Source organism: Abramis brama (genome assembly GCF_963993115.1).
Source record: "Abramis brama genome assembly, chromosome: 1".
In the NCBI taxonomy this organism is placed as follows: domain Eukaryota; kingdom Metazoa; phylum Chordata; class Actinopteri; order Cypriniformes; family Leuciscidae; genus Abramis; species Abramis brama.
The window spans coordinates 58180149-58306176 of record NC_139963.1 but is presented as its reverse complement, the minus strand read 5'-3'; the positions used below and the strand labels follow the sequence as shown (position 1 = coordinate 58306176).

Below are 126028 nucleotides of genomic sequence, written 5' to 3'. Positions count from 1 at the left end.
AGGGACAGTGTGACTTCCAGCGTCACAGCCCATACTCGGCCACATTCTACCCCTCGTAGCTTAAACCCCCCTCAGCCTAGACGAGGTCCTGATCAGCACAATGTCCGTTCCTACACCCCAGGGCCAGAACCTTACATGCCCATCTCACGTCCGCAGCCCAGTATGTATTGCCCGGATGCAGGATCCTCAAGGCAGTACCCAGCCAGGCCTGATACAAGCCAACCTCATCCCACTCGAGGCAGGCAGTTCTCGCCAGTATCGGCAACTTTGGGAGGAGGAGAGTACAGGGGGCCAGCACCAAGAATTCCTTTCTTCGTCCATAAGGACCCGATGGAGTTCTCTCGGCTTAAACTAGCCCTAACAAACCTGTTACCTACCGACGCTACCGAGCTTTTCAAGTACCAGATTCTGGTGGATCACGTAAAACTTGAAGAGGCCTGTCTCATTGCCGACTCCTTTATTAACTCGCCTAGGCCATACACTGACACCATGGCAGCCTTGACAGAGAAGTTCGGTCAGCCGCACCATGTGGCCTTGCAGAGGATCGCTGCAGTGATGGATTCACCTGAGATCAGAAGAGGAGATGTATCTGCTTTTGAGAGGTTCTCCCTGCATGTACAGTCACTTGTGGGTATGTTACAGACACTGGGCCCAGATGGAGAAGTCGAGCTTAGATGTGGCTCACATGTGGCCCGACTCCTCACCAAGCTTCCAATGGAGATGAGAGCAAACTTCAGGCGTCAGATGTTCTATCGTCCCGGACACACTCACACACTGCTCGACCTGGCGGAATGGCTTCGGTACGAGTCGTGGTGCCAAGGTTACGATAACCCTTCAGACATCCGTACCCAGGGGCCGCCAGGCTACCGAGTCGAAAAGCGACGCAGCAAGCCAGCAGCTACAGTGCTTCACGGTGCAGAGAGCTATCCGTCGAACCGAGGTTTGAGACAAGAGAGTCAGAGGTTATCTGTGCCAAAATGGAAGAGCAAATCAAAACCCTATTGTCCATACTGTGAGGGCACAGAGCACTTCTTGAATAAGTGTCCAGCTATTCAGAGACTCACCAAAGAGGAGGTCATAGAGTGGATCAGGGTTAATAAGAGATGTTGGAGATGCGGGAGAGCACATCAGGCAGCGCAATGTGACCTCAAGAAACTCTGCGAGGTATGTCAAGGAAAGCATCTGAGAGTATTGCATGACGCCAATGCACGCCCCAAAGCTGAGCCGCCAAAGGCTGAAAGTTGTCTGGTTAGCACTAGTACAGAGGTTCTCTACTTAGACAGACCATCGGCCCACTCACGTGTTCTGCTGAAAGTCGTCAGAGTTATCCTGCGCAACAGGGACAGGACACTAGACACTTACGCAGTTCTAGACGATGGTTCTGAGCGCACAATGCTCCTCCCCGATGCAGTTGATAAATTGGGCTTACAGAAGAAGCCTGAGGACCTTGCTCTCCGCACGATTAGGCAGGAAGTCCAAACTCTGAAGGGAGCTGCTGTCTCGTTCAAGATCTCCTCCTCCGCCAATCCAAAGAGAACATTTCGGATAGTGGAGGCCTTCACTTCTCAACGCTTGGGTTTAGCGGACCACTCCTACCCCATCGCCAGCTTGAAGAGGAAGTACAAGCACCTGGTAGATCTTCCCCTCGAGACATTCGATCACGTCAAGCCGCTCGTGTTAATTGGTGCGGACTACCCCCATCTACTTACCCCTGTTGAGCCGGTGAGAATGGGCCCTCCTGGAGGTCCAGCAGCCATTCGCACAAGACTGGGATGGACCCTTCAAGGACCTGCACACCTTACACAATGGGCCCCGAGCACCCAGCAGTGTCTTTTCACTAGTGTCTCACCCCAGATGACAGAGCTGATGCAGAATGTGGAAAAGCTTTGGAAGATGGATACCTCGCCATACCAGAGTGGTAAACTGGCAATGAGGTCAAAGCAGGATAAGGAAGCAGTGGAGCTCCTAGAGGCTAAGACGAGGCGAGTACAGGTCGCAGGCATCCACAGATATGCCACACCTCTACTACGGAAGCGAGACATTCCCCCTCTCCAAGCTCCCAAGGAAGCCGTCCTACCCAGCCTCAGAAGTCTGGAGAGACGCTTGGCCCGGGACCCCCTACGAGCCGATGAGTACTGTGCTGCGATCCACAAGTTGGTGGAGACGGGAGCAGTCAAGAAGATTGACCTCAGTGAAGTCTCAACCACAGATGAGTCATGGTATATACCCCACCATTTAGTGTGCCATAACGGAAAGAGTCGTTTGGTCTTCAACTGCTCCTTCCCGTTCCGAGGTCTAAGCCTCAATGATACCCTCCTTCCTGGACCAACATTGGGAGCCTCTCTTCTGGGCGTTCTACTACGCTTCAGAGAACATGCAGTAGCAGTCAGTGGTGACATCAGAGGCATGTTCCACCAGGTTCAGCTCTTACCAGAAGATCGGTCGCTCCTCAGGTTTCTCTGGAGGGACATGAAGCGTGAAAACCCCCCTGATGTTTTCGAGTGGCAGGTCTTACCCTTTGGCACTGCCTGTTCACCGTGTTGCGCCACTTTCGCTCTCCAGAAGCATGCAAGAGATCATGGGGGTCCAGGAGAAGGAGTCAGGCATTCAGTGGAGCACTGTTTCTACGTGGACAACTGTCTTCAGAGTGTGCAAACAGCAGAGGAAGCTAAGGAGCTGGTGGATCGGCTCAGGAAAGTGCTAGCATCTGGAGGGTTTGAGATTAGGCAGTGGGCCTGCAACATACCTGATGTCCTCAGGCACCTACCTGCAGAGGCGAGGTCCGACAGCATGGAGCGATGGCTTTCACACGATGAACCTGGACTTTCGGAACCAGCCCTCGGACTTAGCTGGCACTGGGAGACAGATACCTTGGGTTACAAGAGCCGACCTCTAGAGTATGGTGCACTCACAATGAGGAATGTTTACAAGGTGCTCGCCCGACAATATTATCCCTTGGGCTTCATTGCACCTTACACGACTCGCGCCAAGATGATCGTCCAGAGCATGTGGGACAAGCCACGCAACTGGGATGACCCACTTATCCCTCAAGATCTGCAGAAGGCATGGAAGGAGTGGGAATCAGAGTTACACCTGCTGTCACACATCTCATTACCCCGACACTATACTCCAGCTCTAACCGGTCAGATGGTTGCTTCCAGGCAAATCCACGTGTTCAGTGGCGCCTCGGAAAGGGCCTACGGATCCGTCTCTTATCTGAGAACAGAGGATACCCAGGGACGGGTTCACCTGGCATTCCTGGCAGCTAGGTCCAGGGTAGCACCCCGGCGACAGCATTCCATTCCCCGCCTCGAGCTCTGTGGTGCCTTGACAGCGGCCCAATTGGCAAAGACGTTAGAGAGAGAACTGACGTTGAAAACGGATCAGACAATCCTCTGGAGTGATTCAACAACAGTGTTGACGTGGTTGCAGTCGGAGTCATGTCGCTTTAAGGTCTTTGTGGGCACTCGTATCTCCGAGATCCAGGAGCTTACAGGAGAGAGTACCTGGCGCTATGTAGACTCCGCGCAGAACCCAGCAGATGATGTGACCCGTGGGAAAACCCTGGCAGAATTAGCTGTGCCTAACCGCTGGAGCCAAGGGCCGTCTTTCCTCCTCAAGAGTCCCGCTGAATGGCCATCCTCACCTGGAGATGCACCAGAAGAGGATATCACAGAGTACAAGAAGTCTGCTTTGTGTGGTGTGATATCTAGAGCAGATAGACAGGAGACCAACCTGGGCCAGTCATTCAAGTCCTGGAAGGATATGGTTGAGTCCGTAGCGCAGGAGGCACACGGGGCGGCCGACCGGGATGAGTCCTTGAAAGCAGCGGACTACAGGCAAGCAGAGACGACTATCTTCAGGAGAGTTCAGACTGAGTGCTTTCCGGAGGAGTTGCGTCACCTAAAGGCGGGGAAAGCCGTACTTCGTAGTAGTCGTCTCCTTACCCTGTCCCCGGAGCTGGATCCTGAAGAGGGAATCATAAGAGTTGGAGGAAGACTCCGACGTGCCGAATGGTTAGACCCTGGATCCAAACATCCTATTGTCCTGGACCCTTCGCATCCAGCAACAAAACTCCTTATCCAGGACTACGATGCTCGTCTCTGTCATCCGGGTCCTGAGCGGGTATTCGCAGAGTTGCGCAGGGTTTTCTGGATTCTCCGTGGCAGGGAGGCAGTTCGGAGGGTGCAACACCAGTGCGAGGAGTGCCGAAGATGGAAATCTAAGCCGCTAGTCCCTAAAATGGCCGACCTACCTGTGGCCCGTCTACGCTTATACAAACCGCCATTTTACTCCACGGGCGTCGACTGCTTTGGACCATTTCAAGTCAAAATAGGACGACGCTCCGAAAAGAGATGGGGTATCATCTATAAGTGTCTGACCACTCGGGCAGTGCATCTGGACATCTTGCACAGTATGGACGCAGACTCTTTCCTGATGAGCCTCAGGCGGTTCATTGCACGCAGAGGGACTCCAGCTGAACTCTACTCCGACCAGGGTACCAATTTTAAGGCAGGAGAGAAGGAGCTCCGTGAGTCTTTTGACAGCATGTCCGCCGACCTCCAACGACTCCTAGCCAAGCAGAAGATTGATTTCCGCTTCAATCCCCCTGCAGCTCCTCACTTCGGGGGAACGTGGGAGAGGGAGATTAAGTCTGTCAAGACTGCGTTATATACAGTCCTAGGAGTTCAACCTATTTCTGAGGAGGTACTACATACTACCTTACTGGAGGTAGAGGCAATACTGAATACCAAACCTTTGGGCTATACCTCATCCAGTGTTGCTGACTTGGATGCCGTGACTCCTAATGTCCTCTTGATGGGGCGGCTGGATGGAGCATTACCTCCAGTTGTCTACCCTAAGAGCGAGGGTCTAAGCCGGAGGAGATGGCGACACTGCCAAGTTATAGCAGATCACTTCTGGGCAAGGTTCATCAGGTGCTACCTGCCAACCCTCCAATCCAGGCAGAAGTGGCATGGTGCCCCAGCTGATCTGACAGTGGATTCAGTAGTCCTGTTGGTTGACCCCCAATTTCCCAGGGCACTTTGGCCAGTTGGCAGGGTGGTTAAAGTACATCCGAGTTCAGATGGTCATGTACGTTCCGCGGATGTGCAAGTCAAAGATAAAGTGTACACCCGGCCAGTTGCCCGGCTTATTACTCTTCCAGTCATCCCAGATGCTGAGGAGGATGAGGAATGCCCTCCAACGACTTCAAATTAAGGATGAGCCTTTTACGTGAGCAAATTGCACGCAATTTGGGGGCGGCTGTGCAAAAGGCCACTTATGATAATGTCAGAGCACTATTGCGCTACTCTATTGAGACTCTTATTATGAAAGTCTGTGGCGCGAGCAACCGGAAGAGACACTGTTCATTCAGTACGGCGCGAACAGCAGATTACCTCAGCAGCTGTCCGAAATCTGTTTGCCGCATTCAGGAACGGCTGAAGACGTGCGTCACTCTGATTAGATGTTTCTTGTGTTTGTGTGCGTCCTATAACGAGTGAGTACTTTACTTCTTCAATGTTGATTGATGCTCGTTATCTGTAATGAGGCAGTGATCGGCTGTATAATGTTACATGGCAATGTTAACTAATCCGTGCCAGCTATTATAACTTATGTGTGGATCTTCCAAGTTCAGAATTATAATGTTAATAATGTTTTAGTAAATAATGTAGATAAATAGTGAAAGTAAATGTGATGGAAATGTTATATCAGGTGTTTATGGATCATTGTCATTGTCTGAAGGGAGCAGCCTATAGTCAGTATGTGAATGATGATTATTTGTACTGATGTTGCTGTTATTTGAGTATTGCTCTTTGTGTGTTGCAGAGAAACCACACACTCATAATACTGTACATCTACATCTCAACTACGAGCATGCCAAACACGTCTGCGTCTGTTAATGAGTATTCAGCCCGCTTATGAGCCAGTTCTACGTCAATTAAAGCAGGACTCACTGACTGTGCACCTACTAAATCTAAGTCTCCATTAAATGTGCTCAACCTGCTCACGCATTGGGTCATTGTCCCTTTCAATCCTTACATGTTATCGGCCATCATCTTCAGGGTCAAGCAAAGCTAGGATCCATTCTCTCTGCAGGCCGTCAAGGAAGCCCTCCACAGTCCACTGCACTGTTTAGCTCAAACTCCTTCTTGTTAATGCTCATGTAAAGGCTGACTCCCTCTCCTGTTAATATTTCATACCAGTGAAAATAAAATCAGTTCAAAGTGATGCTTCTCTCTGAGGTGTTCTGACCGACACACCTGGTTCACTGCAATCAATATCAGCCCTTATCATCTTTAAGAGTAGCCTTCGTTACATATATAAACTTACCAACGTCCGTTGCCATGATTTTTGGAATGACTTATCGCGAGAGGAAAAAATGACGTTTTAGTCGCATAACATCGCTTAATGGAAACGCCATCATTTCGCAATAGTTTTTTTATCGATATGTAGAAAAAATCGCAAAAGTTTTGCGCGAATCTTTAATGGAAACGCGGCTACTGTGACAAGAGATTCAGTCAGTTAACAAATCTGAAAACACATGAGAGGATCCACACTGGAGAGAAACCACACACGTGTGATCAGTGTGGAAAGACCCATATGAAAAAAACCTGCATGGTTCATAAACAGCAACCATATATCTTCCTTACTTAAATCGGCCAGAATTACCTTCTGTGTTTCATGTAAGGCCAATATATGTCCTATACAAAATCAGACCGATTATGGCCCATTTCATACTAAATAGCACACATACAACTTGTAGGGGATGTTTGCGTTATATATGAATACTGTTAAAAGTCTTATATGAGTTTTACATGACAAAAGTATATGCAAATGTGTATGGTATTAGGAGAAATATATAAAACTCATATAAAATTCATATATAAATCATTTAAAGTTCTTATATTGAATCATGTGCTAGTCAAATTAAAGTCATATAGAATTTATACACATTTTTTGTCATTTGTTTATGTGTTTCATACAGATTTCATGTTTTGATGACCAACATCTGATTCACTTATATGCAGTTAGCAGATTTGTAAATTGTACAGTGCAGAAGCCGGTTCGAGGATTACTGTCAGAGTATCACTGACCTTTATGAAGACTGTTCATTTTCCCACAGGATTTGAAAGAGCAGTTATAAAGCAATGACTTTGTAAGACCGTGTATTTACATTAATTGTGAACTGTCTGGGCCTGTTGTTTGTGAACAAATCATAACATATTATTGCAAATGAACAAAGTTGAGTCAAATATGTTTCTAGAACAGTGATTAAAATGTTGAAAATTGGCTGTAATATGTTTTTGTATATGTGGCATGAACTGCACTCTACATGGTGATGCACTCTAAAAACTTTTAATATGATTTAACATTTTTTATAAACATTTTTAAGTAGTGAAATCAATTACATGCACTGTATGTTAACTGAGTAAATGTAAGTAAAACCAATTAAATGATCTGAGTAACTGCATTTGGTACATTAACAAATAAAAACAAATATTAATGAGTAATATTAACTGTGTTTATATGCCAGTAATATTAACTTTATTTCCTCTAAACCTTTGTAAAAATATTCCATACAACCACCAGTATAACTATGTTACATGACATTGGCCTTTATTGTCTTTGAGTAACGTTAGCCTACAGCAATGCAGCATCATTTTGTACTATTTTTAACACATAGGCTATACAATAATAACCCAGTTTTTTATATATGTAACCGCTACGCTTTTCAACAAAGCAAATAAAAATTGTTGCCACTCACACACTTTGTCCATTACTATAATATCGGTAACTTTCTCCAGGTTATTTTCCCGGCAAATAGAGCAAGCAGCTATGTGTGGGGTCCGACCTGCATGACGTATTTGTTGCCTTCATCCAATAGCGTGCGTGGAAAGTGTCGGTGTTGGTGACGCGGCGTTTGTGAACACACTGGCGCGCTTCGCGCCCAGGATTTAAAGGGGTCATATAATGTCATTTTTGTACAAGCTAATATGATTCTTTAGGGTATAAATTAAAAGTTTGTAATATACTTTAATTAAAAATTCTCATTAGTATTGTAAGAAAACACTCCTTTTACCTGGTCAAAAACAGCTCTGTTTTCAGCACGCCGTTTCAGTGCATGCGTCTTTAAATGATAATGAGCTTTGCTCGCCCCGCCCCTCTGTTCTGTGCGTACACCGTTTGTAACACAATAACCAATTCGTTGTTTATTACAAACATGGGATTATGAATTATATTGAGAACGTCGTACATAGAAAACATGCCGTAATGTACCGAGTGTAAAAATAGCCGCATTCATCGTGAAGCGTGCAGCAAGCGATTTGCAAAGATTAATATAAAGATTAATAAAACGTTACACTCACTTCAGTTCTTCTGGAGGTGCAGGAGGAACACGAATTGTTGGTACGATCCGTTTTTCAGGAGCAGCTTCTTAGTAAAACCAGCTTTATACTGACCATCGTTTGTAAAGCAGTCTGGTGAAATGATTCGCGCAAACATGAAAGCATTGACGTTGTGGGGAATTCCCTTCGAAAACAAACTCAGACACTGCGTCTTCAGCAGTTCGGATTTAGGAACATCAAAATGACTGCTGTGTTCGTTATTACACCCAAGAACACCACAATCGCTTAGAAGCCATTCTACTCAGTGCTCCAGCTATCAGCGATGAACGCGCCGGTTGGCACGGGCTATGATTGACAGCACGCTCACGAGGGCGTGAGGGCGGGTCTGTGTTGAAACGCTGCTGTCAATCAACCATCGTGGGAGGGGCGTCGATTTTGTGACGTCACAAAATCGAACAGCTTGATTCAGGAGAGGGGGAAACATATAAGAAGATTTGGATGGATTTTTATCATTTTATGATGGTTGTGTACAGGCACTGCCAACACACATTTCAGTACAATCAACTTGTAAAAGTGCATGTACCATTATATGACCCCTTTAAGATTGTACTATTTAAGATAAGAACTATTTTACCTAATTTTGCTACATATTCAGTTTGACACAACATAAGAATGTAGAGGTAACGTTATCCATTCGTACTGTTTTTATTTTATGTAACCACCTTTTGTCATACGATGTCCTGTTATTTCTTTGTAATCTTCAATAAATACACCCTTCTGATTTAACACATTTGACATAATGGTATTGCTTGAAAACACAACGTCATGAAAAAACGAGACAGACAATACTCTTTTTCTCGCCCATGTTTACTTGGAAGAAATGACAAAACATGAAGTGCTGTATGCATATATTTGAGGGAAGTGGTGGACCTACCATTCCCTTCACAGACATAAGTTGGGAGAAATTTATTAAATCAGTGTTTCTGTGGAAAGACCTTGAGGGCAGAGAAGGTATCATTGCAGAAGAGGCAGTACAGGCATACAAGTTACAAAGCCAGGAACCTACAAACCAGTTAGTCAAACCAGCTAACACTGGCTACCACAGGGAGTGCTACAGCCATTTCACAAATATCACGAAGATGAAACGAGCACAAAGGAGAAGAGAGAAGGCAGTATTAGTTGAAGAAACTGCAAAGGAAGGTTGGTATTATATTGTATAGACAGGCGGTGCAGTATTAGACATACAGTACTTGTCAAAAGTTTGGAAACATTACTATTTTTAATGTTTTTGAAATAAGTTTCTTCTGCTCATCAAGCATGCATTTATTTGATCAAAAATACAGGAAAAAAATGGAATATTGTGATATATTATTACAATTTAAAATGAAAATCAATTAATTTATTATACTTTAAATTATCATTTATTTCTGTGATGCAAAGCTGAATTTTTAGGATCATTATCACATGATCATTTAGAAATCATTCTAATATGATGATTCATTATCAAAGTTGGAAACAGTTCTGCTGCTTAATATTTTTTCATAACGTGATACTTTTTAAGGATACTTTGATGAATAAAAAGTAAAAAAAAAAAACAGAGAAGCTGTTTTTCAAATAGAAATATTTTGTAACAACAACACTACTGGAGCCGTATTCACAAAGAATTTTAAGGCTAAAAGTAGCTCCTAACTGGCGAATTTAGGAGCAACTCCTAAAAATAATGGGCGTGTCACTTGTAACTTTAGGACTCCTAATATTTTTGACTTAGAGTAATTCACGAAGCATTTTAGCCCTAAAAGTAGCACCTAAGCCTGGGACAGCTTAAAAGAAGTCGAGAGGACTCCTAACTCACTAAGACCTATTCACAAACCGCTTTTAGTGGCATTTCACATTGTCATGTTTTGAAATGCGTATACGGCGGCTACAGGAGCTTCCAATCGCGAGGGAACAATTTTGCATTGGAGGCATAACTAGGCATGCAATAACGCCACCAACAACAACCAAAACTTGGCTACTCGTTGCATGTAAACTAATTGTAACATTTGATTGTGAATCAAATTAAAATGTTCTTCTCTTTGCAAACGTAGGCAGAGGCATATAGTGACAGATTAATTAAATAATGTTGCAAAGATGTTGCATCAATCCATATGTTTCATTAGGCTACTAGGCTATTTGTTTTGCCTTACTCTTTATTCATTTAGGCTATTTATTCAGTTATTCATCATCTTCCGTCCTTCGCACTACTTGTGTAGAGCACGCATTCTCAGACCTGTCACCTGTCACTCATCATCGTAGGGGAGGTGTTTGGAATCATTCCCGCGTTACAATCATCAGCCAATCAAGGTGGTCACTTCAGTCAAGCTTGTGCATGAGTAATGACGTCATCCATAGCAACGAAGACTCACTCTTAGTTTAGGAGTTGTCATTTTTCTTTACTAAGAGTAGGTCTGAAAGGCGTTGTAAATAACTTTTAAAGGACAAGTTCGGTATTTTACTCTTAAAGCCCTGTTTACAGATCGTATCTGATGAAATAGAACGGTTAAGATTAAAATTTGGACACATGCTCCTGTCCCGAGAATTTTAGGTTTATTTCGCTTTCCCCCCCACCCCCACAATGGTTGTCTAGGTGCACTGGGACATTCCTTCCTAAAACACATTAAACTTTCGTTTACAAAGACGTGAAACTCACCGAGTGGTCAGGGGTGTTCACTGGTATGCTCACTCAAAAAACGCTGAAAAAGATGCACTCCAACAGGTTTAATCGCAGTTTTGTCCAACTCCATTGACTTGTATTGAAAGAGATGTGCGAGGTACAGTATTACTCCGCCGCTTCTTCTTCTGCTTCTTCTGTGTATTCAATGAAATGCAAGCGGTTTGCTTGCAATCGGCAAAGGTGCATTATCGCCACCAACTGGGCTGGAGTGTCTATTATTCAAGCTCTCAACGGAAGAATCTACAGGTGTGAGACGTTTGGAAAAATAGATCCACAGTTTTACAACGAATGGTAAAACACCTGTTGGAAAGCATATTTTTCAGCGATTTTTGAGTGAGCATACCAGTGAACACCCCTGACCACTCGGTGAGTTTCACGTCTTTGTAAACGAAAGTTTAATGTGTTTTAGGAAGGAATGTTCCAGTGCACCTAGACAACCATTGTGGGGGTGGGGGGGAAAGCGAAATAAACCTAAAATTCTCGGGACAGGAGCATGTGTCCAAATTTTAATCTTAACTGTTCTATTTCATCAGATACGATCTGTAAACAGGGCTTTAAGTGTAAAATACCGAACTTGTCCTTTAAGAGAAAACTCCTAGCTAAAATCTTTTAGTGCGATTTAGGAGTACTCCTAGTGGTAAGATAAAATGCTTTGGGAATACGGCCCCTGGGGCCTATACCATGAAGCCGGTTTAGGTGGCTAGCCAGCTATGTTCCAGTTTAGTTACCGCCAACCCTGGGTTTTAGGTACTATGAAAGTAGCTCGGCTTTAATCGGTGTTCGTCGCCATGGTATCTTACGTTGCACGGCTAACCTGCTCCGAGGCAGGTTATGTTCTGGATTCCAGGGCCCGTATCCATAAAGAATTTTTGTGCAAAAAGTGGCTCCTAGCGGACAAATTCTAAGAAAATTCTCAGAGTCATGACATTTTCTTAGAATTTCCCCTAAAAGTGACACGAAAATCCCAGTTAATATAAAAGCTATTCGTCAAGATTCCTAGCGCTTAAAAGGGCTCCTAAGGCGAGATCTGCTAAGAGCAGGGAAGAGGACTTTTAGTGGCTTAGGAGTTCCCCTAAGCAGCTGCACAAAATGGCCAACAGAGGAGGCAGGAGAGATGCTTTCCTTTTTTTCTCCATTTTCTGTGTTTGTAGGATATTTGTTAACAAGCCTTCATAAATAGACCAGCCAGCAATCACAGACATTGATAAAAGCTGAGCCGTGTTACCCTCGTTAAGACCACACTGAGTTGTAACGTTGCAATTAATTAATTATACTTCATTAAGGACAGCCCCTTGAGATAGGCCATCTTGTTTTCAATGGGGTCCATATGGGAGTGAAAGTACAAAATATGCCAGCTAGGATATTAATATGAGCAAATAAGACACAAATCATTATTTGAACAGGGTGTAATGAGCTTAAGTTTTCACATATTTTAGATTCTAATGTTAGGCTATAACCCCTACAGCTTACTATTCATTTTCCAGATATTTTCTTGAATGTGAAATATTATTTACAATTACAGTCTGCATAAGATTAGAGTGTATAATTATGTTTATTGATTTGAGGGTACATCCTTTGCTCATTATCACCAAAAGTTCATTTTCATCAAACTTGTAGGATCAACCAATCACGGCTTTTGAAATGATGACTCATGCCTAGCAACGGGGTCAACCACACCTCCTCACTAAGATAGGATTTTCCATTCATTCCTTGCTCAGAGTTCACTGAAAATGTTCTGGAATCACTTCTAAGCTAAAACTCCTGGCAAGGAATTATTAGGTTAAGTTAGGAGCTCTCTGAGAGGATTCTCAGAATCTTTAGGGATACGGGCCCTGATCTCAAACTGAAGTTTGACCAATCAGCTGAGAGCAAAGAAACATATAGGTGACGTAACTTATTCCCAGTGTCTGTTGCAATGACTTCTCCTTTTCTTCCAAATCCGGTGGACATCTCAGCGCAAATTGTTTGATGAGCACTTCGTGGAGAAAGAGTTTTTAGCCAGACAAAATCCCCTTGCCTTAACTGATAGTTACTTGTATGAAAGATACAGATTTTCCGCGGAAGGAATGTCTTATCTTTGCGAACTTCTTGAGCCGCACATAAAGAATTTAACATGTCGAATTCATGCACTTACTGTACCGCAAATGGTATTGCGTTGCGTTTTTTAGCGCAATTTTCCACCGGACAAAATTGCGATTGTTAACTCATGATTTCTGTTCTGTCTGTGCGCACCAATCCTGCACTTCTATCTACTCCTCAACCAGACCACCTAGAGACTTCGGGTTTTCGGCATTATGTTAAGGAAGGTCTAATCTCGGGAACGCACAAAAAAAATCCAGGAAAAGATTTACTATCTCTTAGTGTTGTGATCCCTTGACGTCAGAAAATTGCGCTAAAACACTCACTGAGTTTTTATTACTTGTTTTCTTGCAAGTGGTACATACTTGCACGGTGGGTGACGCACAGAAGCTAGGGGAAAACACGGGTTGTCGAACCATTCGCAAGGTGGTCCTTGCTCTGCAGGAGAATAGTTTCATTAATAGTGTTCCCTGGACATTTATCGACCATGTCCATATAAAGAGGGCTTTTATAAAATTGCCGGTAAGATATATTGATAGGGTGACATCACATGAACACTTTTTTTTCTTTTTTTTCAAAAAGCAAATTTCACAAATGTACAATATAATACATGTTAAGAATTATTTTAAATCTTTATTATTCTGTTAATCTTATGATAGGATTCCCAAGTCATTGCAACATGTATGCAGTCTATTGCTCCAATCTCCACTGCTCTAGGAGAACATGAGGAAGATTATGTTAATAGGAAATCCTATCACAGCCATAATGTTCAGGTAGAGATGATGTGAATATGTGAGATGATTATTTTCTGTGAGATGAGTCTTTAAATTAATAGTAACATTAAAAGATATAACAATGATCTACTAAACATTTCATCTGCAGACGACAGATGATTCCGCATTCTCTTCTTCGGCGTTCTCTTCGCGTATCTCAGCACCTTCAGACAGAGAGAGGAATGAACATAATTCACAGCTTCCGCGTTCTCTTCTTCGGCGTTCTCTTCGCGTGTCTCAGCACCTTCAGACAGAGAGAGGAATAGGCATGTGCCGGTATCAGATTTTCATGCTGCGATTAATTGAATGAGCTTTTATCACGGTATACGGTATTATCACGATATTTTAATTGCTCAAGAGAAACGGATGGACGGATGGATGGATGGGGGGGGGGGGGGGGGGGGGTGTGTAGAAAAAAACAAACTTGCATCACAATAGGTGTAACTGTGATTGTCAAAACATTTGGTAACTAAACAGAATTTTACACAATTTTCACGATTTCAATTCAATTTTTGGGATTTGATTTCAATCTTGATTCAATATTGACTCTTTGGATAAATAGTAGGTAGGCTACAATAGATAGCCTACATGTTAATTTTTCTCAAGAAAAAATATATCTCACATAATGCTGTAAACATACAGATCGAGAGCCCTGTCAGCTGGTATTATTAAAGGTTAAAAATTAACAAATTAAATGAATAATTTGGTTTTCATTATAATAACAATTATAACACAAGTAAAAATATAATACAAATATAATATAGTGCACATATTTAGCAAAATACTCCTCTCTATAGCTATTTTTTCTAGTCAACGTGTTGGTCATTCAATGGCTTTCCTGAGGTAAATGTAATGTTCTGTGACATAATTGTTCACCTGCAGTTTTATTGACCTCTTTCCGTGGTTGAAAAACACTGATTGATCGATATTATGTATGAGGCATAAATACCTTTCGGTAAGTTGTACTGTATCTTTAAATAAAAAGTAACAGATGAACGTTTACTTGAACTGAGGCGCTACAGCGATCGGTCACGTCACATTTACAAGCACCAAAACGGTATTTATTTTCTGAATTTCGTAATAAAATGGACAGAAACTGAGAATTGTTTTCATATCATAAGTCACCTGCTCTGTCTAGTCTGTCGGTGTCAGTGTCCTCTTTGCTCCGTGATTTTTCTCTGCGTGAGGAAATTAATGTGTGGCGCGAGAGCGTGTGAGAAGTGTAAATTGCATGAGTCTCATGCTGAATGCGTAGAGTTGGCAGCCCTGCTTTTAGAAGGTGGATAAATCGTCGGCAGCGTTCCTCCTTCCGCCATGCTTCTTCTCCATGTGAGGATTGTTTATTAGACTAGAGTGTGCGCGGCGCCGCATGCACACAGCGCTAATACATGTGGGGATTGTTTACATCAGAGTGCGCACGTATTTCGCGCAGCATATACGCAGTGTTTGTTTAAGCGGTTGATGGAAAATAAGCTAATGCGCGTTCTATAAATATAAATTCTGATCTATTATTTTTCACGGTATTTTGAAGTGCCCACGATAACAATATCGTGCATATTCATTACCGCGATTTATCGCATTACCGAATACCGGCACATGTCTAGTCTGGATTTAATAAAAGAAAATTACGCGTCATCCAATCTTTTATATCTTTAACACACTCTGTCAATTTGGATAATTTAGCGTTTTCATCTGGCCGTGATGAAATATAGATTTGAGTGTCATCAGCATAACAATGGAAACGAATTCCATGTTTCCTTGTAATATTTCCAAGTGGCAGCATATATATTGAGAATAATAGAGGGCCCAACACAGATCCTTGCGGCAATCCATAGTTTACTGACGTTATGATTGATTTTTATCAATTTAAATAGACAAAATGGTATCGGTCAGATAGGTATGATCTGAACCAGCTTAAAAAATACTTCAATGTTAACATGTAAAATAATTTTCTTGTTTGTTCTGACCATGAAAATTACCCTTTTCCCAAGGTCAGATTTTAATAGATTTTTAGTATGTTATTTAGTATGTTCAACTGTACCAGAATCCATTAAAATATATATATTTGTGTCAATTTTGTTGAGGTTTAACCCTATATTGACCCACCTAAAAGGATCTGATGGCTACTATTTTCTTAAAGTCAAACTTTAGTAAACTTTTAGTTTTTTTAAGTACATCTGATTCTACTGTAAGCCACTGTGAATTGGATGTTGGTATTTCAGCGTTATAAATCAGCTTAAAACCAGAGTAGAATATTTGAATCGAGAAAACACTCTTTCCTGTCTGAGGAAGCACAAACGCACCCAGAGAGATGACGAGGATGGTGATGATGACCAGACAGCAGTAGGTACATTTTCAAGAATCGACAGTCATGGGTGTGTTCGTTGGCAGCCAGAGGATTATCCAGATGGGGAAACATCAGCATCATTAGAGGAAAAGAAGCTTGAGATGTTGGATATATTCAGCCGAGAGGGACTCAAGGGCACTGAGAGAGGACGAGTAGAAGACCTAATGGCAATCACTTATGCCAAACAGCGGGAATACATCAACGCAAAGCCTTCCCCAAGCATTCTAGATGTTGGTAAAGAGTGGCCCACTACTTCTCTTTTCACATAAGTTTTTATTGTCACACTTCACCACTCTCACCAATGTTGAACTACACTCAAGACTGAATGAAGATTTGGACAAAAAGACTAAAAGACTCCTGAATTTCTTCAGTAGTCAGACTACAAGGTGGAGGAAGGAAGTAAGAGCTGTTCTGAAGGAAGCCCTAAAGAAGGACAGAGAAGGTACTGATGGCCTAGCAGTGAAGCTTGTGATGTTGGCACACTTCAAAAAGCAGGAGGAGTCACCTTTTCTCATTGCTGATGTAAGTTCCTTAATTACTTAAATCGTTTAGTTTTCAACAATTAATTGTCACATTTATTGCAGCAGAATCATTTTCCCTGATTAGAGTGAAACATTTTACACCCCCCAAATTGTATTGCAGGTTGACAAGCCTCCAATGGCATCTTGTACTTGGGTTCAAGTAAATGCAGGTCTTCAGTAAAAACTAAAGGTGCCTCAAATATCCTATCGGATATGAACTTAAAAATGAACTTAAAAATAAAATGTAAGTGCCTCAAAGCTCTTTCTCCTATAGTAGGGTTACTGGTGGAGCATTGATAATCTTTGCAGTTCTTGCTGGAACTTATGGGATCCTTTAAGCACTTTGTATTCAGTTCAGAGGTTCTGGAATCACCTTTTCATTACAATTACCCCTTTTCCACCAACAAGAACCGGGTGCCAGAGCCAGAGCCAAAGCTGGTTCAGAGTTGGTTCGACTGACGAGCTTACTAAGAACCGGTTTGCCTTTCCACCGGCTAGAGAGCCACAACAGAGCCAGATCTTACGTCACTGTATACGTCTCATGTTGCCCAGCAACCGCTAGTGCTGTAGCGCCAAACACAAACACGCCAGGCTTGTTCGAGATGCATCGGCTTCTCGCAGATCGATCGCCGCATGACATCAAAGCTAGGGGTGCACCGATCCGACTTTTTCAGTCCCGATACCGATACCGATGCCTGGGCTTTGTGTATCTGTCGATACCCGATACCGATCCGATACTATAGTTGAATTAATAATAAACTGTATACCTTCCACCTTATACCTTCCTTGAAGAGACTAAAGGCACCAGACTTTACTAACTAAACATAACTAAGACAAAATAACAGATGTATGTAATGTGTTGAATTCTTATTTATTTAAAAAACAATTGTGCATTCAAATCGAAAATAGAATATAATCAAACTTCTTTAAATAAATGTAAAAAAAAAAAAATGTAGCAGTGGAAACAAAAAAACAGTGTATTGGTCAAACATACAATAGTAATCTGACAGTTTCCAAAAATTGTAAACATGTAAAAATATAAAGTGCAAAGTCCTGCAAACAGGAATTTAAAATGCAACATAGCAGCTGTACCTGAGAATAAAAAAATAAAAAGTTGGTCGAACAACAACTTGATCACACATACAAATAATAATAACCAAACATTGTAATGTAGTGCAGTGTCACACCACCATCACAAACATGACCTGTGAATGCTCACCTAATTAGCAATGGCAAATTTAAATGTCAGTTTTAATTATCATTATGTTTCATATTTTTAAAAATGAAAACAAAAAGAAGCAGGGTTGTGTTTTATATTTCGTGTTGTTATAAATATATGCAGTAAAGATAATCAATGTACGCGTTTGCCTGAACCACATTTATGTGGCCATTAATATGTTTAATTTTTTTTTTTTTAAATGAAAAGAGGCAGAGTGGTGTTTTATAACATACTTCGTTTTATTGTTGGCTAAAATATACATAAAGAGATGACCGGAGTAGCCAGAGCGAGCTGAGTGACGCGATCAAGAGCGCTGCTGTTCCATTTGCAGAATAACCGGACTCGCATCCTCTCGTCCTCGGGAGTTCGTTCTCCAAAGTCGAACTTGGCAAGTCCGAACTACCAAGGACGGACGCAAGTCCGAAGTTTGCGTACTTGGTATTGAGAAACGGCCTCTGGCTCGCTCCATGTTGCTTCTAGCATGCGACACACGTGAAGCTGAATGACGTAGGTTCTGCTGCGACGACAAAAAAAAAAAAAAACCTGGATCGGCCCGTGGATCTGTTATTTTTTCCGATCCCCGATCCAGCTATTTTATCAGTATCGCGGCCGATATCCGATCCTAATATCGGATCGGTGCACCCCTAATCAAAGCACTGCGATAGTGATCCAAAAGCACAAGGAGTCGTATGCTCTCCAAACACTCCCGCAGCTCCGATCGGTCCTCGCCGCTCCGATGCATCTCGAACAAGCCATCAACAATAACGGACGTTGCAATACTATGGATGCTCATGGGTTTGCAAAAATACATCGGAATCCAACGCGTTTGTGCAGCTCGCCGTAACTTACATAGACGGATATTATAATCGAGCTGCTATTAGCTCGACTAGTTGCTATTTAAAAATGGCGGTCACAAGTTTCTATTTGTCTTGTTGGTCACGGTAACCCCGCCCCCAGCCTCTGACGCAAGCGGTTCTTTCTTGGCTCCGTTCTAGACCCTGCAATGATTTGGTGCTACTTAAGAACCAGTTTTACTGGTTCGGAGCTGGTGCTTTGGCGGTGGAAAAACAAAGAACCGATTTGAAACTAGGCTCTGGCTCCGAACCAGCACCAGCTCTGCCTTGGTGGAAAAGGGGTAAATGAGACCTTGATGAGACTTTGCCAACTTTTGCCAAGTTTTTTTTTCTCTGACACAGAGGTTCTGGGTTCTAATCCACACTTGTATAAGTTTTTTTTATTATTTTTTTTTATCAAAAGCAATTATGTTTATCAGTGGTTGCATATCAGGCAGGGCAGGCTTAAACAGTCTTGCCTGATACCTGTGAAGGGGGTGGATTGGAATCCACTGCTGCTTCAATGTATATGTAATGAGTGATTGTAATCAAGGTATTCATCAATATTTTTCCTTCTAAATATTGAATGACTTCTCTGAAGATTTTACTTTGTTATAGAGGTTACCAGTGTGATTACTGAAATGTTCTTTTCATGTAGTCTTTAATTTCAGTATTTGATATCTGGATGCAGTAACAGTGCTTGCTTATTTAGGCCGGCTTCCAGAAATGAAATAAGGACTTGGTTTGTGTTTGAAAAAGGTCTTCAACGTGTTAAAACATATAGGGGTAATTGAAGCCAATAATTTAAGGGATCATTTCTTTGTTAAAGCCTTACTTTACAGTTAGACTAAAGTGTCCTATCCCTGAGAGAAAGAACTTTGTTATCTTGATGTTTTGAGACAAGACTCCTGTTTATAGTTAGAGCCTGGCCAAATCTAACCTTGGAAAAGCTGTGTGTCGGTGTGTGTGTTAGTCTTCTTGCTTACAAGTTAAGGAACCACTGGTATTGTTGGAGATTGACTGAGTTGTTGTTCGGGACATGTTGGCGCCTAGCAACCCAAATCTGCAACCTGGAGGGTCACGACGTGCCTGACTTCAGGGTCTGAGTGTCAGCTGCATAATCTATGGAGATATGCTTCCGTCTATCTGTATATGTGTGGAAAATTACCATGTTTATCTATTTCTTCAGAAGTAGCCAACATGTGTGTGCTGATGTCATCCGTGCCCTTGCAAATGGTATAACTGCTGTGGTCTTTGTAACTGTAAGCGTGACGGCCTACAAACTCCTCTGTGAGTCTTGAAGCTGAACTTCTGCTGATGAAACTGCAAACTATCTTCAGTAAAACTTTTCTTCAATTTTTTATAATTCTGACTCTGTCTTCATTCAAACATCTGGTCCTTGTGTCCTAAACGGTTAACCCCTAACACCTGCACCACATGCAAGTACTTTATTACTATCAACTTTTCTGTGTGAAATTGTATTGTTTGACTGTGTACTTGTGTTTTTTAATCAGTTATTCTCTGAAAATCTTCCCTCATGCTCTCAAATCTCATTCATATTATTTTTACATGTAAAATAATATCAAAGGTTTGGCAAATTGGCGCCAATAATGCTATGCATTTTTTCTTATACCTTAATCATTCAATAATGCAGTTTGTGTCGTGTCATTCACTACCTCTGCACCAGTCAGGAACAGCACAGTCACTTCAAAAACTTAAAGGACAAGTTCAGTATTTTACACTTAAAGCCCTGTTTACAGATCGTTTCTGATGAAATAGAATGGTTAAGATTAAATTTTGGACAAATGCTGCTGTCCCGAGAATTTTAGGTTTCTTTCGCTTCCCCCCCCCACCAGTAGACTGGTTGTATAGGTGCACTGGAACAGTCCTTCCTAAAACGCATTAAACTTTCATTTTATTGCAGTGACAATTAACAAATGATAACAAAAGACAGGTTTAAAGCATTGCAATGTACAAAGGAAAAGCACAACGAAATTAACGAGTTGAAGTTTGCTGTGCTTTATATAGCCTAGGCCTACACGAAGTGAATGCCTGCAATCATTCAGTCATTGATAAATGCACAAAACGTGCAAATGAATAAAAACATTATAAACCCTACGAAACGATACACAATTGTAGTTTAAGTTCGCGCTAAAACTATATTTACCTTTTTTGAAATAATCCATTAAACCTGCTGAGAAACGAGGAGCGTGAACTAAAATGATCAGATCCGCACGCATGCCCGGGAAACTCATGAATATTCATGCAGGCTCCGCCCTCTGCCTCTACAGATGCACAGCTCACTTTTGCTCCACATTTTACATTGATGAATGGTGCAAAAGGGAGAGTGCGCGAAACTTGTCACTTGTAAGCGAAAAACAGTGTTTGAGACTCGTCGCAGCAGATTCAAGCAGTTGTAGTTATGTACTTGTGTTTGTGCTAGAAAAATATACAAGACATTTGTGAGAAGATATTCTACAAGTGTGCAACTCTCATAGGATGAATTCACATACTGATTTGCGGATGAGCTAGCCTGGCAAGCCAGACCTACATCAAGATGTTAGGTCTGGAAACTCACCGTAGACGCGGTTTAATCCGATGGGCGGGATAAACGGCTGTCTTTCAAATTCCCTCTGCATGCAATAGGACAGCGCTTCAACCAACCAGAGTGTTTTCCCAAAAGTGGAGCTAGTTGATAGATTCAACTTTTGCCATATCTGGCCGGCTAAACGACGAACACATCTTCCTTTTTTTAAGAATGACTTAAGTGCCGTTCTTTGCTCTTTTCTCAAAGAAAAACTTAACTCCAAGTCAGGCGCGGATTTATGGGTGGGCCTGGGTGGGCACGTGCCACCCAGATTGACTGGTGGCCCACCCAATCAGATTAATAAAAACAATTTATTTTTTAAATTTGATTAATAACGAATTAATAAGTCATTTAATTTTAATAGTTTCCTGAGGACATTTAAGTACAGTAGCTACGAAAAATAGCTACAAAATAAAAATATTATGTCGGCATATCACATGTCAGTCCAGTGATGCTATCACGCAACATCGCGGGCACGTTTCAGACTGAACGTTTTCCACGGCAAACTAACTGAGCTATGGCTAAACAGCTATCATTGACACACTTTTAAAAAAAAACACGTCTAGATGATGATATACTTCTGGACCATGTCATAATGTTACCCGAGGAGGAGGAGGAAGAGGAGGATGGTCGTGAGATACTTAACGTTAGTGGCTTATTTTCATCGAGTCATGCTAACGTTAATGTTAGCATGAAGGCTGACACTGCACTCCACCGCCACAGACCGCCACCAGCATCCAAAGAGACAACCGCTACGCCATCGGATCTATCGGCATTGGAGGAACCTGCCACTCAGCCAAAGCTGTCAACATTTCCGTCTACTATCATAAGTGGAAAACCACGCTCATTCAACAGCAACTGGTATGAGAAATTCAAATGGATTGAATACAGCAAAGAACGGGATGCAGTGTTTTGCAAGACGTGTAAACATTTTCCGGAGATGCACACAGAGTTTGCTTTTATTAAAGATGGCTACAAGAACTGGAAACGTCTCAGAGAAGCCTGCGACAAACATGAAGCAAGCAAGCCCCATGCTATGGCGTTAACTAAGCAAAAATCGTACATGGTCAGCCATGCACCGCAAAGCCGTGGGACAGTTTTGAACCAGCTGCACAGTGACGCATATTAAAGTTGTGTTGGACATTGCCATGTTATGTGCCAAGCTGGAAATACCACTCAGAGGCCACAGAGAAACCGAGGATGCACTTAATAGAGGTAATTTCTTAGAGCTCTTCAAGTTCATGTCAAAATATGCTCCAGAAATTGAAAATCGACTGAACGAGCTGCCCCGAAATGCCACATTCATGAGCCACCACATCCAGGATGAGCTGCTTGAAGCTGCAGCATCAATCCTACTCCGTAAAATAAAGACTGAACTGCATGGGCAATATTTTGCCATACTTGCGGATGAGTACAAGGATTTAGCTAAACGTGAGCTGGTTGCAGTGTGTGTGCGATTCATACATGGAGGAATTATCAAAGAGCGGGCGGTGGGCTTTGTTGAGGCCGCAGATCTGTCAGTGCAAGGGATATCACAGAAAATCCTGGAGGTCCTTCAACCACTCGAACTGGATCCTGCTCTCTGCGTCGGTTTCTGTTTCGATGGAGCATCGGTCATGTCGGGGCACAAGGGAGGGGTACAGTTTATTTTGAAAGGAACATTTCCTAAAGCCATCTATGTGCATTGCAGTTCTCATCGGCTAAACTTAGTGCTTTGCACCGCCGCTAAAGCGTCCGGACATGTGAGTACTTTTTTTGACACCGTGAATCAAATAGAGCATCACAGTCCCGCCCACAGCCCGAGAGCGCTTAGGTGCCGGAAGTAAATTTCCCATTCATTTCTCCCATTGACGTTTTGGAAAATCCGTATCTAAGTTTTAGAGCATGTCTGAGGATAACCAGCTACGGCTGAACTCATAGGCATACAACATATCATTTCGAGTGAAAAAACGACGAGAAAATCCCAAAAAAGTCAAAGGTACAAGACTGTGTACATATTTTCATTTCCGAGCAAAGGAACTACTCATCCCATAAACCACACTGAAGTCGACTGAAGCCACAACCGCGAAAGAGCCTTTTGAGCGACTTTAAAATCTGACGAAAGCCACGCGAACTTTTTCTTGTGCCGTTTATAGCAGTTCTTTCAGTAGTAATCGTTTAAATAGACTGGATAGCATGGCTGGCGGTCCGCGGCTCACGGGTGCAGATCTGGCAGTCCGCGGTTCTGCTCATCAGTTTCAGCGGCCCACGGGCAGGTTGCTGACAAATGCCTCAACAATTTCCCACTTGTGGTCCATGCTCATTTTATTCATGAAGTTATAGTTCATCCTTAATTTTAATAACATTTAATGTATTTTCTTAATAACAACAAGTGAAAATTAAAAAGTGAAGGTCAGCAAACCAGAAAGTGCATCATATTCAGTTTATTAACTTGCCATGAATTATTACACAAATGTTCAGTAAATGCATGAAGAGCTCTCTATGGCTCTGGGTATGCCTAAGCTAAATATTGTTTTGACAGTGGCATCATAAAACGCTTGATATGACTCATACCATATATGAAGACTCCTCGGTTCAAATGTCACATCAGTGATAAGTCGGACGTGCAAAAAAACGCAACACAGGTTGTTTTTTTTTTTCTATTTATCTTGAGTCTTCACGGACTTTCACGGGGTTTAACCAGACAGTTACACGAGCTCCACCAATCAGATGCATCACTGTGGGATTGTGGGATTGTGGGATTGCTTAGGATTGTGGGTAATGAAGTACTTCTCCAAGACATCGCGAATAAAAGGCATTTATCTCAAAACAAGGTTAGTGCCCCATGAACTTTTGGCGGTTATATGAGCATATACAATCGCTTAGTACTGCCGTAGCTGGTTTTAAGTCTACCATGTATGGTTACGTTTTTATGACTTATATCCCAACTGTCAATGGAGAAATTGTATTGAATTTTTATGCTCTATACACAGCTTCTTTACCAGAGCCCATCGGCACTCTTGTTTGATGGAGGTACAAAAGGAGATGCATCCCAACCGCCAGGTTATGGAGCTGGAGCGTTCGTGTGATACCAGATGGAGCTCAAAATCAGGGTCAGTGCATAAGATTTTGCAGTTGCTTGATGTACTGCTGGAGGCTCTGGCTGGATTTTCCGAAACTAGTGGACAAAGTAAAATCGAAGCAGACCAGCTGTTGCAACAGGTGCAGACGAAAAAGTTTGTTTTCAGGCTTTTAACGTTTTGCAAGCTGTTTGAAAACAGCGATTTTGCCACCAAGGGGCTGCAGAGTTCAACGCTATGTGTGACGGACTGTATTTCACTCATTGAAACACTTAAAGCTACATATGCAACCTTCCGAGAGGATTCGAAGGGTGACTTTGTTGAAGTGCTCAGACTGACAGAAGAGCTGATGGAAAAGCACGAGATAGCTAACTGGGACGTGGTTGCTTCTCGTGAACGCAAGCTGCCTTCAAAGTTTCATGACTCTGTTGTCACCACAAGGCGGGGAAAGACCTCGGCCGTCAGAAGCAATGAGGATTTAAAGGCCCTGTGGAACTGCATCATTGATCGACAGATAACCGAGTTAGGCTATGTTCACACTTAGCGTCTTTTTTCAAACTGCCAGCGTCTGTTCTACATTATAACCCTATGGAGTAAACCGTTTTTTCAAAAAAGTCCTGAGCGCTTTTTTAGACGCCACCGCCGGCGTCTTTTTCTGCAGCTCAGAGCGTCTTTTTAAGTTGAAAAAAGTTCAACTTTTCTGAAAAGAACGCCCTACGTCAAGCGCCTTTTTGACAGCTGACCAATGACAAGCGAGTAGCGAGACCTGTCGTTTCCATAACAACAAGAACGTGTATGTTGTCGTGCACCCACAAACGTCTTTGTGAACCGACATTCTCCTCCCAGGTAACTTCAAAAGCCAACGCAAGAGCCAACTTTCTCTTTCTCTTTCTCAACATTTTTTGCATCACACAGCACTAGGATACTGTTGCAGCTGTTGTTATAGCAACAAAAGACGCGCTCGGCTGCTATTTGTAACCAAACGCTGCCAGCGTTTTTTTTGCTAAAAAAACGCCGTTGTCAACTTTTTCTTGTCAAAAAAGACGCTAAGTGTGAACATAGCCTTAAACTGCAGGTTTAAAGACGACACCTACGGTGTAATGAGAGCCTCTGCCTCTTTCACACCTGGATCTGCCACTTTTGGAGTGAAAAACATTTTAAATGATCCGTGTGCTTTGTATTGCATTGCCATTCCTGATGCTGAACATGCTGTATTCATCCAACACATCAGACGGAAAATGGATAAGGAGAACTTCCCCACATTAATGGAAATACTGGATAGCTGCCCTGCTGACATTTTCCCCAACATCAATGGTTTGTTGAGGGCCATCATAACACTGCCTTTAAAGGACAAATCCAGTGAAAAATGAACCTAGGGGTAATTAACACATGGTTACGAGTCGATCGTTCCCTGCGATGCATTTTCATGAAAATCGAATGTATAGAGTTTAATCTTTAAAAACATATTAGCTCATAACACTAGTATATGGGGCACAAAGTAAGTAAAAATAAATCACTAGTTAATACCACTAACAAGGCTCAAAATAGCCTCACACTAACACGGTAGCATAATGAGGGTCCATACATGCAAACCGAAGCATTGAGAACTTTGTAAGTGTACAAACAGTTTAATAAGAAGATACTTTATAAAGACAGTACATTACGCGTCGACATCCAGGATCCATCTTGGAAAACAGTCTCGACTAATCGAGCCACGAACGCCGTGCTACGTTAGATTTCACAAACGTAATTCCTATCGACCAGCTATCCTATCGACGGCGTTCGTGGTAAAAAATTACAGAGGGATTTATGGATATCTACTTTTGTTATCCTGTAAATCAGAAAATACTGTCAATAGCCTTAAAAAAATGATTTTCGCCATGTTTTTTGGAATAAAATGTTATATAAATCAGGCTAGGAATAATATATTTACAAATCCCTCTGTAAATGTCTTCATAATTTAACTAGGTACAAGACTGGAAAGTTTGGTGTATATAGGTGCTACTGAAGTGGAGATTTCAGACTTGGAGTATGAGAGAACAGTCATTTTGAGAAAACAGGCTTTAAAGATTTTAAAGATTTTTCATCAGCCAAAGATATTGCGCATTCAGCCCTTTTACTTTCACGATTGGTTGCTTATAAAAAGGAAATTACCATATTTGGATCCGACAGGATTGTACCAGAGAATGTCTAATATGAAGAGAATTGGCACTCTCTGCTTACTTCCGGTTTCCGGACTGGCTGCAGTTACACGTCTCTGTCCATGCGGGGGCGCTCGCAGGCGAGTGCAGAATGAATGGAGGTCTATGGCGAAAAACCCTCAAAATCCACTTTTCTCAGGATATAATTTTTTGTCTAGTAATTTGAATGTTGTATTCGAAAGGAGATGCAAAGAAATTACACATTGCTGGGTGTTAGATTTTTTAGAGTCACTTATTTGGTTTAAAAAGTCTTTTAAAATGTCAATGACGTCAGTATGCTGACGTCATTAGCAGAATGCTAGCGTGTTATGGGCAACAACAACTCAACCTGTAAGAAATCGAAAAGAAATAAGTACTCGTTCATTCAACTTTCGACCTATAACCCATGTTGAACTTGCAAAACCTACAATAAAATCTGAAATTTCTCAACGGCAATCGGGTGAAAGAGACACATTTAGCCGTTTAGCCCCATAGACTCCCATTCAGTCTGCACTCGCCCGCAATCACCTCCAGTGGAATTCTAATGGAACTGCAACCAAGATCGATACGGGGCTAATAGGAAGTGCCAAGGCTCTCCGTAGACGGGCTCTGATTGTACACAAGAGAGAGAGCTTCCTAACGGTGCTTGTGATGACAGGCTGCCGGCAGAGATCGCGGAGCAGCATGTTGATTTAGAACGCAAACTTTTGTTGAATTTATGAGAAATCTACAGACGCAAACAGACAAAGTGTAATAAAATAAAGACCTAAATGTGTATTTCGGACTTTTTTTCAACACAAGTCTGAAAGAAGACATGTTATTGAAGACAAATATCCAAAAATCTCAAAATTGACCAGTAAAAAAAAAATGATGTTTTTGCCTGCCGTGTCTCGCCAGAATATGACGAAAGAAAGCGTGTGTTCAGTGCAAATAAACTTGCTGCCTGTGTTTTATTAATAATGTAACGAATTATGTGGTTTTTTTTATTTTATAACTGTTGGTCCATTAAGCCTCATTAAGCGTTTTCTTTGTTTTCTATGGGAGGAAAACGTACAATTAAACGTGTTGCGATCATATTCTGTGCTCAATTGCTTTTCTGTGTGCTTTGTTTGTATGGTGTTTCCTGAGTTTGGTCTTTTAATACCACTGTCTCAATTAAATGCGTTGCGTTCATATTCTGTGCTCATCTGCTTTTCTGTAGTATGCATTATTAGCATTGTGTTTACTGAGTTTGATAATATCGTTTATTTCTTTTAATAACAGTCTAATCATGCATTGCATTAAGCCATGTTAGCGTTTCAGTGCATGCGAGTTTCGTGACATCATCGAAGTCCCATTTCATTGGCTAGGTGCCAACCAATAAAACGGCTCCTTTGACCCCCCCCCCTCCTCCCGCCCCCCGCCCCCCGCCCCCCGCCCCCCTTTCTCTCTCACCGCCTCTGAGTTTCAAGTGCACAAGTTAGTTTTGCACCTGATATATCGCGAAAAGAGTAGCAAAAGTCAAGGCGCGAAATTTGAAATTGCAGTGACAGATTTGAGAAGTTGCAAGTGCCTATTTGAGGAAGTACCGCGAATGTGAATGTAAGATTAAACGCAAAATATATATTACAAGTTTGTGTCTGTCATGGTATTTCTGTGAATGGCATTTTACACATTTGTGTCTACTTGTCTGCAGCTTCAGATTCAGAATACAGGTTTGTGACTATTGTATGCGAGTGCAAATTTCAACATTCAACTTCAGATTTTTATTTTACAGGTTTTCACATTGGAGCTGTGAGTGTAAATGTTCATGTACAAGTACCAATATTTATTGTACAAGTTCTCAAATTCACATCTACGTGCTCTCGAGTTTTGCTACTGATTTACCTTCATAGTTGCTAGACCCCCCTGGCTGTAAAATACATTTTGCTGCCGCTAGGATGCGTCTAGATTTCTAGGCTACGGATGAGCAAAACTTCTCCGTGACTTCACATTTTTTGATGCGGGTGTGTAAATGTGTTTTGCACCATATTCACTGCAGCAACTGTAGCAAAAATGTGAGCGTACGAGTTTCTTAATTAGTGATTTGTAGAATAGGATTTGTGAACCTGCAATGAAGAATTTGAGAAGGTGTAACTGTTGTGTTGTGTTTGTGGAAAAGAAAAAAAAGTATATATATATATATATATATATATATATATATATATATATATATATATATATATATATATATTTTTTTTTTTTTTTATTATTAGTTTATTTGCTTCACTCGGTTAACGCTTCACACTCCTGTCCAGTTGGTGGCGGTAAATGTACCTTTCAGCTGGTTTGCCAACCGCCATAAAACTACAAAAGAAGAAGAAGATCGTTTTGCGTTAGTAGTGAGAGTGACCACGAGCAGCACATCGTAGATATTTCTGAAGTGCATAGTTGTCTGTGTCGTTATCTGTGCATGTGTGCGTTCAGAGACATGTGAGTACCCTGGTGTAAATATTAACATATGTGTATTTCGGTGCCTCAGGTTTTTTATGAGTGTTGTGGGATACTCAGTTGAAATGCAGTATGTTAGCATAAAGTTCGCTAGCATTATGCTAATACCTAGTATTACTAGTGTTACACTATTGTGTTTATGTGTGTACTCACCTGACATTGTACAGTTATTATCGGAGTGTTTACAACGGTTGTGTAATATAGAGAAATGTTTTGGGGTTGCTGAACTGAGACCCAGCAGTAAAAGGCTGTTCTTGTTTAATAAGGAGCTAATGTGTGTTATATTATTTGGTTATTTAATATAAGCAGCTAAAGTTACTTGAAGGGAAAGTTGCACTAATTACCATTTATTAGCTTTACTTATTGCATCATGTCAGCACTGTCGTTTATGCTGATATTTTTCTTTGTATTGTTTATTGTAGAATCACACATACTCAGGAAGACAGATAATCATCTGCTGTCTGTCAATAAATCCATTGAAGAGCATTCGATTGCATTCTTACCGATGCACCACAGTGGTCACCTATTCTCAACTAGCTACAGTTACAGTCCTAGCTATCAAGTCACCATTACAGACATAAGTGGTTGTTTCACCAGTGTTTGATTAAAATGATTTAAAAATCTAAATGTTATTAAGCTGCAATTTAATATAGAATATTAAACTAATTTTAAATGCATAGCAATGCTTTATTAAAGGAAAAGATACTGCTAAATGTTTTACAATGAGCCTATAATGAGCCACGTGAGACATTGAATCAATACTAATAAATATGAATAGCCTAGTGTTTTACTCTGGGAACAATAGTGCTTTGTGGTGATCTTTATATGATCATTTTCATAAAATGTTATTATTTTAATGACTACTTTTTTTGAAAACCACTATTATGATCCCAGACTAAGATTGCAATTTAAATTTCTGGATTGTTTTGAAAGAGTAATATAAAGTGAAGTGTTTATTTCAAAGTGAATTTTTTTTTCTTTCATATTACATGATTTGTCTGTGTATTTTACAGTTCTTTAAAGTAGGTAATGCAGGTGTTCATATTTTACTCTCTTAAGGCCATTGCACACCGAGTCCGAAATTCGCATCCGAAATTTTCGCACGTTAAAAAAAAAATTCGACCTCACGTTATGTCAATCACGCTTGCACACTTTCGTCCGTAATAAAAAAGTTCGGATCGGGTTCGATTTTCTGCGTTTTTCGCATCCACAGCCAGTATTTTCAGAGGTTTTTTGACAATTCAGAGCCACCTCCCCTTTCAATCAGATCGAAATTTCGGAAAATATAACATGTATACTGTTCTGTCTGCCCAGCGCTTCCGCCGGCCGTGTGTGTGTCCATACCACAGACTGTAAAAAGGGTCCATACCTAGACATACTGCCAGTCTCTGTTCAGGATCGATTGGTTCACGGAAATTGGTGATCTTCTTTTTAATATGTGGCTCCAGTATCGCTAGCAAAGCATCAAACTGTTCCACTGACATTCTGAGGTACATTTTGAATCGCTCGGGATAATTTCGCAACTCCTTGATAAGGAGGTGAAACTCTCCTTCCTCTCGGCGCAATCTCAGGATTGGATGGACCCAATATTTCCTCTTTTTATTTTTCTCTTTTTAAGAAGAAAGAGGGCAACAAAATCATCCTCACTGCTTGACAAATCAATTTTGTATTTTTTGCGTTTTTTTTCCGCAAAGGTTTAATAAATACGCATTGGACTCAGTGTGCAAGGTTTCTGTGCGTGACGAATTTTAAGGCTGACGAACACGAAAAAACGCATACGAAAATTTCGGACTCAGTGTGCAATGGCCTTTAGTGTTCATGTTGTAACTCTGTGTCGGTGTTGCGAGAGGCAACACTCTTGAAAGTGTCGAACTAACACTTTGAGGGTTGTTCCCATTTACACTTTTAAAGTGTTGAAATTAAGTATATTGGTGTTGATTTCTGGACTTCAAATTTACTGTGTAGTGATTTAATGTAGTTATTATAAGATCAAACTATATATGAAGAGTTTGGTTCCAAAACGCGATACACGCCATTTAAAAAAAAATTCAGTTCCTGCAAAAATCAGTATTGTATAGGGTCGGAATTGAAAAGTCAATTTTAAATTTTACGTAAAATGCGATATCCGCCGTGTTATTCTGTCATGTTTTCTCCCTTTCTTTCCAAACCGCGACAAACGCCAGTCTCCTTTCTCTGCAGAATGCGATAAATCCGCTCAACCAATCACAGCGCATCATTCCACGCTAGGGCTGGGCGATTTGGCCTAAAATCAAAATCTCGATTAATTGAACATTTTAACTCGATTACGATTAATGAACGATTATTTTATTTATTTTTTTGCCCTCATGGTTCACTGACAAGTTTTTTACAGTAAATATGCTCACATATTACAAGTGAGAGATTTTTGAATGAAGGGTGCATTACTTGATTTTAAAATAATTGAAGGAAACACACACTATCTACTATCTATGATTATTTATTGAACATCAATGTTAAACAACTTAAATTAAAGCACACATTGCCTAAAACGAACAGTCACTTTGTGTTAAAAATAAATAACTTGCACTTTTGGAAACAAAATAAATTACTTTCAATGTTTTTCTTATTAAAAGTAGAAAATAAGCAGTATCTCTTCTAAATAAAATAACTCTTGTATATCCTGTAAATAATATTTTAAACAGTGCATTTCTTGCATATACTGTAAACAAATATTTTAATGTGCAATGTATCAATGTAAACAACAGATTGTTGTAATGAAAATACACTGTTGCATGAGGTAATCTTAGCGATCTTGTTATGTCACTATATGAACATGAATTTACTCTAAGTTCTTACTAAGAAACACGAGCATGTTAACCTTTTCAGGTTTCAGGCAGGACCTGAGGCATGTAACAATGTTTCCGCCCGAACTGAAAACCCGTTCTGATGGGGAGCTAGTAGCTGGTATGCAGAGATACTTTTTTGCCACCTTACTTAGATTGGGAAAGTGTACATGATGCTTCCTCCACCAGTCCAGTGGATTTGCCTCACTATCCAGCATGGGGGACACCAAATAGCTGCTCATCTCTGCTTCTAGCGATTGCTGAAGTGACAGAGTGGGTGTAGCTGAAGGTATTGCCTCACTCCCTTTAAAAAAGCTTCCTAATGACCTCTTTTGCTTTTTTGCTACTGCTGATGAAGTTGTTGGTTCTGCAGTCTCTGTAATCTGACTTTCTCTGCAGACTTCAGCTTCTGACATCTTCTCCATCTCTGTTTTCACTTTCTCCTGAATGGTGGGGACATTGTGAGCAGAAATATAGGTAGCTTTAAATCTGGGATCAACAAAACTGGCTGTGTCCAGTAGCTCTTCTGTGATAGGATCTGAGTACTTCTCCTTAAGGTACCTGAGGATGCTGGTTTTGATAGTTTTAGTCAGCTCCACATCATCTTCCTCCTCAGCAAGCACTCGTGAATTGAGGATGTGCAGTACAGGCTTTACAAATGAAATGGTCACATACTCTTCCCCTGATAGGGCGTCTGTGAACTCCATCAAGGGGGAGAGAGCCTTGCTGACAGCCTCCAAGACATCCAGGTCAGCCCACGATGGAACAAGGTGCCTGGATTTTTTGTCTTCAGAAAGGACCTGTGTAATAGCTTTCCTTTTTTCGAGGACTCTTGCAATCATCATTTGCATCGATCCCCATCTGGTAACACATGCTGTTTTTAGCTTGTGTTGTGGCAGGTTCAGTTCTTGTTGCACCTTCATTAACGCCTTCTTTTTTTTCCAGCTATAGGAAAAAGCACTGACTATGTTTTTGCACACCCTCACTGCACGTGTCACACGTTGATCTTTCAATCCATTTTCTGAAACACACAAAAATAAAAAAAATTGTTATTATTATTGACGATATTTTATTTATACCTAAAGCTTTAACAGTACCAAAATTAATGAGCCTCTTATATTTCTTAAATAATATCAGATTAACAACACATTTTTACAACACAATGATTTTTACTTTAATGATGTAGTGTTGTGTTACATTGTAATGTGAACTTAACATTGTAACACTGTAATATCAAGCATATTGTAACATTTATAAAGGTCCTTTATAAACAAATTTAGCTTAGCCAGAATATAGTAAACGCCAGATATGCCCAATTAGATAACATCCCAATGCTATTATATTTAATTAAGCTGACGTGTACTTACCAATTGCAAGGTGTAGTCGGTGTCCAAAACACTGCTGCCGTATCCATCCATTAAGCGCGGCAGCTTTGACAACATTTGCACCGTTGTCTGTCGTAATGGCTGAAAGTTTTTCTTCCGCGAGGTCCCATTCAGAAAGCATATCTTTCAGACCTTGCGCAATCATATCTGCCGTGTGATCGCTTGGAAAATATGCCGTCTCAAGGCATCTCTGGCGCAGCTTCCAATCGTCGTCAATGTAGTGCAAAGTAAGGCTCAAGAATGGGTCCATCGTCCTACTTGACCAGAGATCAGATGTGGCTGCAAAGTGTTGAACATTTTTCAGTTCAGCAGCTACATTTTTACAACATGTCTTGTACATGTCTGGCAGCGCAGTTTTAGAAAAATGTGATCGCGATGGCACAGTGTATCTTCTGTCGAGAGTTTTAACGAGGTGTTTAAACCCGCTTCGCTCCACTGTAGCCAAGGGAGTCATATCCTTTGCGATGTAATAACAAATAGCGTCAGTTATTTCTTTCCATCTTCTTGAACTCTTCTCATACTGTGTGGCATTTGTGAAAGCTTGTGTTAAAGACATCTGCTTTGCGGAGGCACTTGTTGCTCGGCGCTTGTCAGTCTCTTTTTGATTTTTTTGAGCCATGCACTGTTCATATTCAGTAACGTGATTGTGCTCCAAGTGTTGGAACAAATTGGTGGTGTTACCTTTGGACGTCGAAACTGTTTTTCTACAGTGTCTATATCTGACTTCATTTTGTTCGATGTCATCCTTACTGAAGCCAAAATGTGTCCAAATGACAGAGACTGCGTTTTTCTTTGGTACAAGCTGCTCTTGTTGCTCAGTTGTCTCAGTGATTAAGCTCTCCATGCTTGACATGTCAGCGGAATAACGTAATGTAAGGGAGCGGGGTCACGTGACTCCACACGCGGTAGTGTTTTAAAGGGAAAGTAATCGAAATAATCGACCTGGGAAAATTTGATCGATTATAGGTTCTGAATGTCGATTTCGATTACTTTTCGATTAATCGCCCAGCCCTATTCCACGCACTGTAAACAGTAACGGCAGCGCTTTGAATACACCCGGCATCCTAGTTTTTCCTATCTACTTTGTACTTTTTGATCAACAATCAAACAAAATCTTTTATAATTTTGCCGGCATTGATGAACCTGTGGTGGTTTCTGCGGTAGGGAAGAAACGTAAGCCATCGAAATCTAATCATTTACGTGAGGAGATTAAGAAGACGAGGCACGCGGGAGGAGGAAAAATGCCGGCTGTTGCTTGTTCTCACACGACAGCATCAAACTTCTGTCACGCTGACACGTTGAACCCAGGGGATCTTTTGAAAAACTTTCAGTTAAGTGATGGGAATAACGGCGTTATAAATAAACAGCGTTACTAACGGCGTTATTTTTTTCAGTAACGATCAAACTAATTACTGTTTCCTCTGTTACAACGCCGTTACCGTTACTGTCAATAAAAATGCGGCGTTACTATAGTCAATTATATATAATTGAGCTCACTCAAGCGGTTTTCATCCGAGTAGGCTATCTCTCAGCCATAGGAGCTGCAAAGTTTTTAGTGCAATTTTCCCCCGGAAATTGCGCTGGTTAACTCATGATTTCTGTTCTGTTCTGTCTGTGCGCACCAATCTTGCATTTCTATCTACTCCTCAACCAGACCACCTAGAGACTTCGGGTTTTCGGCATTATGTTAAGGAAGGTCTAATCTCGGGAACGCACAAAAAAAATCCAGGAAAAGATTTACTATCTCTTAGTGTTCTGATCCCATGAGGTGAGAAAATTGCGCTAAAACACTCACCGAGTTTTTATTACTTGTTTCTCTGGTGTGTGAGTGTTTATGAGGAGCCGGACTGGACAAAAGCGAGGCGAATGCCGCGAGCGCGCTCGACAATGCGCGAGATAGACCGAGTGTGTCCGAGAACGCGCTCAACATTGCGCGAAAGAGACCGAATGTGTCCGAGCATAAATACTTTATTTATAAATAAATTACACATTTCAGCATTAGAATAATCTCTGTAGCATATTGGTAGGCTATCATATGCAATGTTTTAATTAGTTTATATAACATAAACTCCAAAATAACCTGCAGGGAACGACCGTTCAAACATATTTGTTTGATTGTTGTGAACACGTGCGGCAAACATGACTAGAATTTGGCTAAAATAAATAACCTCTGATGATGACGTTCTCTGTAGATTATAAAAAATAACCCCCCAAAAGATTATGTTGTATTATTATTATTTATGTTGATACATTGTTCAGTATTATATTGACAGCACTTTTTGTTAAACTTCCTATTGTGAGGAAGAAAATACTTCAAGTAGGCTATAGCCTACAGAATGTCTACCAGTTGTAAAGGTGTGTGAGTTTTATCATTTTAATTATATGCTGCACTAGTGTATGTGTATGTATATTTTTATTAGGCTACTATTTATTTATTTTTGGTACATTTCTTAAGAAGCATGATTTATTTTTAGACTTATTTGTTGGCCACTTGTGGTCTGTGCAATAAATATTAAAAGTTCTAAACCATCTATTGTTTTGTTGTTCCGCTATAGTAATGATAATATTTTAATATTTAAGTTAATGGGTGTCTCTCACATTGTCCCACAGCAACATTAAAATAGTGTAGATTAGTGTACAATGTTTTATAATAATAATAATAAGATGTTCTATTTAGTGTCCATTTCATTAATTTAACATTTCATATTGGGGATATTCAAGAAATTTCTTATATTTAAACTTTTTTTTTTTTTTTTTTTTTTTTTTTTTTTTTTAAGTAACGCAATAGTTACTTTCCCTGGTAATTAGTTACTTTTGTAATGATGTAATTCAGTTACTAACACAGTTACTTTTTGTGAGAAGTAACTAGTAACTATAACTAATTACTTTTTTTAAGTAACTTACCCAACACTGGTTATTTTACTCAAAGTCAACGAAAACCGAGCAGGACCAAGCCATTTTACAGATGATCAGGTCAAAAAAGTTCAGGAGGTATTTCCTAGCGATAGCTGATTGAATGTATTTTTAGTCCAGTGCCTGTAATAAGATATTGACCGAGTTCAGAGGCTGTCATATGTGGATCAACTTATTTTGTTGTGTATTTTCAACAGTTTCAATATGAAAAATAACTTTTATATTGATTCAATTGCATTTGGGGAAAAAAAGTGTTATGAATTTATTGCATTTTGGGGAAAAAATGATCAGTTTTTATAATAAATCTTTGAAAATCAAAATCTGGATTTGAATTTGTTTTGTTATTATAACCTAAAGATGCTATGTGAAAGTTTGAAACAGAAAATAGTGGTTTTCATCTTGCCACATTCTTGGTAAAGAAAACACATTTTTACTCAAATTAATCAAAATGGATGTATCGCGTTTTGGAACCAAACTCTTCATATTTAGATTAATTTGGACATTTTGCTGCTGTAATCTGTAGTGGTTGAGGAAGATGAGTGTCATTGTTTTGTGTTATTGATATTTTATCCATGTCATAGTGTGAGAAATAACAGTATTGTCTTTCAATAGATCAGAAGTGCTTTTATCATGTATCCTGACTCAAATAATGTGTTTCTAACAGCAAACACTCAGAATAAAGTGAGATGATCTGCTGGTGACCCTGAATGGCTTGTTGAATGAGTGTTGATAGTCTGAGGCTCATCAATATTAACAGATCTGCTGAAAACACTCTTTATTTCATGACAATAGTTCCTGTTTTCACCTCAATTATTATGCTGATGTCTTCAGATCTCCTGTAAATTGACACTTAAAGCTCATTTCATTGGTGTCAGCGGACTGAGGGTATAATTGTTGGTTACTATATGTACATTTATTTCTGTGTTGATGATTTTAACTGTTTTTCTTACCATTATTAATATTTGGAAGAATTTAAATTAGTTATATTCTTTTATTTATTTCTAGATACCTGCATTTTAATGAAGAATCAGAATAACGTTAGGATTTGCAATAATGAATGAGTTGTTATTTCTCACAGAGTTATTCACTTGAGCTTGTGTTTCTGGTGTCCCACTTTCACATGCGCATGAATGGAAGTCAGTGCAAGGAAAAGTCTAGTGTGAACGGACATTAATAATTCAAAACGTTTTTAGTAAAATAAATATCAATCTCAAAGTTGGTGTCAAAATGGCAACAATGGGATTTGTCCCTGGATTCAGATTTGGTAATGTTTTAAAAATAATAATTGGAAGATAAATTTACCTCATTCAAGGAAAGTTTCAAGGACATATAATTAATTTATAAAAATGCATTCTGCAAATGATCATAATAGCCATTTGTTGCATAGAAGTGTCATTTAGTATAAAAACAAACTCAGTAACTGATATATTTTAGATTTTGAGCAGATCAGTGAAGCTCCTCCCACACCAATTGCATCATCAACAAAGCTCCTCCCACATCAGTCACATGGTCAGTGAAGCTCCTCCCACAACAATTCTCCAATAAATGCTGTAAATTCCCATCAGTTACAAGTGAAGATGAGCATCAGAGCATTAGGAAGAGCTGAAATCTGCAAAGACTGAGTTTATTAAAGAGGACAGTGAGAACATGAGTGATCCAGAACCCTGCAGAATGAAACACACTGAAGATCCTGAAGAACAAAGAGGTTGGTGTTTATTCTTTATTCATTCATGATGCTGAAGAACATTCATGTTAGAAACATTCAAGCACTTCATCACATTTAGATAAACAGTTAAAGGGGTTAGTTCACCCAAAAATGAAAATTCTGTCAGTAATTACTCACCCTCAAGTTGTTTAAACCCTGTAAGACTTTCGTTCATCTTCGTTATTAAAGAGATCGTTAATATAGTCCAAGTGACTACAGTGGCTCAATCTTAAAGGAGAACTCGGCAACTCTAGCGAACTCTAGTCACTTCTTCACTGATTTTTCCTTTTGTTGTCGCATGTTTTCCCCACGAGCTCCCCCTACAGCTGTGGGGGGGCGTATATTTCACAACACGGTCGTAAAAAACTCACTTGCGGCGGCCTCCTCCCCCTCTCTTCCGCTGCTCATGTGCGTTTGTTTTGATCGGAGCAAGCCAACTGAATTGTGTGGAGCTATGTCTACCGAGGTGGGTAATCTGGTAATAGTCCCCAGTGGACGGGGACTACCACGGTAGTCCCCAAGTGGCAAGGTTGGTTTTCCGCCTGGGAACGCTGGGGGGAGCGGGGAAAGTCACCAATATCACCAGAACAGGTTGTTTAACCATCCAAATGATTTCTAGACAGTTTTATTAAGTTAAAAAAGTTACCAAGTTCTCCTTTAAGTTTATCAAGCGACGAGAATACTTTTTGTGCGCAAAAACAAAACAAAAATAACGACTTTATTCCACTATTCATTTCCTTCTCTCTGGGCCTCGAGTTGGTTCACTAGTGTTTTAGCACTTCTGTGTTCTCTTACGAGAGTTCTCTCGTACTGCGTTTTATCAAAACGCTACGGGAAAAGTCTCTTTTCACGAAACACTGAAGCAAAAATTATCCTTTAATTTTCATATATGTAAAACGCGTTGCGGCAGCAGCAGACAGCTGAAGCAAGACGGCTTGTCCGCTCATTGGCTGCTCTGCGGCAACTGCATAAGCCTATCGAGCGCAGGCTGATGCAACATCAGACCAATGAGGGCGCTTTGCGCCCTCCTCGCCACTTCCCGCCGAGACGGGCGTGGCTTACCTCTATAAAAGGAGCTCGAGAAGGCTGATTCACTTGATTTTAATCTCTTCAGCGAAGCGCACGCATCGCTGGATCACGAGGAAGCACGCGTCGTCTGATGCAAGCACTTCAGCGGGACGAGCCCTTGAAGCCGCTGGCCAACGCCGCCTTCTACCGCCGTACCTGCTGCGCTTTCCGACGCCATATCCTTTACATTCTTGTTCTTGTGTTTGTGTGTGTGTGTTCGCTTTGCAACACACACCCCTAAAAGAGCTGCGTCTTTTTCAAGATGCCTTCTCATGCAGCGCTCGCGCTCGCTGACGGCGAACGCCTTCACTCCGAGCCAATTGCCTACGGTGACTCTGAGGACTCACCGGGCATCCTTCCGAGGCTGCCCTTCCTGGAAGCGGATGGCGGGATTAGTTTTTCTTTACGTTACAAGAAAAGCTACCCTGCCTCTGCACGCGTCATTCACCGGCGAAGGAGAAAAGAGTGTTCTTAGTCCCACCGTTGGTCGGTCTGACCTCTTTTCTCTCACATTTCTCAGTTCCCTGTTCGGCGACTGGAAATATTATTGCAGCAAGTGAGTCTGTTACACGCTTGCCTGCCAGCAAACGCCGAAGAATACATGTTGAAAGCCTGTATCCCCCTGTGGCTCAGTGGTGGAATTATAGGTTCTCCACGCGGGAGACCGGGGTTCGGATCCCGGTCTAGCGGCATATATATTTATGCCGCCAATGCTTGCTCTGTAAGTCCCCTGAAGGCGACTGCAGAGATGCATTTTGCAGCCAGCGAGCGCGTAGTACCCGCTTGCCTGCAACCGAACACCGTTTCTACGGTTCCCGCGCGTCACTGGCGAAAGGAGAATGGAGTGTTTTCAGCCCCGCTGAAACTGGGCGATTTCCACTCTTCTCACATTCTGGCATTTTGCAGGCGTCTGAAAATGCAAATCACTCTGTCTGTTCCCCGAGAGGCAACTGCAGACGTGTTTTTTGCTGGCCACGAGCACGTGGTACATGCCTGCAAGCAAACGCCAGTGCGGATAATACTCGCGCTGACTTTGTCTATGTATCTTCACTGTGGTCCAGTGGTAGATTCTTAGACTTGCGCGTGGGGAATCGGAGGTTCGAACCCCAGGCCGGCCGGCAGAAAATATTTATGCCGCCGAATGCAAATCACTCTGTTTGTTCCCCGAGAGACAACTGCAGACGTGTTTTTTGCTGCCCACGAGCACGGCCGATGATGCTATATGTGTAGAGAAGATGCCCACTGCTAGTGCCCATCCCTACACACTAGCACAGCCCTTCACACAGGGCCCGCGCTCATATATTCGACTCGGGTCGATCACGCACGCAACATAGTGAACGTGCCCACTGCCTAGTGCCCACAAACACTATGTTCTGCATGCCTTGTGGTTTCTGTAAAGACGAAACCTGTGTGCATTCACTCTGCTCAGACAGACAGTGCACTCATTGCAGTAACTGTGCCCGCTCTCCCGCGCCCACACTTACTCACGGTATTTCTGGTGTCCCGGCCACGGCCGATGGTGCTATAAATGTAGTGTCGATGCCCACTTCTCAGTGCCCATCCCTACACACAAGCACAGCCCTGCACTTAGGGCTCGCGCAAATAAAATCGACTCAGGTCGATTGCGCTCCCCACATAGTAAAAGTGCCCACTACTCAGTGCCCACGAACACTATGTCTATCAGATCACAGGCTCTCTGTAAAAACGAGACCTATGAGCGCGCGCGCTGCTTACACAGGCAGCGCGCCCAAAGCAGTAAATGTGTCCGCTCCCAGCCCACATCTACACGCACACATGAGTCCCACGGGACTCGCGCAGCCCTCCCTCACTCAGCCAAGCACTGTTGTAAGGTCGAGGACGAGCGCTCCGCCCGCTGTATTAAGCGCGCCCCCCGCCTCAAATGCCGCAGGCATAACGCCTACGTTTGTGAGCCCCGTAGCACCTCTGTCGCACGGCGAACAGAGCGCGCTCTGTATCCGGCCCTTAGCCAACCATGCAGATGCATGGGCAGCGCTTCCAGGGGTTTCGGACTGGGTCTTAGGCATTATAAAGAGAGGCTTCTCGCTACAGTTTTTTCGACGCCCTCCGCGCTTCACAGCGCGCGTCGAAACTTCGGTACCGCTGAAAGTAGCACACCTACTTCGCGCCGAAATATCAAAACTGATAAGCAAAGGGGCGATAGAGCTTATTCCCCGAGATCAAAGCGAACAGGGGATATACAGCAGATACTTTCTAGTCCCCAAAAAGGACGGCGGTATCAGACCCATTCTGGATCTAAGACGACTGAACAGAGTGTTAGTGAAACGCCGTTTCAAAATGCTCACGACCAGCAAAATTCTCGCGCATGTTCGCCGGGAAGACTGGTTCATGTCGATAGATCTGAAGGACGCGTATTTTCAAATACAGATAGCGTCACATCACAGGCGATTCTTGAGATTCGCCTTCGAGGGTCAGACATAGCAGTATACAGTCCTGCCTTTCGGCTTGTCCCTGGCACCTCGTACATTTACGAAATGCATGGATGCAGCGCTCGCTCCTCTCAGACTCAGAGGCATGCGAGTGCTGAACTACTTGGACGACTGGTTGATCCTAGCCCAATCACGATCTCAGCTCGTAGAGCACAGAGCCATTTTACTCGATCACCTCGAGAATCTTGGTATCACGGTCAGTTGGGCGAAGAGTTCACTGAACCCCAGTCAAACGATTTCGTTTCTGGGTATAGTTCTGGACTCACAGTCTATGACAGCGCAGCTGTCGCCACAGCGTGTGCTGAACATTCAGCGCGCGGCGAAGTCTTTCCGCCGCGGCGCTTTCACTCCGCTCAGGAAATTTCAAAGGATGCTGGGTCTCATGGCCTCAGCATCGTCAGTTCTCCGGCTGGGCTTGCTCCGCATGCGCCCGCTGCAGTTCTGGTTGAAAGCGCGGGTACCGCGCAGAGCGTGGGTGTCCGGTCAATTACGCCTCAAGGTCAATCAGGACTGTGTCACAGCCCTGGTGCCTTGGATGGCGAACGACTGGTACCAATCAGGTGTAAGCCTGGGGACTTCCTCGAGGGTTAGGATGGTGTCGACGGACGCATCCACCTCGGGATGGGGAGCGCTGCTCGAGGGCAGACCGTTCTTCGGCCTATGGTCGGAACGAGAAAAGCTCCAACACATAAACTGCCTAGAAATGCTGGCAGTGCACAATGCGCTGACGCGTTTTTGTCCCCACATCAAGGACCAACACGTCATAGTCCGTTCGGACAACATGGCTGTGGTGTCCTACATAAATCGCCAGGGCGGTCTGAATTCCATATCCCTGAACAGGCTGGCAAAACGCCTCCTACTATGGGCTCAGCACAACTTACGCTCGCTGAGAGCAGTGCATGTACCCGGGCTTCTGAATGTGGGCCCGGACAGACTGTCCAGGAACAACGTTCCTACAGGCGAATGGTCTCTACACCCACAAACAGTCCGGCTGTTGTGGGAGAGATTCGGCAAAGCGGAGGTGGACCTATTCGCGTCCCACGAAAACGCTCACTGCCCCGCATTCTTTTCAAAGACCGACAGCGCGCTGTCCCAAAGGTGGCCGCGCTGCCCGCTATACGCTTTTCCCCCCGTTTCCCTCCTGCCACAGGTGTTGGAACGGGTCAGGAAAACAAAATGCCCAGTGCTGCTTGTAGCACCGTTCTGGAAGAACCAGGCATGGTTCCCAGTTCTGATGCAGTTAGCAGACATCGCTCCATGGCCAGTGCCGTTGAGGAGAGATCTCCTCTCGCAGGCCAGGGGCTCGATTTGGCACCCACACCCGGAACTGTGGTCCCTTCATGTGTGGGCGCTCAACGGATACCCGTTGGTCTCGCAGAGGGAGTCATGAATACCATCACTGAGGCTAGAGCGCGTCGACCAGGCGGCTCTACGCTTCAAAGTGGTCGGTTTTCTCCAGCTGGTGTACAGCTCGGAGCCTTTCACCCCTCGAATGTGAGGTAGCGGAGGTTCTCTCCTTCCTACAAGAGCTGTTGGATAAGGGCAGATCCCCTTCCACGCTCAAAGTGTATGTGGCGGCTATTTCAGCGTTCTCCGGTTCAACGCTGGGTCAGTCACTGGGAAGGAATGATTTAGTCATCCGCTTCCTCAGGGGAGCTAGGAGACTGAATCCACCCAGACCTCCTTCAGTCCCTATGTGGGACCTTTCTACGGTCCTGGCGGCCATGAAAGGTGCCCCTTTCGAGCCTATCCAGTCTATCAGCCTCAAACATTTGTCTTTCAAAACAGTGTTTTTGATGGCTCTCGCTTCAGTGAAGCGCATAGGCGATCTGCACGCGCTCTCTGTGAGCCCGACGTGCTTGGAGTTTGGTCCTAATGACTCTAAAGTCATACTCAAACCTAAGCACGGCTATGTGCCGAAATCCCTCAACACGCCTTTTCGGGCTCAGGTTATTTCCCTGGCTGCCCTGCCGGCGTCGAGTGAGGAAGGGGACTCGAGTTTTCTTTGCCCTGTTAGGGCTTTAAGAACTTATATGTTCCGCTCTGCTGCCTTCAGACAGACAGAGCAGCTCTTTGTCTCGTTCAGCGGACGTTCCAAAGGAACGGCTGTTTCGAAACAGAGTCTATCCAGATGGATAGTTGACGCCATAGCGCTGGCTTATACTGCCAAGGGCATTCAATGCCCGTTGGGAGTCAGAGCGCACTCTACGAGAGGCGTTGCCTCCTCGTGGGCTTGGTCCAGCGGGATTTCCTTACAGGATATATGTACGGCGGCAGGCTGGGCCTCTCCGTCTACATTTATCAGGTTTTATACCTAGAGGTTCCCGCCTTACAGGCTAAGCTTTTGTCGGTGTAATCTATTTACAGGCGCAACGCGCTACCGACTATACTGGGCAGAACTGTGTAAGACCCACGTTTTCCCACATTAGTGCAGGCTCCCTACCCTGGCTATGTGATGTCATATTCGCGTCTGTGGACATGTCTATATAAGGACGGAGGAAACCCCTCCTGTCTTTAGACTCTCCCTGTGAGGTCATGCTAAGCCTGCGGACGCTACAGTATAGGGAATTAAGGCTCCCCCCCTTATTCCCTGACTCTGTGTGAGTCTATCTGGTGATTATGCACTGTATGCCTGAAATAGCTTCCGGTGATCAGTGTTTTTATCCCAGCACGCACGGCGTTTTGCAAGGGGTTCCCGTAGCGTTTTGATAAAACGCAGTACGAGAGAACTCTCGTAAGAGAACGTACTCGGTTACTAACGTAACCTCGGTTCTCTCTAGAAGAGTACTGCGTTCCCTTGCCGTGCGTTTGGTTCACTCTGGTTCGCTTCGGCGATCAAAATCAAGTGAATCAGCCTTCTCGAGCTCCTTTTATAGAGGTAAGCCACGCCCGTCTCGGCGGGAAGTGGCGAGGAGGGCGCGAAGCGCCCTCATTGGTCTGATGTTGCATCAGCCTGCGCTCGATAGGCTTATGCAGTTGCCGCAGAGCAGCCAATGAGCGGACAAGCCGTCTTGCTTCAGCTGTCTGCTGCTGCCGCAACGCGTTTTACATATATGAAAATTAAAGGATAATTTTTGCTTCAGTGTTTCGTGAAAATAGACTTTTCCCGTAGCGTTTTGATAAAACGCAGTACTCGTTCCCTCTTCTAGAGAGAACCGAGGTTACGTTAGTAACCGAGTACGTTGTACGTCACACGTAGGCTCACTATTGGCCAACGCTGGCCATGTGTGTGATGCGTGTGACGTGCAACACAGACGCGCTGCGCAAAAACAATAGTGAACCAACTCGAGGCCCAGAGAGAAGGAAATGAATAGTGGAAGTCATTATTTTTGTTTTTTTGCGCACAAAAAGTATTCTCGTCGCTTGATAAACTGCGCAAAAACACTAGTGAACCAATAAGTCTCTTGTAGTCACTTGGACTATATTAATGATCTCTTTAATAACTTTTCTGGGCCAGCCAGTTTCAGTCACATAGAAGCCTATGGAGAAGTGATCCAGCTCTCAGATTTAATCAAAAATATCTTAATTTGTGTTCCGAAGATGAACGAAGGTCTTACGGGGTTGAAACAACATGAGGGTGAGTAATTACTGACAGAATTTTCATTTTTGGGTGAACTAACCCTTTAAACTATGAAATGGTACAGAATGTTCCGGGTTTTTCTTCAACAAATGGTCAGTAAAGCGAGGTTTGAGACATTTTTATATTGATTATCAACATCAGATCAAGCTAATACTAATTTAACTGCTTTATTTTACTTTTTTTTTATCTAGTTCCCAATTTGCAACAACGTTAACAGAATTCTAGAAGATTCTTCTTACAGTAACGTTGATAACAGCGTTGATGAATCAGCACTGAGTGTGTCAGATAAATTTACCTCATCATGGAAAGTTTCAAGGACAAATAATCAATTTATAAAAAGGCATCAAATTATCATAATATTTTATAACAGTTCTACTTTCTACTATTACTTTAAGGCTCACTTTCATGTCCTTTCACTTTATATTTCTCAATGAATTACTTGGATGTACTGAAATTTTTATTTAATACATTTTTCTTTCATGTCAGACCTGATGGAAGAGAGTGAGGAGAGTGAAGAACTGAGTGAAGTGAAGGAGGAGAGTGAAGAACTGAGTGAAGTGAAGGAGGAGAGTGAAGAACTGAGTGAAGTGAAGGAGGAGAGAGAAGAACTGAGTGAAGTGAAGGAGGAGAGAGAAGAACTGAGTGAAGTGAAGGAGGAACATCATGTCCAACCTGGAGAAAAACCTTTGAGTTGCTCAAAGACTAAAAAGACATTTTTAAAGAAAAGAAGAGACAAGAAATCTTTCACCTGCTCTCAGTGTGGAAAGAGTTACACATCCAAACAAAGTCTTAAACTTCACATGATGATCCACACCGGAGAGAAGCTGTTCTCGTGTGATCAATGCGGCAAAACATTTCTCTGTGCATCGAACCTGAAGACACACCTGAGAGTTCATACAAAGGAGAAGCGACATTCATGTTCTGAATGTGGAAAGAGTTTTTCACTGCAGCAAAGTTTACAAAGACATGAGAAAATTCACACTGGTGCGAGAGAGTACGTGTGCTTTGAGTGTGAGAAGACTTTTACTAGAGCTGAACATTTGAAACAGCACCAGAGAATTCACACTGGAGAAAAACCTTACAAGTGTTCACACTGTGACAAGAGATTCAGAGAGTCAGGAAATCTGAAATCACATGAGATGATCCACACAGGAGAGAAGCCGCACACATGTGATCAGTGTGGAAAGAGTTTCTCTTTTAAAAGTGACCTGAAGATACACATGAGGATCCACACTGGAGAGAAGCCGTTTAAGTGTAAAAAATGTGTGAAAGATTTCAGTCGATCTTCACACCTTAAACGACACATGAGGATCCACACCGGAGAGAAGCCGTTCTCATGTGATCAGTGTGGGAAAACATTTCTTTTGGCATCGCAGCTGAAGAAACACCTGAGAGTTCATACGAAGGAGAAGCCGCATTCATGTTCTGTGTGTGGAAAGAGTTTTTCACAGCTGTCAAATTTACAAAGACATCAGAAAACTCACACTGGTGTGAGAGAGTACATGTGCTTTGTGTGTGAGAAGACTTTTACTTCAGCGAACTGTTTAAAACTGCACGAGAGAATTCACACTGGAGAAAAACCTTACAAGTGTTCACACTGTGACAAGAGATTCAATCAGTCATCATCTCTGAAAACACATGAGAGGATCCACAGCAGAGAGAAGCCACCCACGTGTGATCAGTGTGGGAAGAGTTTCTCTTTTAAAACTCACCTGAAGCGACACATGAAGATCCATGCAGTGGAGAAACCACATCAACACAGTCTGAGATCACAGTAAGTAGTTTATGTTCATGTGCTGAGCAACAAAGTCTCTTCTGTGTAAGTTAGACACACATCACTCTATAGCCAAATCTCTCCTCTCCACCTATAGCCGGTGTGTGGTGAGCACAGGACACTTTGTTGATTGATTGATATCTATTAACTTGCGCTCTCTGACAGTAGGTGGCGCTCATGTAAAAGCAGAAATAAAGCACTATACAGGGCTCTAGACTGCGAGTAAATGGAAATTCATTATAATCCATTATAAAGCTTGGAAGAGCCAGGACATTTTTTTTATAGTAACTGTATTTGTCTAAAAGAAGAATGTCATGCACACCTAGGATGACTTGTGGGTGAGTAAAAAGCCAGGTGAAACATTGTGCCATGAACAAACAAGTTCATGAAGTTTTAAGTTATAAGGCTTTTAAGTCCACAAATCACCAATATTCCCTATGGATGTAATGTAGTAATGCTCAGTGTAACCATGGTATTGCGGCATAAATAGACAAATGTTTTTACATTATTCATTTCAGGGTTCGTCCATCCTTTTGAGAGTAAAATTCAAGCATTAATCAATGACTGTAAAGTCCTCCACACTTTTTCCAGCTCTTCAATTTTTTATATATTATCCAGTTTTAATGTTATTTTTAATGTGATGACCAAAACCATGATTTGTTCATCCTTAAAAGATTGTTAAACTAAACATTGATTGTTAATCCATTTGTAAAACTAAATGTTTCAAAGTGTAGGAAAACAGTAGACCGAAGATTTAAAATGACAGTTATACTTAAGAGTAAAGAGAATGGAATATTCGCTGGAATATATATATATATATATATATATATATATATATATATATATATATATATATATATTGTCAGAAAAGTAAACAAAACAACGAATACATCATCGCAATTACCAAGTCCATCTTATCTGGCATGTTTTTAGAATTATTGATAATGTTTTCGAACTCATCTCTGTTTATATGACACATTAGTTACAGTTTCTGTTTTCATAGATGTTAAATGTAGGTTTTAAATCCTTCATGTTAATCTTCTATGAACAATGTAGATTAATGTAGAATAAACAAATGTATATTTTAGTCAGAATTCATCAACTTGAGGTCCTGGAGCTCGTTCTGTAAAGTTGAACAGAGACTCACTCGCTCTCGGGACAAGCTTTGAAGGAAAATGGAAATACACACATGACTTTCTAACATTTACCGATAAGGATATAACCATTAAATGTAAGAATGTGCCTCAAAAATCATTACAATTACAATCATTTATTTCAATCTCTGCATTTAATAAAACTACTAGTGAGTGTTTTTATCACAGCTTGTAAATGTTTTAAATGAATGTGTATGTGTGCGTTTTGTAATGTATGATTTTATTTCTGTCAAGCTGTTTGGTGAAAATAAGAGCTTGTTCTTCAGTGATTTGCCTGGTTAAATAAAGGTTAATAAGTTACACAAAGGGAACACCACATCAGAGTAAACAGCACATGCATCTGAACGACGGTGTTAAAGGGGTGGTAAAACACGATTTCACTTTTCTAACTTTAGTTAGTGTGTAATGTTGCTGTTTGAGCATAATCAACATCTGCAAAGTTACAACGTTCAAAGTTTAAAGCAAAGGGAGATATTTGCATTTAAAGAAATCAATTTCTAAGAACTACAGAAACGGCTGATAGGGACTACACGACATTCCTGTGGGCTTGCTGACATCACTAAGCCCGATATTTACATAAACCCCTCCTCTGGTAACACAATACATGAAGGGGGCGAGGCTATTTTATGTTGCTTTGGAGAAGAGTTGTTGTGGTAGTAGAGTGCCGTTGCCGCTATGCCGTCGAAACGCTGTTATTTTCACCCAGATTGCAGGTCCACTTTGTTCAGTTTTCCTAAGGACGGTTACAATTTATTTTTAACCCGGTCCCTCATAATTATAATCCAAATGTCGCTCTCTATGCTGCACATTTTCCGGAGGAAAGCTTCCTTAATCTATACGAGTTACAATGTAGAATTCACACAACGGCTTGTCCTGAAAGATCGAGCAGTTCCAACTTTAAAGCTGTTGTTTACGAGCCACAACCTGTAAGTATGATTTTTTCGTTGATGTGTTTTCCTGTAATAGTTCGTATTGTTAATTGTACGTTGTAGCGAGGAAATAAACGAAGGACAACGCTGTTTGTCTCCACAAACCAGTTTGTTAAATGCTAATTCATACTTATCCGACAAACACATACAAACTTGTGTTTAATATCACCAGCGCAGCGAACCTTGAATGTTCGTGGTTGTTGTCGTTTCACTGTAAATTATTCTTTGATTATAGCTTTTATGTATTGTTTATGTAGTGGGTTGGCAGTGTTTATATATATTTTTCTACTATTTTGACTGACGTCACGGCAGAATGCGGCCTGCGTAATTTCCGCCTACGCGAGTTAAAAGGTGCGTTGCGCAATACGGTGGGAGACACGCACATGTTTGTTTGGCGTGGCATTGCCGCAAATGTGAAGAGCTGCTGCACGCTGAGGGTATCGCTTACCTGTTTATGTTGCTAATAATCCCCGGGTAGGTCGTTAGATTGATTGTGTAAAAAGCAGAGTATTGTTTGTTCTTGAGTATGTGTTTTATGTGTTGTTGTAACAAACCTGGCATCGTGGTCATTCACTTGGAGCTGTACGTCTCATATCGTTCAGTTTTCCTGTTCATGTTGCTGACAATTTCTGGGTAGGTCGTTTGATTTTTATTATGTGCAAAATAAAGCAGAGTATTGTTCTTGAGTATGTGTTTTGTATGTGTTATAGTGGCGAGCTTGGTATCGCGTCCGTGACTTGTGATATGACGTGTTCGGTATAAAATAGGACACATTGCAGAGGTAATGAGATGTTTTATGTGGTTTTATATTCTATATAAAGATGTATAAATTAAATGTATGGTCCAAATGTCATTTTTATATTTTAATGGTGTATAAATGTAGGGGTGCTGAATGTGCATTGTGTTGCAGATTTATCCGGCAGCTTGATGGCGCACTAGACCACTGTTTTTTCCCAGTATTTAAAGTTTATTTCCAATTGTGTGTTTGTTTGTTTTGTTATGTGAATATTGTATAGTTTATTTGTTTTTTTGTTCTATTTAGTTGATTTTTGTTAGTTGTATTGTATAGTGTATTTGTTATTTGTTTTTGTTTTATTTAATTTTGTTTGGCCATTTAGGGGGCCTGGTACTGGAGGTGTCCATATCTCTCATTAGGAGTTGGTGTGATGCAGTGATAGCACTATCTTTGATTGATTTGATGGTTGTGTATTACATTGGGCACGTGTGTTACAATTTTCTCGGGTTGCACTTAATAGTGGAGACTGTTACTTCCAGTCCAAGACTTGTCTAACCAAATCAATCTGGCCCCCTCTCCTTATTGTGGCCCTTATTTTTGTTTGTACTCTGTGTAAGATGTTATTCTGTTTGGTATTTGTTTCAATTAATGTTTATTTGATGTGTAGATTTCTTTTAAAGAAATAAAGAGACCGTGTACCTCACCAGTGCCTATACTTTAATTTAATTGAACAACCTGAGCGGGTTTATTCCCCCATTGATTATAGACGGCGGATGTCCGCCTTGTTACATTTGGCGTAGTCACGGCAGGATAATTGGTATTAAGGCTGTGGGTGTATGGTGCATGGTTTTTCTGTTTTTTTTTTGTTATTTTTTTTTTTTTTTTTTGTTATATGGTGTTGTGTACTGGGAAAAACAGTGGTTGAAGACCTGGATCACCGTCAAATGGGCTCTGAGCATCGGCTGGGAACAGCAGATTGTCCATCTTTTTGAGTGGTAGACATATGCAAATTATATCAATTGTTTTTTTTTTTTGCTTTATTACAGTATGGCAGAGGAAATGGCAGCGCAATTGCAGGCATTAACTGAATTGGTACAGCAATTGCAGTCAGAAAATGCCAGGCTTAGAGAAGAAACCACTCTTCTTCTGTGCCTATTTTGTTAACTAATTCTTTACCAACTCCTGTGTCTATTCCATCTCTTCCGGTGGTAACCGAACGATATGTTTATGTCCCAAGGGAAAGAAAGTGTCCTCGTTTCTCAGGAAAGGCTTCCCAGGATTCTTTGGGAGTTGAGGACTGGATAGAGGAGGTGCGTAGCTCTTTGACTTTACGTCATATGTCAGACAATGAACAAGCTTTTTTTGTTTTTGACTTACTGGAAGGTGAGGCAAAGGCTGAGATGAAGTTTAGGACCCCTGCAGAAAGAAATACTGCAGAAAAGATTTTTTCCATCCTTCGGGAGACCTATGGTTGTTCTAAATCCTACATAGGTCTGCAGACTCAGTTCTTTCAACGGAAACAGATGGAGGGAGAATCGCTGAGGGAATATTCTCATGCCCTTATGTCCCTTATTGAGTCAGTTAAGCGAAGAGACCCACAATGTTTTCCTAATCCTGATTCTGTTCTTAGGGACCAGTTTATCGAGCATGTTAGGGATAGCATGTTGAGACGAGAGCTAAAGAGAAGGGTACGTATGGAACCTTCTGCCTCCTTTTTGGATATTCGTACCGAAGCTATCCAATGGGTAGAAGAAGGAGAACGCATGGCTAGTCAAAGGCCTCGTGCCTATTCATATAGTGCTCAGGGCAGGGCTGCGGAGATTCAAACAAATGTAGCTGCAGTACAGCCAGTAAATGAGCTAACAGAATTAAAGGAGTGCTTGCGTAAGCAACAAGCACAATTAGACTCTATTATGAGACATCTTGAACCACCAGTGTTTCCTAAGAGGCATGATGTGCGTCCACATGGTACTAATTTTCCCTACCAGCCAGATGGTAAACCCATATGTATTCGTTGCAATAAAGCAGGTCATATTGCTAGGTTTTGCAAGGTAGATCTGAAGTCATCTCAGCATGTTGCTGGAGGGGATGGCCCACGAAGTTCAAGTCAGTCCAATGTTACATCTAGAGCCACTGTTGATCACTCGGAAAACTAGAACCCTCCGGTGCTGGTGCCCAGGCATCGGAAGGGGAGTTTTCGGGTTTTAAAGGACATGACGGTATTAAGCTTATAGGGAACTGTCCTACGGTAGAAATGATAATTGGGGGGTTACCTGTAGCTTGTTTGTTAGACACCGGTTCCATGGTGACCACGATTACCGAACAATTTATTTTTGAACATCTTCAGCCGCCTTTGGGAACAGAGTTGCAGTCTTGCAACTGGCTAAAGTTAAAAGCCGCTAATGGTCTCGCTATCCCATATTTGGGCTACTTGGAGGTGGATGTCCAAGTACTAGGCAGATTACTTCCTGGTATGGGAATTCTAGTAGTGAAGAATCCAGAGGGAGTGCGGGGTCAGGGGCAGCATGGCCGTATCGCCGGCTTGTTGGGAATGAACGTGATCAATCAGTGTTATCAAGAGTTATTTATCCAGCATGGAGATTCTTTGTTTCAACATCTAGGGGTACAAGCTTCAGGAAAAGAATGGAAGAAGGCAATGGCGGAATGCAGACAGCTTGATCGTGTTCTGGACACAGGGTTAGTTGGCCGCGTTCGGGTTCGTCCCGGATCTGCTGTTCTGGTTCCAGCTGGTACTTTAAAGGTTGTACCTGCTATTTGTCACACTGGATTAGGATCTACATTTTCTTCAGGTTTGTTGGAGCCTTTGCCTTTGGAGAATTGTCACTTACCCTGTGATTTGATTATATCTTCTGCATTTGTGCCAGTAGCTCAGGGGAGGCTGGAGGTACCTGTCGTAAACTTAGGGACTCAGGATCGGTGGATTCAGCCTAAGGTAGTTCTTGGAGACTTTCATCTAGTTTCAGTGCAGTCTACAACACAAGTAGAATTTAATTCCCAGAGTTCCACTGGAGAGCAGGTAGCTGTAGTCCAAGCTGTGGCAGTGGAAGAACTCTCTTCCGTGAATTTTTCACAGTTAGTTTGCCCTAATCTGTCTTCTCAGGAAGTATTGGAGGCCCGTACTCTTCTGGAGAGGTATAGTGACATCTTTAGTCGTGGGGAAGGTGATTTGGGCTGTGCTACCTTGGTTGAGCATACAATACCTTTGATAGACGAGACTCCAGTGCGACAGCGTTATCGTAGGTTACCTCCTTCTCAGTACGATCAGGTAAAGAGGCATATCCAAGAGCTGATAGATCAAGGAGTAGTAAAGCAGAGTTGCAGTCCATATGCGTCTCCAATTGTTGTTGTACAAAAGAAGGATGGTTCAATTAGGCTGTGTGTAGACTATAGACAACTGAATTTAAGAACTCTGTGCTGCACATTTTCCGGAGGAAAGCTTCCTCAATCTACGCGAGTTCAATGCAGGATTAACTGATTAAATTACGGGTTTCTCTCTTTAGAACATGCGTAGTATTGTTGTACCATGGTGCTTTAATTTTCTCTCTGACCTTTTTTAATTTAATAGGTGCAACAACATCCAATGTTCTAGAGAGAATGGTGCTCATAATGCTAGTTAGTTCTTCTAGTTCATCTGTTTGTTTGGGTTCAGGCAGCAGATAAGACGGATCAAATAAGCAATTTGAGAAATTATCTATGGTGGATGGAAGGATTGTTCTGCCTGGTCGATAACGCGGTGCAGGATTCACAAACGGCTTGTCCTGAAAGATCGAGCAGTTCCAACTTTAAAAACAGAAACTATTGTTTACGAGCCACAACCTGTAAGTATGACTTTTTCATTGATGTGTTTTCCTGTAATAGTTCGTATTGTTAATTGTACGTTGTAGCAAAGAAGTAAACGAAGGACAACGCTGTTTGACTCCACAGACCAGTTTGTTAAATGCTAATTCATACTTATCTGACAAACACATACAAACTTCTGTTTTATATCACCAGCGCTTCGAACTTGGAATGTTCGTGGTTGTCGTTTATGTGATCACTATAAATTATTCTTTGATTATAGCTTTTATGTATTGTTTATCTACAGGCATGCTAAACATGGTTTGTGTTTGATTTGGCTACTGTTGTAAAGCCAATGTTTAGTGTTCGTATTGGGTTAATAGTTCTGGCGACAGATATTTAGCTACAATCGTTTTAAATATACAAAAGTAACAGTGTCATATAGCGATCTGCAGTCTTAAAAAACATACCTTTCTGAAACGTCCTTAAACAGCCGTTCTTGACCAGGTTCTGCTCGATTCTCTCCGCTGACATTCCCTGGGTCTGATTCGGGCTCAAACTGGTATGGGAATATTAACGCCGTTGTTTACTGAAGCACAAACTACCGGTAAGGGGCATTTCCAAACAACTTCATAGAACCCGGAATCATCCGACCGTTTTTACAAGGAGGGACAGAGCAGTGTAGAATAATGGTTAAATATGTGAAAAATAATGCAATTTTTTAAAAACGAAGCATGAACACATGTTACAGTGCAGTCCACAAACACAATCAAGCCTTTGAAAAAAGGTGTTTTACCACCCCTTTAAACTGTATGTTTATGAGTTTATTTGAAGCGCTGAATATGAAGCATTTTCATGTTTAGGAAAACTTGGCTTGTTTCAGCACTAGGTGATTTATGTTAGTTTTGTTTGTTGTGTTGTTGTGGCTTCGACAAAACCTGATAATCTTAAATTACATGATCAAGGTCACTATATTTTCAACATGTGATTAGCCTTAGTACTTAGTTCAGTCTGAAATATTGATTATTCCTCTCTCATCATGTCTGTTAGAAATGAAACTTGTTTGTTTTTAGCAGAACTGCCAGAAAGCATCTGGAAGGAGAGGACGGAGAGAACGCCAGTGATCCAGAACCTGCAGAATGAAACATCAAGATGCTGATGCTCATCAGATTTACATTGTTTCATGACCAAACTAGTTATTTATAACATGAATCATCTTCATGACATTAAAATAGATCATAATCGTGCACAGCCGTTGTTGATGTTTCTTTTAGACCTGATGGACGCGAACGAGAAAGGAAAAATTTGTGTAAATGTAAATCAAGTCTGAAGATTCTCATGAGGATCCACAGCAGAGAGAAACTTTACACATGTGATCAATGCAGGAAGAGTTTCACTCGGACCTTCGTTCTGAAATCACTTCTGCCTTCTCATTCAGAAGAAGAGCACCAGAAAAATTACACCGGAAAAACACTTTCATGTTCAGGAGCTGAAGAAGAGGCTGTAACACTTTCAACAGAGACATGAATCTGATATTAATTTTAACTCATTCATTGTTTTTCAGAGATCAGTCTCATTAGTTTTAATTTTTATTATTTTTTGTACTTCAAGTTATGATTGATTAAACTCATTATAATTTTATCAACAGCTTGTTGTTTTTGTCCAATTTTATTTTCTGCTGATTCTTCTTGCTTCAGGAATAATTCCATAATTTTCAGTTCTGAAAGCCAAGTATTACGTTTGCTTCTGGGGCTTCCCAGCAAACACAGGACGTTCCCCTAATGTTAGTTTTTGGTTCCTGTCTTTTTATTGTTTTGGGAACTAAATAATATTATTCTAGGAATGCTCTTTTTATTTTTTGCAACAATAATATAATGTTCCCAGAAGGTTGCAGGATAGTTATTTTAAACAACATAGACATTTTTTAATATTAACATAGAAATAGTTACCAAATACAGAACGTTCCCCAATGGTTATTGTTTATATAAATATGTAAACTAACTTTCCAATTAAAACGCTGCAGATGTTTTTGTATAATGACCTGTACAGAGCTCTGAAACTAGTTTATGCTGCATTTAATATAATTTAGCAATTAGTTAAATCCAAGCACATTACATTGTGAATGTGAAAAGCACAGAAATCATAAATTCTTGGGTTTGTTTATATCTTCATTTACTGCTCCTCTGCTCTGCACACGCTTCTCCAACACGTGTTGTTGGAGGGTCACGACGTGCCTGACTTCAGGGTCTGAGTGTCAGCTGCATAATCTAAGGAGATATGCTTTCATCTATCTGTATCTATATGTGTGGAAAATTACTATGTTTATCTATTTCTTAGCCAATGAGAATCATTCAACCTGTAAGCAATGACATAGTTTAGACCTTGGAAATGGTATAACTGCTGTGGTCTTTGTAACTGTAAGCGGGACGGCCTACAAACTCCTGTGTGAGTCTTGAAGCTGAACTTCTGCTGATGAATTTGCAAACTATCTTCAGTAAAACTTTTCTTCAATTTTTTTATAATTCTGACTCCGGGTCTTCTTTCAAACATCTGGGGTGCGTTCTCCGATAACGTTGTCTCTTAGCGCGCTACGAAGACTCAAAAGGTGCACCTTAACTACTGGTATACATTTCCTACGTGTGTTCTCCGAACTATACCTTAGGATGTTGCTTAAGGTAAACCTTCTTAAGTTCGACCTTAGCAGGTGCTGTCCATGGTGGAGGCGCTGAATAGGTTGACATCGATGCCTCGATGATCGATTGTGCACTCTTTCCTTCACAGCGGTATAGGTAAAGTATTGAGAAAACAATGTTCTTTATAAAGAAGCGTTTTAGAAATAGTACAAACTGCATTTATCGGGGCTCATTGAAATATGTACATGCAGAAATAAATATGAGTATGTGTTTATAATTTAGCAAGTGTGCAATCCCAAACCCTCACGGCCATAAGTGTGTTAATGTTCTCCACAACGTATGCTGATTATCCACCAGCCATGTAGTTGACATACACTAACTGGCTCCGCGGACGGCGCCGTCTTTGATTTAAAACAAGTACTCGCTGTCTCGCTGCCATAGCTATAAAGTTTGTGTAAACTCATCTTTCTTTATATAGACTCCTAAGCCTTTTCTGTCAAATGGTTCGCCAGCTGATGTGCCTTAGGATAGTAATTAAAAAAGCTAACAACCATTAGTGTATGGAAACTTTATTAATGAAAACACTTCCATACACTGGGTGTAGGCTATAACAACTTAAGTATTTTATGTGTAAAATTTTAAAGTAAAGTAAAAATGTAATTTTAATACTAAATCAGATTTTATATTAAATGTTCATATAAAATTTTCTATGTGTAATTAAACTGCGATGTAAAAAAGCTTTTTGCGTAGTGGTGGCCACTAGCGGTATGAACCGTCAGCAGCGATAAGGTATAGCTACGAGCGCTCCAGACCAACCTTACGAACGTATGACTTACAGAAGGTATACTTAACTAAGAAGGTTTCGGAAACCACGTATTAACGAAAGGTACTTCTTAAGGTACAACTTAAGAACGACGTAGCGTTAAGGTAGTTTCGGAGAATGCACCCCTGGTCCTTGGGTCTTAAACGGTTAACCCCTAACACCTGCACCACATGCAAGTACTTTATTACTATGAACTACTTTTCTGTGTGAAATTGTATTGTTTGACTGTGTACTTGTGTTTTTTAATCAGTTATACTCTGAAAATCTTCCCTCATGATCTCAAATCTCATTCATATTATTTTTACATGTAAAATAATATCACAGGTTTGGCAAATTGGCGCCAATAATGCTATGCATTTTTCCTTATACTTTAATCATTTGCATTTGATTATAAGACATTTGAACTCTGAATTATAACTTCAAGTTTAGTCTTTTTTTAGACAAAATATAAACAAATAAATAAATAAAAGCTATTATATGGCTTCAGAACACTTACAACACAACCCATAACACAAGAGTTGTGGACTCATTTGATTATCTTTAGGATCTTTTCTGGGACATTTTTGGAGCTTAACAGAATATTTATCCATTTTTACATAAATTGTTGCATTGAATTGAACTAGACAAGTGTACATAATAATGGTTTCATGAATGATTTACACATTTTTTTCTGCTTGTTTCATGCAGAGAAAGCGAACGGTGACTGCGGTTGCATTATGCCTGAGATCTGCTTTGGGTTTCACAGACAGAAAGTCAAACAGGTTTGGAAAGTCACAAGGCTGAGGAAATTATTTTAAGTTCACTACTATCACTTTAATAACATTCCTAACAGTAAATTTTGTACTTTGCAGGGATCTCAGTAAATACAAGATTGAAGAATAAAAATCCTCCTGTAGACCTGAAAATCACTGAAGTGCCAGACCATCCACCCGAAAAGAGGAAAAACACACAGAAAATGAAGCTGATGCATCTTTTCACTTTTCTAACTCATTAAGTACCTCACATGTCCCTTGTGAAGATTCTATTATTATTATTATTAGGGGTTCAAGCACGAAGTGCTGAAACCCTATTTTAATTGTACTGATTTTTATTATTATTTTATTATTATGATTGCATTTTATGTTGCAGCGAGTAAAGGTGCGTCACATTTGTGAATTTCATGATGAAGCACAGCTCACACAGGAGTCACTTTCACACAGCTTTCTGTTGGTCATATCCAGCGAATTCCAGTGACCAACTTGGTCCCATAGTGACATTTTTGACCACACACGAAATTGCAGATCGTGTGGATTCTTATTGAAATGACTGGAATTCACCAGTGAACATTCACAGAACAACAGATCATTTTACTGCACCTTAACTCTGTTATAATGGAAAACGTTTTCTGCTTGTTATAACATAAGGATCTACTTCTACTTCCTCGATCTTGTTTCTAGTGAGAATATCAACAACCATTTATGAACACTGTTGATTCAAGTCACACATTTAAGCTTTTCAAAAGCCGTAGTGAACATTACAGTCTCCAGTCTAACGGCATCCCAGACTTCAATATTTTATGATTCAAAATAGCTGAATAACTAACCATCTGAGATTTCGGTATAGAGATAAAGGTTAGGATCATAATTTTCAGAAATATTACAGCACAATGAGTGTATATTAGCACTGTTTGTTGTTTGTTTTTGGCATCTGATAGAGCTTTTGGATTTGGAAACAGTGACGTCAGATTTAACAAGCTTAACAAGTTAAGTGAAGATGCACATTTTTAATTAGGGTAGTCAAAATGTTAATGTTTTTAAATTGATTTATTACATGGAACATATGTGTTTCCATGCATTTTGTTGAGATGTCTTTTCTTCTATAGCCTATTGTATACATGGTTGATTATTCATGGTATTATACAATTTTTTTGTGTATTCTATTCATTGATGTTAATCTATTACTAGCTTTTTTTCCAAGTGCATGGAAGTGTATGTATTAAAATGTATCTAAAATATGTAATAAACAATTCTTATTTTGTATTTGGTTCAGTTGGTTTATTATTATAGAAGTTAATGGTAACCATAGTAACAACATGAAATTAATAAAAAATTCAAATAAAACCCCAAAACTGTTCCACACAGTGCCTCATATAAGAGTTCCTCAGAAAAGCTGTGTGGTTCCTCAGAGAACCGGCCCTTTTTAAAAGGTCCTAGAAGATCTACAGACGGCGGTGTGGCGAAGTGAAGAACCCCAAAAGGTTCCTCCAGGCACCTTTTATTTTTACAGTGTAGGTGCTTGTAGTTTGTTTGTTAAAAGTTTGACGCAATGGGTTTCAGGCCAGGTATATTGTTTGAGGGCACCTTTATGTTATTGGTGGTTGAGCACTTTTTCATTGATAGACCTCACACTATAACCCACATGGTGCAAGCTTCTATCTCAATTCTTTTGTAGAGTATGCTGGGTAAAGTTACTGTTGTATGTGTAAACATGCACAAACCATCGGAGCAAAAAAAAAAAAAAAAAAAAATGTCCCGTTGCTTCCTTATCAACAAATTTCAAAAAGCTTTTTCTACCCTAGAGATAATATACTGTCTAGCTTGTTTCTAACACTTATCTTTGCTGGCATTCATAGGAGACTACCAGTCCCGCAGAGGCCCAGCTGTCTCTCCCCATCACTCCAAGGATCATCATGCTCTGCAAGTTTTACATTCATTGTTAACGAATCCTTTGAATGTATAGGGCACAAGCAAATAAAGTCTAGTCTGGAAAACACTAGTGTCCCGAGAATTTTAGGTTTCTTTCGCTTAAGTTTAAGTTCGCGCCAAAACTATATTTACCTTTTTTGAAATAATCCATTAAACCTGCTGAGAAACGAGGAGCGTGAACTAAAATGATCAGATCCGCGCGCATGCCCGGGAAACTCATGAATATTCATGCAGGCTCCGCCCTCTGCCTCTACAGATGCACAGCTCACTTTTGCTCCACATTTTACATTGATGAATGGTGCAAAAGAGAGAGCGCACGAAACTTGTCACTTGTAAGCGAAAAACAGTGTTTGAGACTCGTCGCAGCAGATTCAAGCAGTTGTAGTTATGTACTTGTGTTTGTGCTAGAAAAATATACAAGACATTTGTGAGAAGATATTCTACAAGTGTGCAACTCTCATCAGATGAATTCACATACTGATTTGCGGATGAGCAAAACTTCTCCGTTACTTCACATTTTTTGATGCAGGTGTGTGAATGCGTTTTGCACCATATTCACTGCAGCAACTGTAGCAAAAATGTGAGCGTACGAGTTTCTTAATTTGTGATTTGTAGAATAGGATTTGTCTACCTGCAATGAAGAATTTGAGAAGGTGTAACTGTTGTGTTGTGTTTGTGGAAAAGAAAAAAAAAAGTCTACAAGTTTGCAACTCTTCAAACATTTCTCTCTGTGACTTCAAATTTACTGATACACATGTGTGGCTATTCTCTACAACTGGGTGGTTGATGTGACGCTACATTTTTGTGTTCATGGTGACAAATATAAATGAAAATGTATAATATTTCATTAAAATATATGTTGTTTAATCTTACAGAACTAATACATCTGTAATTAATGAGTATTATAATTAAAATATGTAAATATTTAGTTTTAAACATCACATTTGTCCACTGGCGTGACTGTCCATGGTAGCGTTGCTTATCTTAAAACTACTGTAATTAAATGAAAAATAAGTCTAAATACATTAAAATACTTGAATAGATGTTATAGCGGTGTTAACTTAATGAAACTAAAGGTTATAAGTCATAAGGTCCCCATTTAAAATAATTGTGACGCATTACATTTTGTCCGCAAAACTGGTGTCCACCTGGTGTGATGCCATTCTGTAGATATAAAACGGGCATTAATTTGTGCACCCTATTACTGAGAGGGGCCCTTCTTCATCCAGGAAATACAGTAGACCTCACTGGAGTACATGCACTGCCCACAAGGTGAGTTCTGTTTCAAATATTTTCATAATATTGCTATTTCCGTGCACTGTTGGAAATGGGATCCATTATGCAGTCCTTTGGTGTGACATAATCTAAGTATTGATCTGAAAATTTTCATCAATTTATATTGATTGACTATTGAAAATAATGTAAACCTTAACACTGTTAGTCAGGATTGAAGACTGTCTCTCATATAGCTAGGCTGCAAACTGGCCTTGATCTTGAAAATGTCCACTGGTGTGACAACACTGTCCTATAGTGTGACATGAAATCAGCGTCACACTGGTGGAAATGGCTGTCACACCAGTGGATGTAAACATTCTTTGTTCCTATAAAATAACCAAAATCAGACAAAAAATCACTCACACACAAACCATATATATTTGAATCCTTCATTTATTAGCTCCTTGAATCAAATGAAGAGATGTGTTTAGTTGTGTTTGTAGCTCAGAATGAGGAACTATACACAGACAGCGTCATTGCATTAGAACAGCCTTATGGTCTGGTTGGTTCACGTGAGATGTTTGACAGCTTTAGAAACTAATCATATCACGCTGATTTCATAGCTGACGCGAATCAGGAAGAGGAGAGTCATCGCTAGCTCAGTTAGCTGTTTTAAGCAGGGGGGCAGGGTTTCATAAAATATTGAAGCTTCTCCTGGGCACCGCCATTGACTCCCATTCATTTTGGCGTCACTTTGACAGTGAATAACTTTACATCTGAGGTGTTTAAAGACTCCATTTGTCCACTGTTTATTTCTAAACAAACAAGAAAATGTATAAAAGGCTCCATTACCTTGTATCTTACGTTATGGCCCCTTGTATCTTATGTTATGGCCCCTTGTATCTTATGTTATGGCCCCATGCAGTTTTTGTAAAAATAGGCTAATTAATGGTTACGATTGCGTCATAACCACGCGACTCTCTGTCGCACAGTAGAGAAATTACCGTATGGACAGGAGGAGAAGCTCGCGCAATCGGGAGGACGTGGAGGCAAAATGGCGAAAATAATTAATCAGAATACTTAGCAAAAGTTTCTCCTGCTCCTAGTTCATGGACAATTCCTACTCACACTCTCCGTCTCTGCAAGTTTCGGAAGGGAATGATTCCGATTTCTCTTGGCACAGCTACTAGAATTCAGACGGGTTGCTCACGTCACATCTACGTCGTCAAGCTCATTTTGAGTCTGCACAGTACGCTCGACCCCCAGGAAGTAAGAGCTTCTAATTGACTTCACTTGTCTCCGCTGAATCCAATGGGGTCGCTGTGTCCAGTTTATATACAGTCTATGGTTTTAAGCTCTTGAGATCGCACATTTAAATGGGATATGAGTAGAAATGTTATGGGGACGGATTGGGCGGTACCGCCCAAAATTGCATACTTTTATATATGTGTAATTATCTTAAAAACTGTTAATGATAGAGAGGTGCGGTCTTGTTTGCCGTATTTCTCAGATTCCGCTAAAAACAGTGGTATCCAGTTTGTATACACCTTGTAAATTCCTTGTTGCGTAATACCACTGCGTAAAAAGGCCAATGAAATCGATGTTTGTTAGGCAGATTCCACGCGCATCATTTCTTCTTCTTTCTTCTGACTTTATTGTACAAAAACACATTTGAACTTGAAGTTGTAACTTTATTTTAATGAATTTTTTTAATTATTTGAACAATAAATAATAAATGTGACTTTGTACAAAACAGGGGCATACGGTACTTTTTGTTGTCCATTGGTGTGACGAAATGTGTGACAAACTGAATTATAAGTGGAAAAGGCATTTAAATGCACAAATTTATGTAAAAGGTGTTGAATAGTATAATAATGATATCATCACTGTGCACATATAAGGATGAAATGAAGCTTCATTAGGTTTTATACTAATTATAATGAATATAATCCTGACGTTTGGGTAAAGTCCCTATGTGTACATCTTATAGTGGGATAATAACATGATTGTGAATATTTATTGGTTACTTTTGGTGTAGCAATGTAATTAGGACAAATTGATAAGGATTGTGCATATTTGTCTTATCTGTCACACAATCTCTGAATTAAATATTAACATAAAAAATGTTGTCACACCGGTGGACAATATTTGGGACTACCACACAAAAAAAGTTCAGGAATAAGGGAAACAACAGAATATAGTTTAATATATAATTTTTTTAAATTTATTTTTTATTTATTTTTTATTATTATTAGTTTATTTGCTTCACTCGGTTCCGCTTCACACTCCTGTCCAGTTGGTGGCGGTAAATGTACCTTTCAGCTGGTTTGCCAATCGCCATAAAACTCCAAAACAAGAAGAAGAAGATGTTTCGTTTTGAGTTAGTAGTGAGAGTGACCACGAGCAGCACATCGTATATTTCTGAAGTGCATAGTTGTCGTCTGTGTCGTTATCTGTGCATGTGTGCGTTCAGAGACATGTGAGTACCCTGGTGTAAATGTTTACATTTGTGTATTTTGGTGCCTTAGGTTTTTTATGAGTGTTTTCTATTCTGGGATACTCAGTTGAAATGCAGTATTAGCATAAAGTTCGCTAGCATTATGCTAATGCCTAGTATTACTAGTGTTACACTACTAGTGTGTTTATGTGTGTACTCAACTGACATTGTATAGTTATTATCAGAGTGTTTACAATGGTTGTGTAATAGAGAACTATGTTTTTGGGTTGCTGAACTGAGACCCGGCAGTAAAAGGTTGTTCTTTAATTTAATAAGGAGCTAATGTGTGTCATCTGGTATATTATTTGGTTATTTGATATTAAAGTTACTTGAAGGGAAAGTTGTACTAATTACCATTTATTTGCTTTACTTATTGCATCATGTCAGTACTATCGTTTACTTGTAGGCCTATGCTGATATTTTTCTTTTTATTGTTTATTGTAGAACCACACATACTGTACACTCAGGAAGACAGATAATCATCTGCTGGCTGTCAATAAATCCATTGAAGAGCATTAGAGCATTCGATTGCATTCTTACCGATGCACCACAGTGGTCACCTAATTCTCAACTAGCTACAGCTCAGTCCTAGCTATCAAGTCACCATTACAGACATACAGTGCTATGCATACGTTTAGACACCCATGCTAAAGTTGACTAAAAAGAGGAATAAAAAAATCATCTTTTGGAAATTTAACTTAATGCGTTAATTTAAAAAAATAGGAAAAATCCAACCTTTAAGGACACCAATTTTCTTTTTTAATGAATAATGTATCGTAAATAAATAAATGTTCTTCCTTAAAATACAGGGTGCATAAGTCTGGACGCCCCTATGTTAAATTCCCATAGAGGCAGGCAGATTTTTATTTTTAAAGGCCAGTTAGGCTACTTCATGGATCCAGGATACTATGCATCCTGATAAAGTTCCCTTGGCCTTTGGAATTAAAATAGCCGCACATCATCACGTAGCCTTCACCATACCTAGAGATTGGCATGGTTTTATTTCAGTTAGCCTAATAGCTGGTTTGATTTGCATTGAGAGATGATCTTATGGAAAGTACTCCATGGCAATCTCTAGATGTGCGGCTATTTTAATTCCAAAGGCCAAGGGAACTTTATCATGATGCATAGTATCCTGGATTTCAATTTCAAATGCATAGCAATGCATTTTATTAAAGGAAAAGAGACTGCTAAATGCTTTACATTGAGCCTATAATGAGCCACGTGAGACATTAAATACTAATAAATATGTGTAGCGTTTTACTCTTGGAACAATAGTGCTGGTGATATTTATCTGATCATTTTCATAAAATGTTATTATTTTACTACTTTTTAGAAAACCACTTTTATGATCCCAGACTAAGGTTACAATTAAAATTTCTGGATTGTTTTGAAAGAGTAATATAAAGTGATGTGTTTATTTGAAAGTGAATTTATTTTTTTCAGATTACATGATTTGTCAGTGCAGTTCTTTAAAGTAGGTAATGCAGAATTGGTGTTCATATTTTACTCTCTTAGTGTTCATGTTGTAACTCTGTGTCTTTATGTGTATTTACATGTCCCCTGTATTGACAGCACTCCAAATGTACAAAAAAATGAATTTTAACATTAAAAATGTTAAAATTGACCGGAGTTCTCCTTTAACAGCCTTTTATCATGTATCCTGACTCAAATAATGTGTTTCTAACAGCTAACACTCAGAATAAAGTGAGATGATCTGCTGATGATCCTGAATGGCTTGTTGAATGAGTGTTGATAGTCTGAGGCTCATCAATATTAACAGATCTGCTGAAAACACTCTTTATTTCATGACAATAGTTCCTGTTTTCACCTCATTTATTATGCTGATGTCTTCAGATCTCCTATAAATTGACACTTAAAGCTCATTTCATTGGTGTCAGCAGACTGAGGGGATTTGATGGCTACTATCCATCCATCTTCGAAACGGTTCTCATTCGCGCTTGAAACAGTGTTGTTTTCGTCAATGATGACGATAAATAAATGATTTCGTTGACGCACCTTTTTTATGACGATAACGCGACGATGACTAGCTAAAAATGGCTCTAAGGTGACTAAAACATGACGAGACGTTTTCGTTGACGAGACGAGACGGAACGAAAATTATTACAAGTCTGACGGTTGCCAACCGTTCCATATAATATGGAATCGTCCCGTATTTGAGAATCAATTCAGTGCAAATCCATGACAGACACATAGCTTCTAATATGTCAGACTATGAACAAAGACATTTGTAGGCTATGAGAAAAAAAACCGACGGTGCGGTAGATGCTAATTTCTCCCCGTTTGTCTATGATCAGCGTAGCGTTTTTAACATCTTGGAACATCATCAGAGAATGCCCTTTTAATTGGTCGTTTCAGTCATTGTGAGTCATGTATCGTAGCAACGATGAAGACAAGTGACAACAGCGGGAAATGTAAAAATGACTACCTCTGAGCAGCCGGCGAAAAAGAAAAGAGCACAGAAATGTAAAATTGAATGGGATTAAAATACCCGTGGCTGGAATTCGTGAGGGACAATGAATACAAGGCCAATTGTACCATATACCGTCGCGTTTTTTCTCACGGCGGAGTGTGTGATATTAAGCAACACGCATCAGGAGATAATCTATTAATTCTATTGAATAAATTTGAACAGAAGGCTACAGAAAACTGTTGTTTATTTTTCTTCAAATGCTGTCTAAGCCAGTGAGTTTTGAATGTTATATGTTGTATTTGTTTAAGTTAAAAATAAAACGTATTATAAACTAAACAAATCCATGGTTCATTGTTGGCAAAATGATCATGATAGCCTTTATATTTCACATCTATGTGGTTCAGTCTTGTATATTGATTAGGCCTACTTTGCTATTCTATAAATAGGCCTAATAAGTTGTATTATAATATGCTATAAGGTATGAAATATATTTATGTAAATGTATCTTACCACAATATTCACCAGAAGTCATCATTTCAGGGGTTATTTTTCACAAAAAAAAGTATGAATTGCAACACTTGCTACAACCTGTCAATCCTAAGCCCATTTCCAATACTTTTAACCTAAATTTGTTAAAGACTACTTTTTTTTTTTTTTTTTTTTACTAAAATTGACTAAAACTCGACAAACTTTTTTGCGTTTTCGTCGACTAAAACTTGACTAAAACCTTTTTGTGTTTTCGTCGACTAACACTTGACTAAAACTATCAAGTTTAGGAGGCCACGCCTACCGGTAAGGAGGCGCAGTTGAAAACAACAAGGCTAACTTAGCCTACGTGATGAGTTTGCCAGGGATTTGCCAGGGATCTCTAGAGATCGCCCAAAATGTCCGGGATTCGGCTTTTGCGTTCTACAGTCGCCATTCATTCATCATGTTTACTGTGACGAGCAGGACGAGGCTGACGGCCGCGGGAGAACGGCGCGAGGCCGGTGGCGTCATTACTGAGACGCACCGGGTCTCCCATCTCTCACGGAGGAGCGGGAATTTTCTTAGCAAGGGTAAAACGCACATCAACTGATCACTTGTTTAGTGTTCATGTAAACACTACATTCAGATTCACCAATCGGAATGAATTCAGTTAGATTGAAACAAAAGGTGTGCATGTAAACAATGAATGGCGACCGCAGAACGCAAAAGCTGAATCCCGGACATTTTGAACAATCTCGCCCGCCGGACAAGTCCGGGAAAAGGAAGATGGTAACCCTTACTTACTCAGCTTTCTCCTATAATCAGCTTTCTCCACAGAACAAGAGCCTGCTAGCTAAGCTTCCAAAGAAAGACGGCTGACACTGTGTACATTCTGTGAGTGAGATCCCACCCTCTATGGGTGGGCTGAAAGCATGCGGAACAACTCCATCTACTGGCTGTAGTCTTTAGCCTCTGGCCAGAAAATCCTCCGATGACGATTTTCCGCACTATAAGGCACACTTAAAAGCCTTTAATTTTTTTAAAAAACAACAGTGCGCCTTATAATCCGGAGCGCCTTATATATGGATCTGGCGCCTTATGTTAATGTCTGTAAAACAACCGCTGACTTAAACCTTGTTTATACTTTCGCCTGGCACCGGAGCGCGAGCCTCCGCTGACTGCGCGCACAACTCCCCAAACAGACGAGGCATTTATACTTGACGCAACTGTTTTGTTTTAGACTGAACTTTTGACCATATAACTGATTTAGACGCGCAAACTGGGTGCCGGTGTGGCAGATTCGGCTCAAAGTCATGCATCTTCGGATGCGGAGGCGCACGCGCTGTTACAATGACGTCATTTTTGCCGCGCGCGCACCTCCGCATCCGGAGATGCATGACTTTGAGCCGAATCTGCCCGAGCAGACGGATATTAGTTTTTTTATTACCTTCGCGCTCATGCGGACGCGTTGGGTATAAATAAGGTTTTACAGCTCAGCCACTTGTTTTTTCATATTTTTTTGCAAGTGGTAGATCTTGGTTTACATTTGGACTTTGGATGTGATCTTAGGCTTGAAAAGGTTGGTGACCACAGCATAACGCAAACCCAGTCAAACGTTTGACTGCAGTATCTTCTATTCTATGCGCCTTATAATCTGGTGCGCCCTATATATGAAAACAGTTCTAAAATAGGCCATTCATTGAAGGTGCGCCTTATAATCCGGTGCGCCTTATAGTGCGGAAAATACGGTAAATCTCTTGTCTCAGGGGGATATGAGGGTGGAAAGCATGGTAATTCGAAAATACTACAGGTTTTCTACTAATACAAAGCTTAATGCTAAATCCTGAAGTATCCCTTTAATCTTGTTTTTAATTTAACTTAATTTCGTTTTTCTTTATTTAAATTTCGTTTTTCTTAATTTAAATCTACCCTTTACTGTGTCAGTAATTTGTTAGTCAGAAAAATATTAGACTACCTTAAAAGTATTGCTTAATTTAACAGACTGTGTGTGTGCGTTTTATATCACTAGTGCAGTGTCCGTTCTCGGACGCGTTCTCTGCCTGTGTGAGGTGCGCCGCTTCCCGCTCACGCGCTGTTCTGTAGTTTACTAAAAGTTTATTCATTCTGAATGTGTTGCATCTCGTGTGTCCATCTATATTGCACCAAATGCGACACTGCATGCACTCCATTGTGAAGTCGATTGGATGAACGGTTCTCGAAATAATAAAAATGCAAACCGACATACAGACACATAGAGATTCCTGCCTTTATTAGAGAGAAGAATATGTTCAGCACCCTCTCTCCGAAGCTTCGAATATTTGTAGTTCATTACTAAGGAGCTTCGAAGCTAAAAAAATGGTATTCAGACCAGCCCTATCGCCCAGCCACCCTGCGGAGAAAGCTCATTTCGGCCGACTGTATCCGGGATCTTGTCCTTTCGGTCATGACCCACAGCTCATGACCATAGGTGAGAGTAGGAACGTAGATTGACCGGTAAATCGAGACCGCTCTTTCACTCTTTCTTCACCACGACAGACCGGTACATCGACCGCATTACTGCAGAAGCTGCACCGATCCGTCTGTCAATCTCCCGTTCCATCCTTCCCTCACTCGTGAACAAAACCCCAAGATACTTAAACTCCTCCACTTGAGGCAGGAACTCTCCACCAACCTGAAGTGAGCAAGCCACCCTTTTCCGACTGAGGACCATGGCCTCAGATTTGGAGGTGCTGATTCTCATCCCAGCCGCTTCACACTCGGCTGCAAACCGTCCCAGTGCATGCTGAAGGTCCTGGTCTGATGGGGCCAGCACGACAACATCATCCGCAAAGAGCAGAGACAAAATTGTGTTGTCCCCAAACCTGACATCCTCCGGCCCCTGGCTGCGCCTAGAAATTCTGTCCATAAAAATTATGAACAGAACCATCGACAAAGGGCAGCCCTGCCGGAGTCCATCATGCACCGGGAACAAGTCTGACTTACTGCTGGCAATGTGAACCAAGCTCCTGCTCCGGTCATACAGGGACCGGACAGCCTTTAGCAAAGAACCCCGGACCGCATACTCCCAGAGCACCCTTCACAGGACGCCGCGAGGGACACAGTCGAATGCCTTCTCCAAATCCACAAAGCACATGTGGATTGGTTGGGCAAACTCCCATGAACCCTCCAGCACCCTGTAGAGGGTATAGAGCTGGTCCAGTGTTCCACGACCGGACGAAAACCGCACTGTTCCTCCTGTATCCGAGGTTCTACTATCAGCCGTATTCTCCTCTCCAGTACCCTGGCATAGACTTTCCCAGGGAGGCTGAGAAGTGTGATACCCCTGTAGTTGGAGCACACCCTCCGATCCCCCTTCTTAAAAAGAGGGACCACCACCCCAGTCTGCCAGTCCAAAGGCACTTTGTCCCCAACCGCCAAACGATGTTGCAGAGGCGTGTCAGCCAAGACAGCCCCACAACATCCAGAGACTTGAGGTACTCAGGGCAGATCTCATCCACCCCCGGTGCCTTGCCACCGAGGAGTTTCTTGACTACCTCGGTGACTTCAGCCCAGGTGATGGACGAGTCCACCTCTGAGCCCTCAGCTTCTGCTTCCTCAATGGAAGACGTGACGGGATTGAGGAGATCCTCGAAGTATTCCTTCCACCGTCCAATGACATCCCCAGTTGAGGTCAACAGCTCCCCACCTCTACTGTAAACAGTGTTGGTAGGGCACTGCTTCCCCCTCCTGAGGCGCCGGACGGTTTGCCAGAATTCCTTCGAGGCCAGCCAATAGTCCATCTCCATGGCCTCACCGAATTCCTCCCAGGCGCTGAGTTTTTGCCTCCACAACCACCCGGGCTGCAGTCCGCTTGGCCTGTCGGTACCCATCAGCTGCCTCAGGAGTCCCACAAGCCAACCAGCGACCCTCTCATTCACCGGGGTGAACTCCAACACGTGGTGGCTGAGCTGGGGGGCTATAAGCAAACCCACAACAGCCTGCCGCCTCTCACCATGGGCAACTCCAGAGTGGTGAAGAGTCCATCCTCTCTCGAGGAGTGTGGTTCCAGAGCCCATGCCGTGCGTAGAGGTGATACCACTTTCACATGCGTATGAATGGAAGTGAATGCAAGGAAAAGTGTGAACGGCCAATAATTCAAAACGTTTTTAGTAAAATAAATATCAATATCAAGGTTGGTGTCAAAATATGGCAGTATTGTAACAATGGGATTCGTGCCTGGATTCAGATTCGATAATGTTTTAGAAAATAATAATTGTAAGATAAATTTACCTCATTCATGGAAAGTTTCAAGGACATATAAGCAATTTATAAAAATTCATTCTGCAAATGATCATAATATTTTAGAAGTGCCATTTATTTGTTTCATAGAAGTGTCATTTAGTATATAAAACTCAGTAACTGATATATTTTAGATTTTGGGCAGATCAGCTCCTCCCACACCAATTACATCATCAATGAAGCTCCTCCCACAGCAGCACATCATCGGTGAAGCTCCTCCCACAGCAGTCACATCATTGGTGAAGCTCCTCCCACATCAGTCACATGGTCAGTGAAGCTCCTCCCTCATCAATTCTCCAATAAATGCTGTAAATTCCCATCAGCTACGAGTGAAGAGGATTGTCAAAGCATCAGGAAGAGCTGAAATCTGCAAAGACTGAGTTTATTAAAGAGGACAGTGAGAACATGAGTGATCCAGAACCCTGCAGAATGAAACGCACTGAAGATCCTGAAGAACAAAGAGGTTGGTGTTTATTCTTCATTCATTCATGATGCTGAAGAACATTCATGTTAGAAACATTCAAGCACTTCATCACTTTTAGATAAACAGTTCAACTATGAAATGGTACAGAATGTTCTGGGGTTTTTCTTCAACAAATGGTCAGTGAAGGGAGGTTTGAGAAATTTTTATATTGATTGTCAACATCAGATCAAGTTAATACTAATTTAACTGTTTTATTTTACAAACGTTCCCTATTTGCAACAACGTTACCAGAATTTTAGAAGATTCTTCTTACAGTAACGTTGATAACAGCGTTGATGAATCAGCACTGAGTGTGTCAGATAAATTTGATCTCATTCATGAAAAGTTTCAAGAACAAATAATCAATTTATAAAAAGTCATCAAATTATCATAATATTTTATAACAGTTGTCTACTTTCTACCATTACATGAGGGCTCACTTTCATGTCCTTTCACTTTATATTTCTCTCAATGAATTATTTTGATGTACTGAAAATTTTATTTAATACATTTTTCTTTCATGTCAGACCTGATGGAAGTGAGCGAGGAGAGTGAAGAACTGAGTGAAGTGGAGGAGGAGAGTGAAGAACTGAGTGAAGTGAAGGAGGAGAGTGAAGAACTGAGTGAAGTGGAGGAGGAACATCATGTCAAACCTGGAGAAAAACCTTTGAGTCGCTCAAAGACTAAAAAGACATTTTTAAAGAAAAGAGGAGCCAAGAAATTCTGCACTCAGTGTGGAAATAGTTTCACATGCAAAGGTGTTCTTGAGCGTCACATGAGTTCATACAGGAGAGAAGCCGTTCTCATGTGATCAGTGTGAAAAGAGATTCTCATGTAAACTAACTCTTGCGCATCACATGAGGATCCACACTGGAGAGAAGCCGTTCACATGTGATCAATGCGGCAAAACATTTACCTGGTCATCAAACCTGAAGGAACACCTGAGAGTTCATACGAAGGAGAAGCCGCATTCATGTTCTGTGTGTGGAAAGAGATTTTCACTTTTGCAAACTTTACATAGACATGAGAAAATTCACACTGGTGTGAGAGAGTACATGTGCTTTGAGTGTGAGAAGACTTTTATTACAGCGGACAAGTTAAAACGTCACGAGAGTATTCACACTGGAGAAAAACCTTACAAGTGTTCACACTGTGTCAAGGGATTCACTCGATCAGAAAATCTGAAAAAACACGAGATGATCCACACTGGAGAGAAGCCGCACACGTGTGATCAGTGTGGAGAGAGTTTTGCTTTTAAAAGTCACCTGAAGCGACACATGAAGATCCACACTGGAGAGAAGCTGTTTAAGTGTGATAAATGTGGGAAAGATTTCAGTCGATCTTCATACCTTAAAAGACACATGATGATCCACACCGGAGAGAAGCCGTTCTCATGTGATCAGTGTGAAAAGAGATTCTCAAACAAACAACATCTTGAAATTCACACGAGAGTTCATACAGGAGAGAAGCCGTTCACATGTGATCAATGCGGCAAAACATTTTTCTGGGCATCAAACCTGAAGACACACCTGAGAGTTCATACGAAGGAGAAGCCGCATTCATGTTCTGTGTGTGGAAAGAGTTTTTCACAGCTGCAAACTTTACATACACATGAGAAAGTTCACACTGGTGTGAGAGAGTACATGTGCTTTGAGTGTGAGAAGACTTTTACTACAGCTGGACATTTAAAACGGCACCAGAGAATTCACACTGGAGAAAAACCTTACAAGTGTTCACACTGTGACACGAGATTCAGTCACTCATCATCTCTGAAAAGACATGAGAGGATCCACATCAGAGAGAAGCCACACATGTGTGATCAGTGTGGAAAGAGTTTCTCTTTTAAAACTCACCTGAAGCGACACATGAAGATCCATACAGTGGAGAAACCACATCAACACAGTCTGAGATCACAGTAAGTAGTTTATTTTCATGTGCTGAGCAACAAAGTCTCTTCTGTGTAAGTTAGACACACATCACTCTATAGCCAAATCTCTCCTCTCCACCTATAGCCGGTGTGTGGTGAGCACAGGACACTTTGTTGATTGATATCTATTAACTCGTGTTCAACCAGCAGGAATCTGTAATTTTTCAGTTCAGATCAATGCAAAAAACAAATTCGCTCTCTGACAGTAGGTGGCGCTCATGTAAAAGCAGAAATAAAGCACTATACAGGGCTCTAGTCCAGTGGTTCCCAAACCTGTCCTGAAGGACCCCCAACACTGCACGTTTTCTTTGTCTCCCTCATCAAACACACCTGATTCAACTCATCAGCTCATTAACCCATGTGATAATGAGCTGATGAGTTGAATCAGGTGTGTTTGATGAGGGAGACAAAGAAAACGTGCAGTGTTGGGGGTCCTTCAGGACAGGTTTGGGAACCACTGCTCTAGACTGCGAGTAAATGTAAATTCATTATAATCCATTTTAAAGCTTGGAGGAGCCAGGACATTTTCATTATAATCCATTTTAAAGCTTGGAGGAGCCAGGACATTTTTTTAATATAACTCAGTTTGTATTTGACTAAAAGAAGAATGTCATACACACCTAGGATGAGTTGAGAGTGAGTAAATCATGGGCACTGACTTGGAAACTGTTGTGGCATATTCAAAGTTCTTTTTGGTTCAGGTCTCAAAGAAGTTTCTCAGAGTCAAGGTTCCAGGTCAGAAGAATTAATTTTATTGTACAAACAATAAAGGAGAAGCCAGCTGGTCATTCTGAAGTTATAATATCCAGCACTCATTTTTTATACCTTTTCATATCATCAAGAACCCTCAAATCTATCTCTTCCCCTCTGTCACGCCTGGTGACCTTGGCACAGTTAGACATGTCTTCTCTATTGGTCAAACCTCACATAATGGTGCTTTGTTTCATACAGTATGTTGACACTTTGGATTTGCATACTGGTTATTTTCAATTCTCTCATTGTGAAACATTGTGCCATGAACGAAGTTTTAAGTTATAAGGCTTTTAAGTCCACAAATCACAAATATTCCCTATGGATGTAATGTAGTAAAGCTAACTGTAACCATGGTATTGTGGCAGAAATAGTCAAAAGTTTTTACATTGTTCATTTCAGGGTTTATACATCCTTTTGATAGTAAAATCCAAGCACTGGTCAAGGACTTTCAAGTCCATCACACTTTTTCCAGCTCTTAATTTTTTTTTTATATTATCCAGTTTTAATGTTATTTTTAATGTGATGACCAAAACCATGATTTGTTCATCCTTCAAAGATTGTCCCGAATTTTGTAAAACTAAAAGTTTTAAAGTGTAGGAAAACGAAGATTTAAAACAGTTTTAAAAGATTTATGTGTTATACTGAAGAGTAAAAAGAATGGAATATGCTGGAATTTTCACTGGACTATATGTATGTACTTTCAGAAAAGTAAACAAAACAACAAATACATCATCGCAATTACCAAGTCCATCTCATCTCTGTATATATGACACATTAGTTACACTTTCTGTTTTCATAGACGTTAAATGTAGGTTTTAAATCCTTCATGTTAATCTTCTATGAACAATGTAGATTAATGTAGAATAAACAAATGTATATTTTAGTCAGAATTATTGCTCTTGGTTGACTTCCGGTGGCGCGCGCTGCAAGATGGCTGCACAGCACTAGGCTCCTGACTAAAACCTCCTAATTGACCGTTGTTTTTTCACGCTGAGGAAAATATCACATGTCATCACAGCTGTACAAGTTTTATTTCAAGTATGGCAACTAAGAAATCGAGTTCACCACAGAAATCGGCAGCGGGCTGCAAACGACTCAAAACACTCGAGGACGACGTAGCCTCAATTGTTAACCATGCAATCGAAGCACAACAAGAGGCCATGCGCAAAATGGTTTCCCGCATGTTGACAGAGGCAATACAATCGGCCCTTAAGCCTTTCAAGGACTTCATTGACGAAAACAACGCTGCTCTTCGTTCGATGAAAGAGGAAATGGATTCCTTGAGTAAAAATGTGGCGTCAATCACAACCAAAGTGGATAATCTTCAGGGCAGTTTACGCAGCACTAAAAAGAACGCGAACCTCTGCCTATCTCAGCTTGAACAGATGCAACGAAAATGCAATGACCTCGAAGATCGGTCACGTCGCAACAACGTCCGCCTGGTCAATCTACCAACTGGAATGGAAGGGGACGATCCGGTCGGTTTTCTACAGAAAATGCTACCTAAATGGATCCCCGACCTTTCGGCGCGCTCAAGTCCGATCGAGATTGATAGAGCTCACCGAGTGTATTCGAGTTCCAACTCACCAAAACCACGATCGTTGATATTCCGGCTCCTCCGCTATCCTGACAGGCAAGTCATCCTTCAGGGAGCCCGGAAAGCAAAACCCACTTTGCCCGGAGGAGCGCGCCTGGAATTCTACGCGGACTACAGTCACGAGACAGCTCAAAAGAGGAAAGCTTTTTCGACCGTAAGATTCAAGCTTCATCAGAAAGGCGCAGAAACTTTCCTAATCTACCCAGCATCGCTGAGAGTCTCCCACAAGGGTCAGAAATATTCGTTTGAAACACCGGAGAGTGCTGAAAAATATCTCGAGGGTCTTGATGTCGACGCGTCAGTATCCACTGTTCGTAGATCCTTAAACTTCCCGCTACCGGAGGAAATGGAGGGGTAGACCTGACCATAAGGTGACATCGTTTGAGTTTTTTGCTGAATAACAATACATGGACCAATTCTCTATCAGCTTATTCGGACTTTAGTTCACCAAAGTGAAATGGTAAATTATTTTATTTACAAATATTTGCATTGTGTCAAACTATTTTCAGTTTTCAAAACTCAATTTTCAATTTTCAAATTGTGCTGGTTGTAGATAGTTAATTATGAAGGTCTGGTTCTACTCAGTAAATGCGGACTAAATCACAGTTCTTAGCTTAGTTAAATCTGGTTGCTGTAATTCTAGTTATGAGAATAGTGTATGTTTTACAGTTATTCTGATTTTGGAATATTTGTTCTTTTATTTTAACCTCCCCATCTGTCAAATTCATAGGGGGCTAAGAAGGTTAATAGTGTTCAGACATTGCCTCGCGATCGCCACAGACGTTTGCTAAAAAGGGAAGGGGGGAGAGGGAGGGGACGCTTAGGCGCATAAAGCACTCGGGACCTTTTCTGTTTTTGTTTTTACTCATTACGGTTGGAACTTTAATGGTACACTCAATAACTTGCCCTAACCATTACATGCTAATTTGTGAATGTCTGGTTACTACAGAACATGGTTAAAATAAACACGCTATCTTTAAACGTCAGGGGGTTAAACTCTCCTATTAAACGTACACGAGTGTTAGATCTTTTACACAGGAAAAAAGTTGATGTAGCATTTCTTCAGGAAACCCACCTGACTGCCATGGATGCTAAAAGAATGCAAAATAGGTGTTATATCCCCATAGTATCTTCTAGCTGTAAATCTAAGAAGAAGGGAGTGACAATTTTATTTAAACGTAATTCTAACTTTATTATTGAGCACACAGGTTCCGATGAAAATGGTAGAATTGCATATTGCTGTGCGTTAATAGAAGGAAAGAGGTTAGCATTTGTTAATATTTATGCTCCGAACTCTTATGACGCCTCCTTCTTTCCAAATGTTTCCAAAATCATACTATCTCTCCAAGGCTATTCAATTATCATTGGATCTGATATGAATGCCGTGCTCGACACAGTTTTGGATCGTTCCAATCCTTCAGTTTCAGTAGCACAAACTCAGTCTTCTACAGCACTGAGATCGCTCATTAAAGATATAGATGTATGTGATGCTTGGCGTATTCATAATCCAACAGCCAAAGAATACACCTATTTCTCCCCAAGTCATAAATCATTTTCAAGAATTGATTATATTTTACTCTCATCTTCGTTACTTTCAGGGCTTATCAATATTGAATTTTTACCACAAAGCGTTTCCGATCATAATGCTGTACTAGCACACCTTCAGATTAATACATCTTGTAAACCATCCCGATGGAGATTTAATAATTTTTTACTGCAAAATGAAGACTTTCTTTCTCAACTGAGAGCAGAACTGATTGAATTTATCAATATAAACAAGGACTCTGTTGATAATCAGGAAATGCTATGGGCTTCCATCAAAGGGTTTTTAAGGAACAATGCTATCTCCTTTTCGGCTAAGCTTAAAAAAATTCATCTTGAACAAATATCAATGTTAGAGAGAAGATGTGGGGAATTAGAAAAGGAATTAAGCAATCAGTTTTCCAATGATACACAACAAAAATTACATTTAGAGAGGGTCGCACTTAATGATCTTTTGCGAAGAAGAGCAGAGTATTTAATGCACATTACAAAACATAAATATTATATAGATGGAAGCAGACCGAGCAGACTCCTTGCGCTTACTCTTAAAAAACATGAACGACGTTTTAACATCCAAGCTATCCAGAGCTCAAAAAATGTTCTCACCTCACATCCCACCGAGATTAACAAAAAGTTCCTGTCATTTTTTGAAAAATTATATTCTTCAGAAACGCAACCCAGTAATGATCAGTTAAAAAAATTTTTTGATCAGTTGAACTTAAACATACTTTCAAAGGAGGAAGCTGACAGTCTTGAATCTGAAATCACCATAGAAGAATTACACTGTGCATTATTAAGTTCAAATAAAGGAAAGTCCCCGGGAATCGACGGCTTACCAGTGGATTTATATCTAGCGCTTTGGGATCAACTTGGCCATATCTGGTTAGATACTATAAATGAGTCCATATTCAAAGGTCGTTTTCATAAAGATCTCAATACAGCTCTAATCACGGTTATACCCAAACCTGGCAAAGATCATTCAGATTGTTCTAATTATAGGCCCATCTCCTTGATTAATGATGACGTTAAACTGTATGCTAAAGTTATTGCGAGGCGTCTACAGTCAGTGATTCACAAACTAATTGACTCAGATCAATCAGGATTTATAACAGGTCGTTTGGCTTCCGACAATGTTCGTCGAGTTTTACATATCATTGCTGAATCCGAGAAATTAGAAACACCCAGCGGCCTCCTGTTTATTGACGCTGAAAAAGCCTTTGATCGGCTGGAATGGAGCTATCTATGGTATACATTGAAGAAGTTCAATTTTGGTGACCATTTTATTAGAATGATTCAAACTCTATACGCAAATCCCATGGCCAGGGTTTCTACTGGTGGACTCATTTCAGATTCTTTTACTATATACCGAGGCACAAGACAGGGGTGTCCGCTTTCTCCTTTTATGTTCAACTTATCGTTAGAACCTTTGGCACAGTATATTAGACAATGTAAACGTATTACCCCAATTCAGTTAGGCTCATCAACCCATTCTATTTCTTTATATGCTGACGATACTCTGCTATTTTTATCTGATCTACAACGCTCACTTCCTAACGCCCTTCAAATTATAGACGAATTTGGTATATTATCGGGGTTTAAAATTAATCATCCTAAAACTATTTTAATGCCTCTCAATTCAGATGGTTTTAATTTTCCTATTCCAGGTAATATTCAGATTTCAACACAAGTCAAATATTTAGGGATTCAGTTGAGACCTACTTTGCCCCTTATTTCCAAAGTTAACTATACGTCAATTTATGGGGGAGTTGAGTCAGATATTCAAAGATGGATGTGTCTGCCTTCATCTCCATCCGCCCGAATGTCAACAATAAAAATGAATATTTTGCCCCGCATCAATTTTATTAGCTCTATGCTTCCTCTCCCCCCACCAGTGAATTATTGGAAAAAGTTGGACTCTTTACTGATAAAATATATATGGAATGGAAAGCGTCCTCGTATTAAGTGGTCTACACTTCAAAAAAGTAAAATAAAAGGTGGAATGGGCTGCCCTAATTTTAAATGGTATCACTGGTCTTTTATTCTGCTCTCAGTTTTGAAATGGTTTGATTCGAGCTCACAGTCTTCATGGAAACAACTAGAAAAAGATCGTATTTCACCAATTCGTTTGCAAGATTTTTTATTTTCAGGCCTTTCGCACAAGAAATGCTCACTGTATTATGGTCCTATAATTTCCTACACTCTTCAAATATTCAAAAAGATTGAAGCCTGTTTTGCATCTAAAACTTTATGGCACACTCATACCCCGATTTGGCACAACCTGAACTTACTGTCTGGCGGTCAACCTTTCGTTCAGCCTTCCTGGTCTACAAAAGGCATTCTAACGTTAAACGACATAAAAGGGGAAGATTCAATTTTGGATTTTCGTGACTTAATAGGAAGATTTAATATCTCGTCTAACACTTTATTTTTATATTTCAAATTACGTGCCGTGCTAAAGACCCATAAGGTACCTTGGGGTACAAATCTTCATACTCACCCAGTGGTGAACTGGATCTCAAACGCTCCAAGCACAGGAATTGTGTCATATTTGTATCTCTGCTTTCAAAATCTTAATACAGATAACTTTTCTAAAGCTAGAGCTTGGATAATAGATCTGAAAGTTTCTAACAGGACAATTGAATGGGATACAGTGTGGGATAATACATTCCATGCATCCACAAACCCAAATCACCAATTCATTCATCTTAAAGTTATTCACAGGGCATATCTAACCACACGCATACGACATGTAATGGGTCTATCACCCCACCCATTTTGTAATTTCTGTGGACCAGGTTGTGTGGACACTTTGGTACATATGCTGTGGGACTGTCCAGATGTGCAAAAATTCTGGGATAGGGTGCTTGATGTTTTGTACAAGGCGTCGGGGATTTGTATCCCCAAAGATCCTGTTATTTTATTGTTGAATGACAATTCTCAATTTCCTCTATGTGAGAAGGTACGGAAATTCTGGTTAGCCGCCATGACCGCCACAAAAAAGTATCTTGTTCAACGATGGAAACCTCCCCATGACCTTTCTATTAAACATTGGCTTCACTCCTTACTGGAAATACTATACCTGGAGTTGTCATCTGCACGGACCAATCACGCTAATCCTAGGACTGTTTTGATGTGGGAGAACTGGATATCTACAGTCAAGACATTTCTGGCTAATTAATCTGCAGCTACGTATGGGTGTTATCATTAGCATTATTTTATTTGTCTTTCTCTGTATGAATTTTATTTGATCCCTTGTTATTCAGATACTGCTCAATGTCCCGAAGTGCAATGGGGTGGGGTGGGGTGGGATGAGGGCTTTATAAATAAATTAGTAGTCGTATAAGTTTTCTTTACTTTATTGCAAATATTTTGTAAACTTTTTCAAAATAAATAAAAACACTAAATTACAAAAGAATTATTGCTCTTCATCAACTTGAGGTCCTGGAGCTCGTTCTGTAAAGTTGATCAGAGACTCACTCGCTCTCGGGACAAGCATTTAAGGAAAATGGAAATACACACGCGGCTTTCTAACATTTACTGATAAGGATATAACCATTAAATATAAGAATGTGCTACAAAAGTCATTGAAATTACAATCATTTATTTCAATCTCTGCATTTAATAAAACTACCAGTGAGTGTTTTTATCACAGATTGTAAATGTTTTAAATGAATGTGTGTGTTTTGTAATGTATGTTTGAATGTCGTTCAGGAGATTTTAACTCTCCTGTCAAGCTGTTGGTGAAAATAAGAGCTTGTTCTTCAGTGATTTGCTTAGTTAAATAAAGGTTAATAAAGCCCCTTTCACACAGAGATTCCGGAAAATACACGGATAAAGTGGCCCGGGATTTGACCCGGGTTCGTTTGATTTTGGTTCATTCACACTGCCAGTGATTTTCCGGAATCAGAGAGTGTGTTCACACACAACCCGTAAAAATCCCGTAAAGACACGTGACATTGATGTGACTTCTATATTGGATTTTGGCCGATATTCGATATGCCGATATTTTCAAACTAATTTTGTCCGATGCCGATACCGATATATATATACACATTTTTCGCCTGATATATTTACACTTTAATTTTACTGAAGAGAAATCCAAGTCTCTCTCCTGTATGAGGGGCCGTACAAGCCAAAATCCATTCTTCTACTCTCACACACATACATTCTCCTTTCACATACATACATTTCTACTGTCACACACATACATACTCCTTTCACATACATACATTTCTATACGCACACACATACATACTCCTTTCATATACATATATTTCTACTCTCACACACATACATACTCCTTTCACATACATATATTTCTACTCTCACACACATACATACTCCTTTCACATACATACATTTCTATACGCACACACACATACAATCTCCTTTCACATACATACATTTATACTCTCGCACACATACATACTCCTTTCACATACATTCATTTCTACACGCACACACACATACATTCTCCTTTCACATACATACATTTCTATATGCACACACACATACATTCTCCTTTCAAGTACATACATTTATACTGTCACACACATACAAACTCCTTTCACATACATACATTTCTACTCTCACACACACATACATTCTCCTTTCATATATATATATATATATATATATATATATACATATACACTCTCAGACCCGGAAATACATATGCAAGACTTGCTCAGCTCTTCATCACAACTTTATAATGATGCTAATGCTATTCAAAGTAATCTTGTTTTCTTTTCAGTTACAGTTTTTACTTTTTGGAGTAGGTAGCAATGAACATGAAATCAGACATTTTTTTAATAATGTGCTGACCAATGTATTGACCAAATGCAAAGAGAAACTGATTATTTTGTGCATGATAGGCTGCATTGAGATCTTTGTGATCACATTCAAACCCTATGTGGATTTCTGTCAGTCTCAAGATTTGTTGAGGATTCAAGAAATAGAGCAGCAGTAAATACATTGGAGTCCTTATATGGATGTCTAAATGTAGTGCAGACTGCTTATGAATTCAGACAAAGAATCAGGTCTGAGAACAGTTATGTCCTGTTGCACACACAGAATAGGCTGTTTTTCTGGTGGCACATATAATTTTTATTTCTGTCACACACTGTACAATCTGCAAATTCAACAAAGACAACAATAAATTCGTTTTCGTTTCACAGCGTTGAAATAGCTGGCAGTGTGACTTCTTGTCAAAAAGTGAAACGCTCTTTCAGTAAACTCACATTACACATTTATCTGAACTGTATGGTCACTGAAAATGAAACCGTGTATTCCACCAAATAAAACAATACTGACATTAACATTTCAGTAATCAGATAAAGCCCAATTAACATACACCAACTCTATACAAGCACTTAACGTAGCTATTTAACTTTATAACTGTAAACTCTCTTTACAAAAACATTGAGTGCACTGAAAATGAATCTCTTTTAAACACTGTCAAGTCGCGATCTCCCGCACGACATCCGACAGCGCGGCCGCGGACATCCGCCTGAGTAGTTAACGTAGTCGGATGAAAAAAAGTTATCTTGCTGCAGTTCCTGAATTTACCGTAATCATAGTAGACGTTCGCTGAACGTATATGATCGGAACTCCACGCAGCTCCCGTACGACTCTCCATTGGAAATAAATGACTTCCGGTCAAAGGGCTATCGTTTGTCATGTGCAGTGGAAAGGCGGCTTAATAAACGCACACCCATTTTTTGGCGGCTGGCTTGACCCATGGCTTGACCGTGTATTTTCAAACCGCGGCTCGCTTGACCATAGTCCGGTGACCCCGATCGCGCCAGACCTGCCTTCCGTTTCCATTATACACCTTCCGTTTCCACTATACGCCTTCCGTTTCCACTATACTTTCTCTCACACATACATACATTATTCTCTTACATACACACATTTTTTTCAGACATACATACATTTTCTTCTTACATACATTTATTATTTATAATAATAAATGCATACTTTTAATACATTTGCATAAGAGTAAAATGTATATATATGAAAGGAGAATGTTTGTGTATGAGAGTAGAAATGTATGTGAAAGGAGAATGTATGTGTGTGAGAGTAGGAATGTATGTGTGTGAGAGAGTAGAAATGTATGTATGTGAAAGGAGAATGTATGTGTGTGAGAGTAGGAATGTATGTGTGTGAGAGAGTAGAAATGTATGTATGTGAAAGGAGAATGTATGTGTGTGCGTATAGAAATGTATGTGTGTGAGAGTAGAAGAATGGGTTTTGGCTTGTACGGCCCCTCATACTCCTGTACTGATTCTACCATAAATGTATCATTTTACAAATGTAGACAGACATTCACCCCTGAAAAACAGGTAAATTATTTAACTTGAAGAATAAATGATATGCCAGTGCCACATTTTATTTTTAAGTTTAGACTTCAAAACTTCAGTCCTTAAGAGTAAAATAAATACAAATAAATTTTCACTGATTTTTTTTTACATCTTTTCCTACTGGAACAGGTCTACCAAATGATCCCCCAACATAGTGGTTAACATGGCATTGTACTGAAACTTACAGAAAACACTTCAGTCCTGAGGACCCACTTTAAAGTATAATCAAACTTAAAACCAAGCTCCACATATTATCTTGTGAGCCACAGACAGTCCAGTAATAACTCAGTGACAAACAATGTGCTCTCTGTATTGCAACAAAATAAAATAAAAATACAAGGACATCTTATCCTTTACTTGAACTTGAGTCATGCAAACCTTTTTAAACCAACTAACTAGAATGACAACTTCGGCTGACCGGTAGGCTTCTGTTCAACTTTTTTTAATACCAGAGGTAGGTTTTTCTTCACAAAAATGAGCATCTCTGCTTTTTCACCGTCCATTCGATTTCTCTTGTCATCTATCACATCAGAGGCAACGCTAAAAAGCCGTTCACTGTCAACGCTTGTGCAGGGCGCACACAGGTACTTGCGGGCAGCAGGAGCGAGGGCAGGGAAACGGGCCTGGTTGCATTCCAGTACTCCAATGGACTGTGGTTCCTGGGAATTGTGGGTTCGGCCAGGCATGAGATGACCTATGAAGTAACAGAATACCAAAATTTCACTTACAGATTTTTTTTTCTTTTTTTACTTTATGCTCTAGGCATTAACAGAGCACTAACATTTTTTTTTTTCGAAATCAAATGATTTATTAGTTGCATGTTTATTATTATTACCGTACACATAGCGAATTATGATAAATATGCGATTATATATGATATGTTATGTTATGTTATATATGATATAATGTTATGACATTTCAGAATAATAATAGCGAAAGTCACATTATTAATTAGCAGAGATGGGACCAAGTCATACATATGCAAGTCTCAAGTAAGTCTCAAGTCTTAACCTTCAAGTCTCAAGTAAGTCCCAAGTATTTTTTTCTTGGGCAAGTCAAGTCAAGTCAAGTCACAGGCTATGTCAAGTCAAGTCCTGTAGTAGGTCAAGTCAAGTCCAAGTCAAGTCACCTTATTATTGTAATTTTACCTGCAGAATCTGATCTTAATAAAGTGAAAAGACAAGATATAAGTAACTGTCAATAAATTACAATAATTTGGATTTGCATTGTAAATACTCATGTTCAGTAAAATACATCATGGAATCAAACAAAATTGTAACTTCATAAAATTATTTATTTTTCACTTCTGACAACAGTGTTTAAAATGTAACAAAGTTTAATGTTGTACGTAAACTGTTTACAATAAGTGTATTGTGATTGTCAAAACATTTTAGTAACTAAACTGAATTGTATTCGGTTTAGTGACAACATGTTACAATGTTTACATGGTACAATTTCTGGTAAGCTACGCTTTTTTATTATTTCAATTCAATTATTGTGATCTGACTTAATATTGACTCATTTGGATAAATATTAGGTAGGCTACACTAGATAGGCACTAATTTTTCTCAAGAAAAAAAACAACTCACCTAATGCTGTAAAAATACAGAGAGATAGAGTGCGTTTTTTTTATAATAACAAATTTATTTAATGATAAGTAAAAATATAATAAATATGTAATATAGTACACATATTTAGCAAAATACTTTTTCTAGCCAACTAACGTGCTATAGCCTATATTATGGTCATCAAATGGCTTTCCTGAGGTAAATGTTATGTGACATAATTGTTCTCCAGCTGTTTTATTGACCCATTTGTTTGATTGATTGGTCGATATTATGTATGAGGAATATACATTTCGGTAAGTTCAGCTGTACTGTATCTTTCAACATTGTTCATTCGTGTTTATTTACTAGCTAGAGATAATCGGTTCACGTGCCGCGCTAGGGATCTGCGTCACATTTACAAGCGCCAAAACGGTATTTATTGTTTGAATTTCGTAATAAAAATTACAGAATCTGAGAGCTGAGATTTTTTTATATCGTAACCTGCTCTTGCGTCGCGATTTTTCTGTGCGTGAGAAAATGAATGAGAGCGTGTGAAAAGGTGAAAAGTCAGTGTCGCGTGTGTCTCACGGTGAATGCGTGAGAGTTGGCCACGATGTTAATGTTGCATGTCTTGCAAAGCGCTGTTCGTCTTTTGCCATCTTGTGAATAATTCTTGAAGCCGAAAGCGATGACCCTCAGTACCCCTCCGGCTGACATGTTGATGTGATATCTGATCTAAGTGGGCGTGGTGTGCAAGGTACGAGAGGGTGCGACTGATGATAGTAGTGATCCAGTCATGACAACGCTATTCTCAGCCTGCGCTCCAGCTGGGTAATCAACTTTATTTTTTAAAATAATTCATATATTTTATATTCAAACTGAAAAAATTGTGATTAACACTCAAGTCATTCAAGTCATCGTGTCTCAAGTCAAGTCCGAGTCTTTAACTTCCAAGTCCGAGTCAAGTCTCAAGTATTTTATTTTTTGTCAAGTCAAGTCACAAGTCATAAAAATAGCGACTCCAGTCCAAGTCACAAGTCCCCATCTCTGTTAATTAGGATGATTGCGGTCCAAAAGTGAAATATTCTAAATATTCTAAAAAATAGAAGAGAATATTCGAAATATATTTACAAAAAAAAAAAAAAAACTACATTTGTGCATGTTTGATGCTTAACTGTGACGCTGATGCGGTCTTGTCTTGCTCCTCAAACATGACATTCTCCTCCAGAATTTCGTCATACATATCCAGCAGTGATCCTGTTCGGGTCCTCTTCTCTGGGGGATCCTCTGTGCTGGCATCTGCACTGCCGCTCATGTCATCCAAAACTTTGAGCAACAGGTCGCGAGCACCCCTCTTTTTTTCCTCGTCAAAGTACCGGTCTTTGTAGCAGGCATCAAGCATGGTTGCAACAGAATAAAGTGCCTCACAATGCACACCGTTGAAGCGACGATTGACGGCTTCCAGCAGGGTAGTTTTGGTAGTCTGCACTCCTCTGTCCGTGTCACTCGGCCGGCCAAGCAGTCATGTCAGTGCCACAACCGCAGGGATCACATCAGCAGCAGAGGCCTCTGCTGAACTTATATCTCTGGTCAGCTGCTCAAAGGGGACAAGAAGTGTGATCATATTTTCTATAATTCCCCACTGATTTGCCGTCAAAGTTGCAGGAAGCTCGAAATCAGCGGCATAAGCACCTAGTGCCCTTTTCTGCTCGACCAAGCTTCGCATCATATAAAATGTCGAATTCCATCTTGTAGCGACATCCTGTTGAAGTCGTTTAACCGACATTCCGAGCTCTTTCTGTACATCCTCCAGCCGACTGTATGCCAACTAGGAGTGCTTGAAATGTCCAATTATTCTCCGTCCCACGGCCACAACATCCGCCACGCTGCGCTGAGACAGGACACCGTCATGCACCGCCAGTTGCAGTGTGTGTGCCATGCACGGTAGACTTGCCACACCAAACTCCATCATAGCTTTAGCCATGTTACGGCCATTGTCACGTAGCACGACATGCACTCGTTCTCTTTCTATTTTCCATTTCCCAAACATACTTTCAAATGCGGACGCAATTGCAGCTGCTGTGTGAGAACCGGAGCATTCCTGTGAGTGTAGGACAGCTTTTTTAAGGGTAAAATCTTCATCTATCCACTGGGCAGTGAGGCACAACATGCTTACAGGACTCCATGTCCAAATGTCCGTGGTGAAGCTAATGTGACAAGCGCCGGCGAGGAGCTTTTCAATGTGACTGGCGACAACACTCTGGAGTTCAGGTAAGGCCACGTCAGAAAAATAGCGCCGGCTAGGCATAGCATACTGCGGCTCTAGGTACATCATTAGCCTCCTGAAGCCAACGTCTTCCACCACGCTAAACGGCTGGTGGTCGCTGCTGTATTTTCTAGCTTTGTCAAAGGACTGAAGTAGAGGCTGCTGATGGGTTTTTGCCAGCATTTTCTCCTCCTTACTTTTCAAAAAGTCTTGCTGCTGCTCAGGATGACGGCTCTTAAGATGTGTAATCATATTTGTAGTGTTGAAAGACTGTTGTTTTACGCCTCCTCGCATCACTTGTGCTTTACAAATATTGCAAATAGCAAGTTTGTTATCTGTTTGACAGATCTCGAAATGCCTCCACACAGCTGACGTGTTGTAAGTTTAAGTTTTTGGTGCTCAAGCTACGTTCATGGGCGTCGCACGCGCACATGAAACACGCCCCCCCTATCGGTTTGGCTCATCGGCATAAATATTCATATCGGCATTTTAAGCTTTTATCGGCCGATACCAATGTTGTGCCGATATCATCGTGCATCCCTACTTGTAATGTCTCAGCAGCGTCTTAAGTTTGCTTATGAGCTGCGATTTCTCTCTCTTGTGAGAGACCACGCTGGTGCATTTTTTTCTCTGATTCGATCATAAACTTGCGCATTACGTACCGTTTCACAGCTGCGAACGATCCCGGCTTCAGCGTCATCACTTCGACACGGCATTATTACGGCTTTTGTTCACACAGCGCGCGTTCCGGGACTGAACACGGCAATGTTACTAGGTCCCCAACCCGGCATCGATACCGGCATCAATCCCGGGTCGTGTTTGCGTTCACACAGAAGGCGCTCTGGCAATTTGCCGGCAATTTCCCAGGTTCAGAGCGCTGTGTGAAAGGGGCTTAAGTTACACAAAAAGGAATACCGCATCAGAGTAAACATCACATGCATCTGAACGACGTGTTAAACTGTATGCTTAAGAGTTTATTTGAAGTGCTGAATATGAAGCATTTTCATGTTTAGGAAACCTTGGATTGTTTCAGCACTAGGTGATTTATGTTAGTTTTGTTTGTTGCATTGTTGTGGCTTCGACACAACCTGATAATCTTAAGTTACATGATCACGGTCACTATATTTTTCAACGTGATTAGCCTTAGTACTTAGTCTGAAATATTGATTATTCCTCTCTCATCATGATTGTAAGAAATGAAACTCAGCAGAACTGCCAGAAAGCACCTGGAAGGAGAGGACGGAGAGAACGCCAGTGATCCAGAACCTGCAGAATGAAACATCATGATACTGAAGAACAAAGAGGTTGGTGTTTATTCTTGATTCCTCATTCATTCTTCATGATGAAGAACATGCTGATGCTCACCAGATTTACATTGTTTCATGACCAAACTAGTGATTTATAACACAAATCATCATCATGACATTAAAATAGATCATAATCGTGCACAGCAGTTGTTGACCAGATTTGATGAGATTAAAATGACTGTTGAACTCATCAGTGATCTTGACTTTGAACTTCACTTTTCATTTAACGTTTGTCTCTCATTTGAAATCTCACTTGATTTAATGTTTCTTTTAGACCTGATGGAAGCGAACGAGAAAGGAAAAATGTGTGTAAAGCTCCCTGAACATGAAAGTGTTTTTCTGGTGTAATTTTTCTGGTGCTCTTCTTCTGAATGAGAAGGCAGAAATGATTTCAGAACGAAGGCCCGAGTGAAACTCATCCCGCATTGATCACATGTGTAAAGTTTGTCTCTGCTGCGGATCCTCATGAGATTCTTCAGACTTGATTGAAGAAGAGGCTGTAACACTTTGAACAGAGACATGAATCTGATATTAATTTGAACTCATTCATTGTTTTTCAGAGATCTGTCTCATTAGTTTGAATTTTTATGCATTTTTTTGTACTTCAAGTTATGATTGATTAAACTCATTATAATTTTATCAACAGCTTGTTGTTTTTGTCCAATTTTATTGTCTGCTGATTCTTCTTGCTTCAGGAATAATTCCATAATTTTCAGTTCTGAAAGCCAAGTATTACGTTTGCTTCTGGGGCTTCCCAGCAAACACAGAACATTCCCCTAACATTAGTTTTTGGTTCCTGTCTTTTTATTGTTTTGGGAACTAAATAATATTATTCTAGGAATGCTCTTTTTATTTTTTTACCATACCTAGAGATTGGCATGGTTTAATTTCAGTTAGCCTAATAGCTGGTTTGATTTGCATTGAGAGATGATCTTATGGAAAGTACTCCATGCCAATCTCTAGGTATGGTGAAGGCTATGTGAGGATGTGGGGCTATTTTAATTCCAAAGGCCAAGGGAACTTTATCAGGATGCATAGTATCCTGGATCCATGAAGTAACTGGCCTTTAAAAATAAAAATCTGCCTGCCTCTATGGGAATTTAACATAGGGGTGTCCAAACTTATGCACCCTGTATTTTAAGGAAGAACATTTATTTATTTACGATACATTATTCATTCTCAAAGAAAATTGGTGTCCTTAAAGGTTGGATTAAGTTCAATTTCCAAAATATGATTTTTTATTCCTCTTTTTAGTCAACTTTAGCATGGGTGTCTAAACTTATGCATAGCACTGTACACTTGGTTATTGTATTTTTAATAAGAATAAAGTAATCATTCAAAAAGGATATATATAGCTATATATATTTGAAGAGACAAGGTATTCTGACCCCAACCCTTCAATGGACACTCTTCTCTGGTTTTTCCCTTGGCGCACCTATATAACTCTGCACGTCTCTAGAGAGATACATTTTCACCTCCATTTCACCAACTGAAAAAGATGAGCACTCACAACTTGCTCACAAATTTGATCAAACAGACCCTCTGGGTTTCCCCCACTACACCAGACTGAACCCACCAGACTAGTATCCCAGCACTAATCTGGACTAGTAATCTGTACTAGTCACCACAGTGTTCCTTTAACATCCCCCTCTTTTACCTTTTAACAATCTAGACTTTGTCTCTTACCAGTCTCAGTTTATGCCACTTCAGTTCTTTTGATGATTCCAGTGGTGTCCCTCCTGGGCCCTTTTCCAGAGGAGACAACGCCAAATTGCCAAATTGCCAAATTGATTTAATCATTAATTTAGTCACACATTACTTTTTGTCAAGTCACGCATACAAGGTCATATAAGGGTATGTATTAACACAAACATACATACATAAGGGTTAATAACAGTTATTTGTTCTATCAATGTGTTAGAGAATTATGGGACATCATGGGACTCCACATGCAATCCTCATGCGTTTTATTACCTTAATCTAATTACCATCTTGTTTCTACGATTCTATGTTTCTACGACAGATCATAGCAGCTCTACAGCATCATAGGCCTTAACGTTAGCATTACAAGAAGTTAAAACATTTTTCTGAAATATCCACACTTCCTGAAATATACATTTGATCTTATAACTATCATTCTCACAACAATTATGACGATATGGAAGCTTGTTTCAGCCAATAAAACATTTTAAAAGATAATTGTGACTTTTTATCTCACAGTTAACATCTCGCAATTCTGACTTTATTTCTCAGAATTGCGAGATATAAAGTCAGAATTGTGTAAAATAAAGTCGCAATTGCGATATATAAAGTCGCAATTGCGTGAAATAGTCGCAATTAATAAAATCAGAATTCTGACTTTTTTTCTCGCAATTCTGACTTTATAACACATAACCGCAAGTTTATATCTGACATCTTTTCTCAGAATTGTGAGACATAAACTCACAACTATAGATATAAAGTCCAATTCTAAGGAATTTAAATTTTTCTCATTTTTTTTTTCCTCAGAATAGTTTTTATCTCACAATTCTGACTTTATAACACGTAATTGCGACTTTATATCATGCAATTCTGACTTTATATCTCCCAATTGCGTATTATAAGTCAGAATTGCGAGATATAAACATGCAATCCTGAGGAAAAAAAGTCATAATTCTGACTTTATAAGACACAATTCTAACTTTATATCTCACAATTTTGACTTTATAACACGCAATTCTGACTTTATAACACGCAATTCTGACTTTATAACACGCAATTGCGACTTTATTTCATGCAATTCTGACTTTATATCTCGCAATTCTGAGAAATAAATTCAGAATTGTGAGATGAAAAGTAGTAATTATCTTTTAAAATGTTTTATTCTGTGGCGGAAACAAGCTTCCATATGACAACATTAAAACATGGATGTAAATTATTTAGTGCAAATTCTATAGCATTCTGACCACTGTAATATTACTTCAGAAAGCTGTTCATTAAAGGTGCATTAAGCAACTTTTCATGTTAAAAATACCCGTTTTTCTAACCCATACATGCTTAAACAATTGCCTGATGGGCTGAATGAGCCCTTCTCTGATCACTGCGATTGCCTCTATAATCCTGTACAGTAAAATAAATAAGAGGGATTCGGGCTGAATTTGAGACTGGGCGTGACGTCATGCGCGTTCAGTTGCAGTGTTGCAGTTTCATTTGTCGCCAGAGGGGGGCATAGTTCTGCAAAAACTCAGAGACTTGCGCTATGCACCTTTAACAATAACAGAAAACATACTCGTGATGTCTGTTAGCAAATAATGCAGTTATAATCCAAGTGTTAATATCCTGCATTTTACAGTAATATTATCTGAAAACATCAATCCAGAGTGTAAGTCGTTTTTCGGCGTGCTCCTGAAGACCGCTGGGTTTCAAAATGCACATCAGGATTGGTTAGAAAAGAAAAGGCGGTGCTTAGCAGCGGGTGATTTGAATACACAATTTAGATATCTTTAGAGTAATTTTGACTAGTCAGAATGTTATTTCCAGATATCTACATTGAAATTCTTCCTAGTCACAAAGCTAAATGCAGATATCTCCAAAGAAAGGACTTCCTAGTCAAAAATCAGTTGATCAGTTGAAAACCATGACAGAATTGCAGATATCTTTAAATGAGATTTGACTAGGAATAATTCCAATTCAAGATATCTCTTATTAAGTTTTGCCTAGTCAAAAATCCAGTTCAAGGTATCTACAATTGTAATTTGACTAGTAAACAATTACTTTCAGATATCTACAAATGTATTTTGGATATATTTAAACATTTTGAACTATAGATATATTCAATCTGATTATGACTAGTCAAAAACCAGTTAGAGATTAGAGTTATAATTTTTACTAGTAATAATTCAGTTAGAGATATCTCTAATTTGTTGAGAATTTGTAATTCTAATTGAATTATCACTATTGTAATTTGAGATATCTCTAGTTAGGATTATGCCTAGTACAAAATCAATTTTAGATATCTTTAAAAACTCAAAACTCATTTGAAGATATCAGGAAATATTTTCCAATGGAAGAATATGACTAGTCAAAATAGTATTGTAGATATCTTGAATGTATTTTATGACTTGTCATAATCACATTGTAGATATCTTAATTCCAATTATGACGAGTCAAAATTGGAATTAAGATATCTGGAATTAGAATTTTGACAAGTTAAAACTAAATTAGTAGAGCCAGGGATATTTAATGCTAAAACGGCTTGCCATAGTAGCAAGGACAGTCTCGAAGAAATAAGAATGGAGCCGCCGCATGTCCTTGTTTTATGCCCGGGGTATTTGCCGCATTTTTTTATTTACTTTATTATTTACTTTATTTTATTATGCTTGCAAACAGTACAGAGATGACAATCAATCAGACAATGGTATACAATTTTATAACAAATTTATAAAAAATATGTACAAAATGTAACAACAATATGTACAATGTCATCTGAACATACAGAATAAAGGAAGAAGTTAGCAATGCGTAACTAACTAAAACAAAGATAAAAAATAAAATAAAGGAGAAATAGTTGATAGAAAAAACGTTTAAAAAGTGTAAGATTTAATTTTATACATTTTATACATCATTTAGTGTAAACCAATTAAAGTCATTACAATTTGAAATAGTTTTAATTGCTTACTTATTTACTGAGGATTAAATATTTGGCGCGTCTTTGATCATCCACCGTTGGCGGCCGATGACGTCACCGCGCGCGCCGTCTATTCCGTCATTGAGTTTCAGCGTCGATTCTTCTGAGGTGAGGAGAGGAGAGCAATTCACGGTATTTCTCATATTTACACTCCATCAAACACACTTTACACAGTTTGATTAAGCGACAGGCTCATTTCTGTATTGTTTTCATCGATCACAGCGATACTTGTGCGTCTTTTCTGGCGTCTTCCTTCTGAAATAAACATTTAGTGCAGCAGCAGCGAGCATGAGGAGAATATGTTGAGTTCATTCAGACCTGAGCGATTTTGTGGTCGTTTGTGTGATTGTCTTGTCAAGTCAGATGTCAAAGTCAGTTTGAGATCAGTGAGGGGAATTGATATGGGAATCAATCTCAAATAAATCAAGTGAAAATCAAATAATTCAAAAATCAAGTGTCATACTGGAACAGAGACTGCTAAATGCTTTACATTGAGCCTATAATGAGCCACGTGAGACATTAAGTTAATACTAATAAATATGAATAGCGTTTTACCCTAGGAACAATAGTGCAACTCTTTGGAACATAACTATTCCCTTAGTTCCCATAACTATTTGGAAAGTTTTATGATCATTTTTCAATTTCTGTGCATATAAATGTATATAAATTCTGTGTGTTATTTTCATTTTATTTTCATTTTCGAGCATCAGGAAGAGCTGAAATCCGCAAAGACTGAGTTTATTAAAGAGGACAGTGAGAACATGAGTGATCCAGAACCCTGCAGAATGAAACACACTGAAGATCCTGAAGAACAAAGAGGTTGGTGTTTATTCTTCATTCATTCATGATGCTGAAGAACATTCATGTTAGAAACATTCAAGCACTTCATCACATTTAGATAAACAGTTCAACTATGAAATGGAACACAATGTTCTGGGTTTTTCTTCAACAAATTTGTCAGTAAAGGGAGGTTTGAGAATTTTTTATATTGATTATCAACATCAGATCAAGCTAAATACTATTTTAACTCATAAATAATCAATTTATAAAAAGGCATCAAATTATCATAATATTTTATAACTAGTGGTGGGCATAGATTATTATTTTTTTAATCTAGATTAATCTCACTGTAATCTTGGAATTAATCTACATTTACATTTAGTCATTTAGCAGACGCTTTTATCCAAAGCGACTTACAAGTTAGGACTAGATTAAGCGAGTCATCATGAAGAGGCAAAAAACAAAAGCAACGCAAGAAGTGCTCAAGATACGAAGTTCAGGCATTATTCAGAGTAGCATAAGCCCAATAAGTGAGGTTTTAGAGGGAAAGTTTTTTTTTTTTTTTTATGAGGTTAAGTGCTCACGGAAGAGATGGGTTTTCAGCTGTCTTTTGAAGGTTGTCAGGGATTCTGTATTCCGGATGAGGGTGGGGAGAGCATTCCACCAGCATGGAACTGTGAATGAGAATGTTTTGGACAGTGATTTTGTGGCTCTCTGTGATGGAACCACGAGACGTCGCTCGTTGACCGATCGTAGGCTTCTGGTAGGGATGTAGGCTCGTAGTAGTGAGTGAAAGTAGGAGGGAGCTGAGCCTGTGATAGATCTGTAAGCGAGCGTCAATGCCTTGAACTTGATGCGAGCAGTCAGAGGTAGCCAGTGCAGAGAGATGAACAGAGGAGTGACGTGGGCCCTCTTTGGCTCGTTGAAGACAAGACGAGCTAGATTAAAATGGCTCATTTGAATTCTGCCGAAGGCATTCAGAATATGTGTGCTACCTAAATAATGACTAAAAGGCTGTTTACACCTGGCCACTTCATGCGTTTTCTCAGATGGGATAGCTATCCGATCGTGAAAAGACCAGGTGTAAGTGCCCTCCGAAACGCATTCGAGACGGATTTGAATCCGATCGCTCAAACCACTTCAGGAGGAGATCTGAGACGCATTCCAGACGAAACTGGACAAGTGTAAATGCATCTGGTTGTTGAAACCACATAATTATATAAATTGTACTCCTCCCAAAAATACAAAAAAAAAAAAATAAACGTGTGAGAGCGTGTAATAGGCTATATGTAATGTTATAGCCAGATATTACGACGCTACTGCAACACGCGCGTCACCGCAGATGATGAGCATTCATTAAGCCAACGTGCAAACTAACGCAAATCAAAGTGAAAGTAAGTCGAAGACACTTAACACACAATCATAATTAAAAGTAAAGAAACGAAATGATCTTACCAGGGCTGTTGCCGCTCTCTCTTATTGCGGTCTTTGATTTTTAAATTTTAGCTGATGATCAATAAAATGCAGCTCATATCTGTTGCTTTCGGTGACGTGCGCTCCATTAAATCTGCATATAGCGCGGGCATTGAAGATCGGATTTAAATCCGTTTCGCAAAAACACATTTATGTGACCAGGTGTAAATGGAATCGTTTTGTTAAATCAGATAGCTATCCGATCTGAGAATCTGAGAAATACATATTCCCTGAAGCAAACCCGGCGGCTTCATAGCTGCATCCATGTTAGCACGTCACGTTTGATGTGGTAATTTCTAGTGTTGGGTCCGAGTCCACCTTTGTCGAGTCCGAGTCAAGTCCAAGTCCTTACCAATCAAGTCCGAGTCCAAGTCCGAGTACAAATGGGCCCGAGTCGGACTTGAGTCCGAGTCCTTAACATCCGAGTCCGAGTCGAGTCCGGCCGAGTCCACAAAGATTTCAATGATTTGAAATTGACCTTTCACAAAGACCCGCCCCTCTTAGTTACTGTTGCTACGTCTGCAAGCCATTCTGCTCTCAATCCACACAGTGTTCTCACACAGTGAAAAATGTATTGCGGCGCAAAGAGGATACTGACAATGCGCCAACAGACAAGACAGAGCAGGGTCCTTTTGGTATAAAATAAAGTCTCAGCTTTAAAATTGAGTAATTTTGTGAAATTCAAACAATGAATACCATTTTGTGGCGCTTTACTGTATAGCGCCTTAGTTCAAGCAGCATGTGAACTGATCATCTATTTTAGTTATAGCACGATTTAAACATGAATGAACATTAGAAATGCAAAAAGATGTCAATACACACCTTTTAGTTTTGATTTGGTTTGTTTGTCAGACAAAAATGGTGGATATCTGCTTTATGATTGGTCACATTATTCAGAATCTGCAAGGTAATGCTCAAGAATATGCAACACGATGCATTAAGAGCCAGGGGTAAACGTTTGATCAAGAAGATAGTGATATGTAGGGATGGGAACCGAGAACCGGTTCTTCTTCAGAACCGGTGCCCAGTGAATCGATTCCTTGGAACCGTTAGTATGCCTACTTAACGATTCCGCTTATCGGTTCCGCTCGTTCAAATGTGACACGACGTCACACACGTGCTGCGTTGTTTTGGTTCAGAACGTAGCAAACACTATGAGCAAACATGGCATCGAGGCAGAAGCGCTCTGACCGCGTCCTAACTACATCCGACGCGACGGCGCGACACGCGATAAAAAGTATCATTTTCCATGTTAATCAAAGTTTAACCAGCCGCGACACGCGACGATTCTATTTGAAACGGATCCTATTTTACTGCGACGTCGCGCTGGAACAACAATCTCAAAGTGTGGCAATGATAATATCAGGTACTATTTTTGTGCTTTATTTAATGTTAAAAGCGTGTATAATGTGACTGAATATCATTTAGTGCTCCCAGCTTTGTAGCTGTAAAAACAACAATGGATAAGTCACATCAGATCTTGAAATTAAACAAATGGAAACAAAAACGTTCAAAATGTGAAGAAAACCCGTGTATTATTTGACAAAGATTGTTTTAGTAACTCAATAGCCTAATCCAAATGAGCACTGTTAATATTCCAAAAGACACAAGCTCTTCCTAAACTGTTTTCAGTCTGTGTTTTTAGTTTTGGCACATAAATGGCAGTTTTTTGTTGTTTTTTTGTCCGGACCAATGAATGTGAAAATTGTCAATTTCCTAATCCTAAGGCACTCTTCTTGATAATCTTTCAAGGCACACACTTGTGTGCCATGGCATACTGGTTGAGAAACACTGCCCTAGGCTATAGGTCCCTGGACTTTACTTTGAGAAGTAGCTCACCTACTTTTAGGTTTGTTCTGAGGTTGCTACACATAATTTGTGTATACTCTGTGCTGTGTCTTCTGATCAGATATTAAAGCGAGTTAATACAAACAAATTTGTACTTATTTCCTCACCCAATAAGAATCGATAAGAGAATCGATAAGGAATCGGATCGATAAGCAATATCGATAATGGAATCGGAATCGTTAAATTCTTATCAATTCCCATCCCTAGTGATATGTACATTTTTCTTATTTTCTTTTATGTTAATATCGTATTTAGCCTCTGAAGGGCAGTATTAAATTAATTAATTAATTTTTAAACAAAATATGAACAATTTACACCAATTTACACGCCCTGGCTCTGAATGGATGTTTCCTTATTTTGCATCACTGAATGTTTTCAGTGTTTGTAATACCAGTAGTTGTGTATGAATCCCAGTGTGAAAAGATGGATCTCAAAATCATACAATCACTGCTAGTAAAGAGTCAAATATGCAGAAGATGCTGGAAAAGCAAAGAATGTGCAGGAGCTGGAGGATTTTTCTGAAGACCATTGGGCAGTTTAACTGTTCGGGACAAAGGGATTCATGAACAACCATTACAAAAAAAACAAACAAAAAAAACAGTTGTGGATCATTCAGGCAATGACACAGTATTAAAAATCAAGCTTATGTAATTTGTCTTGTAATTTGTGTTTGTATTTTGTCTTGTGGACTAGGCTATAGCCTAGGCTACTTAAACATCTGTAATGTGAAAAAGCTTTTTCAGGGCAGTATAAAAAAAATAAAAAAAACGTTTTTATGATCCGTATTATTAAAAAATAAATAAAATAACATTTTAGAGGTTCTGCAAGGTATATGTAAACTTATTACAAAAGTATAATGTAACAAAAATCATAACATTATTAGACCCCAAAATGTTGCAATGGTTATCACGTTCTCATGTTGCTATGGTTACTATGTCAAATCATCGCAATTTCATGACTCAGGACTATAATTTAGCGGGTTCACTCGCACATTTAAATGCTGTTATCACTCCTCAAACTTTACAGTGTGAATGTAACCACTGGTCCTCTAGAAGCATGAAAAACAAAACTATTATTTAGATCGTCAATAGCGCTCCCTTTAAGCCATCACTTACTTACCGCGTTCTGCACTCTCACTGAAACTCTCATCATAAACACTGAAGTTGTCCGCACTGCAGTGAATCTCTTATTTACATCACGTCTAGACTTTGTTGTTTATAAGGAGATTTTTGCGAAAGGATAAAGCTCGCGCTGATTCTGAACATTTTGAGTGAATTCTCCACATGGTGACTAAAACGCCTCTGATTTGCCACTGCGTTCATGCGCGTAATATACATGTCTGTGATTGGCTACAATGCTCAACGCTGAAACAACACTAACGTTAGCTCCGTTTCGTTTTTGAATAATAAAATATTGTGTCCTCCAGTGCCCGGACTCGACTGTACTCGGCAAATTTTCCGAGTCTAAAATGTCCGAGTCCGTGACAAGTCCGAGTACAAATTCACCCGAGTGCGTGACAAGTCCGAGTTCATTCAAAATTGGACTCGAGTCCGGACTCGAGTCCGAGTCCGAGTTCGAGTACCCCAACTCTAGTAATTTCACAGTAGTCATACACACAGGTTCGAAGCCCCCTACAGTGCACTTCTGCTAGGTATACATCCGCGCTAAAATATCAAGGTGAAAGTCATCATAGCTTGCGTAGTATAGACCCAGCTCCCAACCCAACTTTGAGAATAGATTAACGGCGATATTTTTTTTATCGCCCGATAAGAGTCTCACGTTAACGCCGATAACAGCCCACCACTATTTATAACAGTTGTCTACTTTCTACTATTACTTTAGGGCTCACTTTCATGTCCTTTCAATTTATATTTCTTTCAATGAATTATTTTGATGTTCTGAAAATTTTATTTCATACATTTTTCTTTCATGTCAGACCTGATGGAAGTGAAGGAGGAGAGTGAAGAACTGAGTGAAGTGAAGGAGGAGAGTGAAGAACTGAGTGAAGTGAAGGAGGAGAGTGAAGAACTGAGTGAAGTGAAGGAGGAGAGTGAAGAACTGAGCGAAGTGAAGGAGGAGAGTGAAGAACTGAGCGAAGTGAAGGAGGAGAGAGAAGAACTGAGTGAAGTGAAGGAAGAACCTCATGTCAAACCTGGAGAAAAACCTTTGAGTCGCTCAAAGACTAAAAATACATTTTTAAAGAAAAGAAGAGCCAAGAAATCTGTCACCTGCACTCAGTGTGGAAAGAGTTTCGCACGCAAAGATGGTCTTGAGCGCCACATGAGAGTTCATACTGGAGAGAAACCGTTCACATGTGAACAGTGTGGAAAGAGTTTTTCATACACATATAATCTTGATGTTCACATGAGGATCCACACCGGAGAGAAGCCGTTCTCATGTGATCAATGCGGCAAAACATTTCTTAGGGCATCAGAGCTGAAGACACACCTAAGAGTTCATACGAAGGAGAAGCCACATTCATGTTCTGTATGTGGAAAGAGTTTTTCACGGCTGCAAACTTTACATGCACATGAGAAAATACATACTGGTGTGAGAGAGTACGTGTGCTTTGAGTGTGAGAAGACTTTTACTACAGTGGACAGATTAAAACAGCACCAGAGAATTCACACTGGAGAAAAACCTTACAAGTGTTCACACTGTGACAAGAGATTCAGACGCTCACAACATCTGAAAACACATGAGATGATCCACACTGGAGAGAAGCCGTTTAAGTGTGATAAATGTGGGAAATATTTCAGTCGATCTTCACACCTTAATGTTCACATGAGGATCCACACCGGAGTGAAGCCGTTCTCATGTGATCAGTGCGGCAAAACATTTAGCTGTTCATCAGACCTGAAGACACACCTGAGAGTTCATACGAAAGAGAAGCCACATTCATGTTCTGTGTGTGGAAAGAGTTTTTCACGGCTGCAAACTTTACATGCACATGAGAAAATACATACTGGTGTGAGAGAGTGCGTGTGCTTTGAGTGTGAGAAGACTTTTACTACAGCGGACAGATTAAAACAGCACCAGAGAATTCACACTGGAGAAAAACCTTACAAGTGTTCACACTGTGACAAGAGATTCAGACGCTCACAACATCTGAAAACACATGAGATGATCCACACTGGAGAGAAGCCGCACACGTGTGATCAGTGTGGACAGAGTTTTGCTTTTAAAAGTCAACTGAAGCTACACATGAGGATCCACACTGGAGAGAAGCCGTTTAAGTGTGATAAATGTGGGAAATATTTCAGTCGATCTTCACACCTTAAAGGACACATGAGGATCCACACCGGAGTGAAGCCGTTCTCATGTGATCAGTGCGGCAAAACATTTAGCTGTTCATCAGACCTGAAGACACACCTGAGAGTTCATACGAAAGAGAAGCCACATTCATGTTCTGTATGTGGAAAGAGTTTTTCACTGCAGGGTAATTTACATAGACATCAGAAAATCCACACTGGTGTGAGAGAATACATGTGCTTTGAGTGTGAGAAGACTTTTACTACAGCAAACTCTTTAAAACTGCACCAGAGGATTCACACTGGAGAAACACCTTACAAGTGTTCACACTGTGAAAAGAGATTCAGTGTATTATCATCTCTGAAAACACATGAGATGATCCACACTGGAGAGAAGCCGCACACGTGTGATCAGTGTGGAAAGAGTTTCTCTATTAAAAGTGTCCTGAAGCGACACATGAAGATCCATGCAGTGGAGAAACCACATCAACACAGTCTGAAATCACGGTAAGTAGTTTATTTTCATGTGCTGAGCAACAAAGTCTCTTCTGTGTAAGTTGGGCACACATCACTCTATAGCCAAATCTCTCCTCTCCACCTATAGCCGTTGTGTGGGGAGCACAGGACACTTTGTTGATTGATTGATATCTATTAACTTGCGCTCTCTGACAGTAGGTGGCGCTCATGTAAAAGCAGAACTGTGGATACACCCTGTGGATGTAATGTAGTAATGCTAACTGTAACCATGGTATTGTGGCAGAAATAGTCAAATGTTTTTACATTATTCATTTCAGGGTTCGTACATCCTTTTGAGAGTAAAATTCAAGCACTAATCAAGAACTTTCAAGTCCTCCACACTTTTTCCAGCTCTTTATTTTTTTTAAATATTATCCAATTTTAATGTTATTTTTAATGTGATGACCAAAACCATGATTTGTTCATCCTTAAAAGATTGTTAAACTAAACATTGATTGTTAAACCATTTGTAAAACTAAATGTTTCAAAGTGTAGGAAAACAGTAGACCGAAGATTTAAAACTATAGTTATACTTAAAGAGTAAAGAGAATGGAATATTCGCTGGGATATATATACTCTCACCTAAAGGATTATTAGGGACACCATACTAATACTGTGTTTGACCCCCTTTCGCCTTCAGAACTGCCTTAATTCTACGTGGCATTGATTCAACAAGGTGCTGAAAGCATTCTTTAGAAATGTTGTCCCATATTGATAGGATAGCATCTTGCAGTTGATGGAGATTTGTGGGATGCACATCCAGGGCACGAAGCTCCCGTTCCACCACATCCCAAAGATGCTCTATTGGGTTGAGATCTGGTGTCTGTGGGGGCCATTTTAGTACAGTGAACTCATTGTCATGTTCAAGAAACCAATTTGAAATGATTCGAGCTTTGTGACATGGTGCATTATCCTGCTGGAAGTAGCCATGGGTACATGGTGGTCATAAAGGGATGGACATGGTCAGAAACAATGCTCAGGTAGGCTGTGGCATTTAAACGATGCCCAATTGGCACTAAGGGGCCTAAAGTGTGCCAAGAAAACATCCCCCACACCATTAAACCACCACCACCAGCCTGCACAGTGGTAACAAGGCATGATGGATCCATGTTCTCATTCTGTTTAGGCCAAATTCTGACTCTACCATCTGAATGTCTCAACAGAAATCGAGACTCGTCAGACCAGGCAACATTTGTCCAGTCTTCAACTGTCCAATTTTGGTGAGCTTGTGCAAATTGTAGCCTCTTTTTCCTATTTGTAGTGGAGATGAGTGGTACCCGGTGGGGTCTTCTGCTGTTGTAGCCCATCCGCCTCAAGGTTGTGCGTGTTGTGGCTTCACAAATGCTTTGCTGCATACCTCGGTTGTAACGAGTGGTTATTTCAGTCAAAGTTGCTCTTCTATCAGCTTGAATCAGTCGGCCCATTCTCCTCTGACCTCTAGCATCAACAAGGCATTTTCGCCCACAGGACTTTCGCATACTGGATGTTTTTCCCTTTTCACACCATTCTTTGCAAACCCTAGAAATGGTTGTGCGTGAAAATCCCAGTAACTGAGCAGATTGTGAAATACTCAGACCCGGCCCGTCTGGCACCAACAACCATGCCACGCTCAAAATTGCTTAAATCACCTTTCTTTCCCATTCTGACATTCAGTTTGGAGTTCAGGAGATTGTCTTGACCAGGACCACACCCCTAAATGCATTGAAGCAACTGCCATGTGATTGGTAGATTAGATAATTGCATTAATGAGAAATTGAACAGGTGTTCCTAATAATCCTTTAGGTGAGTGTATATGGGTCATTGACGAATAAGGTTTTTAAAAGTGTAAAAAAATAGAATGGAGATATAACTAGATTTGAAACCATTTTTTAGTTTACCTAGGTGTTAACAATAAGATTTTGTGGTTTGTACAATCAATTAACACTGTTTTTGTCATTTTTTACAAGATGGACAAAATTTGTCACCAAAAAAGTCATTCGGTTTAACCATGAATATATCTAAAATTATTCATTTGCAGATAATTATTCATGAAAAAAACTGATTTGACATTGATGCTGAGATAGTATATAGTGTGTACCACAGAAGAAATATTAAATAAAATTATCACTGATCTCATAAATGTAATCATTTATTGGACTACTCTAAACACTCCAACATATTCAAGTAAAACATTGCACAGGGAAAGGAGAAAAGGGGAAATGTAAAAAAAAAAAATCCTTATCTGCTTTATATTTGTATTATTGTAGTTCCTTTAGTTATTAAAAACAATATTATTCCATTTAAATATTTACTATATCGGTTTTACCGAATGACCAAGGCCGGTTATACCGAATGACCATGTCTGCTGCCCTTGATATTATGAATATTTAAGATAATAAACAGACACAAATAGCTTCAAAAGCACATTTTATTGTTAATATAATAGGCTATTAATGTAAAAAGTACTTCAAACATTAAAACATTTTGATAGTTTTATCAAGGGTAGTTTATGTTTTAAGGGTAGTTGAGTTTTATCTAGGGTATTCAGCGTGGTTGCTAGATTGTTGCTATGCAATTGCTAAAGTATTTGGGGTGGTTGCTAGGATGTTGCTATGTGGTTTCTAATGTACTCTGGGTGGTTGCTAGAGTACTCTGTTTGGTTGCTAAGAAGTGGCTTGGCAGCTGTCAATGATGCTACTCCAAAGGCTGCTTGCCAGTATGAAATAAACCAGCCCCAATGCCTCTATGACATTCGGATTTGAAGATATCCCTCTCTGTTTGGGTTGCTAGGGTGTTCTTAATGGTTGCTAGGGCGTGGCTTGATAGCTTCACAATGATCCTGAGAGACTGATTGGTTGCCTGAGTAAAATGAGCCCACCTCCTTGTCTCTATGACAATGTGCTGCAAAGATATCCTTCTGGGCCTTTTATAATGGCAGTCTATGTAAACAGTTGCTATGGTGGTCTTAATGGTCGCTAGGGTGTAGCTTAATAGCTTCATGATGATCTTGAAAGACTGACTGATTGCCTGAGTAAAATGAGCCCACCCCCTTGTCTCTATGACACTGTGCTGCAAAATCATGTTCAATACAAAATCCCTATGCAATTTACCATAGGATAAACATGCACAATCTAGGTTTTTGGGCATTCCCTTCACCATAGTATGTCTATGGGGTACTTTCAGGCACCTATATTATTGAATATAATAATATAAATAATAAAAACACTTCTTTCGGCGAGCATCTGTTCTTTTTTTAACAGGATCAGCATTGATCCTTGCCCAGAAGTGAGTGGCTTTTTACTTATTTGATAAAGGCATCTGCAAAGGTAAAATTCAGTCAAAATTATATAATAATATACTGTGCCCATTTTCTATTAATAAAATGTAGTATTTATTTATTCCAGATATGTACAAATATGACTAACATACATTGCTGTCATTCGATACAACCAGTAAGTCATTCGTTATAACCAAAATTTCGGTTTAACCGAATGACTTTTTTGGTTATAACGAATGACAAAATCTTCACTCAGAGCTAAAAGGCTGATATCTAGCTGCCTAGCTTGTTAGTTAGCTAGATAGCTACCAAAAGGACCATCAAACATTTTATATTTAGTAAAAGTTTTTTAAATATTACAACATTATCCATGTTTAATAGCGGTTGTACCGAATGACCTGATATTTGGGGACATGTGTATGAGCAAGTGAAAACATAAATTTTTCTAATAGTTAGTTACTTTGCTTCACAACCATGCGGTCCTTTGCAGGTGTCTGAATGATATCACATCCTGTCACATAATATTGACCACATGATTTGATCCAAAATGGAGCCCTTTATATTGGTTACTCCGAATGACATCAATGAAAATCATTTTTCCGGACATTCTTTCTCATAACAAAGCAATGACTTTTACACACCATTTTAATACCATTTTACACTATGTTGAGGGGCAGATGACGTGACGCCTGTTTTTTCTGTAACTAAGTGTAAATGTTTACTGAACTGCATTTCTCAACTAAAACAACACATGCCAGTGGGGCATAGAACATCATTTTATTTTAATATTATGATTTTGGGACGTAAAATGTATTTGGTGTTGTTCATATTTCAAGGTGAATAGCAAAATGTCCTGCGGTGTGACTGTAACATTGATGACTCATCAAATGTAAATATTAGTAAAATAAAGCAGATATGTTTGGAGCAGCTAATAAATGCCTTGGCATTATTTTGTATGTATTTACTTAATTAATTTAAGTTTTCAAAATGCTAAAAAGTACTAAAATAATATTTACAGTACATTTAGTTTTGAAACACAAATGCTGTCCTGCAGTGTGACATAGGATATTAGATTTTTGTACTGGCAGTTACATGGACAGCCATAGGGGTCCTTTAGTCAAGACCCCTACCAGGAAGTCCCCCAGATGTTTGGATGTGCTAAGGAGGTTAAAAGATGAGTGTTAGTCGCTTATTAATTTGATATATTTCATCATTTCTGTCAGACCATGAACCAATGTTCCCTCTAAGCTGCGGCCGCGCAGGCCAATCAAAGTGGCCGCGCAATAGATTTTTCAGAATGCGCAAACGATTATTTTTTTCAGGGGTTAAACATCTGAGCATCAAAGGCGATGCAGGCTAGGTAATAAACATTTAAAATACTGACATGTGACAACCAAGCTGGATGTACGTTAGAATATTTACATACCGTAAAACTTCAATTAATAGCCGAGTCCCAAATAGACGTCTCTTTTACACGCCTGGTGTGGATACAGGTTTGGATAAATAAAGGCCGGTCTCTAATAGAGGCCCGGTCTGTTTTTTAGTTTCGGGTTGTATTTAATCTTCTAAAACCCGTCAGATCGTCGGTTTAAGCCAGTTCTATGGTGCAGATTGCGCACGCAAGAGAGCCCTGCGCATCTGGGCGGGAGCTGTAAGCGCAAGCAAGGCAGGCAGAGAAAGTTAGCGCCGCGTCGCGTCTATGACTATTCGAGGTATCGCACACCGGACGAGAAGCGCCGCGTTGCGTCCATGACAACTCGAGGTATCGCAGACCTCACCAGACGCGCACTTTGTCAGTTTATGGCCAGCAATATAGTTATGTTTAAGGACATTGTGGAATGAAATTCAAATGACATGTTTTGTAACCTAGTTTGTTGCACAGTTATTAAATTGTTTATTTAGGCTACCTTTAGGAATAAATGCATGTCAATTTAATAGGCCTTTAATTATTGTTAAGTAGCCTACTGCATTAGCATTTTTCTTTCAATGAAGTTCCACTTAAATGTTTTACCTGCTGAGAAATGACTAAACATCTTGGATACTTTTATTTTATATATAGGCCTATATATCATTATCAGTCATAAACAGTGAACCAGTCATAACCTCTTTAAACCTTATTGAAACCTTATCAAAGATCTTTTAAGTTCAACTAAACTTGAACTTAAACTTAAATATCCCCATAAGTTGGGGATATTTTGGGAATATTAATTTATTTTTATCAATCAATAAATTCCACTAGAAACAAACCTTGTTGTATTATTTTAATTTAATACTGTGAAGCTGCTTTGATACAATTTGTATTGTGAAAAGTGCTATACAAATATACTTTACTTGACTTGACTTGACTTGACTTAAACTGACTGGTAAAACACCATCTTTAAAATGTTCCCAAAGTCCAACCATTATAAAGGATATTGAATAAATATCAACCTTGTAGACATATTGATGCATTTGCTGTCATCTCTTTGAATCCCCTATGGCTGACGCAGGCTCGTGGTCATTTTCTGCGCTCAGAAAAAAAAAAAATTGCTCAGTGCTGAAAAAAATTAGAGGGAACATTGCCATGAACGTGTCCATTTTTGATAGTCCTGTGGTGTGACTGATCTAGACTGATCTAGTTCGAGAAAAAATAAAAATATCTTTAAAAAAGAATCATATTCAGGTTTAAAACAATGAACTTATTCAGTTCCTGTAATGCCCAAGGTCAATCTTGTATAGCAATTACTCAAAATGGCTGCAAAAGTGAAAAAGTCCTGTGGTGTGACAGCCTGTCCTGTAGTGTGACATAATTAAGTCAGATGTCTAGCTAGATTCTAGACTGTTATCTTTGCAATATTAAACATAAATATAAATATATCTCTGTCTCTCTATATATATTAAACAAATATTGCAAATATATGTATAATATAGGTATATTATATATAATATTAAACATAAATATATATCTGTCTTCATTATACATAATATACCTATATTATACATATATTAAACTTAAATATATATCTGTCTTCATTTGTTTGTTGTATGTGTATGTTAACAGTCACTGATCATTGTTTTTAAAGTGATTTTTGTCAGTTTTTAGGCATGAGCAAAGAAAGGACAAGGAGGTACAGGGAAAGGTTAGCACAGGATGAAGTCAAATTTCTCTTGTTCACTGGAATCTTTGTTCAAAGAGCTGAACTGATGATTTTAACATGCTTTTAATTGTTTTAGCATGATTTTAATGACTTTCTCCTGAAAAACAAGATATTTGTTTAGTCTTTTAAGTTAAAAATAGGAATGAATGGTCTTTATGACTGGGTCAGATTTGACGCCTCCAAAATGTTAATTATTCAGTATGTCTTGTTTACTATGTTTTTAGTTCAAATTCATACACTAAGTAATAAGATTGTACTGATATGTTGCATTTTCATTAATGTTCAAATAGAGATGCAAATGAATGTGTTTGTTACAAAAATATTCAATACATTTCACCATAAATGTTCATACAGTGTTTCATTTCGTCCTGTGGTGTGACGGGATGTCCTGTGGTGTGACATCACTTCAAACACAATTAAACGACTTTTACTATGTTAACTAGCTTAAATGATTATATGCATTTGAAAACATTTAATAATATAACTATATAAAAAAATAATAAACATTTTCAAATATTTTTTCTCATTTTACACAATATTTCCACTGGAGAGAGTGGTAAAAGATGGCACAAGCAAAGAATATAATCAAAAAACAGCTGTGAAAAAAAAATATATGCAGAATTGTAATGATCATTCTTTAAGAATGCTTGTTAAACTTGAAACATACCTGATTTGTATTTGAAATTAATCATATTTCAATATTTGAATTTTATAGTAATGTCATGTCACACCGCAGGACATATTTTGCCTGGAGCTGTGAGAAAAGCTTAATAAATTACATAATGAGAAAAAAAAATCTGCTAACCTCTAACAATTTCAAAAACAACAGTATTTGAACTTTACAAATTCATACAATTCTCAAGCAATTTAGAACTTTGTTTTCAAAAATGCTGTTTCACCCTTATTTGTCAAATCATGCCAGAATAAAAAATAGATAAATGTATTAAATTTTAAGATATTTTAATCACGAATGAAATTGCTGTATTGGCCTTCGGACGGTTAAACCGAATGACCTTTTGACACTTCAAAATCTTTAAAATACCTTTATATGTAGTAAAATAAAAATTAAAACCTTTTGGATTCAGTAAAAGAGATCAAGTTGTACTACCTTACATACTCTGGATGTTATATATTTGTTTTTTTATTATTATTAAGGCCTTCGGACAAAAAAAATGACCCGTCACGTCATTGACCCACATTGTCAGAAAAGTAAACAAAACAATGAATACATCATCGCAATTACCAAGTCCATCTCATCTGGCATGTTATTAGAATTATTGATAATGTTTTCAAACTCATCTGTTTATATGACACATTAGTTACAGTTTCTGTTTTCATAGACGTTAAATGTAGGTTTTAAATCCTGCATTTAATAAAACTACTAGGGAGTGTTTTTATCACAGCTTGTAAATGTTTTAAATGAATGTGTATGTGTGTGTTTTGTAATGTATGATTTTATTTCTGTCAAGCTGTTGGTGAAAATAAGAGCTTGTTCTTCAGTGATTTAAAGGTTAAATAAAGGTTAATAAGTTACACAAAGGGAACACCGCATCAGAGTAAACAACACATGCATCTGAACGACGTGTTAAACTGTATGCTTGAGTTTATTTGAAGCGCTGAATATGAAGCATTTTCATATTTAGGAAAACTTGGCTTGTTTCAGCACTAGGAGATTTATGTTAGTTTTGTTTGTTGTGTTGTTGTGGCTTCGACAAAACCTGATAATCTTAAGTTAAATGTTCAAGGTCACTAGGTTTTCAACATGTGATTAGCTTTAGTACTTGGTCTGAAATATTGATTATTCCTCTCTCATCATGTCTGTTAGAAATGAAACTTGTTTGTTTTTAGCAGAACTGCCAGAAAGCATCTGGAAGGAGAGGACGGAGAGAACGCCAGTGATCCAGAACCTGCAGAATGAAACATCATGATACTGAAGAACAAAGAGGTTGGTGTTTATTCTTGATTCATAATTCATTCGTCATGATGAAGAACATGCTGATGCTCACCAGATTTACATTGTTTCATGACCAAACTAGTTATTTATAACACAAATTATTAAAATAGATCATAATCGTGCACAGCAGTTGTTGACCAGATTTGATGGGATTAAAATTTCTGTTGAACTCATCAGTGATCTTGACTTTGAGCTTCACTTTTCATTTCACATTTGTCTTTCATTTGAAATCTCACTTGATTTAATGTTTCTTTTAGACCTGATGGACATGAACGAGAAAGGAAAACAGAAGCCTAAAAAACTCTTCACATGTAAATCAAGTCTGTAGATTCACATGAGGATCCACAGCGGAGAGAAACTTTACACATGTGATCAATGCGGGAAGAGTTTCACTCGGGCCTTCATTCTAAAATCACTTCTGCCTTCTCATTCACCCCTCTTTCACACCGCAAGCGTGAGCGGCGCGTGAACGGCGCATCCGCGCAACTACATCGTCACTGCAGCAGCAGACTCCCGCGAGTATTCACACTGGAAGCGTAGTACAACGTCACAGCAGCGGCTGCAAACCGTGTTTGGCAGACAATATAACCATTTCAAACAATGGGTCAGTTCTTTCAACATTTTTGTTTTTATAATAATAAAACGAATATTAAAAACGAATATTAAAAAGTTTAAATGGGTAAATACATATTTGTTATACTTAATTTTCTTTTCTGGCATAATTGTTAAAACAATTCTGTGCAATTCTGTGCATTTTGAGCACGTTTTGTGTTAAATCACATTTATTTTGTCCATCAAAAGCATCAAAGGTGTGCTTTCACTTTAATTGAGCGTGAGCAGCACAGCAAAAAATAGACCGGACGCCGAAACCCCCGCTGCACTGCTGTTCACGCGACGCTCCTGCTTGACGCTCACGCGCTGCTCCTGCTCCCGGTGTGAATGCACTCATTGATTAACATGGACGCCGTAAAAATTATGCGCTGTTCACGTGCCGCTGATGCTTGTGGTGTGAAACCGGGGTCAGAAGAAGAGCACCTGAAAAATTACACTAGAAAAAAGCTTTCATGTTCAGGGAGCTGAAGAAGAGGCCGTAACACTTTCAACAGAGACGTGAATCTGAAATTCATTTTAACTCGTTCATTGTTTTTCAGAGATCTGTGTCATTAGTTTTATTTTTTATTAATTTTTGTACTTCAAGTAATGATTGATTAAACTCATTATAATTTCATCAACAGCTTGTTGTTATTGTCCGGCACGGATGAATAATGTCTTGAGGTGTATGTGTGGGCTGTCAGTCAATGCACCAGTGTGGATATTCACTGTACTTCAGAATTACAAATATGACCTCCAGGAATTATTTCCAAAATAAGAAGGAAAATGTCATCTGAACAAGTAACATGTCAGCCACTTTTATTCTGATCAACTGGTGATTAAATCTTACGATCGCAAAGTTAGCTCAGATCACGTCAAACCGTGCAAATTATTATCGTTATACTTTGTTCTAAAATTGTTAATGTTATCAACACTATGTGACTGTGTATTTAAGGCTATAAATGATCCGCCACCTGCAGCAACCTCACACGCAGAATAGCCTACTAGCCGAGACTCCTTCTTTATGTATACAGACGTGATGCAGAGACGAACCGCGGCAAGCTCGTATTTCCCGTTGAAACCTTCCAGTACCACTCAAATTAGAGCACATTAAAAGCTTACCGCTGTGAATCAGGCTACAGTAAGGAGATGAAAATGTTGTAGAGGTGGGTCTAAATGACAATTTTCACCTGAGATTCAGACCCAGACAGCAACCTAGTGCTACCAGATGTGGGCCGGATCTGGGCCGACACTATGTTGCTGTCTGGGAGCCAAATTACAAGGGGGACAAAGTGAGTTTAGAAAGATGGCAGCATCATTATTTTTTTGCTAGGTCTGTTAGTTATATCTGTTGACTTTAGCAATCTTTGTTGCATAATAAACAAATGGAGACAGTTGTCTTCAAAAAATGGGGAGAAGCACTTTTCATGTTTTTTTATTTATTTTTATTTTATGTTAGACCAAAACGACAAATAAAAATACATTTATAATGCTTTTTCCTCAGCGTCCATCTGTCTGGTGGCAGACGCCAGTATTTCACAATATGACATATAATATAAAACTTCCTTGCAAATGGCCCGTAACTAGACGGAGGCCAGAAAAACCCGGTGCATGAGCACTACCTATAAAAACAAAAGGCAGATTAGGTAACCTAGATCAAACTTTATTACATTCATGAATCAGGTATGATTGAGATGAATTCACCAATAGCCTACATCTTAATGCGGTGGTAAACAGACATCATGGCTTTTCAGATAGTAGAAAAATCTTGCATAGTACACAAAATCCCATGGTTTAAAATTAGGTTATTAACCGGCAAGTTATTGAGCTTATTGAATGGCTGGTTGATTTCCGGGTAAGATACACCACATATGGTGATGATCCATTTAATACATTACAATTGCAGGGGCTCGGCAGTGTTCAGCATGGTTAAACCGGTCATTTGCCCACTTTAGTGGGTAATCAGACAAATTGTGGGTTTGTGGGATTGGGGCGTGGCTTGGGAGTGGTCTGCGGGGGTCGGGGGTCATTTGCCCTCTATAGTGGGTAATCAGACAAAAAACGGGTTCATGGGACATGGACGTGGCTTGGGAGCGGTCTGCGGGGGTCGGGGGTCATTTGCCCTCAATAGTGGTTAATCGGACAAATAGCGGGTTCATAGGACGGGGGCGTGGCTTGGGCGCGGTCTGCGGGGGTCATTTGCCCTCAATAGTGGGTAATCGGACAAATAGCGGGTTCATAGGACGTGGACATGGCTTGGGAGCAGTCTGCGGGGGTCGGGGGTCATTTGCCCTCTATAGTGGGTAATCGGACAAATAGCGGGTTCATAGGACGTGGATGTGGCTTGGGAGCGGTCTGCGGGGGTCATTTGCCCTCAATAGTGGGTAATCGGACAAATAGCGGGTTCATAGGACGTGGATGTGGCTTGGGAGCGGTCTGCGGGGGTCGGGGGTCATTTGCCCTCAATAGTGGGTAATCGGACAAATAGCGGGTTCATAGGACGTGGACGTGGCTTGGGAGCGGTCTGCGGGGGTCATTTGCCCTCAATAGTGGGTAATCGGACAAATAGCGGGTTCATAGGACGTGGATGTGGCTTGGGAGCGGTCTGCGGGGGTCATTTGCCCTCAATAGTGGGTAATCGGACAAATAGCGGGTTCATAGGACGTGGATGTGGCTTGGGAGCGGTCTGCGGGGGTCGGGGGTCATTTGCCCTCAATAGTGGGTAATCGGACAAATAGCGGGTTCATAGGACGTGGACGTGGCTTGGGAGCGGTCTGCGGGGGTCGGGGGTCATTTGCCCTCAATAGTGGGTAATCGGACAAATAGCGGGTTCATAGGACGTGGACGTGGCTTGGGAGCGGTCTGCGGGGGTCGGGGGTCATTTGCCCTCAATAGTGGGTAATCAGACAAATAGTGGGTTCATGGGACCTAATATATACAGTATATATATATATATATATATATATATATATATATATATATATATATATATATATATATATACATATATATGTTGTTTTATGGTGCGTAATTTTAAACACCTTTACCTAACCTGAGAATAATTAAAATAAGGTTAAAGTAAGTCAAATCTGTCCTAAATAATAAGCATTTTGAATTTCCATACTTACAATATTTAGATCACAGAAGACTTCTCCGTGGTCAGTTCAGCTCAATCTTTTGTAAACAGAGACTTATGGCAGGCAAGTTTCTTAATTTAAATTATATATATATATATATATATATATATATATTATTAAATACAGGTAAACTAGTTTACATAAAAGTTACTAATATATAAAATAAAAGTAAATCAAAACCAAATAATTTACAAGCTTTCATCTTCATGAGGCGCAATGGCAAGGCATCTAACACTGGAGAAGCCGTCCTTGTTGAATCAGCGTCTGACTGGACATTTCATTCCAGCTCTTTTTAAAGTCCATCAACTTTTTGACATCTTCAGAAATCTCCTCCTGGAAACTCCCTAAAACTTGTTCATTGGTAATCCTCTCCTTGAAAGGACTTGGTCATTAAAGCCTTTGCCTCTCCGTCCTCCTTCTTTTGGACCTTTTCTTCATCGCTTTATCTTCTGTATCTCGTCTGCAACACACAGACGGTAATGATTGCATTTTTCTTCTTTATTTGGCAAAGCTCTTACTAATACATTTTCAATTTCTCTCTACTCTGCCGTATGCTTAATAAATGCTTACAACATTCAGTGAGGTATGTTTTTCTTTATAAACCATTTTCTCAATAAATGATTTTACAACAACAATTGCAGTGTTTTTCTTTATAAAACATGGTTACAATAATTAATACAAGTGTCTTTCATTATTTAACACTTTCTTTTAACAACTCCTGGTAACTTCTTTTATAAAACCACTTTTCAATAAGGTTACAACTGTGGTTCACTGCCAACACGTCAGCACTTCATATACCAAAAGACATAATCATAATAGAATAATTGCATATTACATAACAGCCCCTTCATGCAATTTTTCTATTTCACAATTATTCTTTTATTCTCAAACTCAGGTACTGCATGTAACATTGTCTGTTTTATCATACTTTCTTAGTTTAGGGACTGTTCGTTTTTTATTTAAGGGGCCACCGGAGGAGTTTTGAGATCTGTTGTCAAAAAAGACATGACCCTCCCTTCGCCAGCAATACATTTTTCTATGACCCTCCAAAATGATTGTGAAAAAAGGCATGACCCTCCCCGATAATTTATTGATAGCGTACTGGTTTGCGCTTGGCAAAGATGTTCAGATAGCCATTGTTTGTTTTTTTTTTGTTTTGTTTTTTTTAAACCATAAACTCTTGCTTTCTCATCTTACTAAGGCTGTAACGATAGACCAAACCTTGAGATGCAAATTAGCTTTTGCTATACTCTCTGTGCAATACATATTTTCCAGTTTTGACTGGGATCATGTTTTTTTTGTACTGTCCCTATACAAATAAACTTATAACCTACGATTCGGTTCGTATCACGTTTTTTTATTTTAGATTTGAAAAAAATCATGTTTTCGGTGACTCGTTCAATATGTGGGTGGCGCTGCCAACAAAGCATCTAAAAGCTGTCACAAAGAACCGGCAAAAGTAATGATTATTAATATGTCAAATATAGCAAGGAGATTTTAATTGTTTATTAATAAACAAGTGTTTTCTGTGTCGACTGCAAAGATGAAGCTGACGATGCGTCGCGATCTTCTCAGAACGCGCCAGAGAGAAATGCACATTTCATAAGCAGAAAGCAGTTTTCCTTCGTTTTGAATTGTTCTGTTTAAAAGTAGACATTTCAAGCTTTCTATATATTTCTCAGGTCTGTGAGGCAAGTAGCATACCTTACGCTGGTGAGTTTCGGTTCATTTATGAGACAAGAGTCCAGTTCACTCGCCCACGCCTCCGTGTCATTATTATCAATTTTCTAATATATTTACTTCTTATTTATTAAATCCAGATGAAACATTGATTAAAATTAAGATACAATTAATAAAAAAACGAAATTCACTTTAAAGAAAGGCTTTGTGCTTTCTGTTTGAGGTCTCTGTGAAATTTTTAAAGTCGCTTTCAGAGCAGTCATGTCCGTAATGGAGAACTGTCACGCCCTTAACATTGTTTTTTTTTCTTTTTTTCACATAAATGCGAACACGAAAAATAAAATAAAAATAATATTTTATGTTCTGTGGAGGCCAATCTTTATTCATCCATATATATCTTTGGGTATATATCTTTTGTTTTGCACAGTGTATTTTATAGAATTACTAAAAAATATTTTGCCACTTAAAAGTTAAAGATTTTTTGTGTCACGTCACATGTGTATTTCCCTCATATTAAATATAAAACGCATGTGTAGACTGATATTTTTCTAATGTCTTGACTCCTTTCAGACGTTTCAAAATATTGGTATTAAATGCATTTTCTGAGAATTTATATTTCAAGTTTTGACTGCAAATGTCAGTCCATAACACTGGAATCGCCCAATTTTAACGAATTTATCCTCAACTAGTTTTTGTGGTGTAGGTCTACGTATTTTATTATGTTAACTTAAATAATACTAATAGTAATTTAAAGATGTGGTAGCCCTACATCTTACACATCGTGGAAACAAAATAAGAATGGAAACTAAAATATGGTATCGCGCTACAGCGCACATTCTCAGCAGTTCTGGCGCCTCAGTCCCAATACTGTAAAACTCGACGTAGGCTACATTCACATCAAATGTTAATGCAGCGGTAGAGTTACACTCACAGGACACTGTGCACTTATTTGCAATCACAAAAGTTCATTATATGCTCGTGCTTTAAAGCTTTGCCGGGTAAACATTTCTTTGGCATTCTGTTCTGACATGATGCACTTTTTCTAAGCGCGAACTGAAGTGCGCGCGCACTGTCAAACAGCGCCAAACTGGATTTTTGTTGGGTCAGACCCATCTGATATCGAAGGGCTGATAACGCGAGATCAACATGGAGCTAAATGGAAAAAAATAGCACCAAACAAGCCACTTTGAAATGTTGCTGTTTTCATGAATATAAAAGTTGGGTGACCCTCCCCCTAGACTAAAAAAAGTTGGATGACCCTCCCCTCAACAAAGAAAAAAAATATGTGACCCTCCCCTATTTTCCTCCGGTGGCCCCTTCCATAAATACCGAACGGTCCCTTAGTATATATTTGTCCTGACTCTGTTAGGACATTCATCTGAAAAACATTCATGTAATGTTCCACCCAGGGTCGTTCATTTTTTCGGCTTCATTACTTTACTTTCAATTATTTTTCCCTGTACTAAATCTCCAGAAGGCCAGGTGTTTGTACTTTGTTTTATTATGGTCAAATAACATCCAAATTTACTTCACATCAGTCTACCATTAGTAATCTCATGATAACATGCTCCAATCAATTGTCCCTTAGAGTCTTCACACAGAAAGGTACGGCCTTTTCCTTTAATCAGACAAATCTTGCAAAAACTGATCATTGGAATTAAGGATTGGGGTATTACTACCTTCCCTTGGGCCGCTTGTTTCTTCTCAATGCTCAGATGAGACAATTGTGTATGGAGCGTTTGATCTTGTCTCTTGAGGGACTCCGTCAATGTTTTTGTCTATAAGATAAAATACTTCATCAAATTTTATCACTCTTATTACATCCATGGTATATTTACCATAAAACTCATGTATAAACAGCTGGTCGTCTTTAATCCAGTCTAAATGTGCACCTAAATCATTGTAAAATTCTTTGACCTCTGGGTGAAGCATTTTCAACGTTTCTATATCTCTCAGACACATCGGTGCTAAAATACATTATCAACTCGAATGCTTTCACACAATATTCCATCAATCCATCACTGTCATTATACCACATATATTCTTCACTTTATCAAAACCATTCTTTACATAGGTCTGCCATCTCAAAATCAGCTTACTGTACAAATAACATTTTAAAGACAACTCATGCATTCATCATCTCTACTTGCAATCCAGCACTTCTGATGTCTTAACAACAGTCGTCTTCTTGCAGTTTTTCTAAAGTCCTATAAATACATTATAGTCCAAAGTATATTGTCCCATTTCACAACTTCATATACTTCAGCTTCTTCACATTAATTACAATGTTCAATGGTTATCAATGAATAAAGTTATATTTGTTCTAGATATAATAAATGTATATCTACCAGTATGTTGTGCATGCCATGTTCCTCTGGGCCTCTGAAAGGTCGTGTAAGGGTCAGTCTGCTGTATATCATGTTGAGATGTGCTGGTCCCTCAAGTCTCTAGTTCTCTATGTTATTAGACACATGTTGCTTTGTACAGTCTCACAACATCTACTCTCTTAGAGGAAGGTTTTACTGAACGTAAGTCAATGTCATAGGATTTATTCACGGCCCTTTTACATTTCTTTGATAATTTACATATTCCAAAAAAGAAAAATTATTCTGAACATCTTTCCTAAACCAGACAACTCAAGAATAATCAAAACACTATTGTGAGTATATTTAATTTCATTCGAATATTATTTACCACTCAGTGGTAACGTGTTTTTTTTTTCTTCAATTAGCTTTTTCTTGCAGTTCACCCTGAAGAAGGCTGTTTGTGATGCTACGCGTGGGTTTTTTCCCCCATGTCTTTTAAATTTTCTGCCTTGGATTTCCTTCAACTACATTTCAATGAATTCCCGACCCCAAAGAGCACCTTCAAAAACGTTTTTTGAACTCCTTGAGCACCCTGGACATTTTTCTCTTGTTTTATGTGTTAGAAGATTTTTCTCTTTAAATAGGGCTTTATTCCCCTTCTAAAACTCTACTAACACATATTCCCCTTCTGTTAAGGGTTTTCTTAACTCGTATACTTACAGTGTTAGATATCCAAGCCATTGCCAACAAATTTACATTATTTGTTTACAGCCTCATTTACTTGCTCTGCCATGTCCAGTCTCGTTTCATATTTATCTTTGTATCATATATGACGCATGTTACTGAACACTTTTACTCACGTTCAATTTTGCTTATTTTATTCTCTTTAACCTCGCTCCATCCAGAGACACGCTATCAGTAGTTTTATTACCCCATAAATCTGCATTCTTGCGCTCTCTCGCTCTCTCTCTCTCTCTCTCACACACACACACACACACACACTAGAATGAGTTTGTTCTGCTCCGTTCTAGGATCTTTAACGCAATTATCACAAATATAGGTAAGAAACCTATTTCTTTATATCGTTTCACTTTTTTTAAATAAAAGAGCATATTAGAAGTATTTTATACTCTTTCTTTCTTTTTTTCTTGGTCTTTAATTAGTAATTTTACATTATTGGTAAAATACAATGTCTTTTTCTTTAAGGTAATTCTACCTTCCTTCCTTTCTTATTCCACTAATATCAAATTTTTCTTACTCCAAAGCTCATTTTCTCAAACCATACTGTATGTTTATCAACTTTAAAAAAAAATACTTTATCTTTCTTAGTAATTAAAACCTTAAAAGGTTTAATTGATAATAATATGTTTAATTTACATTGCGCCTTTCCCAAGCTCAAGGACGCTTCACAGTAACAGTAAAGAACAAACAATCAGTTCATACTTGTCCATACAATTACAAAACAGAAACAAAAACAACACTATATAAAGTTATATTAGTAATACTATTAGTAACACTATTTAGTAGTTAACTTCTTATCATCCAATTTTATCTACACAACCTGACGTTTGTCTTTATATTGTTTATTTTTCTCTTTCTCTTTTTTGATTTACATTAGTTAAATTATTATAATTTAATGACTCCTTAATCTTTTCATCCCAACTTATGTCCTTATGATTTGCTCTAAAGAAACTTTTTAAAGTTTCTACTGCACATTTTCCAGTTATATTACTTTCTGGTGCATATACCGCAAAGCTTTGTGCAAAACAGTTTGTTTTCCAGATAACCTCTAACTTTCCTCTAACAAAGTATGTTATATTATCAACCCTAATGTTCTCGGGTCTAAAGCATTCTGTCAGTAACTCCTCTATTGCTTTTATAAAGGGATTTACAATAGTGTCTTTATATTTACCAAAAGACTATCCACTGCTACTAATATATATTTATTTTCCTACTTTAACCTAGGATTTAAGGTCCAGCTATTTACAATCAACACCATTGGTCGACTCTTTCTGGTTTTGTTTTCCCTATTAATATAATTATCTATATTATCATTTTTAGGTTTACAGAATATTTCCTATCATCGTGTATTTTCTTAATACAACTGTCTCATTTTCTTTAATTATGATTCTTCTTCTTATTCTTGCTAATTTATCTACTTCTTTGTTTCTTAAAGCTATCTCTGTGTTTCACGTTGAATGTTCATGCTGATAAATCACTGCTAGGTCCAAATTCCTCACTGGATCATTAATCTTCTTCCATAAGTCACTATGTTCAACAGGTTTTATGTTAAACTTAACAAACCTGTTCTATCTCCAAATGTCTAAGTTTTCATTTAAACTTGTCTCAACCTTTTTGCTCTCCGTTATAATAATAACTTGTGTAGCATTTATTTATTTTAGCCTTTCTAGTGCTTTTAATACAACTTCTACATAGTGAGTAGTACCCAGGACTAAGCCCCTGTCTCTTATTTCTTCACACTTTTTATGTTTTATAATATACACCCAGTGAGCATTATACTCTTCAAGAGTCTTTGATCTATCTGTATAAACTATCGTACCTTTAAATACATTCATATTTCTTCTGTCACATTTTTCTCTCTTTATTTAATATCCTCACATTTGGATCTAAATTTATTATCCTATACTTGCTCAAATAATTTTGTGTTTTTGCATTTTATAATTATATTTAGTTTAATGCCCCATTTATTGTTTTATCAGTATTAATTTGTCTATTCCTTTATTTATTTATCTAATTTATTTTATCTTGCAAGACCTGGTAATTCTGCATATCTTTTACTAATATCTGCCAGTTTCTTCTCTACAGAAAGAAATGTCTTTTCTGGATTTTCCCAGCTTAAATACTTGATTCATATTGGTATATTGCTCTTCTTATTCCTTGCTATTAATTGATAACCAGTTAAATCTACATCTATAGCTCAACCTCAAGAAAGAGCCTTCTCCTCATCTCTTCCTTGAAGTGTTTTTTTCCTGCCTATTCACTACAACACAATTTATTAGTCTTTTATTGTAGCATGCATTAGTCCATCTTTCTGACTAAATTCAGGAATTATATCTCTCATATCATTCATAAGCCCCTTTACTTTTTGTATCTTTCTGTCTCTGGAGTTTTATGGTTCAATCGCTCTTTCATGGATTGCTTAATTCTTTTGTTTTCCTACAGATCCCTAAGATCCTAAATTTAAATACTTCACTTTTATATTGTATATTCACTCGCATATATGAATTTTTAATCCAGCCTCGGCAAGCCAATTAACTTAAAATCTTAGTAACCTTACTCTATCGGTCACATGTATTTCATCCTCTATTAATAATCATACACTTAATAGTGGAAGTTGGTCTTTAGATGCATTAACTAACATCTCCTTTCATTGTGAATATTTCGCCTTTATCCCTGTTAAACTTCTCACATTGTCAATAGCTTTTAGCTTTTGTTATAGCTATACCAACTTAATCAATGTTATAGCTTCTCAACTTAAATTCACATTTTTAGATGTTTTAATTATACAATCTGTATAAGCGCTGTGGTCTTCTCTTAACCATTTTGATCCTATCTGTTCTTCTGGCTGCATCTGTTAACTCCAATCATTTTTCTTTGTGTTTCGAACTCCGGCTGTCTGACTGGATTCCTCTCCTAACAGAAGTCAAAGGTCTCCTTCTATCATCCTTTCTCTGCTTTGCTTCTCTCCTAGTTCTCAGATATCTCTGAGTTTAAGAGCTTTATTGCTCGCTGACTTTTTTATTATTTCCAGCATTCTCTTTAGTCTCTTTATTTCTGATTTTTAATAGTTTTATTTTTTTTCTCTCTCTTTATTCTTCTCGTAAATTCATAACCTACTTAAAATATGATTGCTTCATATTATTCAGTTTTCCTGACTTTAACCGTCCCTCTTTTCTTTAGCTATTTTTGAAGCAGGAGTGATCGGCTGTTTTCACTTGCCCATAAGTCTAGTCTCTGTCAGGAACTTTCTCCCTATCCCAGTTTCTTATCAGCGTTCTTCTCACTGCTAGGATTACTATGTAGTTCCTTTAACTTCTACGTTTAGTTGTTCTTTTCAACGGCAATTTATCTCCTTTTTTATTTTGTAGTCTTTTTCATATCCCTAACTTTGTTTCAATATTTTTGTTTTCACTATATTTCGACCTGAGCGATTTTGTGTTCGTTTGTGTGATTGTTTCGTCAAGTCAGAAGGTAAAGTCAGTTTGAGATCAGTGAGGGGAATTGATATGGGAATCAATCTCATATAAATCAATTGAAAATCAAATAAATCAAAAATCAAGTGTCATACTGGAACAGAGACTGCTAAATGCTTTACATTGAGCCTATAATGAGCCACGTGAGACATTAAATTAATACTAATAAATATGAATAGAGGAACAATAGTGCAACTCTTTGGAACATAACTATTCCCTTAGTTCCCATAACTATTTGGAAAGTTGTATGATAATTTTCAATTTCTGTGCATATAAATATATACATAAATTCTGTGCTTTATTATTTTAATGATCTAACTACTGTGTGTACAGTGATTAATATAGTTATCATAAGATCAAACTAGCTATATTTAGATTAATTTGGAGATTATGCTGCTGTATTTATCTGTAGTGGTTGAGGAAGATGAGTGTCATTGTTTTTGTGTTATTGATATTTTATCCATGTCATAGTGTGAGAAATAACAGTATTGTCTTTCAGTTTAACAGGCTTTTATCATGTATCCAGACTCAAATAATGTGTTTCTAACAGCAAACACTCAGAATAAAGTGAGATGATCTGCTGATGATCCTGAATGGCTTGTTGAATGAGTGTTGATAGTCTGAGGCTCATTAATATTAACAGATCTGCTGAAAACACTCTTTATTTCATGACAATAGTTCCTGTTTTCACCTCATTTATTATGCTGATGTCTTCAGATCTCCTGTAAATTGACACTTAAAGCTCATTTCATTGGTGTCAGCAGACTGAGGGGATTTGATGGTTACTATGTAGCCTATGTTTATTTCTGTTTATGCTTTTTTGAACTGTTTTTCTTACCATTATTTACATTCAGAATAATTTCATTACGTAATTGATATTCTTTTACCAATAAGTATAAAAAACAAACTCAGTAACTGATATATTTTTTTTTTAGTTTGGGCTGATCAGCTCCTCCAACTAAAATTTACCAAAATTGAAGCCCCTCCCATGTCAATCACATCATCAGATAAGCTCCTCCCACTGTAATTCTCCAATAAATGCTGTAAATTCCCATCGGCTACAAGTGAAGACGAGCATCAGAGCATCAGGAAGAGCTGAAATCTGCAAAGACTGAGTTTATTAAAGAGGACAGTGAGAACATGAGTGATCCAGAACCCTGCAGAATGAAACATCCTGAAGATCCTGAAGAACAAAGAGGTTGGTGTTCATTCTTCATTCATTCATGATGCACTCTAAAAAATAAAACATTGGGTCAACAACAAAAAAAATATGTTAACGTTTTCCACTAGAATTTTTACGTTAAGACTGCTGGCAGAATTACATTAATTCAAAGCGATGTTTTGAGTACGGTGAATTACCTTTTAGGTAATAAAATAAAATGCATTTCTAAGTAACATAAACTTAATTATTTTCAACATGAATGCAAGTAATTAAGTTGATCCAACATAATGTTTCAAGTTAGGTGAAGTTTTTTGGCCACAATAAAACACATTTCTAAGTAACATGAACTTAATAATTAAGTTGATCTCTTCAAGAGTTAAGTTGAGCCCTTTTGATTTGATTTGAAGTTGATTACTCTTTTAAACATAGGCTACAATGTAACATTCATCTTTTAATATATTTCCCTTTCAAAACATTTAAATGAACTGTATTACAATTACTGTCCTTTCTAATACAACGTAAAGCATACATTTTCTTAGAAATTAACTTGTGTGTACTTATCACTTCAAATCAAACATTCAAGTGAAATGTATGGTCACTACACTGTCATTGGACAGGCGCGCACACACTGTTAACAATATCATTGGCTGTGTGACAATCTGTCAATAAAAATCAGCTTTTTTGTTCTCCTCTAACACTTTTTTGTTCTCTTCCGATCTACATTGATCTCATAAATTGCCTCTGTGAAGTTTGAACACAGAAAACATTTAATCACTCGATGTTCGTTTTGTTCGTTTATTTAAAGGGTACATAACATGTACAGTTTCACCTAATCTCATGTTAATCTTGAGTACCTATAGAGTAGTAGTGCATCCTTAATATCTCAAAAAAGTGTTTAGTTTTATTAAATTTATAAAAGAAAAATACAGCTTTCCGATTCTCTCCGGAAAAAGCCGAGGTCCTGGAGGCGGAGCTATAGAGTCAAGCGGTAGTGCTTGATTTCCAGCAAAAGACAGAAATCTGATCCAGCTGTACTTACATGAATGGGGTCTTTTATCACTGGGACCACTCCACGTTTTAATAGCAAACGATTTGCAAATCCAGCGTCGACCTGAGCCTTGTTAATAAAACATTCGTCACTGAAATGGCCAGAACACACAACCGCACTTGGTACACTCCGTTGCTGCCCCGGAAAAACAAACTGCATCCACTGTTCCTGTAACACTGGGTTCTTTGGAAAGCTGGACATGGTAAGCTTTCCCTCACATCCAAAAACACACTTTTTTGGAGACATTCTTGAACAAATCCTATGCAGCGCTGCCGATGATTTCCTGTTGAAGCGTGTTGATGTGCGCGGTCTCGCCCTCCTCTGGTCGACGTGTGCGCGGGCACGCTTTTCCGAGAGAAATGCTCATATAAGGAGTTCCACTCTTATCTACGTCATTAGATCCACGATAAAAAAAAAACCCAGCCGAAACTTGTACCAACCCGGAAGTAAGATTTTCAGCACAGAAATTCTCCGTTATTCGTCCAAAATATTTTTTAAAAACTTTGCCCATGTTTAGCATGAGAATCCATCTCTTTAACAGTGTAAACAACTCTGAATACATGAAACACCATGGTACCCCCCCCTTTAAAGTGTGGTATATGCAGCTGAATGTGTGCAACGCTTTTCAGAGAAGATAAGGCAACGTTATTTTAGTACAATTCACACCCAGCGCAGCGGTAACTCAGGGAAAAAAATCTCTGAATGCTTCACGTGAAACTTCGGTCTTACCACCGTGTCAATTCTCTATTGATTTTGTAATATCAATTTTGATTAACGTTAATTTGCGCGCGCGAGCGAGCGAGGGAGGGAGGGAGGGAGAGCAAGACAGTTTGAAGACTGTGAGAGTGCGCGCGCGTGGCCTGAGGTCTCTCTCTCTCTCTCTCTCTCTCTCTCTCTCTGCCTGTTCTCTCAGTAACATGCTCAGGCAATAAAACAATAAAATGAAATTTGGAAAACTAAAACGGAGTCCATAGGGCCCTACATAACTTCGACTGGTTTTGAGCAAAGTATCTAAACAAATAGTGTAGCTACGCAATCAGTGACAGGCTACAGCTACTAGCTAACTTTACCTCGGTACACAGACTCCCAGCAAACACATTTCCATTGTGGCAACGTCTCTGGCACGTTGCGTTTCTGCTATGGCAACGTCGTTGTCTACGTGCTCGCAACATTGTAACAACGTAGAATTGTAAGACGCGACAGGGCTGTAGCAACGTTGTTGCGCGACATTCAGCAACTGAGAGACGACGTTTTTACAATATTTTTAAATGGTGTATTTTGTTAAAAAAGTATATAGTTTTTATCGTTTATTGTTTATCTATATTATTATTATTTAATGGGGCTATCAACACCTGCAAGTGTAGCCTACACTTTGAAGAGTAAAAATGACAGAAGGTTTTGTTAATTCAACTTTATTAAAACTGCATATAATCAAATTGCACTTCCAAGTCATAGCCTACATTTGTGAAAAAAAAAAGAAAAAAAAAAGAGATAAACGAATATTCAAATTTATTTGAAGTATAATAAATAAAACATAAAAAGCAAAGGCAGATCAGAACATTTAATGAACAAAACCGGGTCTGTATGGCGGACAGTAGCCGAAAGCAGGTGTCACCGGGGAAACATCCACAAATCCAGAGGAGCAAAGAAACGAATGAGACTAAATAGCAGAAAAATCAAACGAAAAACTAAACAGTGCGAGCGATGCTATTAATCACATTAGAAATTAAAGTTGTAGGTTGTGTTTGATAGCTGAGGTAGGCTAAACGCAATACTCGAGTATCCTGGCTCGATGAATGAGAACACAATGAGCCCAACAACAGGTGGTTGGAATTTAAAAGGCTGATTTTCCCGCTTCAGGGCAGTGACGAGTACATTATGTAGTCCAGTGGTTGTCAAGACACCCTAGGCTCAACCTTAAGCAATGGCCCTGAACGGTGGTTTAATGTCAACATTGTGACAACGCTGTAACAACCTTCACTACACAACGTAGTTATAGCAACCTTTTGGCCATGTTAAAACGTTGTTAGAAGGTTGGCTACGTTGTGCCAACGTTCTGTGTTTGCTGAGCTAGGCCTAACATATACTATCAACACAGCTCAAATTTCAGAGTAAGGACTTCCAGATTTCGGTATTCGGTTACAGTAGGCTATCATCAACAAAATCCTGAGCGAATGTGAATATGTGTAAGCATAAAATGACTTACCATTCACCACATTCCGCTTCAGCGAGTTTCAGCTGTGGCCACACTCGTCTAAACATGCGCAAGGAAACTAGGGGCCGTTTATACGTCATCAAATTGTTTTTTACATTAACAGAACTTAAAATTAAATACATTTTTGATTAACAGAAAATGTTAAACTCTAACAAGTCATGATAGCATATTTAATCAATAGGCATAACTTGTGTGTCATCCCATCTCAATAAATAGCAATTACAAGTAAAAAGTCTAACAGTATTTTAGAACTTGATTTTTTTAGTTCACAACAATATATATATATATATATTTAAGACATTAAAATACATAAAAGTTTCGGTGCATAGGACGACCTATATCCACGATCGCTCTCCATGGTTCTGACCAAAGAAGAGCGCTTTGGAATCTCCATTACGCATCATACCTGGGCTGCATTTTCCGATAACGTTACTCTTAGCGCGCTACGAAGACTCTTAAGATATAACTTAACTAAAGGTATACTACCACTAAAGGTATACCATTGCTAGGCGTCTTCAGGGCTATCATCCACTCGCGA

At 39.4% G+C, this 126028-nt stretch overlaps 3 protein-coding genes and 1 long non-coding RNA gene across 14 annotated transcripts; all 4 read left to right on the top strand.

The window, feature by feature from the left end:
• Positions 1–5270: 5270 nt before the first annotated feature.
• On the top strand, positions 5271–9134 carry LOC311077527. Its single transcript, XR_014604913.1, has 2 exons — positions 5271–5500; positions 5830–9134. It is a non-coding gene; the product is annotated as an uncharacterized lncRNA (long non-coding RNA).
• Positions 9135–28986: 19852 nt separating this feature from the next.
• LOC311077392 (uncharacterized protein) lies at positions 28987–58932 on the top strand. 7 transcript variants are annotated; one of them, XR_014604877.1, is made up of 7 exons: positions 28991–29110; positions 37683–37953; positions 45556–46843; positions 49473–49559; positions 49637–49707; positions 49837–54067; positions 54537–55107. XR_014604877.1 is itself a non-coding variant. In XM_084105840.1 (6 exons), exons 2-5 carry the CDS (start codon positions 37896–37898, stop codon positions 49686–49688), a joined length of 1485 nt encoding a protein of 494 aa, XP_083961966.1. In that variant the 5' UTR covers positions 28991–29110; positions 37683–37895; the 3' UTR covers positions 49689–49707; positions 49837–55107. The 7 variants fall into 7 exon arrangements, 4 of the variants coding, with proteins under 4 accessions (XP_083961967.1, XP_083961966.1, XP_083961969.1 ...); XR_014604878.1 differs by having other exon boundaries at positions 54534–55107; XM_084105840.1 differs by having other exon boundaries at positions 49837–55107.
• Positions 58933–63176: 4244 nt separating this feature from the next.
• Positions 63177–110365, top strand: LOC311076884 (uncharacterized protein). Of its 4 annotated transcripts, XM_084105401.1 has the most exons (7): positions 63177–63294; positions 70627–70731; positions 70816–70955; positions 71483–71713; positions 99287–100781; positions 109032–109128; positions 109395–110365. In XM_084105401.1, exons 3-6 carry the CDS (start codon positions 70898–70900, stop codon positions 109099–109101), a joined length of 1854 nt encoding a protein of 617 aa, XP_083961527.1. In that variant the 5' UTR covers positions 63177–63294; positions 70627–70731; positions 70816–70897; the 3' UTR covers positions 109102–109128; positions 109395–110365. The 4 variants fall into 4 exon arrangements, with proteins under 4 accessions (XP_083961527.1, XP_083961526.1, XP_083961528.1 ...); XM_084105400.1 differs by having other exon boundaries at positions 70627–70955; XM_084105402.1 differs by lacking the exon at positions 70627–70731 and having other exon boundaries at positions 63193–63294.
• On the top strand, positions 71710–93671 carry LOC311077460 (uncharacterized protein). Of its 2 annotated transcripts, XM_084105972.1 has the most exons (3): positions 71710–72870; positions 88144–88253; positions 88531–88901. In XM_084105972.1, the coding sequence occupies exons 1-2, from the start codon at positions 71813–71815 to the stop codon at positions 88205–88207; spliced, it is 1122 nt and encodes a 373-aa protein (XP_083962098.1). In that variant the 5' UTR covers positions 71710–71812; the 3' UTR covers positions 88208–88253; positions 88531–88901. The 2 variants fall into 2 exon arrangements, with proteins under 2 accessions (XP_083962098.1, XP_083962099.1); XM_084105973.1 differs by lacking the exons at positions 88144–88253; positions 88531–88901 and adding an exon at positions 93627–93671.
• Positions 110366–126028: the final 15663 nt, after the last annotated feature.

Coding starts and splice junctions, on each gene's coding strand:
- LOC311077392 (XM_084105840.1), top strand. CDS start 37,896: ATGAGTGATCCAGAACCCTGCAGAATGAAACACACTGAAGATCCTGAA. Junction 37,954..45,555: donor AGATCCTGAAGAACAAAGAG/GTTGGTGTTTAT, acceptor CTTTCATGTCAG/ACCTGATGGAAGAGAGTGAG. Junction 46,844..49,472: donor CAACACAGTCTGAGATCACA/GTAAGTAGTTTA, acceptor TATGTGTTGTTG/TAACAAACCTGGCATCGTGG.
- LOC311077460 (XM_084105972.1), top strand. CDS start 71,813: ATGAGGATCCACACTGGAGAGAAGCCGTTCACATGTGATCAATGCGGC. Junction 72,871..88,143: donor CAACACAGTCTGAGATCACA/GTAAGTAGTTTA, acceptor CATGATTGTAAG/AAATGAAACTCAGCAGAACT.
- LOC311076884 (XM_084105399.1), top strand. CDS start 93,684: ATGAGTGATCCAGAACCCTGCAGAATGAAACACACTGAAGATCCTGAA. Junction 93,742..98,959: donor AGATCCTGAAGAACAAAGAG/GTTGGTGTTTAT, acceptor CTTTCATGTCAG/ACCTGATGGAAGTGAAGGAG. Junction 100,782..109,031: donor CAACACAGTCTGAAATCACG/GTAAGTAGTTTA, acceptor GTTTGTTTTTAG/CAGAACTGCCAGAAAGCATC.